The sequence below is a fragment of the Podarcis erhardii genome (assembly GCF_964252035.2).
Source record: "Podarcis erhardii genome assembly, chromosome: 5".
NCBI classification, from domain to species: Eukaryota; Metazoa; Chordata; class Lepidosauria; order Squamata; family Lacertidae; genus Podarcis; species Podarcis erhardii.
The window spans coordinates 95,789,692-95,897,394 of NC_138509.1; the positions used below are offsets into that span (position 1 = coordinate 95,789,692).

A 107,703-nucleotide genomic window follows, 5' to 3' on the forward strand; every position below is an offset into this window, starting at 1 on the left:
TGATATATGTTATACTGTTTTTTATTTTTGCATTTAAGTTTGAAAAACCCAAATAAAATATTATAAAAAAAAGACACCACAGTTTCTATTGTGCCTCGTTGTCCTGAAAGGGAACACAGACTCTGATATGTGTGCCTGCAACCCTTAGAATCTTGTAGCGCTCACAGAGACTGGGGTGGCATATAACAGCTCATCCTTTATCAAATAATACACTCACAGCTCAGAACATGGATCTGACCAAATAGTTTATTCAGCTAACCCCTTGCCGCCTCTGAAACACACAGGAGAACTGCAAGAAATCGGTCCCGGATACTTGTGCACAAGCAATGAACGAGAAACAACGAATATTTGCTAGGCTGGTGGTAACTCATTTATCAACCAGTGGCATCACAGATTGGAGAATCTCAATTGAGCAAGCCAAGAAAGAATGTGAGGATGGCAGGAAGTGATTAAAGGAAGAGATTGCAGTAGTTGACCAGCCCCCCTAATTGTTTATGTGGCTGCAGTGGGGAACAGCGCAGAGTTTGTAGGGGCGAGGACGGACCGTCAGCCCTATTATAGGCTTCTTATGGACTCCTCTCACTCCTTTTGGCAGCTGGAACCTGAATGCTCTCAGCAGGCTGGTGAAAAAGATGAAGAGCTCAATCTTTGCCAGTTGCTCCCCTGGACACACCCGAGCACCTGCAGGAAAATGAAAAAAGAGGAAAGCAGGAACTGAATTATCTGCTATTCCACCTATACTCCAGGGGCACCAATTTGCTTTGACTCTGAGAAAAGAATCTGGGTGTCTGGGCCAAGGCCTCATTCAGTCTATGAAAGCATCCTGCAGCAACTCCTCTTTCTACGATTCCCGAGTCCCTCATGCCTCCCTTTCAACTTTGGGGTGTGCGGATGTCACTGAGAGAGTGGGCTTTATTTCAGGGGCTGCCAAGACCTGGCTCAGCATGAGATCAGGACTGGTTACTTATTTTATTTCAGTATTGTGTTTATTTAAATCTCCCTTTTAAGTATTGTTATGGGTTTGCGGGAGGCCAGATCTCCCCTAATTCCTGAGTCTAGTAAAAGTTGCTTTTGTTGCTTCCTCAAACTAAAGACCTCTAAGCAGCTTGCAAAAGACAATCTAAAGTGTTTATTAAAAATACCAGTAAAAGCAAACATGGAAAACAAGGTTCATAATGAAGGTAATATAAAGAATCAAACCAGTAATTTAAAAAGAATTATACGTACTAAAATTACATGTTTAAACTGTATGCTAAAAGCTCTATCATTAGCTAGTAAGTACTAATAGTAGTATTTAATAATTTTACGAATAATAATAGTTATTACTAATAATAATACTTATTATAACTATTTTTATTGTGTTGTATCCAATGCTAGTCCTTAGTTTGCTTCTGTTCTGCCATGATGCACCAAAGAAAATGGTGGGAGAGAACTGTATGTTGGAACAGCACCCAAATTTTGCAGCTCTATTTTCCGTGCTAACAGAGCTGAGAACAGGTTGCTTTCTGGAAACAAATTGAAACGAGCGCTAAACTTCCACTAGATTCCGCTACATCTCCAGAAGTGGCATTTATGTTGTGTGGAAGATCGCACAGAATGTGAAAATCATTGGTAAGAAAACATCAAGAAAATGGAATAACGTGTTGTCTGAATTTAACAGTTGGGGCTTCTTGCACATACCTGCACCAAATGGCAGAAATGCTTCTCTGTCCACAAACTGCCCGTCCTCATCCAAAAAATGATTTGGGTTGAACTTTTTAGGTGTTGCCCATTCCTTAGGATCAAGAAGAACAGAGCGGAGATCCGGAGCAATCACAGCCCCCTGCAGGGAAGGAAGACTTGTCTCAGGAGGCATCTAAACAGAACATTGCACTTTTGCCCTTCAGTTCCCCCATTTTCCATCCCCATCGCTCAGTGAGGTCCAACTCCGAGGGCCTTCTGGCAGTTCCCTCACTGCAAGAAGTGAGGTTACAGGGAACCAGGCAGAGGGCATTTTTGGTGGTGACACCCGCCCTATGGAACACCCTCCCATCAGATGTCAAGGAAATAAACAGCTATCTGACTTTTAGAAGACATCTGAAGGCAACCCTGTTTAGGGAAGTTTTAAATGTTAGATGTTTTATTCTGTATAGATGTTTTAGTTTTTACATACAAGCTTCATTCTTCTGGAACTGAAGAAATGCATTTTCTTTCTTTAATAAATGATGAATTTTCAGATTTACACTTTCATGAATTTAAAAGTCTTGAGTGCTGATGGAAGGAGGCAAATTGTGAAGAAGCTCCACAGAAGTGATCATATGCATTTCTGGGGCACTCCCACCAATGTTCCTGCACAGATGCTATCTCCCCTGTCATCTCATCCCTCTTCCTCCCAGGGAGCAGGAGAAACTCTGCTGCTGGGAGGCTAGGTGTGCAGCTGCACCTCTCCTCACCAACCGCTCCTGCTGCGGATTACAACTCCCAACAGCCCCTGCTAACATAGATCAATGATGGGGGTCACGGATAATGTGAGTTGTGGTCCACATCTGGAGGACACAGCGCAAGATGTCCCTGCATGAACTCCCCTCCTTTTTTTGGAAATGGAAGGAGCTATAGTTACTTTCTTCAGAATTTGCACTGCAAGGGAATCTGCCTTCCCCCTGGGCTATAGAAATGCAGCTGTTACAATCGTCTGTACCTTTGGAATGTGAAAACCGTGCAAGTTCACGTCCTTCACGCTTTGCCTTGGAACCCCAAATAATAAGATATATCTTGAACGCTGGATCTCGTGAATCACAGCATTGGTGTAGGGCAGCTTCTTCCGATCTTGATAGCGGATTGAGTGAGACGAACCAAAAACATCTTCCATCTCCTGGTAGACTTTCTCTGAGGAAAATGGTGGAGAATTAAGCTTTGTTTCGGATGAAACATCTCAAGTTAAACAAGTTGATCAATCATTAAGGGGTATTTGTTCCACAGGAAAGGATTCCACCTAGACCTGCTGGGGCGGAAAACCTGAATAATCATTTTCAGAAGAGTAGCCTCTTGCAGCAAGATCTGCCGGGATCTTCCAGAGATCTGGAGCATGGTGCCGTCTGTATGCTTGTGGCACACAGCTCTGTCTCTCCATTCCATCTGAATCAAGAGAGGCTCACCTTGAATATCTGGATGTGTCGCCATGAGGAGCAGTGCCCATTGCAGAGTGGTAGCAGTTGTCTCTGTTCCAGCAATAAAGAGGTCAAAAATACACTGAGCCAGGTTGTCCTCATTGTAGGTAGAGTAGGGGTCATCCTTGTTCTGTTGTAAGCAATAGCGGAGGTTAGATTCAGTTCACAGTGACTCACAGGCCCCAGTCATCTAAACTAAGACCAGTGGATCTTACACCAGTATAAGACCTGGAAAATGGGCCTTCCATATAATATACAAGTATTAATAAAAATTGCCTCTTTAAAAGAGGGGGTGCCTTTCCTGAGATTATGCCTGCTGCGACACAGATGTGCTAAATCAGAAAAGTATACTTTTTGCTTCAAAACTATTGTTTTTTGCATTTACGTATGTAGATTTTATTGATTAATCAACATAAGTGCATACAGTTAATCGACTAAGACTTACCTCCATCAGTTTCCAGGTGACCTGCTCCTTGAGCATCCATCCTGATTTGTTTGTGAGGAGGTTAGATGCTGTTGCATCCAAGGAATTGTTAGCCCGCACTTCCAAATGCAATTCCCTGTCACTTTCTGTATCTTAGGGGGGGGGGAGTAGATCATTGTTCAAAACCTCCAACAATCCTCTATAATCGTGCACCCTAAATTTGCTTGTTTGCGATTGAATGCCATCCAAAAAAAAAAAAAAAATGACAGTCTGGAATGAAAACCCCATTCTTATTGTGAGAATCTAGTCCAACCCCCTGCAATGCAGGAATCTCAAAGAGATCATGCATGGCAGGTGGCATTCCAGCCTCTGAACATAGGTAAGCTATGGCACTCCCTCCCATGAGAGAGAGCAATTGCTACTAACCTAGATGGCTTTAAAAGAGCACTATGAACAGCTGCTAAGGGACGCGGGTGGTGCTGTGGGTTAAACCACAGAGCCTAGGACTTGCTGATCAGAAGGTCGGCGGTTCGAATCCCCGCGACAGGGTCAGCTCCCGTTGCTCGGTCCCTGCTCCTGCCATCTAGCAGTTCAAAAGCACGTCAAAGTGCAAGTAAATAAATAGGTACCAATCCAGTGGGAAGGTAAATGGCGTTTCCGTGCGCTGCTCTGGTTTGCCAGAAGCAGCTTAGTCATGCTGGCCACATGACCTGGAAGCTGTATGTCGGCTCCCTCGGCCAATAAATGAGATGAGCGCTGCAACTCCAGAGTCGGTCATGACTGGACCTAACGGTCAGGGGTCCCTTTACCTTTTTATGAATAGCTGCTAGCCAGGATGTCTATGCTGTGCCTCCATGGTCGGAGGCAGCAACGCTTCTGAATCCTAGTTGCTGGAAATCGCAGGAGGAGAGAGTTTCTCTTGTGCTTGAATCCTGCTTGCTAGTTTCCCACAGGCATCCTCTTGGCCACTGTGAAAGCAGGATGTTGGGCTAGATGGGCCATTGGCCAGATCCAGCAGCTCTTATTATGTTCCTATACCAGGCTTCCTCAACCTCGGCCCTCCAGGTGTTTTTGGCCTACAACTCCCATGATCCCTAGCTAGCAGGAATTGTAGGTCAGGGATGATGATGATGATGATGATGATGATGATGATGATTTATACCCTGCCCTCCCCAGCCAGAGCCAAGCTCAGGGCGGATAACACCAGTAGAATTACAGTAAAATCATAATGCGGGGGAAAACAATTTAAAATACAGGTTAAAATGCAATTTAAAATGCAGCCTCATTTTAAAAGGATCCCATAGATCAAAACCATAAGGGGAGGGAAACATAAGGGTCAGACTGAGTCCAAACCAAAGGCCAGGCGGAACAGCTGTGTCTTGCAGGCCCTGATTAAAGATGTCAAGTCCCGCAGGGCCCTAGTCTAGACAGAGCATTCCACCAAGTCAGGGCTGTGGCTTTTGGATGGAGTCCGGCACGCTTCCCTGCGCCCCACTGGACTCCCGTGGAAAGATCTCCGTCAGCTTCCTGTAGCAGAGTCGTCGCAGCGGTAGAAAACTGTTGCAGTGTGTGTGTAATAAATCAGACTGCACGCAAGCGTTCTTGCTTATCTCTAACAGTCTTTAATTGTGTAGAAAAACATTATAAATCAGCCCGGCGAGAGAGCGCACATCTTGCTGCCTCGCCGCAAAAGCGAAAGAAAAAAAACACACAGAGAAACACTCCCCTCTGCGAACATGGCCACGCCTCAGAATGTGAGACGGCACTCAGAACTGTTTAACCCTGTAAGTTCTGATTCTCTTCACAAGGGCCAGTACTGAAAAGGACCTGGCCCTAGTTGAGACCAACCTAACCACCTTGCGACTTGGGACCTCCAAAATGTTCTCATTTGTGGACCTTAAGGTCCTCCACGGGGCACACCAGGAGAGGCAGTCCCATAGGTACGTGGGTCCTCGGCCACTTAGGGCTTTAAAGGTCAAAACCAGCTCCTTAAACCTGACCCTGTACTCCACTGGGAGTCAGTGCAGTTGGTAAAGCACCGGGTGAATGTGACCCTGCGGCAAGGACCCCGTAAGGAGCCTCTCTGTGGCATTCTGCTCCCATTAGAGTTTCAGGGTCAGCTTCAAGAGCAGCCCCGTGTAGAGCGAGTTACAATAATGAAGCCTGGAGGTGACCGTCACATGGATCACTGTGGCCAGATCAGGACGAGAAAGGTAAGGTAAGGTAAGGTAAGGATGATGGGAATTGTAGTCTCAAAACATCTGGAGGGCCGAGGTTGAGGAAGCCTGTCCTAGACTGTCAAGGATATGAAAAGATCTACTTTCCCCAACCATTTCACTGCACGGCGGCTGACTAATAAGGGCAGGGGGGATTCCCAGCAGTCCCGCAGATGTTATTGTTTGATCGTAACAGAGAATGCAACGATTCATTGAAGAAGAAGCATTGTTTGATCGTAACAGAGAATGCAACGATTCATTGAAGAAGAAGCAGTTCCTTACCCTCTCCATCTGAGATAGATAGAAATCAATGAAGTCTATTGGCTCGTGCACATTTTGGTCTTCCTTGTGCTTTGCTATCTCGTTCTTCGCAAATGAAAAGACCATCTCCCTGGAGGACAATGCAGTTTTGTGAGGCCCCGGGAGAAATTTCATGACAGACGGGAGAATTTCATAGAGCTACAAGGAAAGAAAAGGCACACAACCCACAAGTCAACTCCAACCTCATGCTTTGGCTTGTTCTTGAGGGCTAGAAATTTCTCCCTGAGTGTCTGAAAGGTGAGATGGAGGAGTAATTCAGTATTGTTCACATTTATAAGTGAACTTTCTGGCCTGAACTTTCTGGAACAATACAGGAACAGGAACAGAGCCACACTTTGAAATCTGCACTCCTCTGATCTTTATAGTGCAGCTTTCCAGGCAAGCAATGTGTAAAAATGCATATGCTAGGGTAAAGGGCACATAAGAAGTGTATACAGTGGTGCCTCGCAAGACGAAATTAATTCATTCCGTGAGTCTCTTCGTCTTGCGGTTTTTTCGTCTTGCGAAGCACGGCTATTAGCGGCTTAGCAGCTTAGCAGCTTAGAAAAAGGGGGGGAAGGGAAAAACTCGCAAGAACTCGCAAGACGTTTTCGTCTTGCGAAGCAAGCCCATAGGCAAATTCGTCTTGCGAAGCACCTCAAAAACGGAAAACTCTTTCATCTAGCGAGTTTTTCGTCTTGCGAGGCATTCGTCTTGCAAGGCACCTCTGTATATTAGTGAAAACAGTGTAAAATTTGCTTTGCAAAGATGTATTGGAGCATAAAGAAGAACCTGCTGTATCTGGGATGGTTCATATGGTACAGCATGACACGCTTAATCTCAGGGTCAAGGGATTCAAGCCCCAAATTGGGCAAAAGATTCCTGCATTTCAGGGGGTTGGGCTAGATGATCCCCATGATCCCTTCCAGCTCTACAGTTCTATGATTCCATGATCAGGTCGCATCTAGTCCAGCATCCTGTTCTCACAGTGGCCAGCTAATTTGAGCACAAGAGCTCCTGTGGTTTCTAGCAACTGGTCTTCAGAAGTATTTGATGCCTCTGACCATGCCTGTGTGGTGAGGCTTCCTTATCAATATGTGCCACTTCCTTCCAAAATGTCCCTTCATGGAATCTATTTTATTTTGGCATTTGCAAGAGTGTACTGAACCTTTATTTGTTTTATTCTAACTGCAATAATGTGCTCCACACAGTTCTTGTCTTTGCTCCCATTTTGTTTTTCTTGTTTGCAGGTTGCTGCTTTTGAAAACCCAATAAACATATCTTTTTGAGAGAGAGAGAGAGAGAGAGAGAGAGAGAGTATACCACAGGTAGGCAAACTAAGGTCAGGGGACCGGATCCAGCCCAATTGCCTTCTAAATCCGGCACACGGACGATCCAGGAATCAGCGTGTTTTTACATGAGTAGAATGTGTGCTTTTATTTAAAATGCATCTCTGGGTTATTTGTGGGGCCTGCCTGGTGTTTTTACATGAGTAGAATGTGTGCTTTTATTTAAAATGCATCTCTGGGTTATTTGTGGGGCCTGCCTGGTGTTTTTACATGAGGAGAATGTGTCATTTTATTTAAAATGCATCTCTGGGTTATTTGTGGTGCATAGGAATTCATTCATTTTCCCCAAAAAATATAGTCCGGCCTGCCACAAGGTCTGACGGACAGTGGACTGGCCCCCTGCTGAAAAAGTTTGTTGACCCCTGGTGTATACTGACATATCCCTTGCAGCAGGGGTAACCCGTGTGGTGTTGCCCAGATGATTTAGACTACAGCTCCCATCATTCCTGATCATTAGCCATGCTGCCTGGGGCCGATGGGAGTGGTAGTCCACAGCATCTGGAGTTGACATTGCTGGCTATCCCAGTTTGAACTGATGTCTACTGTAGGCAACCACAGTTCACGGGCCTCCCATCTCATGCTCTCCTCCACTCGCCCACCACCAAGCCTAAGCTTCAACCTACTCACGCCATGAAAGAAGCTGCCTCCAAACTGTAAGCTAATCCGAATGGCTTCCATCAGCCTCAGGAATTCTTTATCTTCAACAGAAAATCGGTATCCAAAGGACACGGCACATATCACGTTGCAGACTGAATTGATGATGTGTAAGGATGGGTCAAATGGCTGCCCTGCAGATGAAATCTTAATGAGATCCAATGCTCATACACACACACACACACACATATATATACATATACACACACATACATACATACATACACACATACACAAACACACTTATTCTTTTGCTATGCAAAAGGAGAAATTGTGATTGGTTAACAGCTTTTCAAAATCAGTCTTTCTTGCTCCTTATCTCCATTGTTATTCCAATATATGTTCTTGTTTGTTTGTTTCCAAATTGGAATCAATTAGGCATCCATTTTACAGAAGAATGGGACAGAAGAATGAGGCGATAACTGGGCTTAGTGAGCTGGTAGTGTCTGTGGCACAGAGAAGTCCAGAATCAGAGGCAGAAGCTGAAGCAGGAGGGTGGGAAGAAAGAGGCCAAGAGACAGAGATGGGTCAGGCTGGTGAAGAGTCACTAGTGTCTGCCCCTCCCCCCTGCTCTCCCAGAACCAGAAGAGGCATGAAAAGGGCAGAGGAGAGATTGGCTGCATGTAGGCATAGTCTCCGATTGCTTGGGGGAAAACCCTGGAGAGGAGGGGACTTAGGCAGCAGTGGGAACGCAGGGACCTTCAGTCTCAGGAACTGCTCCATGCAGACAAGATCTGCCGGGGATGGATAGCTGTGCTCATTAAACCTGACACTCCGTCAAGTCCATGCAGATCATGTTTTTGCTAATAAAGAGCTAACTCCAAATTGCACTGTCTGATTTACTGCCAGTTCACTCCACACACACACACACACACACACACACACACTCCAGTGCATTTCTTGCTTTCTCAACAATTTGCTCTTCAGGATCAGGGAACTCTCCTTAATGGTGAGTGATGGAGCACGGCCAGGTTGCAGCAGCAGCGAGAATCTGCAGAATCTGGACTTCCGGGTTGGCGCCATCGCCGAATGGCGGACTCCCTCCGAGCTCTGGAGGGAGCCTGCTCGGCAGGGGTTGGGTCCCGACGCGCCGGCGACGCGGGGACCCTCAAAAACCATGGGCGCTGAAACCCATGGACTTGGTGACTCGGCGGGCACCGTTTGCGCCCCCCCGACCTGCGAAGGAGCCTTTTTAAAGGCTGCGGAGCGGGTGATGGGGGGGGGTGTGGTGCTATGAGTCCTCTGCTTCCCCTGCCGAGCGAAGCCGCATGCCATTCGACGGAGAGCGCTGACTTCTGTTGAAAATTTGGACTTAAAAGAACAACCCGTGAGTAATTGGGAAATCGGATTTAAAAGGGAAAAAAAATTAACATTTGGAACGAGCGGGGGAGGTGCAAAAAGGAAGTCCGTCTCCCCCCTGTTGTAGAGGATTTAAAGCAAGGATTTGACAACTAAGATCGAGAGCTATTTTATATTGATAAAGTTATTAATTTCACGATGGAAAATTATAAGACTGTGCTGGAGGAGAAAAGTGGAACGTGTGAGTTAAAACGTAACCCCCCCGGGAACCGGGATAGATAGATAGATAATACTTTATTCGGCTATAAGCCCACAAGGTAAAACAAATCAATAGATAAAAATAGCATTTTACAATCTCCTGGTGAGGAGAAATAGAAGCTTTGACAGCTGTCAAAGGAGCTGTCAAAGTTGAAGAATAAAAAGAGAACTTTGTTACGAGGACTTTGCCGGTTATATTTGTTACAATTTGGATATAAATTGTTGAAAACAAGGGATAACAAGTTACTTTGACTGTTGGCTGTGATCTGGAAGGAAACTGAGTTACCATAATCCCTCTAGAGGGGCTTTGGGACACTACAAGTATTGCTGTATGCATGGAATTGAATAGGACTTTTTATCTCCTGGGAAAACTGCAGAAATGGAACATTATTTTGTCTACAGAGGTCTAAACACTAAAGGAGACAATAGATCTATCTATTGAAGAATGGAGGGGACTTGACGTAAGGTTTTGTTCCTGAACAAACAAAGCCTCTGTAGAGGAACTAGAAGCTTCTGGAATTAGAACATTTTTGCAGTGGAGCAGGAAAAGAAACCAGAGGAAAGTGAGGAAAGAGAACAACAAGAATTGGACAAAGCTGGAAGTGGGAACATTTGGGACATCCAGATTTAAAAGGTCTAAAGAAATAAAATTGGAATTTTACTCTTAAATACAGAGATCTGGATGGAAAAAATGGACCTTCTTGAGACAGAGTCCTTCCAAGATTGGATGTTCGAAATTAAAGACGACCAAAAAGATGGCAAAGACTATTAAAAAGACGGCAAAGTGGAGTTGTGAGGGATTTGGACCTAGACGTGGGATCTCCAGGATGACAGCAGACATTGATGGACATTGGGGAACGTAACCGGGAAAGGGGGGAGGGAAATTTGGAATCCAAAAGGTGTAAAATTATATTTTGTTCTTTATTTCTTTATTTTATTCTGTTCTGCATATTAAAGAAGGGAACTCGTGGGAAGGAACAGGGGTCGATTTTAGGGGATAAAAAAAAAATATTTTTAACATTGGGTCAATGATAACAAGCTTAAAATTTGGGGTAAGAACTTGTTGAATTCATCTGAAGGAATTGGAATACAAGAGGGGGTGGGGTGGGGAAGTCCTGGAAAGATGTTAATGAAAATAAGGTTTAAAAGTAAATGTTCTATTTTTTCTTTTTCTTTTTTCTATTATACTTGGAAATTTTCAATAAATATTATTTTTTTAAAAAGAGAGAGAATCTCCAGAATCTGGGGATGAGAGCACCAATCTCAAGTACAAGCGCCTTTCTGCTCATACAAGTCACTCCTGGATCCAGCCGAAAGTTCATTGTATGCATCACTCTAATTAGTTGCTGTCAACTGCAAATTATTGCCAGAGCCTGAGAATATATTGTATAGTGACCCAAGCCCAACCCTGTTCATTAATTTCAACTTCCTTTCATTATAAACTAAACTAACACTCAATTAAACATTTTGAATTTACTGTGCTAATTGCAGCCTTCCCTGGCCATTGTCATTATAAACCATGAAGAAAGTTCCTTAGTTTAAAAAACAGTTTAACACACTTTGCCTATTTAATAAAATCAGGGTGAGACAATTGCACAATTCACAGACAATGTAATGGTCTCAAACAACAGCAAGTCCTGTCACCTCTGCAATCCATCATCTCCCATGATTATTATTTTTTTACACCAGCAGGATGCAAACTGACTGTGCACTGCGGCTGCTAAATATTTGTATTCCCAAGCAATCCCTACCCAGTTTACAGGATGCCAGTGGGCTCTTCTCTCTCAGCTTCCAAAACTGAACCACTCTTCTGCTGTGAGTCCCAGGAAGTTGCCCCAACCCGCAGATTGTCTCAGGCAGAGGTGGATAACAAACCAACCTGAGTTAGCCTCATTTTCTTCTATCACATACCCTTTGCACGTGCAAAAATCTCCACAAGCTCAATGGCCTCCTCTTCTATTTGGTGCTCCATGCCTTTCTTCCCCAGCCCCAGCTTCCGCATAGTAACCACGCTGAACCGTCTCTGCTGCTTCCAGGTGTGACCGTTTGAAAGTACAATACCTAAAACCATCACAGACCAGTGAGAAATTATTGCTTACAAAATTCATATAAAAGCTATTACATCAGCACCCTAGAAAACACCAGTGCAGTCCATGCCTAGGCATTAAAGAACCTAAGAACAGGAAGACTGGTGCAGAATCAATTTTTTCGTTGTTTAGTGTTATATCTCTGATGTGGGACACCAGTGAATGTTTCAGAAAATGCATATGAGAAACAAGACTTTCATCATCACTCCCTCTATTACCAAACTCAAGCGCTGAGTGCCAACAGGATTGGAGCCAAAATGAGGCCAACAGCAGGGAGGTATCAGCATGCCCAGTGGGGTCCTAAGGTTTGCAGAATACCTGGGGCCATCAAGATTCAGAGAAAATTAGTGCATGCGAAAACTACTGTTAAAAGAATTCTTTACATTAGTTTTACTGGTTACAATGCTAGTACTTCTAGCTTCTTCTTTTTTTACACTGCAGTACCAGTTCCATTATAGAACTGCGGCTCTTTAATCAATATGTACAGACTGGGAGTGAGTCACTGCCCCAAAACTTTGCAGGTACAAACAACACTGAAAGAAGAGCTTCTTTGTGGCCACTCCAAAAGCATCAAGAGCGCAAACCATCATGAATGCACAGGCCCATGCTGCTCCCTTTCCCATCAGTGCATGTCCTGTTACTTCCTGCTGAAATCCTGTAACTTTCCATTCCGCAAATGTTCCGGGTGGAGGGTTGTCCAGCTTTGATTGGATAATGCAGCAACACTGGGAAAGCAGAACAACTAATAAAGCGGTGTGGATTGTCCAGTATAAATCCACCACTATTCTTGCATCAGTGACATGTTGCAGAAGAAGACGCCCATGGGGAAAAAGTACATCCCATATGGAAGGGTCCTTTGTTTCCTTACCCCTATTTTTTGCTGCACTTTTAAGGAGTGGAGTTTCTGGGCGGTCAGCAAAATCATCCGAATGGTTGATCAGGCCTTCCTTGACTGCTTTGTAGCCGGACAGTATGACTGCAGGTATAGGCCCAATCCATACCATGCAAATGTTCCCATATTGCTTTGCCAACTGCCATTCAGATAAAAAAAGGAGAGAGAAGAGATTAGTTATATTCAGGTTATTTTGGAAGCTTCAAGTACTGGCTCATAGGGGCCCTGTACATTTTGATTTGAACCATCCCTCAGGAAATGTTGGAGCCGTAAGGTGTGTGAGAGAGATGAGACTTCCGGGTTAGCGCCTCTGGCAATGGCGGAATTCCTCTGATCGGGAGGAATTTGCTTCGTGGAAATTCAGGTCTGGCCGCCATGGCGATGGCGGAGACCCACTAGAAATTACAGGCGGGTGAAGCCTGTGAACGTGGGATTCGGCTGGCACCTTTTGCGCCTCCCCTACTCATGGGGAAACCCAGTTTCAGGGATCCGGAGCGACATGGGATGAGCAGCGCGGTGCTTCCTATTGACTGCTTCTTTCACGGAGCGAAGCCGCACAGCTGTTGCCCGAGAGCGCTGACTTTTTCCTGTGGACAATTTGATCTTAAAGCAACTACCCATGAGTAAAGTGGAGAACTGGATTTTTAAACGTCTTAATTTGGTGCCGAAACGGGGAGGTCTAAAACAAGAAGTCCACATTCCCCTTTTGTAAATAGATTGAAGTAATGAGGATACAAGCTGAAGCCTCGGAAAGCACATTGTAAAGGACTAAATTTCCATCAGTAAAAAATACTAAACCCCCCTTGGTGGCAAGAGAAGGGGGGGGGAGTTTTGGACTGAGTATACCTGCAGGTATATTACAGAGTTAATATACCCCCACTCCGATCCTGGAAAAGGGCTGCCAACAGGACTGACGTGTTCTGGGAGGCTCACTGACCATGATTAGAACGTTCACTGACAGTTAGCTAAATAAGAGGAATACATTGTTTCGGGACTTCCGGGTTAGCGCCAGCGATTAATGGCAGATTCCCTCTGAGTCTCAGAGGGACCAGCTCCGCGGGATCGGGTCCTACCGCTACGGCAAAGCGGGGACCCTTTAAAAATCACAGGCAGGTGAAGCCTGTGAACGTGGGGACTTGGCGGGCACCATTTGCGCCCCCCAAGTTGTGAAGGAGCCTTTTTTAAAGGCTCCGGAGTGGGACGGGGGAGCGACGCGGTGCTGAGAGTCGACTGCTTCTTCCGCGGAGTGAAGCCGCACAGCCGTTATCGGAGAGCGCTGACTTCTTCTTGTGAACATTCGGACTTTTAAACAACAACCCGTGAGTAGTATGGAAATTGGAATTTTAAAGGATTTTTTTTTAATTCGGCACGATCGGGAAAGGTCTAAACAGGAAGTCCGCCTTCCCTCTCTGTAAACAACTTAAAGCAAAGGACCTGTTAACTAAGGTCAAGGAGAGTTTTTCTTCTTTTTTTCTTGTAAAAGACTTTAATTCCATGGTTTGGCACTATAAGAAATCTTATTCGGAAGCAGGGGAGCCTGCAGGAAAAGAACTAAATCTGGGAGCTGAAGTGCCACCCCCACCCCCCCGGACGCGGGAGTGGTCCGCGAGAGCCTGGGGATGAAGTATAGAATATTTTGACAGCTGTCAAGCTAGCTGTCAAGACGTAAAAAGAGGACCTTGTTTCTGTGGCTTCTGCTGGTTACATTTGTCACAATTTGTTCTTGGAAAAAAGGAAGGGCTGTTACAATCTAACTGGACTTTGGATTTGTGCTGAAAGGAACACAAAGGAACTAAAATTCCCCTAGAGGGAGTTTGGGGACATTACAAAGAATGGCTGGAGGAGGAAAAATCCAGACTGAACTGACTGAACTGAACAGAGCATTTGTTCTCTTGGGAAAGTTGCAAATTCAGATTGATGTTTTGGCTACAAGTGTTACAACTTTGGATTCAACAGTGAATACCATCATTGAATTTGATAAGGATCCGGCACAGGAAGTTTACTTAACTGGACAAACAGAGAAATTTGAGAGCTTTGAGAATTTGGAGAAGGAGACTTATGTTGTCCCTGAAGAAAAGGAAGGGGGAGCCGTAACCCTGCAGATGTCAAAGGAGAGCTGCAATTTGAGGCCTGACATGATGATCAAATAAAAATTTGATGTTGAAAGTCTGGCCTGAATTGGAAAGTGAAAGATGGAGAGATCTCCTTATGTGGAGATCTGAATACCTTAGAATTACAAATTTGATCCAGGTGGAAGTTGGAGCTTTGGGGACATTTGGATTTGAAAGGAGTATGAAACAAGATTTGGAACACCCCATAGGCCTTACTTTTAAGTATGGAGGTCTGGCTGGAAGAAATGTGGATCCTGTTGGGCTGGAGTTTCTCCAAGATTTGGTTTTTAATATTAAGGACTATCAAAAAGACCGGCAGAGAAGACGTGAGAGGGATTTAAGAGCCTCTGATGTAAGATCTCCAGGCTGATTGCTTTTTGAGACTGATGGACATATGTTGGGGACTGAAACCGGGAAGGGGGTATGGGTGGAATAGAAATTGGGAACTCAAAGGGTACATAACTATAACTTGTTTTTTTGTGTGTGTGTTTGTTTGTTTGTTTTTTGCACGAAAGTGGGGAAATTCGTGGAAGGGAATTTTGGGCAACCTTAGAGAAATGTTTTAAGAATAAGTATTGATATATAAGTTTGGGTGAGAGTTAAGATTGGATAAAGTAAAAGTGGTTTTTAAAAATGAACTAAATTATCTAAATGAAAATAAGGTTGGAAGGACTTGTAGGAAAAACGATTTGATATAGAAGACTAAGCAAAAATGAACTGAGGAAATGGACGAAAGAGAGAACGTAAAATAATAACATACTAAAATAAATTATTAAGTTAAAAAATAAGGTTGAAAGGACTTGCTGAATTTAAAATTTGTACTTGAATACAGAAATGGGAGGTGTGAGGAGGTCAAGAAAATAAGGAAAGGGAAATTGGTATGTAACGGACTTAAATTGTTTTTCTTTTTCTTTTTTAATGATTGTATTTTTTTCTTTGTATTTTTTTGCTTTTTTATTTTTCTTTTCTTGCTTTTTGTGTTGTATTGTGTATTTTTTCTTTTTTTCTCTGTAACTTTTAAAAAAAATTGAATAAATATTATTTTAAAAAGAGAGAGAGGAATACATTGTTTCCACTGTCTCCGTCTGCGTTTAAAAAGGAGTAAAAGTAACAGAAAATTGAAACTAACTTTATTGTTTGAATTGAGTTTACAAGGATTTACAAATAGAAACTGTTTCCCTCTAGAGGAATTGTTTCCCTCTAGAGGAAGCCTTTGAAACTGTCACAAGAGTTGAGCTGGGGGGATTTCCAGCTGCAAGATAAGAACCTGTGAGATTCTGGGGACCTTGAATCAGTTAAGAATGTCGACAGAAGAGGCCTTAGCGGTTGTATTATGTAAGATAAGTGACTCACTGGAACAGCTTCACAAAAAGGGGGATGTGGTAACCACCAAAATCGACAATTTGGGACAAAAAGTGAACACTAATATAGAAACTATTCATAAACTGACACAGGGATCTACTTTGACATGGCAAACTGCAGAGAAGGCTAGGGAGGAAGTAATTGCCATTGAACTTAAAGTAACACAATTGGAGAGAGAGAGAGTCCCAGCCTTACAGATGCAATTTGATGACCATAAGTTGATGCCTGTTATGATTGAATTTAAAGAAAGTCAGAATTTGAGGATCAGAGCCCTACCTGAACTGGCGAAGGAAAGTTTGATAGATTTCCTCACACAGGAATTTGATGATTTTTGGGACCAGGACTTGGGTCAAGAAGAGATTAAAACTGTGAGGGCCTTCGGACTTGGAAGAGGAGGTAAAAAAGAGAAGAACAAAATAAGAGACTGTTGGAACTACCAGAAGAACTTAGAAGAACAACAGTCAAGAATGGAAATTCTGAAAGCCGTCCCGAAATACCTTTTAGATCTTAGATTTAACTATGGAGATTTGGTTGCCCTGTCGAGAAGGAATAAAATCACTTTTAGGTGGCAGTTTCCCCAAGATCTACTCTTTAGCCTCAAAGGAAGGAAAATGAAAATAAGATGAGTGGAAGACAAAGTTCATGTATAAATATGAAGAAGACCCGCAGAAGGGACTTGGAAAAGAGTTAAGAGCATCGGACAGAAGATCACCAGGTTGATGGACTATTTGGAATTGGCGGATATGACTGGCAGAATCCGGGACCAGGGAGAAGGGTCAGTGGAAGAAGATTGGAAAAAGTTTAAAGACTATTTATAAAAATATTGTAAAATTAATGAGTGTTAGAAAAATGTTGGAAAGGAGTTATATGGCTTTAGTAGAAATGTTACAAGGATTTAAGTACAAATAGATTTTTAGAGTATTAAAGGGAAAATAAGGTTAAAATATGTTAAGACAATTATATATTAAAGGGAAAAATAAGGTTAGAATATGTTAAGATAAATTACAGGACAGAAAACAGAGGAAGATGGAAAGGAATTGCTGAAACAGTTAATTAAAGTGGAACACAAAAAGGGAGGTGTGAGGAGGTCCTTGAAACAAGTGAATGAAAGTTAAAATACTGAATTTATTAGATGTGTTTTAAATTGTGTTTGTTTGGTTTTGTTAATTTAATGTTTTGGTGTTGGGGTTGTGTGGTGTTTTTGTTTTTGTATCATATTATATTGTTTTGTTTAATTCTTTTTCTCTTCTCTATAGTTCTTAAAATGTTAATAAATATTTTTTTTTAAAAAAAAAAGGTGTGTGAGAGAGATGAATGCTGCAGCCCAGGGAAGTCTTAGAACTTATAATGTAAGGCCACCCAGCTGGATGTTACCGGGAATGGATAGAACATGATCTACTATGCCGGCTGCAGGTTGTGTTTCTTTTGAATCTTTTGTGGTTTCAGTTTTGCAGTGTAAGCCGTTTGGGCTGGGCAAGTGTCACCCGCAATTCAGGGCTCTAGCCAGTCAGCCAGGACCACTATCAGGGTGCTTCATAACATTCCACCTCCTAACTGGTTGTCCACCTCCTCCCACCAGCAGGCTGTGTCCCAAAAAAACTTCGCAGCCCTCAATGTGACATTTTGGGGTGTGTCCTCCACACAGCCTAATGCATTTTCTAAGGGGTTTTTTGTGCACTTCTGCAAACCCTAGGGTTTTCTTGAGCCGCAGAACCACTGTCCGGTTCATGGGTGGTGTCATTTTTGGATATATAAGAAGCCATACTTGGGGGGGGGGCGGTGTGCTGCAGGGTTAGCTGAAGCTTTTGAAGCATTGATGATGATGATGATAATAATAATAATAATAATAATAATAATAATAATAATAATAATAAAAAATTTATTATTTCTACCCCGCCCATCTGGCTGAGTTTCCCCAGCCACTCTGGGTGGCTTCCAACCGAATATGAAACACAAAAGAGCATCAGACATTAAAAACTTCCCTAAACAGGGCCGCCTTCAGTTGTCTTTTAAAAAGTAAAATAGTTGTTTATTGCCTTGACATCTGCTGGGAGTGCGTTCCACAGGGTGGGTGCCACTACCGAGAAGGCCCTCTGTTTGGTTCCATGTAACCTCACTTCTCACAGTGAGGGAACTGCCAGAAGGCCCTCAGCACTGGACCTCAATGTCTGGGCTGGATGATGGGGGTGGAGACGCTCCTTCAGGGATACAGGGCTGTTTAGGGCTTTAAAGGTCAGCACCAACACTTTGAATTGTGCTCGGAACCGCACTGGGAGCCAATGAAGATCTTTCAGGACCGGTGTTATATGGTGTCGGCGGGTCACCAGTCCAGCTGCAGTCTCACGTAAAGCACATTGTGGCTGTCACTCCTTGAGGACAGAACACTATAGATCTCTGCCTTGAGACAGTAGCTTTCTAAGAAGGTGACATATCAAATTAAGATGATAAAATGTATTTCTGCAGTTTGCACATGGCCTTAAATAACTTTTTTATACCTGCTCAGACAGGCTTCCCTTCAACCACAAGAATCTCACCTACTCCCAGAGTCAGGTCTCTCTCTCAAAGGCAAGAGGTTAGTATTTATTCCACTGAGGTCTCTTTATTTGTTTCCACATCCATCGATGGGTAGAATATCACAAACTTTTGTATGAGATAATGAATATGGCCATTCACCCAGTTATTTCACAATCGGTTAATTTTTATAAAAAAAATCGGTAATGGCGGATTCCTTCTGACTAGGAGGGAGCCGCCTCAAGGAAATTGGGCCTGTACCGCTACGGCGAAGTGGAGACCCTTTAAAAATCACAGGCGGGAGAAGCCTGTGACCGTGGGATTCGGCGGGCACCTTTTGCACCCCCCCCAATTCGCAGGGGATCCCGATTACGGGATCCGGAGTGAAGCGGGGTGAGCGGTGCGGTGCTGTGAATCGACTGCTTTTTCCTCAGAGCGAAGCCACACAGCCGTTACCGGAGAGCGCTGACTTCTTCTTGGGATATTTCGACTTAAAAGTAACTACCCGTGAGTAGGAAAAAATTGGAAGTATAAAAGGACGAAAAGATTCAATTTGGCACCGAAGCGGGGAGGTCTAAACAGGAAGTCCGCCTTCCGCTTTTGTAAATAGATCAAAGCAAAGAGACTTTAAGCTAAAGCTTTGGAAATCCGACTGGAAAGGACTAGATTCTCAACATAAAAAGTATTGACCCCCCCCCCCCAGGAAGCAGGGGAAGGAGGGGAAAGTTTTTTGGACTATATATATCTGCAAGAGGAGGGAAAGAAGTTAAATCCACTGCTCAAACTTGGGAACGGTGCTGCCAATAGACAAAGACTGTTGTACTTTGAACTGCATATTAACTGGGGATAGATGACCTCTGACAGCTAGCTCAGTAATAGAGATACATTGTTGCGAGTTGTCCTCTTCTGTTTCTAAAGAGGATGGAAAGCAACTGGAAAGTAACAAAAATTGGAACTGTTTACTTCTTTTTCTTATTTGAGTTTAAAAGGTGTCATTTTGGACTATTGCAACTGTTTCCCCCTAGAGGAAGTTTTTGAAATTGATACTAGGGGAATTTTCCACTTGCAAAGTGAAACTGTGAGAGTTCAGAACTTAACTGGTTAAGTGTTCTGAGGTGTGCGTCACTTTCTGACGTCAGCTTTAGAAGCTAAGGAGGAGCTTGTTCCTGTACTTTCTGTTCTCTCTGTGTGTTTGAGAGAGAGAGACATATTTGCTATGGCTGCAAGCAGCGATGGACAGTTTTTCTGAGAAATGTTCCAATAAAGAGCTGTAAATTAGACGAACCTGTCTGTGTATGCTTGCATGGAGAAAAGGAGAAAAAGACTGCTTTACACCGCTGTATGCTACTCTGCTAAGCCGTGGCTAAAGAGACAGCAGAATTTGTTGCGCAGCTAAGAAGGAAGTGTGCTGGACGCTGTAAACGACTGATTGGGATCGTAAAGCTATCAGAGGCCACGGCTCAACGATCGAACTCCAAAGATCGTTATCTCACAGAAACTGTGTAGCTGGGATTGACCTTGGCTCTATTGTTTAGTGTTATGGCAGATGGGAAAGAAAAAGTAGATTTATCATTCCCAGACAAAACAACAAGGTCTGGGAAGAATTGGCAGTGAAGGCCATCAGCTGTTGGTCTTCCTACCCCATCTGCGACCGTACCAACACAACCTACACCTAGTGGAATGTCATCAGAGGATGCATTAGCGACTGCACTGGCCAAGATTAATGAATCTTTGGTGCAAGTTAATAAGACGGTTGAAGAGACAAAGACCACAGTTGACGAGACAAAACTGAAGGTTGATGCAGCAACTATTAAAATTGACTTAAATACAGAAAGCTTGAACAGTTTGGGACAAAAGATGAATACTAACACAGAATCTATTCAGAAATTGTTGCAGGAATCTACTTCGATTCAACAGACTGCAAATGAAGCTAAGGAAAAAGCTGCTGCTGTGGAATTTAAAATAACACAACTGGAAACAGAGAAAGTCCCAGATCTACAGAGGCAAATTGAGGACCATAAACTGACGCTCTCTATGATTGAACTTAAGGAAAAACAGACGAATTTAAGGATTAGAGCTGTACCTGAATTGGAGAAGGGCAGTTTGATAGAATTCCTGACACAGGAATTTGCAGAGTTTTGGAAACCGAATGTGAAACAAGAAGAATTTAAAATCGTGAGGGCCTTCAGACTTGGAAGAGGAGGAAACAAGAATAAAATAAGGGATTGTCTGATTACTCTCCGTTCTAAAGAAGAGAGAGATAAAATTTTGGGCTTGCACTTTCAGAATTCTTTGATAATTCTGCAGTCAAGAGTGGAAATCTTTAAAGATATACCGAAACATCTTTTGGATCTTAGATCCAACTTTGGAGACTTGGTTGCCCTGTTGAGAAGGAACAAAATCATCTTCAGGTAGGAATTCCCCCAAGGCTTATTCTTTAGCTTTAAAGGAAAAAAGATAAAAATAAGATCAGTTGAGGAAAAAGATAAGTTTTTGGAAAAACACGAAGAAGATCTGCAGAAAGAACTTGGAAAAGAGCCAGGAGTTTTGGACAGAAGTTCACCAAAAAGAGGGAAATCAACACCACTGACAGAAATAGACAAAGTACTGGGTGCTGGTGAAGGAAAAGCAGAGTAACTACATCATGACACTGCAAGTATTAAGCTGGAATGTTAATGGATTGAACTCCCCGGAAAAAAGGCGGAGAGTCTTTCATTTACTGAAAAAAGAACATTTGGACTTGATTTGTCTACAAGAAACACATGTGATAAGGCTACACAGGAAGATATTGAGCAATAAAAGATTGGGTCATGAATTTATTTCATCGGATAAAGTTAAAAAAAGAGGAGTAGGGAGACTTCCGGTGAGCCGCGATCCCAGCGCAAGCAGGGTTTTCACCGTACGGTGAGAACCTGAGCTATTCTGAAGGATAGGGGCAACTCCAGGGCGCGGAGACCCCCCAAAACTCCTGTGAAGGATATTCAAGGAGTCTAGCCCCGGCTTGACCGAAGAAAAGACCGAACCGGCCGCCAGGTAACCTCGTAAGAGGCGAAGAGCGCGGCGGAGAGGTCTAGAGGGTCGAGGGGAGCCATTTCTCACCTTCAGATAGCGAAGCCCTGTGCTTGCAGGAAGAGCGGCTCGCTTTCAAAAAAAAGGACTCCGACGCTTGCAACTTAGTAGCAAAGAGTAGAAAATAATGCCTCGGAGCAGCAGAGAGAAGTCAACGGAGTTCAGCGGATAGTCGGAATCAAATAGGACGCGGTGAGAAACCAGTGCAGGAGAAAGTGAGTAGTCTGCCCGGGCGGTAACGCGGTTCCCTTTCAAGAATATCCCTCCCGGAGAAACATAGAATAAAGTGAGCCTTGAGAGGTGGAGGGGCTCGGACAGGGTCCAGGGCTGAGTGACAACTGGAACCTCTTTGGTGAACAGGAGGTGTAAAGAAGGGACGCTTTGCTGTTTTTCTTTTTAAAATCTGGAGGGGAGACTCCCGCCGTCATTTACAATTTGAGCACGGAGTGTGGAGTAAGGAAGGGACGAGTCAGAATTTCGACGAGTTAGAAAACCCGGAAGAGAACCCCCCCCCCGCCGCCATTTAGAGACTGAATAAGGAGTGCAGAGGCAGCGAGAAAAGGTTTTGTGATCTCCACTAATTTCACACTGAGAACTGTATATGAGAGACCGTCTCCTCCTTCATATACGTGGAGACGGGGGACTAAAAACGTTGAATTTGTGAAGAACTTTGAGAACATTCCAAAGACCCAGTGGGAGTGTGAGAGAGTTGATTGGATGAACGCCGAGGACAAAATGGAGTGGGTGTGAAACAGACTGATATCCGCTCCTGCCCCTCCCTCCTCCCCTCTTAGCCTGTTTTTGTGTGCAATCCCTCTTTCCTGTTTAATCCTCCTACTCTACCAAATTCTTTGAACTCCGTCCTACAACTGGAAATTGCTAAAGGGTTGGGAGAAACGATTGTTTAGAACATTATTGTTTTGAGCACTTAGGGAAGTAAACAGAGGTAGGAAATGTAAATACTGATAAGGAATAAGTGAATTTAAAGACTGTAAACATTGACAAGGAATAAGTGAATATAAGTGAATATAAAGAAGGGGTAAAAGGAACTATTGGGGAGAAGGAGTGAAAAAACAACAACAACAAAAAAAAACAAAACGTGATGTCGTATACAGGCAAGAAGGGAACGAATGGGGGGACCCCCGGAGATAGGAGAGGCTCCAAACAGGAGATTGATTTTAAGTCAGATATTCTGAAGATGTTTGCGGAGATAAAACAAAGCCAAGTGAATGTAGAACACAAGCTTGAATTGGTGGATAATAGGATTGGGAAAATAGACAAAAAAATGGAGGAAACAGTGAACGAACTAAAGGGCCAAATAAAAGAAATATTTAGAAGGACACAGCTCACAGAGGAAGGACTTAAAAAGACAAAGATAGAACTAAGGGATATGAAAAGAGACAAAGAAAAGATCAAATCAGAAGTGTTGGAGTTAAATAAGGCACAGGAAGAAATGAAAGATATTATAGCGATGAATGAACTAAGACAGAGGCAGGTGAATCTGAGGTTCAGAGCGATAGCAGAGATACAAAATGAAAATATTAGAGAAAGATTGACGAGAGAGCTGGCGGACTGGATGGGCCTAACAGTAGAGGAAATGGACAACAGTATACTGAACTCATTTAGAATGCGGACTAATGCAATAAAAGCAAAGAAACTTATAGGTGACTGTTTGGTTACCTTCAAAGATAAACAAATGAGAGACAGGATACTTCAGAGGAATAGAGAAAAGAGACTGAACATAGATGGTAATTATATAATTATTTTTAAAGACATCCCAATCAGATTACTCAAAAGGAGAGATTCTTACAAATCTTTGACGCAGACACTAAAGAAAAATAAGATTGAGTTCAGGTGGGAATTTCCAGAAGGGATTTCCTTTGCTTACAGGGGTAAAAGACATAAACTGACAAACCAAGAGGAAACCGGGAAATTCCTTAGAAAATATAAAGAGCTTAAAGTGGAGGTATATGGAGCAGGAAGAGCAGAGGGATCCCCACCAGGAGAATCAAGAGCGGTAGAGGGGGAGGAGGAGGGCGGGAGTGGGTCAGGAGAAGAGGAGGAAGAGGAAACAGAAGATACAGAGAACATACAATAGACGGAAAGACCACAAAATAACTAAAAGAAAAACCAAGCACTATGGGGTTAAAAATTTGGAGCTGGAACATTAATGGAATGAACAACAAAAATAAGAGAAATAAAATCGAACAATGCTTAAAAAAGAAAAATCTAGACATTATCTGTCTGCAGGAGACGCACGTCGCTAGAAAACACAGAAAGATATTAATTAATAAACGGTTGGGAAATGAATTTGAAGCCTTGGATAAGGTGAAGAAAAGAGGGGTAGTATTGTATATTAGAAATAAAATAGAAGCCAAGACAGTGTTCAAGGATGAGGAGGGGAGGATGATAGGGGTTAACATCAACTGGCAAGGGGAAAAGCTGATGATTGTGGGGATTTATGCCCCGAACGGCAGCAAAACTGAGTTTTTTAAAAGACTAGAAGAAATACTAATGGAATATGCAGATCAAAAAATAATCCTGATGGGAGATATGAACGCTGTTGTTTCGTTGGGGATAGATAGGCTTAGAGAAGGAGCAAATAAAGAAGGAAAGCTACCAAAATCCTTCTTCTCCATGGCAGAGAACTGCAACTTGGTGGATATATGGCGGCTTAGGCACCCTCTTGAAAAACAATTTACATTTTACTCCGAACCTAACCAATCACTTTCAAGAATAGACCAGATCTGGATCTCAAATGAACTATGCCCAAGAGTCAAACTAATAGAAATAAGACCAAAAATAATATCAGACCACAACCCAATAGAATTAGAATTAGAAAATTTAGAGGCAAGAACCTTTAGATGGAGATTAAAAGACTACCTCCTGGAAGATCAGAAGGTAGTGGAAATGGCAAAAGAAAAACTGTCAGATTATTTCAAAGATAATTGTGGTAAGGGAACAAAGGATAATGTAGTTTGGGATGCAGGAAAGGCGGTAATGAGAGGGTTCTTTATCCAACAGAATGCAATCAAGAATAAGAACAGAGAGAAAAGCAAAGAGGAGATCCTAAGACAGATAATGGAAAACGAACAGAAACTATCCCAGAAGCCTAACTGTTTAAAAACAAAGGAAAAAATAAAAATTTTACAAACCCAGTTCGCTATAATAATAAATAGAGAGATAGAGTGGAATATTAAAAGACTTAAGCAAAAGTATTTTGAATTCGCGAACAAACCAGGCAAATGGCTTGCCTGGCAAACAAAAAGAAGGAAAGAGCAAGGTACAATTAACAAAATAACAAGAGAGGGAGAAGAGAGAACTGACCCCAAAGGAATTAGGAGCGAATTCCTTAACTACTACAGAAATTTGTATAAAGACCAAGAGAGAGTTGGTCCAAGAAAGATAGAGAGATTTATAAAGGATAAAGGGGGACAAAAAATCCCAAAAGAGGGAAAACAAAAACTGAACACTCCAATTGAATATGAGGAAATAGAGGAGGCAATTAGAGATTTAAAGAGGGGCAAAGCACCAGGCCCTGATGGATTCACTGCTGGATACTATAAGGAAATGAAAACTATTTTGGCGGGACCTCTGAAAAAAACCATGAACAACATTTTAAAGGAAGGAGAAGTCCCAGAAACTTGGAAAGAGGCGTACATCACGTTCATTCCAAAACAGAATGCGGACTTAACCCAAGTTAAAAATTATAGACCAATCTCATTATTAAACACGGACTATAAGATCTTTGCAGGGATTCTGGCAAGAAGGCTAAAAAAGGTGCTAGTAGATATTATACATAAGGACCAGGCAGGATTCCTGCCAGGCCGGTTGATGAGGGATAATACAAGAATTATTGTCGACATGCTAGAATTCTTGTCTGTCAGGATTGATAAACAAGTTATAATGATGTTCATTGATGCCGAAAAGGCGTTTGATAATGTGATTTGGAAGTTTATGTTAAAAAATCTAGAACATATGGATGTAGGCTACGACTTCTTCAATGGGGTAAGGGCAATATATACAGAACAGAGGGCCAAACTGATCGTGAATAATATGTTAACAGAAGAGATAAAGATACAGAAAGGAACGAGACAGGGATGTCCGCTCTCCCCGCTGTTATTTATAACAGTGTTAGAAGTTCTCCTTAATTCAATAAGGCAAAACGAGAACATAAAGGGAGTGATCTTAGGTCAGAATACTTACAAAACAAAAGCATTCGCAGATGATCTAGTAGTATTGACAGAAGACCCAGTAACTTCAATGAGAGAGATATTGAAAGAAATAGAAGCATTCGGAGAGGTTGCAGGGTTTAAACTAAATAAAACGAAAACAAAGATGATAGGTAAAAATATAGATTCAAGAACAATAGAATTAATTCAACAGCAATCACAGATAGAGATCGCCAAAAAAGTTAAATACCTCGGTATCTGGCTAACACCCAAAAATATAGACTTATACAAAAATAATTACGAGCCGATATGGAGGGAAATAAAGAGAGATTTAGAAAAATGGGGACGGTTGAATCTGTCATTGTGGGGAAGAATTAATATAATTAAGATGAATGTACTCCCAAGACTAATGTTTTTATTTCAGACCATCCCTATAATAAAGGGGAATAAGATCTTTAAGGAGTGGCAGAGGACAGTCTCGAGATATATATGGCAGGGCAAAAGACCCAGAATACAACTTAAACTGTTGACAGATGTAAAGGAAAGGGGGGGCTTTGCCCTGCCGGATCTGAGATTATATTACGAGGCATCATGCTTAAGTTGGCTAAAAGACTGGGTTAAGTTGGAGAATACGGAGCTACTCGACCTTGAGGGCTTCGACAACTTTTTCGGTTGGCACGCCTACTTATGGAAGGATAAGATGAAAGCACACAAGGGGTTTGGTAATCATATCTTCAGAGGGCCGCTGGTTGAAGTGTGGGAAAGATATAAAAACGTGTTAGAGCCGAGAACACCACACTGGCTATCACCTCTTGAAATAACAAGTATAAAAACTACTAACATGAGGAAAAACTGGGCGACATACAATCAGCTAGTAACGAAGGTAGATGGGAAATGGAGAACCAAATCTTATGAACAAATAAAAGAACATGTTTATGATTGGCTTCACCATCAACAAGTGAATCAGATGTTCAATAAAGATATTAGAGAAAGAGGTTATGCGGATAAAGACTCTAACTTTCAGACGGAGATAATAAATAGCAAAACGAAAACTATATCAAAGATGTATAAGATGTTGTTAAATTGGAATTTAGGAGATGAGGAGGTCAAATCTGTGATGATCCGCTGGGCAAAGGATATAGGGCATAATATACAATTTGAGGATTGGGAAAGATTTTGGAAGGACGGGTTGAATTTCACGGCGTGCATTGCAATAAGGGAGAATGTTATGAAAATGTTCTACAGATGGCACTTGACACCCATGAAACTTGCAAAAATGTATAAGGTAAACAACAAATGCTGGAGGTGTAAAGATGTTGAGGGCTCCTTTTACCACATGTGGTGGGAGTGTGGAAGGATTAAGCAGTTCTGGGAGAAAGTCTATATGGAATTAAAAAAGATACTAAAATACACGTTTTTAAAGAAACCCGAAATCTTTCTATTAGGAATATTACAACAAGAGATTAAGAAAGAAGATAACAAATTGGTATACTATGCGGTAACGGCGGCAAGGGTGTTAATAGCCCAGAGGTGGAAACAGCAAGAAATTCCAACAGTGGAAGAGTGGAGATCCAAATTATCGGAATATGCAGAGCTTGATAAATTAACGGGGAAAATTAGATATAGGAAAGACCAAGTGTTTATCAAAGATTGGGGAAAGTATGTAGATTATCTGGAATGTATTAGTGAAGGTCAAATAACGCTAAAGGGTTTCAAAGATGCACTGTGAAAGAATATGGGTTATTGTTTAAAGTAAATAGAAAACAAAATTAGAAACAATGACAATATAAATGATGGAACGTGTAACCTCCTTTTTATTGCTTCGAATGATTTGCGGCCAAGCTGAAGGAAGTCCTGAAAGAAATAGCTATGTTATAGAAGTATTGTAAGAACAGTGGTTTTGTGTACTTTGTTTTTTTGTGTGTTGGCGTTGGGTGTAGGTTTTCTTTGTTTATGTTTTGTTTGTGCTTTTCATTCTTTTTGTGTGTCAATAAAATAAAAAAAAAAAAAAAAAAAAAGAGGAGTAGTACTTTATGCAAAGGAGAGCCTATCACCGAAATTTTTATTTAAAGATGACCAAGGAAGATTTGTTGCAATTGAAATCCAATCACAAGGAGAGAAATTTTTGATAGTAGGCATTTATGCACCAAATGAGGGGAAATCGGAATTTTTTAAGAAGCTGCATGAGACTCTGTTGGACTATTTGGACTACAACATGATTTTGATGGGAGATATGAATGGAGTGGTGTCCACAAATATGGATAAAGCACAGAGACAGGTAGTCACAAAGGATGGTAGACTGCCAAAAACGTTCTTTGATATGACTGACAATGTGGATTTAGTTGACATTTGGAGAACTAAGAACCCCTTGGGAAGAGAGGGAACCTTCTTCTCTGATGCTAAAATGACTTGGACAAGAATTGACCAAATTTGGGTAACTAGGGGGCTGGCCCCGAAGATTAGAAAAGTGGAAATTTGCCCTAAAACTTGCTCCAACCACAATGCGGTGAAGATGGAAATGAAATTAACACCAATTGGTTCCTTCAGATGGAGGATGAATGACACTTTGTTCAGGAATGAAGAAGTGACTAAAAAGGCTCAAAAAACCTTGAGAGACTATTTTGAGATTAATATGAATACCACTGTTGAAAAAAGAGTAATTTGGGACGCAAGCAAAGCAGTTATGAGAGGGCTTTTGATACAACAGAATGCAATTAAGAAGAGAACTCAAAATGAAAAAAAGGATAAAATTTTGGAGAAAATAAAGGAAGGAGAGATGAGACTGAGAGCAAAACCAAAATCACAGGAGATCCTGAAAGAGATAAAGTTATATCAAGTACAATATATGAAACTGATGAATCAGGAAATAGAATGGAAGATAAAACAGATGAGACAAAAGACATTTGAATTGGCAAATAAATGTGGGAAATTGCAGGCTTGGCAAATGAAAAAAAGACAAAAACTTAATACTATTACTAATTTGGAAGTGGAGGGAAAGAACATACAGAATCCAGCGGAGATTAAGAAGTGCTTTCAGAGGTATTTTAAACAATTATATACACAGGAGATTCAGAAAGAAATGGACATTGATCGATTCTTGAAAATAAATGGATTACAAAAAATCTCTCAAGAAAATAAGCTAATGTTGAATTATAAAATAACAGACCAGGAGGTAGAAGGAGCCATTCAGAATATGCAATTGGGCAAATCCCCAGGGCCGGATGGTCTGCCTTCAAGATATTATAGATCTTTGAAAGAATGGTTGGTACAGCCTTTAAAGGAAGTTTGCAATGAAATATTGGAAGGGAAAAAGGCACCAGAGTCGTGGAAGGAAACTTATATTACACTTATACCGAAAAGAGAGTCTGAAAAGACACAGCTTAAGAACTACCGTCCCATATCTTTGCTCAATGTGGATTACAAAATTTTTGCTGCTATTATGGCTAAAAGACTAAAAAAGGTACTAGTAGAAGAAATCCATAAAGCTCAAGCGGGCTTTCTCCCGGGGAGACACTTGTCTGACCATACGAGGAATATAATTAACATTTTAGAAAAATTACAAGTGAATATTAATACCAAAGCAGTTTTGATATTTGTGGACGTGGAGAAAGCCTTTGACAATATTTCTTGGAGCTTCATGAAGAAAAAATTACAGGGAATGGGGGTAGGCCAAGGTTTTGAAAACGGTATAGGTGCAATTTATTCAGAACAAAAAGCTAAATTAATTGTGAACAATGTGGTTACAGAAGAGTTTAAGATTGAGAAAGGAACACGACAAGGTTGCCCAATCTCTCCATTGCTTTTTATATCGGTTCTGGAGGTTTTACTTAATATGATTAGAAAGGACCAATTGGTTAAAGGTATAAAAGTCGGAGCTAAACAGTACAAATTGAAAGCATTTGCTGATGATTTGGTATTGACATTACAGGAGCCAGAATCTAGTACTAAAAGAGTATTGGATCTGATTCAAGAATTTGGTCAGGTTGCAAGATTTAAGCTGAATAAGTCGAAAACTAAGGTTTTAGAGAAAAATTTAACAGTAATTGAGAGAGAGAAGTTTCAGAAGGAGACAGGATTAACATTGGTTAAGTAAGTGAAATACCTAGGGGTTAACATGACTGCCAAGAATGTGAATTTATTTAAAGATAACTATGAAAAATGTTGGACGGAAGTGGAAAAGGATCTAGAAATATGGTCAAATTTGAAGTTATCATTGCTAGGACGAATTGCTGCGATAAAGATGAATGTATTGCCAAGGATGTTGTTTTTGTTTCAAACACTGCAAATTTTGGACAAAATGGATTGTTTCAAGAAGTGGCAGAGAGATATCTCTAGATTTGTCTGGCAGGGCAAGAAGCCTCGAATAAAATTTAAGATACTAACTGATACTAAAGAAAGAGGTGGATTTGCCCTGCCAGACCTAAAGCTTTATTATGAATCAGCCGCATTTTGTTGGCTGAGAGAATGGCTGCTTCTTGAAAACATGGACATTTTGGATTTAGAAGGTTTTAACAATGTTTTTGGGTGGCATGCATATTTGTGGTATGACAAGGTTAAAGCACATAAAGTGTTTAAAAACCATATTGTCAGGAAAGCATTGTTTAATGTTTGGTTAAGATATAAGGATTTGCTTGAAAACAAAACTCCAAGGTGGTTGTCACCAATGGAAGCAAAGGCTCAGAAAAAGCTCAATATGGAGGCCAACTGGCCGAAATATTGGGAAATTTTGGAACAAGAAGGAGACAGATTAAAACTGCAGAGTTTTGAAAAACTAAAAAACAAAGTACGAGACTGGCTTCATTATTATCAAATAATGGAGGCTTATAATTTGGATAAGAAAATTGGCTTTCAGATGGAAAAATCAAAATTGGAAACAGAACTGTTAGATCCTAAAACTAAGAATTTGTCAAGAATGTATAACTTGCTGTTGAAATGGAATACTCAGGATGAAATGGTGAAATCTGCTATCATTAAATGGGCACAAGATGTTGGACACAACATTATGATGGCTGACTGGGAACGGTTATGGACCACAGGTATGAAGTTTACGGCATGTAATACCTTAAGAGAGAATACAATGAAAATGATTTACAGGTGGTACATGGCACCAGTCAAGCTTGCAAAAATTTATTACTTGCCCGAAAATAAATGTTGGCAATGCAGAGAGTCTGAAGGTACATTCTTTCACCTTTGGTGGACATGCCCAAGGATTAAGACTTTCTGGGAGATGATCTATAATGAAATGAAAAAGGTATTTAAATATACCTTTCTGAAGAAACCAGAGGCCTTTCTCCTGAGCATGGTTGGCAAATTGGTGTTAAAGGAGGATAGAACTTTCTTTATGTATGCCACAACAGCAGCAGCAAGAATACTCATCGCAAAGTATTGGAAGACACAAGATCTACCCACCCAGGAAGAATGGCAAATGAAGGTGATGGACTATATGGAACTGGCGGAAATGACTGGCAGAATCCGAGACCAAGGAGAAGAGTTGGTGGAAGAAGATTGGAAGAAATTTAAAGTTTATCTTCAGAAACACTGTAAAATTAAGGAATGTTAGAAAGATGTTGGAATAAAGCTATGTGGTTTTAGCAGAAATGATATAAAGGATTAAGTAAAAATGAATTGGTGAAAGAAGAGAATGTAAAATTATAGTATATTAAGATAAAGTATCAGGATAAAAACAAAGCTGGGAAGGATTTGCTGTTATATTTAATTGAACTAGTATACAAAAAGGGAGGTGTGAGGAGATCAAGAAAACAAGTAAAGGGAAAAAAGTTATGTAAAGGTTTGATGTGTTCTTTTTTTTTAATTGCTTGTATCTTTTTTCTTTTTTCTTTTTTGTTTTTTCTTTGTGAAGATGTTTCTTATACTCTGTTATATTTTTTCTATTGTTCTTATTGTTTTCTTTCTTTTTTTGTAACCTTTAAAAGCTTAATAAAAATTTATTTTAAAAAATTTATAAAAAAGAAAAATAATTTTCATTGGCAATGTGACCAAGCAGAAGAGAATTCTTGACTAATTGGCTGGAATTACTGGAAAAAACCCTGAAAACCTAATTGGATTGAGAACTGTGTAACTAAATTTCTGATAGCATACACACTAACCTTTAATATGATCAGTAGTTTTGTTGGAGAGAATACCAAAAAATTATTGTTTCAAGGATTTCTTCTGCACATAAATTCTTAAAAGGCCTATAGATCAAGCATTCCCAGATATGGTCCATGGCCACCAAGAGTCCACTAGCTGCATTAATATGCTCCACAGCATGTCTGTGGATTTGAATATTCATTTCGATTTCTTATTGTATTTGTATTCCTTCTTTTATTTCTTACACTGTGCATTTTATTGCATTACATTTTTACTCTTATGGAATTAAAATTGTAATACATTAAAATTCAATATGTAAGAAATAAAAGAAGCAACAACAAGAAAAACAATTTAAACAATGCAGCACCTAACGCAGCACATTGCAATTGCCACAGCAGGCAGAAAAATCTGCCAAGACGCTCAAGCCCTAGATTTCACAGGTGAATCATTAGCCACAGTTCTCAAATAAAGGAAATAATTTGCAATGCCTTTTCGCTCTTCCTGTTTTTCAGCTGAAGAAGTATTTTGAAAGAAGTACCTTCATGAAAGTATCCAGGGAGAGCATGACCCCCAACCGCCACATGCCTCCGACGATGGGAAGTCGAAGGGGTCCAGGAGGGTAGCGCTTGCGGGACCAAGGCAGTTTCATCAAGTACAGAATCTTACGCGGAACCAGAGTAATCAGAGATTCCGATGCTCGCCCCATGGTCCGGTCTTCCTTTATTCCAGGCAGAGCCGGGTGAGAGGAATCCCCTTTTTCTGAGGGCATTTTGCGTTCATCAGAGACATCGCCACCTCTCTCATTTTCCTGGCCGGCACCTATTTATGTTCTCCACTTTTTAAAGACAAAGTGGACTCATCTGACTCTCTAACTAACTAGCATTTATTATAATTATCTATTTATAGCACACCCTCATGACTGTAACTGTTATCAAGATGGCTAATTGTTTTATCCCCATTATATTATAGTCTGGGTTTCCATTGCAGTGAATCAAATGTTTCTGTCCTGTGACAGCCTTTGGGTCTTGGTTTTGTTTTCTAGTCATTCTTGCTAGCCTCCTTTCCTCTACTGTTCTGTTAGGGATTCTGTTACAGCAATAGTTATTTTTATAGTATTTGTTCATTTTATACGAATTTTGTTTTTGCGCCTCTTCTTGTAAACAGAAAACTGAGATATCAGGGTTGTATTTAACTAACTCTTAAGTGGGGTGAGCTGCTTGTCCCATATTAAACCTAGGTTTTGCATTTTTTGTTATTATTATTGTTGTTGTTTCTGCAACATTTATTAGATTAACTTCAATATAAAGAACCAAAACAATTCCTGGGGTTTTTCTCCTCCTGTCTAGTTCCCTGTCTCCAATAGTTCTATAGCTCAGGCAAGTTTATCCCAGCATAAACATGCTGTCACAAAGATGAGCAAATTATCCATTTCATTTTCTCGTTTTTCCATTCTTCAGTTCAGTCCCCCAGATTTCTGCCTCTGTTCTTTCTTGAAAAAAATTAAATCCTCATGAAAATTCACCAGCACTTTCCTGCAAATTTCTCCCAATATACCACACCTTTGTAATTTTTGCCTAATATGCATATTTTTTGCATGCAATTTTGCACACGCTGTTAGTTAGTTAGTTACTTTGACTAACATATGCATGCTTATGCATGCTTCACCCTAGCATATGCATCTTTTGTAAACATCCTCATCCCTTATCACAACATATATATCATTTGACATGTATCCAGTTTTGCCATTTGATTAACCAAGGAAAGGGACCCTATGAATTTCCTGTTTTGGAAGTGCCTCGGGTCACATGCAGCATTTGCTAATTTTGGAATTGCTGGTATATATCCAAACACTGAGTTACGACTCAAGTATTTGCCTGAGTTTTCTTCCAACTCTGAGCCACCTACAGTTTTGCTGCAAGAAGTATTATCTTTATAGCTAAACTGTCCTACCTGTTTCCATCCACTGTTGAGCAATACGAAACAGGGGTTCAGCAGCATGTCATGATCCTTTAAGTGCTGTGTTGTTATTTCATTTTGCAGACTACCTTCCTATTTTTGCATGCTTCCTATTTCCTTCCTATTTCCAAAACTTTTTAATGTTTTCATTTCAATGTTTTTATTTTATTTTAATGTTTTCATTTTGCAGGCTACCTTCCTATTTCCAAAACTTTTTAATGGGGCCATAAGAGCCCTGCTGGCAGAACCATACCTAGGGGTTGGCCAGGTGGGCATTTGGGCGCTCACTCCAACTTGCTTGTCTCATGCACAACTAAACATGGTAGGTACTGAGGAAGTTGAGGCCACCCTCCCCTTCATAGCTGGCTGATTGATGCTCCAGGATAGCCAATAGTGGAGCAGCAGCCTTTTCAAAGGGCAGAGAGAGAGAAAGCAGGGTCCCACCACTGAGTTTGAGTAATGAAACAGCAGCCAGAATTTTGCTGGCACAAAAATGGAAACAGGAAGAGATGCACACGAAAGAAGAATGGAGGATGAAACTCTTAGAATACGCAGAAATGGACAGATTGACGAGGAGAATTAGGAACCAACGTGACCAGAGATTCTCCAAGGACTGGAAGAAATTTACAGAGTATATCAAAAATTTCTGTGATGAGCAAATAACGTTTGTTGGCTTTCAAGAAGCTCTGTGAAATTACTGTTAGAAATATTGTTTTAAAAATATGATGTGATTAAGAGTATTTGAGTGCAATATAATATTGGGAAATGTGAGACTAGGATAAAAAATAAACGGAAAATTATCAGACAAGCTGAGGGAAGTTCTGGAAAAAAGGGTTTAAGTTAAAAATGGATGTATAATTTTGTAAAAATGTTTTTTTTATGGAAAATATAATAAAAAATATTTATTAAAAAAGAGAGAGTTTGAGTAATGAGTGTGTTTTGTGTTGTGTTGTGTTGTGTTGTGTTGTGTTGTGTTGTGTTGTGTTGTGTTGTGTTGTGTTGTGTTGTTTTGTTTGTAAGATGAAACACGTGGCCAGGGATTTGGGAAAGAGGGCTTTCTTTGTTTTGGTCCACTGCCTTTTATTTTTTTTACTTACTTAATTAATTAATTAAGTTATATACCACGCTATACCTGGAGGTCTAAGAGCGGTTCATAGAACAAAATCAAAGTATAAAACCACAAAACCAATAACCCTGCCCCCCCAAAATAAAACCACATTTTAAAGGACATAAGATGTCAATCAAATCAACCAAAGGCCTGGTTAAATAGGAATGTTTTTGCTTGGCGCCTAAAGATGTATAATGAAGGCACCAGGCAAACTTCTGTTATTAGCATTTTGTCCCAGAAGCAGCAGCTCTGGTGCCTGTGAATACGAGGTGTCCTCTATTAATCCTGTCAATTAATAGTTTTTGGAAAGATGCTTCCCCCCTCCCTGGACCCTTGTCACACACAGAACTAAATGCATATTTTATGATGGAACATGCCACCTACAATTGTTAGAATTGGTTGTGTTTTTTAAAAAAACAAAATTAGTATTTTTTCCCCCAGCACTTCTTATATCCCTCTATTGCAGACCAGCCTTGTTACCCCTTATATCACAAATGCAGGGGGAGGAAGCAGAGACTGGCAGAATCGCTAGTGACTTTCTTCTAGGCAAATGCTGAAGCTACAAATGGTGACCTGCTCAGGGAAGCCATTCTAGTCTGTTTAAAGAGGCAGGACTAGGAGAAGACTAGGGGGTCTCCAAACAAACTTGGATTCTTTGGGGGACTCCGTGACTGTTAAAGTGGTATAAGAGTGCTTCAAATGATGCTTTAATTAAGATTCCTGCGTTGCAGGGGGTTGGACTAGATGACCCCCGGGGTCCCTTCCAACTCTACAATTCTGTGATTCTATGAATGCTACAGATTTGAGGCTTTTTTAAAAAAAGCCTCAAATCTGTGACAAGAAAAGATGTAACCCTAGTTGCTGGATGAACTTCTCTGACTATGGTGTGTGTGTGTGTGTGTGTGTGTGTGAGAGAGAGAGAGAGAGAGAGAGAGAGAGAGAGAGAATTAGCATTAGCAGCTATATGGAAAGGGATGTTGGAGGCAAAGCTCTGTTAGGGAGAGAAACAGTAGTTGTTGCTATCTCTAGCCCTTTTCTTTCTTTGGCCGGGATTCTACATTTACCATTCTTCTGATAGGCAGAAATTCAGCAGGTGGGGAGGATGTGAGTCACTGCAATTAATGTGCATTGCTAGCTTAGTTCCATAAATTTCATTGGGTTTACTCTATGAGCAGGGACGCGTGTGGCGCTGTGGGTTAAACCACAGAGCCTAGGACTTGCCGATCAGAAGGTCGGCGGTTCGAATCCCCATCACGGGGTGAGCTCCCGTTGCTCTGTCCCTGCTCCTGCCAACCTAGCAGTTCGAAAGCACATCAAAGTGCAAGTAGATAAATAGGTACCGCTCTGGCGGAAAGGTAAACGGCATTTCCGTGCGCTGCTCTGGTTCTCCAGAAGCGGATTAGTCATGCTGGCCACATGACCCGGCCACATGACCCTCTTGCTCTCCAGGCTTCAGCGAAAGCCTGCATTCGCTCCATAGGACACACATACATTTCCTCTTCATTTTTGGAGGGGAAAAGGTGCATCCTATAGAGCGAAAAATATGGTATATTATGAGGCATCTTGTTTGTGCTGGATAAAAGAAAGGATAATTTTAAAAAACACGGACTTGCTGGATCTAGAAGGCTATAATAATAGATACGCATGGCACTCCTATCTGTGGCAAAACAAGGTGAAAATATATAAGGTTTTACCAATCATATTTTCAGAGGCGCCCTATATGACGTATGGGACAAGAACAAAAACCTGTTAGAAAGAACCACACCCTGGTGGCTATCTCCGACAGATATGTTAATAACAAAAAAATTAAATATGGAGGGAAAGAGAATAACTTATGAAGATATATTAGTGAAAACAGAGTATGGGTGGAGAATTAAACCATATGAGGAAATAAAAGATGGGCTTACAGGATAGTTACAATATCATCAGGTTAATGGTTTATTAAAAGAAGGTAAAACACTAAGGACACTAAGGATGAGATGGTCAAAGAAGTTATGATAAAGTGGGCAGTTGATTTTGGCTACAACTTTGATTATGACAAATGGGTCAAATTATGGAATAAAGGGGTGAAATTTACAGCATGCTCCACCTTAAGAGAAAATTTAGGGGAAATGATGTACAGGTGGTATATTACCCCGGTCAAATTGGTCAAAATGTATAAATTGAACAATAGAGCCTGTTGGAAATGCAAATTAAAAGATGGGGATCTCTACCACATGTGGTGGGAGTGCGAAAAGATGAAAAAGTTTTGGGACTTAATATATAATGAATTGAAAAAACTTTTAAAGTATACATTTCCAAAAAAACCTGAAATCTTTTTACTAGGGATAATAGGGAAGGAAGTAAAAAAAGATGATAAATTACTTCAATATGCTACTGCAGCAGCTAGAATACTTGTGGCCCAAAAATGGAAATTACAGGAGACCCCAACATTAATAGAATGGCAAACCAAATTTTTTGAATATACAGAATTAGCTAAAATGACATACAGAATTCGAGACCAAAAAGGGACAAAGTTCAAAGAAGAATGGGGTAAATTTGTGGTATATATAAGATCTAACTGTAGAAGCTTAAAAACTACAGCAGGGTTAACATAAATCCTGTGATGTGTATAGAATGTGAATAAGAAACTACAAGAGAAGACATATATTAAGAAAACCAAAACAGGGAAGGAAGGAAGTCGGGGTGTGAATATACGCAGTGTAAATAAGGTGACACAAAATGTTGATTGTAAAGATTGTTTTATATGTTGTTTGTGGAAAACTTAATAAAAATCATTTTTAAAAAAGGAAATTCAGGCTTATGTGGAGGTGTACAGTATTTCAAAATGTACCAACACTTTCTAACAAAGCAAGGTCAAATCCAAAGCTCATATGTAGAAAAATACACTTTTAAATCAATATGCAAAGATGTGTCATGCAACATCCACATTTTTCCATTTAAGAATAAATTGCTTGGCAGTGTATAGGTTCCCATTACATCTAGGTAGTCTCTGTAAACAATTGTTGCAAGCCTAGTCATTTGCAAATTAAGCCAGCAGTCCTTTCTGAAGCTAGCAATTAGCATACGACTAGGTCCCTGGGTAGTGACCGAGCAGATTCTGAGGCCCCTTGAGTCAGTTTTAGGTTCCTCGTGGAAGACGTCATGTTCTTAGAGTCATCGTTAACATCATAAAACAACTTGGGTGTTCTGCTGAATAACAATTAGGTACAATTAGCATTGAATCCAGAGACACTGGCATAACATATAGGAATGACATACTTCCTTTTCAAACATTGTAATCAATGTGCAAGATCTTCTGCAGGAGGTGCTCCACTTTTCCAGGCCCATTGGGCAAGGACTGAGTAAGAAAATCATTTGAGCTGTACAGCAAACACTGATGAGCAGGCGAAAGGACAGTGCCTTGATTGCATGCTGACATTTTAACACAGTATTGCTAAATATCGGGGAGATTCCAGCTCTCTCTCCAATTATTCATCCAAACATAAGAAGAGAATGTTTTAGCTAAAGAGACTTAAGGCACAATTTCATAGTCCTTTGTGCAACAAGAGGTAGCTCCTTAGATAAAGGCTCCCTCCCTGTTTAGACAGTTTGCTCTGAGTAACTTCTAGGTTAGATTAACACAAAGCAAATTGAAAAGTGTATTTCATAAGCTTAACCAACTTTGGCATAACTTGTGTTCTAAACAAAATTAAGCAAAATCTGCCCTTTTTCCCTTATGGGGTATCCAAGAGACCATATAGAGTCCTTACGTAGGTTCCCAATGGTAGGAGAAAATAACAGAGGCCAACCAGAGAATATTGAGAAGCAAAGCAGCTAGTAAGCCTGATCTTTATTGAGCTGTTGCAACAGGGTGCTCCCCTCACACGCAGGAAAGGAGGAGGAACCCAGAACCAAGGTGTGCCCCTCCTTATATAGACATTTTAAATTGCCCGCCCTGGAGTCCAAGACCAGCCCCAGAAGCATCATACATACATCACAGAGGGGGTGTAGCTCAAGACCACCCCCCAGACACATCATACCTACATCACAAAAAGGGCAGCAGAAATCTGAGTGCATTGTTTATCTCCTGTCTGGCTGCTTGCCTATTAATGCTCACTTGATTGGATACCCTGGGGAGCCTGGCCAGTCTTTTGGAACAAAACCTATCATAGTCTTTGCTAGCTATGCTCTCCCCATCCCCTGTATGTTTTTCACCTACAGTGGTGCAAGACGAACGCCTCGCAAGATGGAAAACCCGCTAGACGAAAGGGTTTTCCGTTTTGGCGGCGCTTTGCTAAACGAATTTCTCTATGGGGTTGCTTCGCAAAATGAAAATGTCTTGCGAGTTCCCGCGGGGTTTTTTCGCTCCCCCCCCTTTCCTAAGCCGCTAAGCCGCTTATCAGCTGTTCCGCTGATAAGCCGCTTAACAGCTGATCGCTAAAAGCCGCTAGACCGCTAATAGCGCTACTCCGCTAAGCTGTCAATGGGCTTGCTTCGCAAGACGAAAAAACCGCTAGACGAAGAGAATCATGGAATGGATTCTTTTCGTCTTGCGAGGCACCACTGTACTCCCACTTTAGATTTTTGAGTCCAAAAAGACTTCACCCCAAATGGTTGATGCAAATGTTGCACTGAACAACTAAGGCTGCTGGGGAAAGTCTTTTTGGTCTCAGAAATCTCACCAAACTTCCTGTCCAATACAAATTGCAACAAAGCCAGCACCTCCTCTCCTTCACACACCTTCTGGCTATAAACCAACACCAGCACCCCAATGGGTTGGGCCAGCTGCCCTACTGAGAAATGAGTGGGTAAGGAAACTGCCCTGTAGTGTTGGCCTGTAAATTTTAAAAAGCCACCTCCACCCGTATCTACACTATTCTACCTATCCACACACTCTTCCCTAACCTACGTCCAAATTGTGTACTGTGTACTGTGTCACAAACGGCCCCCAGGACATGGCAGTAGAGGTGGCAGACAGAAATGTTTATTGTGTGTCTCACACAAGAACAGAAGAGCAACAGAAATGTAACCCAGATACAACTAAGTCCAGTGCCACCTTGTGGCTAAACTATGTAATTATAACAAAATAAAAAAATTCCTTCCAGTAGCACCTTAAAGACCAACTAAGTTAGTTCTAGGTATGAGCTTTCGTGTGCATGCACACTTCTTCAGATACGAATTGTCAGATATGTAATTATAGACCTTTTCGCAACTGCACCAGAAGACAAAACTGCCCATTAGGCTAATTCATAAATTAAAATAAGCCGCCGTCTCTCCGTCTCTCAAATCTAGGTCCATTATTCCAACTGGCCACTTACTCCTCCCCGGCCCAGGGCTGACTGTAGCTCTTGCACACTCCAAACCTCCACCTCACAGCCAGGCCAAGATTTGTTTTGCAGGACAAAAAGTCTCAGGTCTTGTGGTCAGCTCAGGTTTTGTGCACTGCCTAGAGGTTTTATTGACAGATAAGCAGTATACAAATAAAATAGGGCTAGGAAAAGGCCTCCATAGCTCTGTTTCTCAGCAGCCTGCAAACACAGAGGCTGCAAACGCCCCCTAGAGGAATGAAATTAAACATTGTTTTTGATGTATTAAGCACACCTTTCTGAGACAGCCTGCACCATTGATATTTCACATTATGTATTCATGAGTTTTTTTAATCTATAAAATAATTTATGCACTGCCATTTATATAAGTGATATCAGAGTAAAGCAGAAAAAAGCAGACCATTAAAAACAGTACAAACCGCTAAAATGACTAGCCAGTCAAGCAAGCCTCATACAGCTGCAGTGGCATAGTGTGGGTTGCCAGTGCCTGGGGGCATGTGGAGGCAGGGGGTGGCCAACAATCACCCAGTCTCAAATTTACCATTCATATAGATATTAAAAAACATGGGGGTCTGAACACTCAATCCCCAACACCACTTTCTGGACAGGGCCCAGGAGAAAGGAGCGGAACCACTGTATAACAGTGCCCCCAGCTCCCAGCCCCCCTGGATGGTCCAGAAGGATGTTATGGTCGATGGTGTCAAAGGCCACTGAGAGATCCAGCAGAACTAGGAAACAGCTCTCACCTTTGTCCCTAGCCCGCTGGAGATCATCAACCAGCGCGACCAAGGCAGTTTCAGTCCCATGGTGAGGCCTGAATCCCGATTGGAAGGGATCCAAATGGTCCGCTTCCTCCAGGCGTGCTTGGAGTTGTTCAGCAACCACCCGCTCAATCACCTTGCCCAAGAATGGTAGATTTGAGACTGGGCGATAGTTGGCCAAATTGGCTGGGTCTAAAGATGTTTTTTTTAAGAAGCGGTTTAATGACCACCTCTTTCAGCGGGTCTGGGAAGGCTCCCTCACAGAGGGAAGCATTCACCACCCCACGGATCCCATTGCCCAGCCCTTCCCAGCTTGCTTTTATCAGCCAGGATGAACAAGGATCAAGAAGACAGGTGGTTGGTTTCATTCATCCAAGCAGGCTGTCCACATCCTTGGAGGTAACAGATTGAAACTGATCCCATATAACATGACTAGACAGGACTCTAGCACTCTCCCGCCCTGGCCCTGCTCCCACGGTGGAGTCTACCTCCTTCCAAATCTGAGCGACTTTATCTGCAAAAAAAACTTTGCAGAAGCATTGCAGGTGATCTTGGGGTCCTTACCGGGCCCCGATGACGAAGGTGGTTCCGATAGATTACGAACCACCTGAAAGAGTCTCCTGCTGCTGTTTTCTGTAGCTGCAATTGAAGCGGCGAATCACCTTGTGCCACCCTGGGAGCCAGCCAGCCCAAATCCACCACCAAAGCAATTTAGAGGCAGGGTTAAGGGGTTTAAAAGCTGTATTTTAACATTGTAAACATATGTTCTCTGATGTGATTCCTCGTGATCTTGTGGAAGTTAGCTTTCTTTTTTAAAAAAATAATATTTTATTAAGTTTTAACAATAAAGAAGTTATAAAACAACAAATAGAAAAAAAACACAAGAAAAATACAAAAACACAAAAATACAGAGATACAAAAGTACAAAAATACAAACATTTAACATAGAAAAAAAGAAAAACAAAAAATAAAAATCCCTCTTTTTTAATTTCTCATCTTTAGTTAATTTATTTTCCTGACTTCCTCACGCCTCCCTTTTTTGTATTCCATTTAAAAATTGGTTCAGCAAATTCATATCCTGCTAGTTTATCCTTAATTATTTTTCCTCACATATTATAGCTTCAAGTTTTCATCTATTATCAATCCAATCTTACATTTTACCTTATTACTAGAACCCCTTCATTTCATTTCAATGTCATCAACATTCAAAAATTTTACAATATTTCTGTAAGTAGATTTTAAATTTCTTCCAATCTTCTTCCACCAACTCTTCTCCCTGGTCTCGGATTCTGCTAGTCATTTCCGCCATTTCCATGTAGTCCATTACTTGCATCTGCCATTCTTCCAGGGTGGGTAGGTCTTGTGTCTTCCAATGCTTTGCGATGAGTATTCTTGCTGCTGCTGTAGCATACATAAAGAAAGTTCTATCCTTCTTTGGCACCAATTGGCCGACTATGCCCAGGAAAAAGGCCTCTGGTTTCTTCAGGAAAGTATACTTAAATACCTTTTTCATTTCATTATAGATCATCTCCCAGAAAGCCTTGAACCTTGGGCACGTCCACCAAAGGTGAAAGAATGTACCTTCAGTTTCTTTACATTTCCAGCATTTATTGTCGGGCAAATGATAGATTTTTGCAAGCTTGACTGGGGTCATGTACCACCTGTACATCATTTTCATAATATTCTCTCTCTTGTGGAAGTTAGCTTTCAAGTATAACATACTTAAAATTGTAGCCTCATTTTCATTTTCCAGTTTAGGATTCAGTTATGATTTGTACACAGAAAGTACAGTTCCTTCAAGAAATCACAAGGGACTTCTGGAATTAGCAGGTCTACGAAATACGAATGCATTTGTGTGTCTCTGGGGCATCCACTGAGGGCTCATTTTAGTTCATTTAGAAATGGGGGTCTATGTATTTTTACAAAAATTCTTTGTAAGCCTTTTGCTCTTCAGGCATCCTGAGTTAGCTTTAGTACAGCCTCCTTAGTTCAATGGGCACCAAGGGCTCCAGGTTGGGAAAGGATACTCTAAAATGTTTCCACAGTGCACTCAGCTCACATGCAGAACCCACAAGTTGTATTCCATGAACACTTACCCAGAGCAGACCCAGCAGAATTAATATTATTAATTAATTAATTAATTAATTAATGACTGGACAGATGACCATGCAAAGAACATCAGCTGTGCAACACAGTTTAAACACCTGCTGAAAAGGCTTATGCAGACAATTACGAACACATCTTTTCACAATTGTTGCCTGATTTCTAGTTTTAACATTTTAAAAACTTTTTTATTATATGATTTTATATATAATCTTTGTAAACTGCTCTGGTTTTTCATTTTGTTTTTAACTGACGAATGGTATATAAATATTTTTTAGAAATAAATAAAACAAATTGGTTTTGATGACAGCTTATTCAGACGATAAACAGTTTTAAAAGATGTACCTTCATGAAAGTATATTTTGAAAGCATGACCCCCCCCCAACTGCCATATGCCTCCAATGACTGGAAGTCAGAAAGGCCCAGCAGGGTAAAATTCATGTGAAAAGAGCCATTTCTGAAACTGCAGAATCAGAGTAATTCAAGATCCCATTTCCCACAACATTCCTCCGGCCTTCTCTTTCTCTCTCTTAGAATTTTTCTTGAATGTTCTCTCCCTAATGCTGTTTTGCTTTCTTCAAAGAAGCTGCCACCTGCCACCTGCTGGTTTTCCTGCCACTTATGAAGGCCATATCTTTAGAGATGCCTTCTGACACTTTATTCAAGTAGCCCAGAAATGTGGTCCTCCAGGCATGGATGGTTGATCCTGATATGTGTCACTCAAATAATTGAGATAAATTTGAAATCAAAGTTCACCATAGGCAAACTCTGAGCTTACCTCCCCGGGGCGCAAGCCTGGGCATTGTGTATGGAGGTCCTGGGCTGCCCAGATGACAGCCTCGCTGGTGTGGTCCAAAGGAAAGCAGAGCCATACATTTGGCACCAGCTTGGCTGCAGGAGTTGCCAGAGATAGGAGTATAAGGTGCCAGCCAACCATCTTAGGGACTCCACTCTGGATTTGTGTAGGTTTTATGCCTTAGCCTTAGAGGAAGGCACCCTTGGCAAATCCACACCGTGATCAGCTCCTGCCCAGAAACCAATGTCCCCACTGTGGAAGGATCCAGAATTGGCCTCCACAGTCACTTACGGACTCATTGTTAAAACCGTGTTTATGGAAGACAATCTTTTTTATATATATATAGAATATTTATTAAAGTTTTCAGAAACAATACAATGAAAAACCAAAAAGAAAAAACAACAAAAACACAAAAATACAAAAATAAAAACAACAACAAAAACACATAGGGTTTCCGTTACTTATTTTCTTTTAACTTATTTTCCAAACCTCCTCATACCCCCCTTTCTTGTATTCCAATTGAAATTGTTAATTCAGCAAATCCTCACCGTTAGTTTTTACTTATTTCTAACCCTTATTTTTCATATCTCTTAAACATTACAGCTGGAAACCACTTAATTTCTGTCCAACATCATTCTAACATTCATTAATTTTACAATATTTCTGCAAATAGTTTTTAAACTTCTTCCAGTCTTCTTCCGCCGACTCTTTTCCCTGGTCTCGGATTCTGCCGGTCATTTCTGCCAGTCCCATATAGTCCATCATCTTCATCTGCCATTCTTCCAGAGTGGGTAAATCTTGTGTCTTCCAATATTTTGCAATGAGTATTCTTGCTGCTGTTGTGGCATACATAAAAAAAGTTCTATCCTTCTTTGACACCAATTGGCCAACCATGCCTAGGAGAAAGGCCTCTGGTTTCTTCAAGAAGGTATATTTAGATACCTTTTTCATTTCATTATAAATCATTTCCCAGAAAGCCTTAATCCTTGGGCACGTCCACCAAAGGTGAAATAATGTACCTTCAGTCTCTTTACATTTCCAACATTTATTATCGGGCAAGTGATAAATTTTTGCAAGCTTGACTGGGGTCATGTACCACCTATAAATCATTTTCATAATATTCTCTCTTAAGGCATTGCATGCCGTAAATTTCATACCGGTGGTCCATAACTATTCCCAGTCAGCAAACATAATATTATGTCCAACATCCTGTGCCCATTTAATCATAACATACTTCACCGTTTCATCCTGAGTGTTCCATTTAAGCAGCAAGTATACATCCTTGACAAAATCTTAGTTTTGGGTTCTAACAATTCTGTTTCTAGTTTTGATTTTTCCACCCGGAATCCAATTTTCTTGTCCAATTTGTATACCTCCATTATCTGATAATAATGAAGCCAATCTCGCACTTTGTTTTTTAGTTTCTCAAAGCTCTGCAATTTCAGTTTATCTCCCTCTTGTTCCAAAATTTCCCAATATTTCGGCCATTTGGCCTCCATATTGAGTCTCTTAAAGGCTTTCGCTTCCATTGGTGACAACCACCTCGGGGTTTTATTTTCCAATAAGTCTTTATATCTTATCCAAACATTAAACAAAGCTTTCCTGACAATATGGTTTTTAAATGCTTTATGTACTTTAACCTTGTCGTACCACAAATATGCATGCCACCCAAAAGCATTATTAAATCCTTCTAAGTCCAAAATGTCTGTGTTCTCAAGAAGCAGCCAGTCTTTCAGCCAACAGAATGCTGCTGATTCATAATAGAGTTTAAAGTCTGGCAGGGCAAATCCACCCCTTTCCTTTGCGTCAGTTAATATCTTAAATTTTATTCTGGGCTTCTTGCCCTGCCAGACAAATTTTGAGATATCTTTCTGCCACTTCTTGAAACAAACCATCTTGTCCACAATTTGCAATGTTTGAAACAAAAACAACATTCTAGGCAATACATTCATCTTTAAAACTGCAATTCGACCCAACAAGGAAAGCTTCAAATTTGACCAAGTTTCTAAATCTTTTTTCACTTCCATCCAACATTTTTCGTAGTTGTCCTTAAATAAGTTCCCATTTTTTGCTGTCATATTAATCCCCAGGTATTTCACTTTCTTAACCACCGTCAAACCTGTCTCATTCTGAAACCTCTCTTTTTCAATTGATGTCAATTTTTTCTCTAAAACCTTAGTTTTTAATTTGTTCAGTTTAAATCCTGCCACCTGACCAAATTCTTGAATTAGTTCTAAAACCCTTTTAGTACTAGATTCTGGCTCCTGTAACGTCAATACTAAGTCATCTGCAAATGCTCTCAATTTGTACTGTTTAGCTCCGACCTGTATACCTTCAACCAACTGGTCCCTTCTAATCATGTTCAGCAAAACCTCCAGGACCAATATGGAAGACAATCTTACTGAGCGACGAGTGATCGCCAAAGAAGAAAGAAGAAGATTTCTTAGCCTTTTCTTCTGAAGATGTCCTGCAAGGCAGTGGAGGTTTAGCGTCAGAGTTCTTTCTCCTAGGTGGGCTACCTTCCCTGGTTGACAAGCCCCATCTGCCTCTCACTTCCCTCTACAGCATCTGCAGAAACTGCCTTCAAGACCATTGGACCCACTCTTGGTCTCATTCGCTCAATCCGCCAGAGTTTGCCTTCGCATGCTGGGGAAGTCCCTAACTCACTGAGAACTTGAGACTCATTGGCTCCCTCACCTGGTTGTGCCATCCAGTCAAAGCCGTTTCCAGAGGTGTGGCTGCTGACAGCTTCTAGGAGCTTCTAGGAGCTACAGGTGATAGCTGATTGCAGGGTGGGGACCAAAACTACCCCCGAAGTAGCATGTGTATTCTCCACCAAAGGTACTACCCCTCCCCTCACACCTCATACACCTTAAGGGTACAGATGCAATTATTTGGGACTATAGGGCTGTGCTACAGAGAGTGAAATGGAGTGAAGGAAGACTATCAGGGCCTGACCAAGTTGTGTTTAGGTGACCCCACATTTGAACTCTTCCCTGGTCTCCTTGCTGGCCCTAGTAGGACCAACTTGGCCAGTTAGCCCTGGTATCATTTGATATTTACTAACTGGAGTGTTTTTTTCTCCCCAAAATGACCCTTGAATTTTTGAATTTTATTGACATTGATGCTGCATTTATGTTGTGTTTTATGCTGTTTTTAAGTCGCATTTTAATCAATGTTTTATATTTGCTGTTAGCCGCCCTGAGCCCGGTTTTTAAACTGGGAAGGGCAGGGTATAAATAAAAAAATATTATTATTATTATTAATAATAATAATCTAAATTCACCAGCCAGGGACCGCTCTTTAGCACTGAGTCAGAGGAAATGTCAATTTAGGTTCTCTGCAGATTGCTGTTCACTCTGGTTGAGCTTTAAGGAGTGGGTTTTGATAGGGAAAGCTACAGAGCACTGGCTGTGCCTGGAAGGAACAGAGGAAAGGTAAGGATGGATAAGCCCTGACTCTGAAATCTGGCAAGACTGAGGCTCTGTGAGCAGGTGGTCCAGATAATTCTTCCATTGCCTTCTTTGCATGGGGATGTACTACCTTTGAAATAGCAGGTTCATAGTCTAGAGGTGCTCCTTGATCCATCTTCCTTACTAAATGCACAAGTTACATCTATTATTATTATTATTATTATTATTATTATTATTATTATTATTACAGATAGGTAGCCGTGTTGGTCTGCCATAGTCAAAACAAAACAAATTCCTTCCAGTAGCACCTTAAAGACCAACTAAGTCAGTTCTTGGTATGAGCTTTCGTGTGTATCTGAAGAAGTGTGCATGCACACGAAAACTCATACCAAGAACTTACTTAGTTGGTCTTTAAGGTGCTACTGGAAGGAATTTGTTTTGTTATTATTATTATTATTATTATTATTATTATACCCTGTCCATCTGACTGGGTTGCCCCATCCACTCTGGGCAGCTTCCAACATATATAAAAGCACAATAAAACATTAAAGATTAAAAAACTTCCCTATGCAGGACTGCCTTCAGATGTCTTCTAAAGGTTACACAGTGGTACGCTTCAGGTTACAGACTCCGCTAACCCAGAAATATTACCTCAGGTTAAGAACTTTGCTTCAGGATGAGAACAGAAATTGTGCAGCGGCGCCGCGGTGGCAGCAGGAGGACCCATTAGCTAAAGTGGTGCTTCAGGTTAAGAACAGACCTCCAGAACGAATTAAGTTCTTAACCTGAGGTACCACTGTATAGTTACTCATCTCCTTGACATCTGAAGGCAGGGCATTCCACAGGGCAGGCGCCACTACCGAGAAGACCCTCTGCCTGTTTCCCTGTAACTTCACTTCCAACAGTGAGGGAACCACCAGAAGGCCCTTGGAGCTGGACCTTGGTGTCCAGGCTGAACAATGTGCGTGGATATGCTCCTTCAGTGGCTAGGAGTGCTTTTTACCAGCTGGACCAGGACAGCCTGACCACTGTAATGGGGTGGGGGGAGCTGGCTGAAGAAGGGATGGGTGGTTTTGTTTTGTTGTTCTGTGTCCGTTTAAGACACACCCAATCAGGCTGCAATCCTACACACTTATCAGGAACAAAATTAAAAATTCCTTCTAGTAGCACCTTAGAGACCAACTAAGTTTGTTATTGGTATGAGCTTTCATGTGCCTGCATGTAGCACCCTGCTTGTGGTTAACGCTTAGCTGGAATGAAATATTCAACGCAGCAATAGAGAAATTAAAATAATAATTTATTTGTCAGACAAATAAATGATAGGCACAGTGGTATATGGTTTCCAAAGCTCTGCCTGCCCTCCAGCCCTGATGGCCAGCACTTATATTTCCTCAACCCAGCCCCCTTGCTCCTCCTTTGGCTGCCTCTGTCCAATCAGCCTGGTTGAAATTCCTATTGGCTGTTTGCTAGAACCAATCATAAAAGATACACCCATTTCCTATTACCTTTTATGGGAGACAAAGAACTATATTTCCTTCTATCCATAAATGGCAGACAAGTAGCCATATATCTTACATTTGCCTCGACAAGGCACCTTAATTACCAGATCACCTGTTGCCCCTGTTGCCCCTGCATTCCAAAACAAATGGCTAAAACAAATGGCTCGTGGTATTAAGTTCTATCTAAACAGAGATCTTACTATTTACCAACTCTTAATTAGTGTTTTTGCAGCTTGATTGTATTCTGTAATATGTAGGGTCAGTGTAACCTTTGCTCCCAGCCTGTATTTCCCTTTTTCAACTTTGAGCAACTTCTCTCCTGCTTCTGCTATAAATCAGGGGGGCCCTTGTCCAGGAGTACTTAGTACTTAGCCAGCTGGTTTTCTGCCTGGCATGAAACATTTGCAAATCTTTAAGCTCATTTTAAAATACAGGCCTTGATCAGATGCCTCATGCACACTCCTGGTGTATCTGAAGAAGTGTGCATGCACACAAAAGCTCATACCACTAATAAACTTAGTTGGTCTCTCAGGTGCTATTGGAAGGAATTTTTTAAATTTGTTTCGACTACGGCAGACCAACACAGCTACCTACCTGTATCTAGACATATCAGGAAGTAAACCTACTTATTGGGGCCTGTCCAACTCTACAATACTATGATTATAAGTAGACTTGTGTAAGAACAATCAGTTACTGTGGGATAAAATCACTCCTGCCCACATAACCTTATGCAATGGTGGCACACGTATGAGGGTGGTGAGGATGGCAATTACAAATTAGAAGCACATCCTTAATGCGGCTGGTCTCCAAGTGAGTTTACATGGGATTAAACCTTCACCCTGTTAGGAATTGTGTTTAGCACTGGGGCTCAGTTAAGTAACCGAGTTTCAACCCTAGATGGCAGAAGCAACCTAGCCTGTAAAATTCCCTTTAAAACAGTTTGCAGGTGGTGAAAGAGCATATAGTAACTAACAGCACCATCCTAACCATAATCCAAAATGGACAGATTTGCCCATTTCTACTCATGTTGATAGTGGGGCATGAGGTGTGGGGTGTGTGTGTGTGTGTGTGTGTGTGTGTGTGTGTAAGATGCAGCACTCCCCCTCTTTGCTGGCCTTGACGTGGACTCCACTGAGGCAGAAGCCCAGCTTCCATCTATGTAGGTTGTAAGCAATCACTGACAGCCCTCCATCATACTTGTCATTATGTGATTGAAAAACAAAATGCAATGTAATGTTTCACCCTGAAGAAACAAAAGGAGACACAAATTCTGTTCAAACTTGTCAGCAGGCAGAAGTTGATAGCAACCCATCCTCTCATAGATCCAGCAATTAAACTGGAGATAATTTATTCCACCTGAACAAATCCCTGTGAGACAATTTTACAGTCGTACCTTGGTTCTTGAACGCCTTGGTACTCGTATATTTCGACTCCTGAACGCCGCAAACCCGGAAGTACGTGTTCTGGTTCGCTAACGTTTTTCAGAAGCCGAACGTCCGATGTGGCTTCTGCTTGACTGCAGGAATCTCCTGTAGCCAATCGGAAGCCACGCCTTGGTTTCGGGAATCGAACGGACTACTGGAACAGATTAAGTTCAAGAACCAAGGTACCACTGTAATTAAGTTCTTCAGTAAATGGCGGGGACAGCAGAGGTTGATGCATGTAAGTCCAAGTGCTATAGCATACAACTAGATAAGAGTTCTGTGCTGAGGAAAGCTCTGAATTGTAGCATTCAAGTTGTCGCTGTTATTTATTACAATCTTTTACCTGCCCTTCACCCTGAGTTCCAAAGTTGGGTTACAACAATTAAAACTCAATATTAATGTTAAAATGCAATATTACACAATGATGATGATGATGATGATGATGATGATGATGATGATTTATACCCCATCCATCTGGCTGGGTTTCCCCAGAAAAACAACTTTACATTATAAAAATAAGGTGGGTTCTAAAAATATACGCATCTCACGTATCAAAAACTAGGGTAAAGAGGTGGGAGGGAGTTAGGGACCGCTACAAATAATGCCTTTCCTGGGCTGCCACCACCCCAAGCTTCTGAGGGCAGTGGAACAACCCATTTTTGTGGTTAGCAAACCCAGTTTTGTACTTTGTATACACCAGGTGGCAGCTTGCCTTCTTCAATATTCATCAAGTAAATTATTTGCTCCTTCTTGCTACTCCTGCTATTTTCAAAAGGACTATTTCCAGAAGGAAATAGAAAATTGTGAAGAAGATTTTATGTGTAGGCTACTACAGGACACCTGTGGTGACCTCATTACGGCCAGCTTGATCAGTTATTTAGTTTCTTATCTGATCCATAGGAGCAGGTCAGGTCATGCGTAACATCAACAGCTTTTCCATCAACAGGAAATGAACGGGTTTAAAACCACAGTGGCTATGCGTTCATTTCCTGTTTATAGTGTGCCTGCAACCCTTAGAAACTTGTAGTGCTCACAGAGACTGGGGTGGCATATAACAGCTCATCCTTTATCAAATAATACACTCACAGCTCAGAACATAGATCTGACCAAATAGTTTATTCAGCTAATCCCTTGCCGTCTCTGAAACACACAGGAGAACTGCAAGAAATCGGTCCCGGATACTTGTGCACAAGCAATGAATGAGGAACAATGAATATTTGCTAGGCTGGTGGTAACTTATAATAATAATAATAATAATAATAATAATAATAATAATAATAATAATAATTTATTATTAATACCCCACCAATCTGGCTGAGTTTCCCCAGCCACTCTGGGCGGCTCCCAATCAAGTATTAAAAACAATACAGTATTAAATATTAAAAACTTCCCTGAACAGGGCTGCCTTCAGATGTCTTTTAAAGATAGGATAGCTACTTATTTCCTTCACATCTGAAGGGAGGGTGTTCCACAGGGTGGGCGCCACTACCAAGAAGGCCCTCTGTCTGGTTCCCTGTAACCTTACTTCTCGCAATGAGGGAACCGCCAGAAGGCCCTCAGCGCTGGATCTCCGTGTCCGGGCTGAACGATGGGGGTGGAGACGCTCCTTCAGGTATACAGGACCAAGACCGTTTAGGGCTTTAAAGGTCAGCACCAACACTTTGAATTGTGCTCGGAAATGTACTGGGAGCCAATGCAGATCTCTCAGAACCGATGTTATGTGGTCCCGGCGGCCACTCCCAGTCATCAGTCTAGCTGCCACATTCTGGATTAATTGCAGTTTCCAGGTCACCTTCAAAGGTAGCCCCACGTAGAGCGCATTGCAGTAATCCAAGCGGGAGATAACTAGAGCATGCACCACTCTGGCGAGACAGTCCGCGGGCAGGTAGGGCTGTTAGACAGCTGCCCTGGACACAGAATTAACCTGCACCTCCATGGACAGCTGTGAGTCCAAAATGACTCCCAGACTGCGCACCTGGTCCTTCAAGGGCACAGTTACCCCATTCAGGACCAGGGAGTCCCCCACACCCGCCCGCCCCCTGTCCCCCAAAAACAGTACTTCTGTTTTGTCAGGATTCAACCTCAATCTGTTAGCTGCCATCCATCCTCCAACCGCCTCCGGGCACTTACCCAGGACCTTCACCACCTTCACTGGTTCTGATTTAAAGGAGAGGTAGAGCTGGGTGTCATCTGCATGCTGATGAACACCCATTGATCCCATGTAACAGGACTAGACAGAACTCTAGCACTCTCCCGCCCCGGCCCTACTCCCACGGTGGAGTCTACCTCCTTCTGAATCTGAGCGACTTTAACTGCAAAAAACTTTGCAAAAGCATTGCAGGAGATCTTGGGGTCCCTACCAGGCCCTGGTGGTACAGGTGGTTCCGATAGATTATGAACCACCTGAAAAAGTCTCCTGCTGCTGTTTTCTGCAGATGCAATGGAGGCGGCAAAGAAGGCCCTCTTCGCCGTCGCCATTGCCACTTGGTAGGCTCGACATTGAGCTCTAGCCCGTGTCCGGTCTGATTCAGAGTGAGTTTTCCGCCACCAGCGCTCTAGCCGTCTCAATGATTGTTTCATCACCCTCAGCTCCGGGGAAAACCACACGGCTGTCCGGGCTCCGTGCAATCAGAGAGGGCACTTCGGAGCCAGTCAGTCAATAGCCTTGGTTAACTCCGCATTCCAGCGGACCACCAGGGAATCAGCTGAGAGGCCATCAACTTGGGATAAAACATCCCCTACCACTCTCTGGAAACCAATTGGATCCATTAAGTAGTGGGGGCGGACCATCCGAATCGGTCCCACCTCCCTGCAGAGGGGAAGGGTCGTGGAGAAGTCCAGTTGCACCAGGAAGTGATCTGACCATGGCACTTCTTTTGTTTCACTTTTAGTTAGTGTCAGATCACCAACATCCGTAGAGGTAAACACCAAGTCTAAGGCATGTTCGCAGCTATGAGTTGGGCCAAACTTATTCAGGGACAGCCCCATGGAGGCCATGCTTTCAACGAAGTCCCGAGCGGCCCCTTGTAAGGTCGTGTCAGCATGGATGTTAAAATCCCCCAGGACAACCAAGCTAGGTGTCTCCAGGAGCATATCCGCCACGACCTGAAGCAGCTCGGGCAAGGAATCCTTGGTGCAGCGGGGAGGTCGGTACACCAATAGGAATCCTGTACTGCCCCTATTGCCCAACTTCCAGAACATGCACTCAGAAAACTGGGTCTTCCTAATAGGACGCCTGCTGCAGACTAATGACTTCATAAAAATCACTGCAACCCCCCCTCCCCACCCACATGACCTGGGTTGCTGTGCGTAAGAGAAACCTGGTGGGCAAGCAGCGGCAAGGACAGGCCCATCTGCTTCATCCAACCAGGTCTCTGTCACACATGCCAGGTCAAATCCTCCATCCACAATCAAGTCATGGATGGCAGTGGTCTTATGAATCATTGACCTGGCATTGCACAGCAGCACCTTCAGGTCATGTAGGTATCCCTTGCTGATTCTAGTATCCATCCGGTCAGGACCAGACCCGGAGGCAGGAATAGTCCTCAGACAATGACTAAACCTGCCCCCTCTGTAATGACATGGTCTAGTCTTAGCGTAACTCCTCCTCCTACCCATGATCACTGAGATCGTTTTTCCCAGTGCATCCCCCCCTGTGGAACATGCCCCAGCCATTCTATTGGCTAAGGCCCACTCCCAGGCAGCCCTGACCCTTCCCCTTAAAAGGCAAAATACAAACTATATAATAACTTAACAGAATAATAAAAATAGAAGCAAAGCAAGAAACAATAGTGCTAAAATTAAACTACTCCCCACCCTGACTAAATACTTATCCAACCCCAAGCAGAAATAAAATTATAAAATTATAAAAAATTATAAAAAACAACAACCACCATTTAAGGTGCAGCAAATTAAAAGCACTTAAAACGTTTAAAACCATTTTGTCACTTGCTGCAGGGAGCTGCTCAGGCCTCTAAACTGTGGCGGTGAGTGCAGGCTCTGCCCCCCAGGCCCAATGGAGTTGTCAGGAAAGGGAGCCGTCCACCCAGCACTCACCAGAGCAGCAGCAGCACAGTGGCATCACAGATTGGAGAATCTCAATTGAGGAAGCCAAGAAAGAATGTGAGGATGGCGGGAAGGGATTAAAGGAGGAGATTGCAGTAGTTGACCAGCCCCCCTAATTGTTTATGTGGCTGCAGCGGGGAACAGCGCAGATTTTGTAGGGGCGAGGACGGACCGTCAGCCCTATTATAGGCTTCTTATGGACTCCTCTCACTCCTTTTGGCAGCTGGAACCTGAATGCTCTCAACAGGCTGGTGAAAAAGATGAAAAGCTCAATCTTTGCCATTTGCTCCCCTGGACACACCCGAGCACCTGCAGGAAAATGAAGAAAGAGGCAAGCAGGAATTGAATTATCTGCTATTCCACCGATACGCCAGAGTATTTACCCAGGGCACCAATTTGCTTCGACTCTGAGAAAAGAATCTGGGTGTCTGGGCCTCATTCAGTCTATGAAAGCATCCTGCAGCAACTCCTCTTTCTACGATTCCCGAGTCCCCCATGCCTCCCTTTCAACTTTGGGGTGTGGGGATGTCACTGAGAAAGTGGGCTTTATTCCAGGGGCTGCCAAGACCTGGCTCAGCATGAGATCAGGACTGGTTACTTATTTTATTTCAGTAATGTGTTTATTTAAATCTCCCTTTTAAGTATTGTTATGGGTTTGCGGGAGGCCAGATCTCCCCTAATTCCTGAGTCTAGTAAAAGTTGCTTTAGTTGCTTCCTCAAACTAAAGACCTCTAAGCAGCTTACAAAAGACAATCTAAAGTGTTCATTAAAAATACCAGTAAAAGCAAACACAGAAAACAAGGTTCATAATGAAGGTAATATAAAGAATCAAACCAGTAATTTAAAAAGAATTATATGTACTAAAATTACATGTTTAAACTGTATGCTAAAATCTCTATCATTAGCTAGTAAGTACTAATAGTAGTATTTAATAATTACCATTGTTTTTACGAATGACACTAGTTATTACTAATAATAATACTTATTATAACTATTTTTATTGTGTTGTATCCAATGCTAGTCCTTAGTGCGCATGTGCGCTTCTGTTCTGCCATGTTGCACCAAAGAAAATGGTGGGAGAGAACTGTATGTTGGAACAGCACCCCAAATTTTGCAGCTCTATTTTCCGTGCTAACAGAGCTGAGAACAGGTTGCTTTCTGGAAACAAATTGAAACGAGCGCTAAACTTCCACTAGATTCCGCTACATCTCCAGAAGTGGCATTTATGTTGTGTGGAAGATCACACAGAATGTGAAAATCATCTGGTAAGAAAACATCAAGAAAATGGAATAAAGTGTTTGTCTGAATGCAACAGTTGGGGCTTCTTGCACATACCTGCACCAAATGGCAGAAATGCTTCTCTGTCCACAAACTGCCCGTCCTCATCCAAAAAATGATTTGGGTTGAACTTTTTAGGTGTTGCCCATTCCTTAGGATCAAGAAGAACAGAGCGGAGATCTGGAGCAATCACAGCCCCCTGCAGGGAAGGAAGACTTGTCTCAGGAGGCATCTAAACAGAACATTGCACTTTTGCCCTTCAGTTCCCCCATTTTCCATCCCCATCGCTCAGTGAAGTCCAACTCCGAGGGCCTTCTGGCAGTTCCCTCACTGCAAGAAGTGAGGTTACAGGGAACCAGGCAGGGGGCCTTCTCAATGGTGACACCCACCCTGTGGAACGCCCTCCCATCAGATGTCAAGGAAATAAACAGCTATCTGACTTTTAGAAGACATCTGAAGGCAACCCTGTTTTTTTTAATGTTAGATGTTTTGTTGGGAGCCACCCAGAGTGGCTGGGAAAACCCAGCCAGATGGGCAGGGTATAATTATTAGTATTATTAGTATTATTATTAGTAGTAGTAGTAGTAGTAGTATTTCCACTAATCTTTACATACAAGCTCCATTCTCCTGTAACTGGAGAATTGCATAAATGATGAATTTTCAGAATTGCACTTCCATGAATTTAAAAGTCTTGAGTGCTGATGCAAGCATGCAAATTGTGAAGAAGCTCCGCAGAAGCGATCCTGTGGATTTCTGGGGCAGTTAGGTCCCATCTACACAATATCAGTATCATACCAGCAGTCATGGCTCCCCACAAAGGATCCTGGGAGCTGTAGTTTGTTAAGGGTGCTGAAAGTTATTAGGAAATTCCTAGTCCCCTCAGAGCTGCGATACATAGAGAGGTTTAGTAATCAAACCTTCATCCCAAGGAACTCTGAGAATTGTAGCTCCGTGATGGGAATAGGGGCTTCCTAACTCTCAGCACCCGGAATTCTCTCAGTCTCCCTAATTCGTTAAGGGCAGTTTAAACTTAAGTGCTGCTTTAAATGTACAGTTCAGATAGGGCCTTTATCTTGGCCAGGGTAGACCTAACTGGGTGAGTGCAATTAGCATGCATTTAAAATAAACTGAATTGTAGAAACAACATGGGCAGCACTGAAGGTTGGGAAAGAGAACTTAACCCTTACTCTCACAGCCCCACCAAAGTCCCCCCACACACACACACCCGAAGGTGCTATTTGTTGCCAATTCAATACAGTGGTACCTTGGTTTAAGAACTTAATTTGTTCTGGAGGTTTGTTCTTAACCTGAAACTGTTCTTAACCTGAGGCACCACTTTAGGGCCACTTCTGGGCTATAGAAATGCAGCTGTTACAATCGTCTGTACCTTTGAAATGTGAAAACCGTGCAAGTTCACATCCTTCACGCTTTGCCTTGGAAGCCCAATTAAAAAGATATATCTTGAACGCTGGATCTCATGAATCACAGCATTGGTGTAGGGGAGCTTCTTCCGATCTTGATAGCGGATTGAGTGAGATGAACCGAAAACATCTTCCATCTCCTGGTAGACTTTCTCTGAGGAAAATGGTGGAGAATTAAGCTTTGTTTCGGATGAAACATCTCAAGTTAAACAAGTTGATCAATCATTAAGGGGTATTTGTTCCACAGGAAAGTATTCCACCTAGACCTGCTGGGGTGGAAAACCTGAATAATGATTTTCAGAAGGGTAGCCTCTTGCAGCAAGATCTGCCGGGATCTTCCAGAGATCTGGAGCATGATGCCGTCAGTATGCTGGTGACACACAGCTCTGTCTCTCCATTCCATCTGAATCAAGAGAGGCTTTGAAGGTGTATGCCCAGAAGTAGTAATGGGCTGGATGGGGGCCAACCTGAGAGAAATTCAGGTCCAAGATCAAGAGGTCAAAATGGCCTCTTGCTGCCATTGCACAGTTCCCTTTCACCTTGAATATCTGGATGTGTCGCCATGAGGAGCAGCGCCCATTGCAGAGTGGTAGCAGTTGTCTCTGTTCCAGCAATAAAGAGGTCAAAAATACACTGAGCCAGGTTGTCCTCATTGTAGGTAGAGTAGGGGTCATCCTTGTTCTGTTGTAAGCAATAGCGGAGGTTAGATTCAGTTCACAGTGACTCACAGTCCCCAGTCAGCTAAACTAAGACCAGTGGATCTTATGCCAGTATAAGCCCTGGAAAATGGGCCTTCCATATAATATACAAGTATTAATAAAAATTGCAGACAGTGAAGTGACTCCTTAAATGAGGGGGTGCCTTTCCTGAGATTATGCCTGCTGCGACACAGATGTGCTAAATCAGAAAAGTATACTTTTTGCTTCAAAACTATTGTTTTTTGCATTTATGTATGTAAATTTTATTGATTAAACAACATACCGGTAAGTGCATACAGTTAATTGACTAAGACTTACCTCCATCAGGAGCTGAGGAAGTTCCAGCTGTCTAGTAAGCAGAGGTCAAACAGTGACTGCCACAAGGAAGACCAAGGATGAGTAGAGGAATTACCACCTGAGTAATCTGATTCCTGCCACTATCGGAACACCATGCTATTTCTCTTCTTGATACTAGACCTGAATGTGAGGGTGTTTCCAGGTGACCTGCTCCTTGAGCATTCATCCTGATTTGTTTGTGAGGAGGTTAGATGCTGTTGCATTGAAGCAATTGTTACCCCGCACTTCCAAATGCAATTCCCTGTCACTTTCCGTATCTTTGGGGGGGGGAGTAGATCATTGTTCAAAACCTCCAACAATCATCCATAATCATGCACCCTAAATTTGCTTGTATGCAATTGAATCCCATCCCCCAAAAAAACCAGTGACAGTCTGGAAGGAAAAACCCATTCTTATTGTGAGAATCTAGTCCAACCCTGTGCAATGCAGGAATCTCAACGATATCATGCATGGCAGGTGGCCTTCCAGCCTCTGCACATAGGTAAGCTATGGAACTCCCTCCCATGAGAGAGAGCAATTGCCATCAACCTAGATGGCTTTAGTAGCGTTTTACCTTTTCGCAATCCTACTGGGAAATGATATATAATGAATTGAAGAAAATGTTGAAAATAACCTTTTTTAAAAAAACAAAAAAACCAGAAGCCTTTTTGTTAGGTATTTTAGGTCAAGACATACCAAAGAAAATGAGGACTTTATTTATGTGTGCCACTACAGCAGCAAGAATGTTGATTGCACAAAATTGGAAGACTGGAAAAATACCAACTAAAGAACAATGGCAAGAGAAGTTGATGAACTATGCAGAACTGGCAAAAATGACAGATAGAATAAGAGAAAAAGACAACGGAGACTTTGAAAAAGATTGGGAACCACTCATATTATATTTGCTGAAACAAAGAAGGTCAATAGACTTGATGGCAGGATTTAAATAAACATTCACATTATTAGCATTAGAAAATGTTTTGAAAATAGTGAAAGATGATGGTGTATTTACTGTTATTTTCATGTCTTTAGGCTTGAAGTTATGTTATTAATAACTTTTTCTGTTAAGAGAGGGGAGGGAGGGAGGAATATATTGTAAATGTTAAGAATTTGAGGTGTATATAATGAATAAAAAAGAAAAATAAATAAAAAAACAACAACAAAAACAACCTAGATGGCTTTTAAAGAGCGCTATGAACAGCTACTAGCCAGGATGTCTATGCTGTTCCTTCTTGGTCGGAGGCAGCAATGCTTCCGAATCGCAGTTGCTCAAAACCGCAGGAGGGGAGAGTTTCTCTTGTGCTTGAATCCTGCTTGCTAGTTTCCAGAGGCATCCTATTGGCCACTGTGAAAGCAGGATGTTGGACTAGATGGGCCATTGGCTAGATCCAGCAGCTCTTATTATGTTCCTATACCAGACTTCCTCAACCTCGGCCCTCCAGATGTTTTTTGCCTGCAACTCCCATGATAATAAAATAATAATAATAAATTTTTATTTATATCCCGCCCTCCCCAGCCGAAGCCAGGCTCAGAGCGGCTAACAACAGTAAAAGTAACACAGTTTACATAAAATGACTAATAAGGGCAGGGGGGATTCCCAGCGGTCCCGCAGATGTTATTGTTCGATCGTAACAGAGAATGCAACTATTCATTGAAGAAGAAACATTCACCCACAAAGCAGTTACTTACCCTCTCCATATGAGATAGATAGAAATCAATGAAGTCCATGGGCTCATGCACAGTCTGATCTTCCTTGTGCTTCGCTATCTCGTTCTTCGCAAATGAAACGACCATCTCAATGGAGGACAATGCGGTTTTGTGAGGCCCTGGGAGAAATTTCATGACAAACGGGAGAATTTCGTAGAGCTACAAGGAAAGAAAAGGCACATCCTATCAGCAACACAACCCACAAGTCAACTCCAACCTCATGCTTATATCTGAAGGAGCGTCTCCACCCCCATCGTTCTACCCGGACACTGAGGTCCAGCACCGAGGGCCTTCTGGCAGTTCCCTCACTGCGAGGAGCCAAGTTACAGGGAACCAGGCAGAGGGCCTTCTCGGTAGTGGTGCCTTCCCTGTGGAACGCCCTCCCACCAGATGTCAAAGAGAACAACAACTACCAGACTTTTAGAAGACATCTGAAGGCAGCCCTGTTTAGGGAAGCTTTTAATGTTTGATGTACTACAGTATTTTAATATTTTTTTGAAAGCCACCCAGAGTGGCTGGGGAAGCTCAGCCAGATGGGCGGGGTATAAATAATAAATTATTATTATTATTATTATTATTATTATTATTATTATTATTATGCTTTGGCTTGTTCTTGAGGGCTAGAAATTTCACCCTGAGTGTCTGAAAGGTGAGATGGAGGAGAAATTCAGTATCGTTCACATTTATAAGGTTACAGGGGTAACCCATGTGGTGTTGCCCAGATGATTTGGACTACAGCTCCCATTATTCCTGATCATTGGCCATGCTGCCTGGGGCCGATGGGAGTGGTAGTCCACAGCATCTGGAGTTGACATTGCTGGCTATCCCAGTTTGAACTGATGTCTACTGTAGGCAACCACAGTTCACGGGCCTCCCATCTCATGCTCGCCCACCACCAAGCCTAAGCTTCAACCTACTCACGCCATGAAAGAAGCTGCCTCCAAACTGTAAGCTAATCCGAATGGCTTCCACCAGCCTCAGGAATTCTTTATCTTCAACAGAAAATCGGTATCCAAAGGACATGGCGCATATCACGTTGCTGACTGAATTGATGATGTGTAAGGATGGGTCAAATGGCTGCCCTGCAGATGAAATCCTAATGAGATCCAATGCTCATACACACACACACACACACACACACACACTTATTATTCTTTTGCTATGCAAAAGGAGAAATTGTGATTAGTTAACAGCTTTTCAAAATCAGTCTTTCTTGCTCCTTTCTTGTGGCAAATCCACACTGTGATCAGCTCCTGCCCGGAAACCAATATTCCCCCTATGGAAGGACGTGTGGATCCAGAATTGGCCTCCACAGTCACTTACGGACTCATTGTTAAGACCGTGTTCATGGAAGACAATCTTACTCAGCGATGAGCGATCGCCAAAGAAGAAAGAAACCATTAAGAAAGTTCCTTAGTTTAAAAAACAGTTTAACACACTTTGCCTACTTAATATAATCAGGGTGAGACAATTGCACAATTTACAAACAATGTAATGGTCTCAAACAACAGCAAGTCCTGTCACCTTTGCAATCCATCATCTTCCATCAAGGATTTTTTTTTTTTTTACACCAACAGGATACAAACTAGGCACTGACTCTGTGCACTGCGGCTGCTAAATATTTGTATTCCCAAGCAATCCCTACCCAGTTTACAGGATGCCAGTGGGCTCTTCTCTCTCAGCTTCCAAAACTGAACTGAAACTTCTGCTGTGAGTCCCAGGAAGTTGCCCCAACCCGCAGATTGTCTCAGGCAGAGGTGGATAACAAACCAACCTGAGTTAGCCTCATTTTCTTCTATCACATACCCTTTGCACGTGCAAAAATCTCCACAAGCTCAATGGCCGCCTCTTCTATTTGGTGCTCCATGCCTTTCTTCCCCAGGCCCAGCTTCCGCATAGTAACCACGCTGAACCGTCTCTGCTGCTTCCAGGTGTGACCGTTTGAAAGTACGATACCTAAAAGCATCACAGACTTTGAGAAATTATTGCTTACAAAATTCATATAAAAGCTATTACATCAGCAGCCTAGAAAACACCAGTGCAGTCCATACCTAGGCATTAAAGAACCTAAGAACAGGAAGACTGGTGCAGAATCAATTTTTTCCTTGTGGAGTGTTATATCTCTGATGTGGGAGACCAGTGAATGTTTCAGAAAATGCATATGCATACTTTGTCATGTATTATCTCATTATACACGACAAAGCCATTTTTCACCACCTCACCCCTTGCTTTTTCCTGTAAGACCTATTGCAGTCGTTAAGAGTCGTCAACAGGCTCATCACAGCTATCCGCCAATCACCCATTCCCACCACCCTTCTGAGTAATACCCCTCCCCACCTTCTCACTATATAGAGGGGTCTGGTGACTTCTGTTTCAGTGTATCTGAAGAAGTGTGCATGCACACGAAAGCTCATACCTAGAACTAACTTAGTTGGTCTTTAAGGTGCTACTGGAAGGAATTTTTTTATTTTGTTTTGCACATGAGAAACAAGACTTTCATCATCACTCCCTCTATTACCAAACTCAAGCGCTGAGTGCCAACAGGATTGGAGCCAAAATGAGGCCAACAGCAGGGAGGTATCAACATGCCCAGTGGGGTCCTAAGGTTTGCAGAATACCTGGGGCCATCAAGAATCAGAGAAAATTAGCGCATGCGAAAGCTACTGTTAAAAGAATTCTTTACATTAGTTTTACTGGTTAGTACTTCTAGTTTCTTCTTTTTTTACACTGCAGTACCAGTTCCATTATGGAACTGCGGCTCTTTAATCAATATGCACAGACTGGGAGTGAGTCACTGCCCCAAAACTTTGCAGGTACAAACAACACTGAAAGAAGAGAAGAAGAAGAGTTTGGATTTGGTATCCTGCTTTATCACTACCCCAAGGAGTCTCAGTGCGGCTAACATTCTCCTTTCCCTTCTCCCCCACAACAAACACTCTGTGAAGTGAGTGGGGCTGAGAGACTTCAGAGAAGTGTGACTAGCCCAAGGTCACCCAGCAGCTGCAGGTGGAGGAGCGGGGAAGCAAACCCGGTTCACCAGATTACGAGTCTATCGCTCTTAACCACTACACCAGCGCAAATCATCATGAATGCACAGGCTCATGCTGCTCCCTTTCCCATCAGTGCATGTCCTGTTTCTTCCTGCTGAAATCTTGTAACTTTCCATTCCGCAAATGTTCCGGGTGGAGGGTTGTCCAGCTTTGACTGGATAATGCAGTAACACTGGGAAAGCAGAACAACTAATAAAGCCATGTGGATTGTCCAGTATAAATCCACCACTATTCTTGCATCAATGACATGTTGCAGAAGACGACGCCCATGAGGAAAAGGTACGTCCCATATGGAAGGGTCCTTTGTTTCCTTCACTGGAGAAAAGGCTAAGAGAAAAACTCCTACTCAGACCAAGAACTTACCCCTATTTTTCGCTGCACTTTTCACGAACGGAGTTTCTGGGCGGTCAGCAAAATCATCCGAATGGTTGATCAGGCCTTCCTTGACTGCTTTGTAGCCGGACAGAATGACTGCAGGTATAGGCCCAATCCATACAGTGCAAATGTTCCCATATTGCTTTGCCAACTGCCATTCAGATAAAAAAAGGAGAGAGAAGAGATTAGTTATATTCAGGATATTTTAGAAGCTTCAAGTACTGGCTCGTAGGGGCATTTTGATTTGAATCATCCCTCAGGAAATGTTGGAGCCGTAAGGTGTGTGAGAGAGATGAATGCTGCAGCCCAGGGAAGTCTTAGAACTTATAATGTAAGGCCACCCAGCTGGATGTTACCGGGAATGGATAGAACATGGTCTACTATGCCAGCTGCAGGTTGTGTTTCTTTTGAATCTTTTGTGGTTTCAGTTTTGCAGTGTAAGCCATCTGGGCTGGGCAAGTGTCACTCACAATTCTGGGCTCTAGCCAGTCAGCCAGGACCACTATCAGGGTGCTTCATAACATTCCACCTCCTAACTGGTTGTCCACCTCCTCCCACCAGCAGGCTGTGTCCCAAAAAAACTTCGCAGCCCTCAATGTGACATTTTGGGGTGTGTCCTCCACATAGCCTAATGCATTTTCTAAAGGGTTTTTTGTGCACTTCTGCAAACCCTAGTGTTGTGACGTGGGGTTTGTGATTTCAGCTCTCTTGACATAATATGCTGGAGACAGTTCTCTAGTAACACTTCTTTATTAAAAGCAACAAGACTAAGACCTGAGGAGGGGAGAGCTACATTTATAGGGACAGGGAACAAACTAGAAGGGATACATTTTGGAGGGAACAATATCAGGCAATCACAGTCCTGCCTTTTGGAGGCAACCAATAAGACAGAGGATCCAAATACAGCAGCTTAAATGAACCAATAGTAGCTGTACTCTCTGGAACCAAAAGGCAGTTACTTTACCCTAATTCAATTACAGACAATAATAATACAGATATAAAATCCTTTGACTCAATACACAACACCTAGGATTTTCTTGAGCCGCAGAACCACTGTCCGGTTCATGGGTGGTGCCATTTTGAAATATATAAGAAGCCATACTTGCGGGGGGCGGTGTGCTGCAGGGTTAGCTGAAGCTTTTGAAGCAATAATTATTATTATTATTTATTTATTTATAGCCCGCCCATCTGGCTGAGTTTCCCCAGTCACTCTGGGCGGCTTCCAACCGAATATTAAAAACTATACAGCATCAGACATTAAAAACTTCCCTAAACAGGACCGCCTTCAGTTGTCTTTTAAAAAGTAAAATAGTTGTTTATTGCCTTGACATCTGCTGGGAGTGCGTTCCACAGGGTGGGTGCCACTACCGAGAAGGCCCTCTGCTTGGTTCCATGTAACCTCACTTCTCACAGTGAGGGAACTGCCAGAAGGCCCTCAGCACTGGACCTCAATGTCTGGGCTGAATGATGGGGGTGGAGACGCTCCTTCAGGGATACAGGGCTGTTTAGGGCTTTAAAGGTCAGCACCAACACTTTGAATTGTGCTCGGAACCGCACTGGGAGCCAATGAAGATCTTTCAGGACCAGTGTTATATGGTGTCGGCGGCCACTGCCAGTCACCAGTCCAGCTGCAGTCTCACATAAAGCACATTGTGGCTGTCACTCCTTGAGGACAGAACACTATAGATCTCTGCCTTGAGACAGTAGCTTTCTAAGAAGGTGACATATCAAATTAAGATGATAAAAGGTATTTCTGCAGTTAGCACATGGCCTTAAATAACTTTTTTGTACCTGCTCAGACAGGCTTCCCTTCAACCACAAGAATCTCACCTACTCCCAGAGTCAGGTCTCTCTCTCAAAGGCAAGAGGTTAGTATTTGTTCCACTGAGGTCTCTTTATTTGTTTCCACATCCATCGATGGGTAGAATATCACAAACTTTTATATGAGATAATGAATATGGCCATTCACCCAGTTATTTCACAATCGGTTAATTTTTATAAAAAAAGAAAAATAATTTTCGTTGGCAATGTGACCAAGCAGAAGAGAATTCTTGACTAATTGGCTGGAATTACTGGGAAAAAACCCTGAAAAACTAATTGGATTGAGAACTGCGCAACTAAATTTCTGATAGAATACACAGTAACCTTTAATATGATCAGTAGTTTTGTTGGAGAGAATACCAAAAATTTATTGTTTCAAGGATTTCCTCTGCACATAAATTCTTAAAAGGCCCATAGATCAAGTGTTCCCAGATATAATCCATGGCCACCACAAGCTGCATTAATATGCTCCACAGCATGTCTGTAGATTTGAATATTCATTTTGATTTCTTATTGTATTTGTATTCCTTCTTTTATTTCTTACACTGTGCATTTTATTGCATTACATTTTTACTCTTATGGAATTAAAATTGTAATACATTAAAATTCAATATGTAAGAAATAAAAGAAGCAACAACAAGAAAAACAATTTAAACAATGCAGCACCTAACACAGCACATTGCAATTGCCACAGCAGGCAGAAAAATCTGCCAAGACGCTCAAGCCCTAGATTTCACAGGTGAATCATTAGCCACAGTTCTCAAATAAAGGAAATAATTTGCAATGCCTTTTCGCTCTTCCTGTTTTTCAGCTGAAGAAGTATTTTGAAAGAAGTACCTTCATGAAAGTATCCAGGGAGAGCATGACCCCAAACCGCCACAAGCCTCCGATGATGGGAAGTCGAAGGGGTCCAGGAGGGTAGCGCTTCCGGGACCAGGGCAGTTTCATCAAGCGCAGAATCTTACGCGGAACCAGAGTAATCAGAGATTCCGATGCTCGCCCCATGGTCCGGTCTTCCTTTATTCCAGGCAGAGCTGGGTGAGAGGAATCCCCTTTTTCTGAGGGCATTTTGCGTTCATCAGAGACATCGCCACCTCTCTCATTTTCCTGGCCGGCACCTATTTATGTTCTCCACTTTTTAAAGACAAACTGGACTCATCTGACTCTCTAACTAACTAGCATTTATTATAATTATCTATTTATAGCACACCCTCATGACTGTATCTGTTATCAAGATGGCTAATTGTTTTATCCCCATTATATTATAGTCTGGGTTTCCATTGCAGTGAATCAAATGTTTCTGTCCTGTGACAGCCTTTGGGTCTTGGTTTTGTTTTCTAGTCATTCTTGCTAGCCTCCTTTCCTCTACTGTTCTGTTAGGGATTCTGTTACAGCAATAGTTATTTTTATAGTATTTGTTCATTTTATACGAATTTTGTTTTCGCTTCTCTTCTTGTAAACAGAAAACTGGGATATCAGGGTTGTATTTAACTAACTCTTAAGTGGGGTGAGCTGCTTGCCCCATATTAAACTAGGTCTTGCATTTTTTGTTATTATTATTATTGTTTCTGTGACAATTATTATTATTGTTTCTCCTGTCCACTTCCCTGTCTCCAATAGCTCTATGGCTAAGGCAAGTTTATCCCAGCATAAACATGCTGTCCCAAAGATGAGCAAATTATCCATTTCATTTTCTCATTTTTCCATTCTTCAGTTCAGTCCCCCAAATTTCTGCCTCTGTTCTTTCTTGATAAAATTAAATCCTCATAATAAAATAATAATAATAATAATAATAATTTATTATTTATACCCCATCCATTCACCAGCACTTTCCTGCAATTTTCTCCCAATATACCACACCTTTGTCATTTTTGCCTAATATGCATATTTTTTGCATGCAGTTTTGCCCACGCTGTATGTTACTTTGACTAATACATGCATGTTTCACCCTAGCATATGCATCTTTCTGAAACATCCTCATCCCTTATCGCAACATATAGATTGTTTAACATGTATCCAGTTTTGCCATTTGATTAACCAAGGAAAGGGGCCCTATGAATTTCCTGTTTTGGATCACATGCAGCTTTTGCTGATTTTGGAATTGCTGGTATATATCCAAACACTTTACTCAGCCACTGAGCTACGACTCAAGTATTTGCCTGAGTTTTCTTCCAACTCTGAGCCACCTACAGTTTAGCTGCAAGTAACAGACTAACGATATTATCTTTATAGCTAAACTGTCCTGTTTCCATCCGCTGTTGAGCAATACGAAACAGGGGTTCAGCAGCATGTCATGATCCTTTAAGTGCTGGGTTTGTTATTTCATTTTGCAGGCTACCTTCCTATTTCCAAAACTTTTTAATGTTTTCATTTCAATGTTTTTATTTTATTTTAATGTTTTCATTTTGCAGGCTACCTTCCTATTTCCAAAACTTTTTAATGGGGCCATAAGAGCCCTGCTGGCAGAACCATACCTAGGGGTTGGCCAGGTGGGCATTTGGGCGCTCACTCCAACTTGCTTGTCTCATGAACAAATAAACATGGTAGGTACTTAGGAAGTTGAGGCCACCCTCCCCTTCATAGCTGGCTGATTGATGCTCCAGGATAGCCAATAGTGGAGCAGCAGCCTAATGAGTGTGTTTTGTTTTGTTTTGTTTTGTTTTGTTTTGTTTTGTTTTGTTTTGTTTTGTTTTGTTTTGTTTTGTTTTGTTTTGTTTTGTTTTGTTTTGTTTTGTTTTGTTTTGTTTGTAAAATGAAACACGTGGCCAGGCATTTGGGGAAGGGGGCTTTCTTTGTTTTGGTCCACTGCCTTCTATTTTTTTTACTTACTTACTTAATTAATTAATTAATATACAGTGGTACCTCGTGTTACATACGCTTCAGGTTACAGACTCCGCTAACCCAGAAATAGTGCTTCCGGTTAAGAACGATGCTTCAGGATGAGAACAGCAATCGTGCTCCGGCAGCGCAGTGGCAGCAGGAGGCCCCATTAGCTAAAGTGGTGCTTCAGGTTAAGAACAGTTTCAGCTTAAGAACAGACCTCTGGAACGAATTAAGTACTTAACCCGAGGTACCACTGTACCACCCTATACCCAGAGGTCTAAGAGCGGTTCATAGAACAAGATCAAAGTATAAAACCACAAAACCAATAACCCTGCCCCCCCAAAATAAAACCACATTTTAAAAGGACATAGGATGTCAATCAAATCAACCAAATGCCTGGTTAAAAAGGAATGTATTTGTTTGGCGCCTAAAGGTGTATAATGAATAATAATAATAATAATAATTTTTATTTATATCCCGCCCTCCCCAGCAGAAGCCGGGCTCAGGGCAGCTAACAACAATAAAACAGTACAAAAGTACAGCACAAACAACACTCTAAAAGCATTCATTATAAAATTAATTCAAATCAAGCCACTGCCAACCATTGGGCCAGAGCTCCGCGAAGATTGCCGAGGGAGGGAGTCAGGCTGTGCCCTGGCCAAAGGCCTGGCGGAACAGCTCTGTCTTGCAGGCCCTGAGGAAAGATGTCAAGTCCCACACCAGGGGAACTTCTGTTATTAGCATTTTGTCCCAGAAGCAGCAGCTCTGGTGCCTGTGAATACGAGGTGTCCTCTATTAATCCTGTCAATTAATAGTTTTTGGAAAGATGCTTCCCCCCCCCCCCTTGTCACACACATAACTAAATGCATATTTTATGATGGAACATGCCACCTACAATTGTTAGAATTGGTTGTGTTTTTTAAAAAAACAAAATTAGTATTTTTTCCCCCAGCACTTCTTATATCCCTCTATTGCAGACCATCCTTGTTACCCCTTATATCACAAATGCAGGGGGAGGAAGCAGAGACTGGCAGAATCGCTAGGACTTCGTGAGTTTCTTCTAGGCAAAGGCTGAAGCTACAAATGGTGACCTGCTCAGGGAAGCCATTCTAGTCTGTTTAAAGAGGCAGGACTAGGAGAAGACTAGGGGGTCTCCAAACAAACTTGGATTCTTTGAGGGACTCCGTGACTGTTAAAGTGGTATAAGAGTGCTTCAAATGATGCTTTAATTAAGATTCCTGCGTTGCAGGGGGTTGGACTAGATGACCCCCGGGGTACCCTCCAACTCTACAATTCTGTGATTCTATGAATGCTATAGATAACAAATGGCTTTTTTAAAAAAGCCTCAAATCTGTGACAAGAAAAGATGTAACCCTAGTTGCTGGATGAACTTCTCTGACTATGGTGTGTGTGTGTGTGTGTGTGTGTGTGTGTGTGTGAGAGAGAGAGAGAGAGAGAGAGAGAGAGAGAGAGAGAGAATTAGCATTAGCAGCTATATGGAAAGGGATGTTGGAGGCAAAGCTCTGTTAGGGAGAGAAACAGTAGTTGTTGCTATCTCTAGCCCTTTTCTTTCTTTGGCCGGGATTCTACATTTACCATTCTTCTGATAGGCAGAAATTCAGCAGATGGGGAGGATGTGAGTCACTGCAATTAATGTGCGTTGCTAGCTTAGTTCCATAAATTTCATTGGGTCTACTCAATCAGTATGACCAGCATTGGAATTGCTTTGGATTGCTTTGAAGTCATTTCATTCTGCACCAGTGAAAGTAATTTTTAGCCCTCCCCCCCCCCCCCATTTCACCACCACGCCTGGACTTCTCCCATATTTTGCCCGACCAAAGGTGGCAACCCTACTTGCATCAGATTTCTGGACAGGTTTTTTTTAGCCTACTAAGAGGCTTCAATTGTTGAATGGAAATGCGGGCTTATGTGGAGGTGTATTTCAAAATGCACCAACACTCTCTAACAAAGCAAGGTCAAATCCAAAGCTCATATGTAGAAAAATACACTTTTAAATCTATATGCAAAGATGTGTCATGCAACATCCACATTTTTCCATTTAAGAATAAATTCCTTGGCAGTGTATAGGTTCCCATTACATCTAGGTAGTCTCTGTAAACAATTGTTGCAAGCCTAGTCATTTGCAAATTAAGCCAGCAGTCCTTTCTGAAGCTAGCAATTAGCATACGACTAGGTCCCTGGGTAGTGACCGAGCAGATTCTGAGGCCCCTTGAGTCAGTTTTAGATTCCTCCTGGAAGACGTCATGTTCTTAGAGTCATCGTTAACATCATAAAACAACTTGGGTGTTCTGCTGAATAACAATTAGGTACAATTAGCATTGAATCCAGAGACACTGGCATAACATATAGGAATGACATACTTCCTTTTCAAACATTGTAATCAATGTGCAAGATCTTCTGCAGGAGGTGCTCCACTTTTCCAGGCCCATTGGGCAAGGACTGGGTAAGAAAATCATTTGTGAGGGGAGAGACTCCATCAGGCAAGGCCTCCTTCCACCTGCCTTGCCCCACCCTCCAGTCTCTGCTTCTTATTTTGTATTGTATTATGTTGTGCACTGTGGTTTACTGTTGTTTTATTGATTGGAGTTTAGAAATTACTTATTGTAATTGTTGAGTGGATTTCTGTTTAATTTTGAAATGCTGATATTTAATATTATTCTATATTATTTTAATGAATGTTGAATGTTATTTTATTTGCATATTGTATATTGTATTATGCATATTGTCTTATTTATATGATGTTAGCCACTCTGAGCCTGGCTTTGGCTGGGGAGAGCGGGATACAAATAAAATTTATTATTATTATTATTATTATTATTATTATTATTATTATTTTATTATTTGAGCTGTACGTCTTGCTGATGCATTCTGTACCAGCTGGAGTTTCTGCCCTAAGGCCAAGGGCAGCCCCACAGAAAGCACATTGCAGTAATCTAGTCTCAAGTTTACAAAAAGGACTACAAAGTGGCCACGTTATCCCAATCCAATTAGTGAAGGTTCAAACATATTGTTTCACAATGCCTTCCTTTCCAAGCCACCCCCAAACGCTGTGGCCCCCACCTCCTCCCCCTCAGGGCTGGAAGGGGGGTCACTTTAGGTGTGTCTTGGGCGCTTGAGGGCTCCGGCTGCCTCTGCATGAGGCTCGGGTGTCTTCGTGAGAGTGCACTGAGGGTCAGGGAGACAAAGACCCCTGCCCCTGAAGAAACAGAAAGGAGGCCCCATTTAGGATGTAATAATAATAATATTAATAATTTTATTATTTCTATCCTGCCCATCTGGCTGGGTTGCAATGGGACAGGTGTGCCTCTTCCGAGTTTGTGGTCCAGGGGGATGGGTCCTTGAGCTCTAGGCTCCTGCTTTAAGTCACTGGGTGCTTGTGATGCCATTGAATGCAATGAGTTGTGGCCATTGCCTGGGGATTTCTTCTGCAGGAGGGGGGGGAGGGACTTTCCCTGTGCTCTTTTCATTTGCTTTCCTTCTGACCTGCCCCTTTCCAACCTGCTTGCACGTGGAAAGCATCCCGGGCCCCAAATGAGCTACTACGCCGAGAATTGCTAGGCCAAAGGCTGACCTCCGACCAATGTGCTTTCACTGCTGGAGAGCGCCAGCTGCTGGACATCAAGTGCTCCACAGGAGAGCTGCAAGTGGAATGCATCTGCAGGCTGTTCTGTTGAATTGCATTCAAAGACAGCCACGAATGGACAGGAACCATGCAAGGCGAAAGCTGCGTGGGGAAAGCCTCCAGGGCCTCGGGGGAGGCGCTTTCCCTGCGCTCTTGCTTAAAGGCTGGCTTCGGAGGCTGGTACAGCGTCTATGGCCATACTACCCTGAACACGCCCGATCTCGTCTGATCTCGGAAGCTAAGCAGGGTCAGGCCTGGTTAGTACTTGGATGGGAGACCGCCTGGGAATACCGGGTGCCGTAGGCTTTTGCCTCCTTTTGCCGGTCAGCGGCCCCGCTTTCAACTCTGCCCCTCCACTTGCCGCCCATTTCATGCCAGGCACTGCTGCCTGCTCTTTCGATCTTTCCTTTCATTTGCTTTTTAAAGGTTAGAAAAGAAAGGAGGATTCCACATTGCATAGTTCACGTTGCATAGTTCCTGTCCATTTGTGGCTGTCTCTGAATACAATTTAACTGAACAGCCTGCAGACACTTTCCACTTGCAGCTCTCCTGTGCTGCACTTCATGTCCAGCAGTTGCTGCCTCTTGATAGATTTCAGCTGAGCTGTGACTTTAAATGCTTGCAAGCCGCCCTGAGCGGAGCAGGGGGAGGGGGCAGGGCCTTGCAAAGGAAAAGCAGGTTCGAAAGGCATGAGTCAGAAGGAAAGGAAATTAAAATAAAGAGTGGAAGAGCAGGCAGCAGCGCCTGGCGTGAAATGGGCGGCAAGTGGAGGGGCAGAGTTGAAAGCGGCAAAAGGAGGCAAAAGCCTACGGCACCCGGTATTCCCAGGCGGTCTCCCATCCAAGTACTAACCAGGCCTGACCCTGCTTAGCTTCCGAGATCAGACGAGATCGGGCGTGTTCAGGGTAGTATGGCCGTAGACGCTGTACCAGCCTCCGAAGCCAGCCTTTAAGCAAGAGCGCAGGGAGAGTCCTTCCCCTTTCTGAAGAACAAATCTTCAGGCAATGGCCACAATTCATTGCATTCAACGGCAGTTAGCCCTTCGCTCTTTCATCACAAGCACATACTTGCACCTGCCTGCCTCTGGCGACATTCTCCCCAATGCAACCAACCTGCACCAGACTCACTGGCTCACCAGTGGCCACACCCCACACCACTCAACCTATCTCACATGCTTCTCCCACCACGCCAAAGGTGATCAAGGCGGCGCAGGGCCACCACTCCAACATCAGCCCCGCTCTAATTTATAATGTAAAAATCTGAGGACAAATTGGAATGGATGGGTGAATGCAAAGGCAGGGAGCATGTACCAGTGAAGCTACGGAATTCATATTCAGTCCTTTAAAATACTCAGAAGTCATTGGAAAAGATGCTCAAATATACCTTTCCCAAAAGCCAGAAGCATTTTTGCTGGGCTTGATGGGAGAGGAAACAGCAAAGGCAGATCAAAGACTATTTATGTACGCCACAACTGCGGCGAGAACTTTATTAGCCCAAAACTAGGAGTTACAGGAATTACCGACGATGGAGGAGTAGCAGACGAAGATGATGGACTATGCAGAGCTGGCAAAACTGACCTGAAGAGTTCGAAACCACAACGAACTAAAATTCCAAAGAGACTGGCTGGAGTAAATTCATTGACTATATAAATAATAACTATAGAAGTTTGAAGACACTAGCAGGGCTGAAATAAATCCTACGGCGTGGACTTTATAAAATAAGATTAAACTGTGAGATATAGATTTGAAAAGGGAAAGCTTGTTGGCGGGATGGAGGGAAGTCATAAGCTCAGTAGAGCGGTAGGGAATGAGATTGGTAGGCTTATATTGGAAATTATTGTTTATTGTTTAAAGTGAACGTTTAATAAAAATTATATTTAAAAAAATACTCAGAAGTCATGACTGAAAAATGCTTTTGTAAAAATACACTTTATTTTACAGGGCCACGTGCTAAATTTTACACGTGTGCAATTTTTCACATTTGATGAGAAGCATGTGCATTTTGTCCCTGGGTATCATGAACCAGTCCTGCCAACCTAGCAGTTCGAAAGCATGTCAAAGTGCAAGTAGATAAATAGGTATCACTCTGGCAGGAAGGTAAACGGCGTTTCCGTGCGCTGCTCTGGTTCGCCAGAAGCTGCTTAGTCATGCTGGCCACATGACCCAGAAGCTGTACACCGGCTCCCTTGGCCAACCGCAACCCCAGAGTTGGTCATGACGGACCTAATGGCCAGGGGTCCCTTTACCTTTTATCATGAACCAGAGCACATAAAATGTAATGCGACCATCTGCACTCAGGTGCAAATTGATTTCATTTTTCTCAGTGCTTTTACTACTCAACAGGCTAATCTAAATGTGGGTGTTAGAACGATGGCATCTGTTCAGATCACTCCTGTTCTCAGATCCTTTCATCCAGTTCTGGCATTTATTTCTACCTGAATTCTCTCCCCAAACAAAGCATGTATTACAGAATCACAGAATTGTAGAGTTGGAAGGGACCGTGAGGGTCATCTAGTCCAACTCCCTGCAATGAAGGAATCCTTTTGCCCAACATGGGGCTCGAACCCACGGCCTTGAGGTTAAGAAGCTCTTGCTCTACAAACTGAGGAGAGCAACCAGGCTATAGAGAAGTAAAGGATAAAGCTTTGAAGTAGGAGCTGGAAAATCCCCAGGGAGCAATAAGCCGCTCTAAACTCTCCAGCCTTGGTCTTCTGTGGGCTGTAGCCAATGAGGAACAGCACAGAGCTTAAATGGGTGGGGATGCACCACAGCAGCTATTACAGGTTCAGTGTTCACTTCCTTCTTTCCCTCTGGCAGCCGGAAGGTAAATGCTCTCATGAGGCTGGTAAACAAAACAAAGAGTTCCACCTGTGCTATGTGCTTCCCCAAGCATGCACGGCTTCCTGCAGAAGTAATAAACAGGAGATAATAAGTATCAAGTACCTGCATCACTCATTCTCTCAAGCGCCACATAATACTCCATAATTAAGAGTGCGTGGTATACATTTGCACATGGCGCGCAACCAAAGCATCTGAAGAACCTATGCAGAAGGGAAGGGACATGTCCACACAATGAGATGGAAGTCAGGACCACAATACCTCAAGGACCGCCTTCCCCATATGAACCAACCCAGGACCTGCGACCATCATCTGAGACTCTTCTTCATGTGCCTCTTCTGAAAGAGGTCCAGAGGATGGCAATACAAGAACAAGCCGATTCTGTGGTGGCTCCCCGCTTGTGGAATGCTCTCCCCAGGGAGCCTTGCCTGATGCCTTCCTTACATATCTTTAGATGCCGCACAAAATATCTCTCTATAACCAGGCCTTTGGCTGATTAAACATTCTATGGCCTTTAAACCGGGGTGGGTGGGTGGGTGGTTATTGTTTTGTTTGCAATTATGTTGTGCATTTTTGTGTTCTTATAATGTAAACCTCTCTGTGATCCTCAGATGAAGGGTGGTAAATAATGAAAAGAAGAAGAAGTGTGCATATGGTTGACACTCAAGCTGCAATCCTGCACCTCTTTTTTGTGGGCAAGCCTAATTGATGTGGAAAGGGATAGCCTAATTTCTGTTGCCTACACTCTGGTATCCTCTAGGTTAGATTACTGAAACGCATTATACCTGGTGCTGCCTTTGGAGATATTTTGGAAACTGCAGCTGATACAGAATTCAGAGGCCAGGTAGCTCACCGCAGCAAGACAATTTGAAGATATAGTACTAATCCTGGCCTGACTGCACTGGCTACCAATTTGCTTCTGGACCTAGAAAGCTGTACCACTAATACATTGGTACCTCGGGTTACAGATGCTTCAGGTTACAGGTGGTTCAGGTTACAGACTCCGCAAACCCAGAAATAGTACCTCGGGTTAAGAACTTTGCTTCAGGATGAGAAATCGTGCGGCGGCAGCAGCAGGAGGCCCCATTAGCTAAAGTGGTGCTTCAGGTTAAGAACAGTTTCAGGTTAAGAACTGACCTCCAGAATGAATTAAGTTCTTAACCCGAGGTACCACGGTACCTCAAAAACTTCCTCTCCCCATATGAACTGACCTGAACCCTGAGATAGTCATCTGAAGCTCTATTCCATGTTTCCCCCTCCGTGGGAGGTCCAGAAGAGGCAACACAAGAATGGGCCTTTTCGGTGGTGACTCCCCACTTGTGGGATTTGCTCCTCAGGGAGGCTCACCTGGCACCACCATTACGTATCTTCAAATGCCAGGCAAAAAGATGTATTTTCTGCTAGGTCTCTGGCTTTTATTTCCCACCACGCTGGAGAAGCCTGTACTTAGAAGAGTGTTGCCAAGACTCCTCTATCGAAATTGCTTGGCACGTCGTGTTGCCTGAACAAAATTAAAAGACTTGCATTTGATTGCCTCTTGGTTCCTTACTGGTCCTCTGCTAGCGGGTCCGAAAATTTAAAAGGTTACTTTCAAAAGCCTGTTATGGCTTTTCTGCATTTTCTCAGCTCCTCCTTCAAGATTTTGTCCTCATAACAAACACTGCTATTCAATATCGCAGGTCAAGTTTGCAGTTGTGCTTTTTAAAAGTCTGTGCATTTACCTGTCCCAAATGGGAGGAATTCATCTCTCACTATGAATTTCCCATCCTTATCTAGGAAGTGGTTAGGGTTGAACTGGCGAGGTGTCTCCCAAAGCTTGGGATCAAGATTAATAGAGCACAGATCAGGAATCACCAGAGTATTCTGCAAAGAAGAGGAAAGAGGGCTTAGCTATACTTCTTAATATCTTGGTCAGACAGGTATAGGTGGAGAACTCCTACATCAGGCTTCCTCAGTCTTGGCCCTCCAGATGTTTTGGCCTACAACTCCCATGATCCCTAGCTAGCAGAACCAGTGGTCAGGGATGATGGGAATTGTAGTCTCAAAACATCTGGAGGGCTGAGGTTGAGGAAGACTGTCCTACACCCAGGCCAGCAAATAGCCTATTAGGGCAAATGCTAGGACCTCTGCAGCAGTGTCATAGCATGGGTTGCCAGTGCCCGGGACCACGCAAAGGCAGTGGGTGGGAGGGCACATTCAACTGCCTAACGGCATCCGTATCACCCAGGAGATCACAGCCACAGAGATAAGAAAAGAAGAGGCGCTCTGTTGTCTGGAGAGGTCACTTCCTGGTTCACATGGAGAAGCCATTTTCAATAGAGTCCAGCAATGAAAGTGCATGGTTGCATTGAAGCAGCACTGAGTGTTGACATTTTGCACCCCTAACAATTTTGAGCCCAGGACAACAGTCCCTGTGGACTGCTCCCACACTATGACACTGTTCCGGAAGACCCACCATAACCAACGACACGAGGCTTCTAGGTCCCCTTTATTTTGGCCAGGCACAGAAAGGAGCGCTGAGCTCAAGCAACTGGATTTGCCATTGCAGGGTTGTTTTAACTTCCTCACAGTGCAGTCAGTGTTGTGGGAAATGACAGCCACCTGCCTCACAGCTGGATTCACCAGTATGGCTTCCATTAAAATTTTAAATTTAATTAAAATGATTTTCCCTCCACAGTGAAATGTACATGTTCTAACACACACATATATATAGAAGTTCTGCGATAATGTGGTTAGAGGGATTGAAAGAATTAAATAATAATATAATAAAATATTAAATAAGAACATTATTATTAATTGCCCTCCCATCAGATGTCAAGGAGATAAACAAGCATTTGACATTTAGAAGGCATCTGAAGGCAGCCCTGTATCGGAAAAATTTTAATGTGCTATGTTTTATGGTGTTCTTAATTTTTTGTTGGGAGCTGCCCGGAGAGGCTGGGGCTACTCAATCAGATGGGCAGGATATAAATAATAAAATTATTATTATTAATTACCAGGTATTCACTTCCAATGGATGCCTCTATTTGGCTGTGTTAAAGATCAGGATAGATAAATGGTCACAAATTTATTGACAGCTACCTGTATAACAATTTGTCGCAACAAGGACCCTGAGGGTGCATGATCAAAACCTTTGAAATAGCAAATACGATAAAACTGACAGGTTTCTTCAGAGTAAGAGAAGGAAGCCAACTTCATAATTGTTCCACAGAACAAAGAAATATATTCTTAATGTTGCAATAAAAGCCAAATCAATATTTATACTCCTAGGAATGCTGTAAGTCAAGCAAATTATTATTATTATTATTATTATTATTATTATTATTATTATTATTACTCCCCAGCCACTCTGGGCGGCTCTCAACAGAGGACTAAAAACATAATAAAACTTCAAACATTAAAAACTTCCCTAAACAGGGCTGTCTTCAGATGTCTTCTAAAAGTCAGATAGTTGTTTATTTCCTTGACACCTGATGGGAGGGTGTTCCACAGGGTGGGTGCCACTACCAAGAAGGCCCTCTGCCTGGTTCCCTCACAGGGAGGGAACCGCCAGAAATCTCTCGGAGGTGGACTTCAGTGTCTGGGCTGAACGATGGGGGTGGAGACGCTCCTTCAGGTATACTGAGCCGAGGCCATTTAGGGCTTTAAAGCTCAGCACCAACACTTTGAATTGTGCTCCGAAACATTCTGGAAGCCAAGGTAGGTCTTTAAGGATATATATATATTCAACATTTTCCGTCTGCTCACAAAAGGGCTCTTGCACTAGTGAATGGGTGAGTTTCAATGCCACTCAACAGAGGAATCCAACGCAACAATTGCACTAGCTAAAACTTGTTGCCAAACAATCGTTCAACCTGGGAAAGAGGAGGGTGGTGGTAGAAGTCGCTCTGTACCTTTTCAATGAAGTTGCCAAGCACATTCATATCGTCTACACAAACTCTGGGTGCCCCAAATAGTATGACGTTGCTGAAGCGCTGCGTCTCCTTAATCACAGCACTGGTATAGGGCAATCGCTTCCGATCCTCATAGCAGACCAATTTGGAGGGACTGAGAGCACTTCCTAGCTCCTTCTGGACTTGCTCTGAGGGCGGGGGGAAAGGTGTTTCAATTCATAGGTGGGCAGAGGGAAGGTTGTATTTGGGAAGCACTCTTGTCTCAAGGGTCACCAGAGTGCCAGCCACTAAACAGCTGTGAAAGAGAACCCCTTGGCCCCTCCATGGCCCCTTGGCCCTTTATTGCACATTGACGATGATTTGTTCTCACATTGCTATTGGGGCGGTCACACATGATCATGCTTTCTATTATGTCTGTGCCTGCAAATGTTTTGGGGTGGCCATGCTGCTTCATTTCCAATCAGTTCATATCCTCTAACTTCTTCCTGAAATACCATCACTTTCTATGTGAAAGACATGATTTTCTGTCCTGCTTTTCCCCTTATTGGGGAAGCATCAGAGAACAAACTGAAGCAGAATCAATCAACCATGCTCTCAAATAATATATAGGGCTTCCCTCAATTACAACCCCAGAATTTTGTTTTAACATCTGGGCCTGCTTAATGTCATTTGGCAACCCAGCACAATATTGTCCACACCAACAGGGAACAACTCTCCAGGGTTTCAGGGATAGCTCAGCTGGTACAGCATAAGACTCTTAATCTCAGGGTTGTGGGTTCAAGCCCCACACTGGGCACAAGATTCCTGCATTCCAGGGAGTTGGACTAGACCCTTGCGGTCCCTTCCAACTCTGCAATTCTGATTCTAGACATTCCCAGCCCTAGATAGAAGTGACAAGGACTGAACCTGGGACCTTCCTCATGCAAAGCAGAGGCTCTGGCACTGAGCTACAGCCTTCGCCCCTCCCAAGCTGTTCTGTACATAAAGATAGAATAAGCATCCTTCACTTGCGCCATACAACCCGCTCTCACCTTGAATATCAGGATGGGCCACCATAAAAAGCAGAGCCCAGGAGAGAGTGGCAACGAGAGTGTCTGTGCCTCCAGCAAACAGGTCAAAGATAACCTGTACCAGGTTGTCTTCATCAAACGTAGTTGTGGAGTCAATTTTCTCCTGCGGATTAGAAGCATGACATTTCAACCCAAGGTACTCAAAGCTTGGCTGTCTCAGTTGCAACCACTGTGTTGCCTTTGCCCTGTGTGCAGTTCTTGAGACTAATTTTTACCTCCTTTGTTGGCTCCATGGAAGCTTTGCCTCACTTCCTAGCTTGCAAGAACACTTGGGGTTTTGTGATTTGGTGGCAGCAGCCAAGATGGTGAGGCTGCACCATGAAGCCCCCCTCCTGCCACTTAGGTGCACCAGCGGGAACACTAGATTCACTCTGTCGCTTTGGCCTGTGTACCCACAACCTCACCTGTGTCCTGCCCCATCCAGGTAAATGGCAGCAATTTCGGTGTCAGATCCGCAGCCCTGCCCCACTGTGCCAGCCATTCCTGTGATTTGGGAGCCGGTTAAGGCAAGGATGAGAAACAAGGCCTAGGGCCACCTTACCTTGTAGACAACTTAGTGGGGACCACATGCCAGTGGTGGGTGGGGCTGGAATGAAAATGAGTGTGGCCTGGAAAATGAATGGGTATGTTGATAATGGGACTGTGCGGCTGCAGACAGCAAACAAAAGAATTGCATGACTGTATGTGCCACCTGCGTCAAAAATACCTCTGCACACAGAAAAGCAGCATGTCAAGGGAGAAGCCAGACTAAGAACTTTCTCCCTGACAGGCTAGCTTTCTGCAGGTAGAGGATGTTGTTGTTATTGTTGTTGTTGTTGTTGTAAAGGAACATAGTAAGCCATAATTGTAAACAAAACAAGTAACAGCCAGTGGAGAGAGTTCATATCCAGAACATCCAATCTTCAGAAAAAATGCACAGTTTAAACAATCCATTTATCACTAATACTGAACCGTCAGGGAGTAGTACATCACTCCCAGTTCAGATCCTTAATGCCTTAATTGACTTCTATCCAAAACGGTACCATATTATTCAATATACTAAACAATGTGGACTGGAATGGATGCTGGTGCTGACACACAGGACCAATCCTTGCTTTTATGTAAACTGCTTAGAGATTTGTATTGTGTTAATTTGGTTTGGCTTATTTAAATGCTGCTTTACCACACCGCAAGTGGTATTTATCCGTGGCAGAGGCTTATTCGCCCAGCTGGAAAAGCTTGTCGGAACAAAAATGCCTACAATTATTTCCAGTAGGTGCGGATAATGGCTGCCTGTCAGATCTTGATAGGAATGCAGTTCCACAGAACTAGGGCAACCATGCTAAAAGCTCTGAGTTGCTATGGAGAGGGCCTTGGATCTCTTCGCAACCTTTAGCAAATACTCTCCCATAGACTGCAGTGACCTACTGGCTATATACAAGATAAGGCAGCCTCTCAAGTAACCTAGTCCTGAACTGTATAGGGCTCTAATAGTTCAGTACTACATGTTGTTGTTGTTTAGTCGTTTAGTCGTGTCTGACTCTTCGTGACCCCATGGACAAGAGAACGCCAGGCACCTCTGTCCTCCACTGCCTCCCGCAGTTTGGTCAAACTCATGCTGGTAACCTCGAAAACACTATCCAACCATCTCGTCCTCTGTCGTCCCCTTCTCCTTGTGCCCTCCATCTTTCCCAACACCAGGGTATTTTCCAGGGAGTCTTCTCTTCTCATGAGGTGGCCAAAGTATTGGAGCCTCAGCTTTACGATCTGTCCTTCCAGTGAGCACTCAGGGCTGATTTCCTTCAGAATGGAGAGGTTTGATCTTCTTGCAGTCTATGGGACGCTCAAGAGTCTCCTCCAGCACCAGAATTCAAAAGCATCAATTATTCGGCGATCAGCCTTCTTTATGGTCCAGCTCTCACTTCCATACATCACTACTGGGAAAACCATAGCTACTACATCAGTACTACATACCTGCCAACTTTTCTCCAATGAAAATAGGAACACTCTATTCATCATCATACCCTGCCCATCTGACTGGAATGCGCCAGCCAATCTGGGCGGCTTCCAACATATATAAATAAAATATTAAACACTAAAAATGTTCCCTATACAGGGCTGCCTTCAGATGTCTTCTAAAGGTTGTATAATTACTTATCTCCTTAGCCGGGGGCGTTGCATAACTGCATACCTTCCAACATTTCTCTGATGAAACTAGGGACATCCTAAGGAAAAGCGGGACATTCCTGGATCAGATCAAAAACCGAGATGGCTTCTGTAGATCCAGGACTGTCCCTGGAAAATAGGGATACTTGGAGGGTCTGGTAGGAGCACCTTGAACAAGATATTTTCACCGTAACAGGAAATAAATAGGCTATGCTCCGTTAGGGAAAGAAAGTCTTGTGTGAGACACAATTTCTTGTTGCAAAGCCACAGCTTCCCAGCCATTTGTGGGCAGCTTTTGGCTCAGTGGTTCATGAGCTGTGCCAAATTCAGGCACTCCAGCAGATACTTACCTTGTCTATCTGAGCCAAATAGAGGTGAGTGTAGTCCTTTTGCTCCTGGGAAACCCCAGCTTTCTGGCAATTTTCTACCTCCTTCCTGATAAAAGAACGCATGAATTCACAGGAGGAGAAAACCTTTTTGTGAGGCCCAGGAATGTGCCACATCAGTGACGGGAAAGCATTGTATAGCTGCAGGAAATGCAAAAGAAAATGTGTGAGTGTTGGTTTGGCAATGTAATCCCTGATCCCCCTGTTTGGGCTCTTGTAAGGAAGAGACCTGGATTCAGGGAAGTCAAGGGACAGGCTTGGGAGCAGACAGAAAGCTTGGGAGTGGCTGTTCAGGAGCAAGGCAAAAAGTTCAGAACTGGAAGATATTGCATATATCAGTATTTCCAGGGCTTTTTTTTCCAGCCACAACTCACCAGAACTCAGTTCTAGCACCTCTCAGGTTGGTCCCATTGCCATTCTAAGAGAACAAGGGAGGCATTCATGGTGAGTTCTGGCACCTCTTTTTCTAGAAAAATAGTACTGAATATTGTGCAGTTTGAAGGGACTCGATGCATAAAAACCGACTCTTTTGGGAATGAAGCATTGTTCAGACTCATTAGATTGTTCAAAACTTTACTTGAAGAACTTTCTTCAAAAGCTGAACAAAAACCGATACATCCAAATAAAAAAGTAAAAATACCTCTGACCGTTAGGTCCAGTCGCAGATGACTCTGGGATTGCGTGCTCATCTCGCTCTATAGGCCAAGGGAGCTGGTGTTTGTCCACAGACAGCTTCCGGCTGTGGCCAGCATGACTAAGCTGTTTCTGGCAAACCAGAGTAGCACACGGAAACGCCATTTACCTTCCCGATGGAGCAGTACCTATTTATCTACTTGTACTTGATGTGCTTTCAAACTGCTAGGTGGGCAGGAGCTGGGACCAAACAACAGGAGTTCACCCCGTCGTGGGGATTTGAACCGCCGACCTTCCCATTGGCAAGCCCTAGGCTCTGTGGTTTAGACCACAGCACCACCCGCGTCCCTACAGTGCCAGTAAATGATACATCCAAATAATTCCATACAATATCTTGTGCAAGTCCAGCACAGGCTCAGCATCTTAGAAATGAAATGAACTTATAACCAGAGCTGACAAACATAGCTCTCTCTAACACACAGGCTCCATTAGCCTGCATTCCAGTTCCTTAGGCTATGCAGCTCCTGAAGAGGCATCTTACTTTTACAGAGCCTGAGAACAAAGATTCGGCCACCACCCTTCCAAGAAGGCGAATTTGCAATTCAGTACCTCTCATGTGATCTAAAGTTAAAACACCATGTCAGAGCTACCAGAAAACAATAACAATAGTTAATTAGCAACCTATCTAGGCATCTCAGAGAGCTCTTCTTGCTTAGGAGACTCCAAAGGGATTTTCCATTTCAGTGTCAATTAAACAACTGTACTTAACAGAAGGAAGCAATGGAGGCTATACAAGGAAGACATCGGGAACACCTCTGTGGAGAGGGAATCTCACAGCTCAGGGGCTGCCACAGAGAATTCCCACCACCCCAAATGACTGATATGACTAGAGCTAGTAAAGAGGTCACTTGGGAGAACAGAAGGGCATCAGAAGAGTCAGGTCAATGGCCCATCTAGTCCAGCAACCTTCTTCTCAGTGTGTTCAACGGGATGCCTACAGGAAGCCCCAAAACTGGGACTGAGTAGCCACCTTATTTTTGTGGTTGTAACCTGTTTTAAATTGTTTTTAATGTTTTGTTTTAATATTGTGACCTGCCCTGGAACCTTAGGATAAAGGGTGGGTAATCATCATCATCATACAGCAGCTCTTAGGGAAGAGCTATAGCTTAATGGCAGAATGCACCATTTGCATGCAGAATGTGGCAACTCCCTTCTCCATCACTTCCAGTGAAAAAGGACCTCAGTGAGGAGGGATGAGGAAAACCTGGCTTGGCTCTGACTCAACATTGGACATGTTTGTGTGCAGATACAGCGTTGTCCTCCTCGGAGCTGGGAGAGCGAGAAGGAACAGGGGATAATTCATTACTCACTATCTCTCCAGCGGTGCCCCTAAATTTTGTAACAGTGCTGATGTGTTCAGTCAGCTCATGTAAGGCCTTCTCGTCCACGGCAACAGGATGTCCAAATGCCAGAGAACAAATCACTTTGGAGACTGAATGCATGATGGGCAGCGAAGGGTCCAGAGGCCGTCCTGCAGACAAACAGCCAAGACAATCTCATCAGCATTCATTCCACTGGCCCAGGGCTTTGGAGCAGGGGTCGGCAAGGCTTACCGGGCATGGGCCGGATCACTCCCGCGGAGATCCTGCGTGGGCCGGGCCGGTGCAACACAATGCCAGAAATCGTGTCTGCGCATGCTCAGATGCCGGAAATCGCGCCTGCACAGAAGTGATTTTCGGCATCTGGGCATGCGCAGAAGTGATCTCCAGAGCTGCGGAAGAGAGTCCCCACGGCCCGCGGCACTAGTTTAGTGCAGCACGCAGGGATTCGCCAAGCGGGCGGTTTGGTTTGGGGGTGGCTCGTGGACTAGTTAAATGGCCTCTGTGGGCGACTTCCGGCCCATGGGCCTTAGGTTGCCAGCCCCTGCTTTAGAGACATTGGGAGAAAACCACAGATCTACCCCACTCTGAATGTTTCAGAGTATTGTGACCTCAGAACCAGACATTTCAGGTGCCTCCACTCCAGTCTGTCACTATTTTGCAAAAAATGATTCAAGGGTTTACTGGAGATTCAGGTTTATGCGGTAAGTGAATTAAAATACTCTGTTAACCTATTTCAATAAACCCCACTCTTTATATTAAAAAAAGAAGCAAACAACTTTTTTACACTTAGTAGGGGGGGTGGACAAATCATTAACAAGAAGTGTATAAACAACCCACAGGCAAATCAGGAGGAATGATCATTGTCACATAACTGCCCTGCAAAAATATCAGAATGAACACTCATTAACAACTGGCCATATTTTTATGATTGTAAGTTGTTTTTAATTGTTTATAATAGGTTGTTTTTTTTTAATGTTGCAACCCACCTTGGGACCTTAGGATGAGAACGGCAGGCCATAAATAAATACCTAAGGGGAAGGAGAAGAAGGGGGAAGGGGGAAGAGGAAGAGGAGGAGGAGGAAGAAGAAGAAGAAGAACTGTATAGTTTGAAGGGAATGCAGGAATATTTTGCCCAACATGAGGCTCAGACCCACCACCCTGAGATTAAGAATCTCATGCTCTACCATCTCTTTTTAAAAGAATATTAATCTTTATTGGTTTAAAATCAACACATACACACAAAGAACATTTAGGAAAAAAGCAAAGAAGAAAACAAAAATAAAACAGACAAAGAAATAGCAAAATTATACAAAATTTGCTTTTTAAAGGTTAGAAAAGAAAGGAGGATTCCACATTGCATAGTTCACATTGCATAGTTCCTGTCCATTCGTGGCTGTCTCTGAATACAACTGAACTGGCCGTCCTGCGGACGCTTTCCACTTGCAGCTCTCCTGTGCTGCACTTCATGTCCAGCAGTTGCTGCCTCTTGATAGATTTCAGCTGAGCTGTGACTTTAAATGCTTGCAAGCCGCCCTGAGCGGAGCAGGGGGAGGGGGCAGGGCCTTGCAAAGGAAAAGCAGGTTCGAAAGGCGCGAGTCAGAAGGAAAGGAAATTAAAATAAAGAGCGGAAGAGCAGGCAGCAGCGCCTGGCGTGAAATGGGCGGCAAGTGGAGGGGCAGAGTTGAAAGCGGCAAAAGGAGGCAAAAGCCTACGGCACCCGGTATTCCCAGGCAGTCTCCCATCCAAGTACTAACCAGGCCTGACCCTGCTTAGCTTCCGAGATCAGACGAGATCGGGCGTGTTCAGGGTAGTATGGCCGTAGACGCTGTACCAGCCTCCGAAGCCAGCCTTTAAGCAAGAGCGCAGGGAGAGTCCTTCCCCTTTCTGAAGAACAAATCTTCAGGCTATGGCCACAATTCATTGCATTCAACGGCAGTTAGCCCTTCTCTCTCTTTCGTCACAAGCACACACTTGCATTGAAAAAGTATACAATACATCTTTTACAAACAAACAAGCAAAGATTTGTAACACTGCTTCACCAATACTCAAAAATATTTCAACTTCCGACCTCCTTGATATGGGTCCTTGTTTCCTCAATTCCTTGCCTCTGATATTCCAACAAATTTGATCTGTACTAAATCTTGTTTGTATTCTTTTTACCTTATTTCCATTTGAGAGTTATTCGAAGCATTCTAAAGCTTTTATATGGGGACATGGTTCTTTTAGATATTGTCTATACATCTCCCCTTCATGGATCCCCTTGCCGTGGCGAAGGGGCTTGAATAACTCAGAGAAGCTATGAGGTATGCCGTGCAGGGCCACCCAAGATGGACAGGTCATAGTGGAGAGTTTTGACCAAACATGATCCACCTGGAGGAGGAACCGGCAAGCCACTCCAGTATCCCTGCCAAGAAAACTCCATGGACAAAGACAACAGGCATATAAAAGTTATGACGCTGGAAGATGAGCCCCTCAGGTCGGAAGGCGTCCAACATGCTACTGGGGAAGAGTGGAGGACAAGTACAGATAGATTTAGAGCTGATGAAGCGGCTGGGCCAAAGCCGAAAGGACGCTCAGCTGCGGATATGCCTGGAAGCGAAAGGAAAGTCCAGTGCTGTAAAGAAAAATATTGCATAGGAACCTGGAATGTAAGAACCATGAGCCTTGGTAAGCTGGATGTGGTCAAAAATGAGATGGGAAGAATAAATATTGACATCCTGGGCATCAGTGAACTAAAATGGACGGGAATGGGCGAATTCAGTTCGGATGACCATCATATCTACTATTGTGGGCAAGAATCCCGTAAAAGAAATGGAGTGGCCCTCATAGTCAACAAAAGAGTGGCAAAAGCTGTATTGGGATGCAATCTCAAAAATGATAGAATGATCTTGATACGAATCCAAGGCAGACCTTTTAACATCACAGTAATCCAAGTTTATGCACCAACCACTGGTGCTGAAGAAACTGAAATTGACCAATTCTATGAAGACTTACAACACTTTATAGAATTGACACCAAAGAAGGATGTTCTTCTCATTATAGGGGATTGGAATGCTAAAGTAGGGAGTCAAGAGATAAAAGGAACAACTGGCAAGTTTGGCCTTGGAGTTCAAAACGAAGCAGGGCAAAGGCTAATAGAGTTCTGCCAAGAGAACAAGCTGGTCATCACAAACACTCTTTTCCAACAACACAAGAGACGACTCTACACATGGACATCACCATATAGGCAGCATCGAAATCAGATTGATTATATTCTCTGCAACCAAAGATGGAGAAGCTCTATACAGTCAGCAAAAACAAGACCTGGAGCTGACTGTGGCTCAGATCATCAGCTTCTTATAGCAAAATTCAAACTTAAACTGAAGAAAGTAGGGAAAACCACTGGGCCGGTAAGATACAATCTAAGTGAAATCCCTTATGAATACACAGTGGAAGTGAGGAACAGGTTTAAGGATTTAGATTTGGTGGACAGAGTGCCTGAAGAACTATGGATGGAGGCTCGCAACATTATACAGGAGGCAGCAACTAAAACCATCCCAATGAAAAGGAAATGCAAGAAAGCAAAGTGGCTGTCCAACGAGGCCTTACAAATAACAACGGAGAGAAGGCAAGCAAAATGTGAGGGAGATAGTGAAAGATACAGGAAATTGAATGCAGATTTCCAAAAAATAGCAAGGAGAGACAAGAAGGCCTTCTTAAACGAGCAATGCAAAGAAATAGAGGAAAACAACAGAATGGGAAGAACCAGAGATCTGTTCAAGAAAATTGGAGATATGAAAGGAACATTTCGTACAAAGATTACCATAATAAAGGACAAAAGTGGTAAGGACCTAACAGAAGCAGAAGACATCAAGAAGAGGTGGCAAGAATACACAGAGAAATTATACCAGAAAGATATGGATGGCTCGTACACCCCAGGTAGTGTGGTTGCTGACCTTGAGCCAGACATCCTGGAGAGTGAAGTCAAATGGGCCTTAGAAAGCACTGCAAATAACAAGGCCAGTGGAAGTGATGGTATTCCAGCTGGACTATTTAAAATTTTAAAAGATGATGCTGTTAAGGTGCTACACTCAATATGCCAGCAAGTTTGGAAAACTCAGCAGTGGCCAGAGGATTGGAGAAGATCAGTCTACATCCCAATTCCAAAGAAGGGCAGTGCCAAAGAATGCTCCAACTACCGCACAATTGCACTCATTTCACACGCTAGCAAGGTTATGCTTAAAATTCTACAAGGAAGGCTCAAGCAGTATGTGGACCGAGAACTCCCAGAAGTGCAAGCTGGATTTAGAAGAGGCAGAGGAACCAGGGACCAAACTGCAAACATGCGCTGGATTATGGAGAAAGCTAGAGAGTTCCAGAAAGACATCTACTTCTGCTTCATTGATTATGCAAAAGCCTTTGACTGTGTCGACCACAGCAAACTATGGCAAGTTCTTAAAGAAATGGGAGTGCCTGGGCACCTCATCTGTCTCCTGAGAAATCTCTATGTGGGACAAGAAGCTACAGTTAGAACTGGATATGGAACAACTGATTGGTTCAAAATTGGGAAAGGAGTACGACAAGGCTGTATATTGTCTCCCTGTTTATTTAACTTATATGCAGAATTCATCATGCGAAAGGCTGGGCTGGATGAATCCCAAGCCGGAATTAAGATTGCCGGAAGAAATATCAACAACCTCAGATATGCAGATGACACAACCTTGATGGCAGAAAGTGAGGAGGAATTAAAGAACCTTTTAATGAGGGTGAAAGAGGAGAGCGCAAAATATGGTCTGAAGCTCAACATCAAAAAAACGAAGATCGTGGCCACTGGTCCCATCACCTCCTGGCAAATAGAAGGGGAAGAAATGGAGGCAGTGAGAGATTTTACTTTCTTGGGCTCCATGATCACTGCAGATGGTGACTGCAGTCACGAAATTAAAAGACACCTGCTCCTTGGGAGAAAGGCGATGGCAAACCTAGACAGCATCTTAAAAAGCAGAGACATCACCTTGCCAACAAAGGTCCGTATAGTTAAAGCCATGGTTTTCCCAGTAGTGATGTATGGAAGTGAGAGCTGGACCATCAAGAAGGCTGATCGCCGAAGAATTGATGCTTTTGAATTATGGTGCTGGAGGAGACTCTTGAGAGTCCCATAGACTGTAAGAAGATCAAATGCATCCATTCTTAAGGAAATTAGCCCTGTGTGCTCACTGGAAAGACAGATCGTGAAGCTGAGGCTCCAATACTTTGGCCACCTCATGAGAAGAGAAGACTCTCTGGAAAAGACCCTGATGTTGGGAAAGATGGAGGGCACAAGGAGAAGGGGACGACAGAGTATGAGATGGTTGGACAGTGTTCTCGAAGCTACAAACATGAGTCTGACCAAACTGCGGGAGGCAATGGAAGACAGAAGTGCCTGGCGTGCTCTGGTCCATGGGGTCACGAAGAGTCGGACAAGACTAAACGACTAAACAACAACATACATCTCCCACTCCTCTTTAAACTTAGGGTCGATCAATCTCTATTTTTTCCCATCATATATGCTAATTCCATGTATTCTAACAGTTTTACTTGCCACTCATCTTTTGATGGAATTTGATCTCCCTTCCACCCCTTGGCAACCAGCATCCTTGCTGCCGTTGTAGCATATAAAAAGATTATACTTTTCTTTCTTGGGATATCTGGTGCCATTATACCTGCCAGGAAGGCTTCTGGTCTTTTGTTAAACATTATCTTGAACAATTTTTAAAATTCATTATATATGAGGTCCCACATGTGGTATAATGTTGCCTCTAATTCTCTGCACCTGCACCTCCAGCATAAATTCAAGTTGGTTCTATATGTTTTTGATAGTTTACTGTGGTTGATGTACCAACTGATCTATCTCAATAGGGCTAATCACCATGTGAGCTTTGGGCAACCAAATCAGGATACAGTCATACCCCGGGTTACTGATCAGGTTGAGTTTCTTCGGGTTATGGACCGCCGAAACCCAGAAGTACTGGAACGGGTTACTTCCGAGTTTCGGCAGTCGCGCATGCGCAGAAGCGCTAAATCATGCTTTGCACATGTGCAGACGTGCCAAACCGTAACCTGTGCGTGCACAGGCACACCGCTGCAGGTTGCGAATGTGCATCCCACATGGATCATGTTCGCAACCCGAACATCCACTGTACTCAGTAACAGGAGATCCAGAGCAGCACACGGAAACACCGTTTACCTTCCCACCGGAGCGGTACCTATTTATCTACTTGCACTTCGATGCGCTTTTGAACTGCTAGCTTGGTAGGAGCAGGGACCAAGAAACAGGAGCTCACCCTGTCATGGGGATTCGAACCGCCAACCTTCTGATTGGCAAGCCCTAAACCACAGAGCCATCCGCATCCCATTGAAGGGCTACCTCATCCCAATTAAAGATAAAGAGTCAAAAGAATGGAGAGCTGGGGTCCTGAAATTACTCATCAGATACATCTGAACAGCAGACTAAATAGGCATCCTGGCCACCTGGTCATAGTCTTCTCCCAATGTGTTGAGATGAGTGGTGTTTCAATTATAGACATTATTTATTGATTTGCATTTGCATATCCATTATTATATGCAGGTTTATGCAAATTGGTTTTCTTCTTTCCCTTTCTTTTTTTGGTAATGCATACCATTGTGTTCCGTTTGCATGACGCCCAACTCTCTTCTAATTCCTGGGTTCATGGATCCAGCAAGGCATAAATTTTAACCCTTGTGGATTCCATGGTTGTACTAGTCAGGCAAGTTTCTTTGACCCTTAATCTCAAGGTCATGTGTTCATGCCCCATGTTGGGCAAAAGATTCCTGCATTGCAGGGGGTTGGACTAGATGACACTTGTGGCCTCTTCCAATGCTACAGTTTTATGATTCTATGGTGGCCACAGTTGCCACCTAAGTACCATCGTTCATATAGCAAAAGAACTTGCTCTGGACTTCCAGTTGGCCGTGCAATTAATGGCGGATGAGAGTTCTTTCATCTGAAAGAGCCCTTGTGCTTTGAAGATAGGGGTGACCGCAAGAGCGTTGCGGAGCCCTGAAAAAACCTTGGATCGAGCGTTCTGAGGACCTGGTGTTCCGGCGGGTACCCCTTGCAACTCCCCTGCTCCCCAGTAAGCTCTAATAAGAGCCCTGAGAGTGAGCGGGGTTGGAGACGCGGGTACTGTGGAATCTACTCGCTTTCTTCATTGCGCGAAGCTCCGAAGTCCAGCAATCGTGAGCAACCAATTTCTCTGACCAAATTATAAAAGATTGGACAATCGTGAGTAAAAATAAAGCTTTAAATTTGGATAATTAATTGGACTGGAAGGGATTTAAATTCCGGAAGTCGATCCCTTTCCACTGAAGTAAAAGTGAAAGCAGTTGTTGCTGTTTAAAACTTCTAAGGAAACTTTCTAAACCCCTCTTTCTGCGGGAGGAAGGGGGCAGAATCTGACTGAATTGAGAGACCCTGCATAAAATAGACAGATTGTGTGAGCTGAGAGAGAAGCAGGCAGAAGCCAGATTGAGAGAGCCATGCTTGATTACTGCTGGAATCCAAGGCTGTGACTCTCGAGAAAGCAAGATCTTTTGGGGTGTTAATGCTCTGAGCCCCTCCATCTTTGGCTCAGGTTGCCTATAGGTGTAAATAAACCATATATCCTCAAGACGCTACAGTCTCCGGATTCCCTCATTCCAAGGAAACCGAACCCTGGGTAAGCGTCTGGAACCCCTGGAATCTCTCACCAATAGGAGATTTGGGGTGGCCTGCAACAGTACCCCAGATGAGCATCTGGCTGCCCTATAGAGGCCTGTGGTCTGATGAAGCAGGACTCATCATATATTTATATATCTCAGGATTAAAATTGTAAAGCAGAGTTCCAAGCACGGGTCTTCTGCTATGGGCCGGGAAGACAGTTACCTGCTTGGAAGCATCTATTTCACTTTAAGGACAGATCTGAGGATGTGTTCAAGCTTCATTGATGGGTTGGAATGAAGTGCCAGGAATCACCACTTCTGCTGAGCAAAATTCCTGCAGCTGTTGCATTATAATAGGTAGGCTAGCTAGCCAGCAGCTGCAGATCAACAAGTACAAACGCCTAATTTTTCAGCCATCGCTTACGTACCTTTTTCCCGTGCAAAGGCCTCCACGAGTTGAGCAGCTTCCTCTTCTATTTGATGCTCCAGAGACATCTTTATTTGCCCCATCTTCTGCAGGGTAGATCGTGCAAAATGCCTCTGCTGCTTCCAGGTTTTGCCATTGGAGAACATAATACCTGCAATGTTTTTTTAAAAAAAACAACAACCCAGTGTCGGGTGGTTCTTGGTTAGGTGGAACACAGCTAGAGGCAAATGAATCAATACAGTTGTACCTTGGAAGTCGAACAGAATCTGTTCCAGAAATTTGTTTGACTTCCGAAACATTTGACTTTCAAAGCACGGCTTCTGATTGACTGCTGTGGTGTCGGCAGTGGGGAGAGCGATCCCCTGTGCACTGCGGCAGTGGTGGTGTGATTCCCCGCGCACTGCGTCAGCGGCGGGGTGGGCGATCTGCTGTGCACTGTGTCAGCAGCACCAGCCACTGTGCACGGGAGGGGGGGAAAGCCCCCTGCGGTGTGCCTTTTTGTCACCCCCCTCAGGGATGGCACCTAGAGAGCACTGCCCCCACCTCCCCCCCTTCCTACGCCCCTGCCTCCAACAGACACAGCAGCCCAGGTGCCCTGCAAGCCCAGCGCCACTCGCAGGAGCAGCACAGAGGCTGGCGCACAGCCAATGCATCCCCCTCAGCTACCCTCAGCTGAAGGGCACCTGAGAAGGATGCAATCGCTTCGGCGGAGCGTGCTCCACCACTGGTAAGAGTTTCTAAAGTATTTGATGGCTTGCTAAAGCCACACAGCCTAGGCTTGGAGCAACCACCCCAGACATCCTTCCTGGTAGGGTTCACATGGTGGAAAAAGAAAACAAAGAGATTGGTAACCCTTCCTCCTACCTAGCTCAGCCTGGCAGGACAGCTTACTCTATGGTCTTAACCCCTTAAAGCATTAATTAGAGCTAAGCATGTTGGTTATATGAAGCTGGATATATCCCACACTTTCCATGCTGGCTGAGGAAAAGAAAGGAAAAGACCCCTCCCCACATTCCAAATAAAAATGGCTGACTGCGACAACTTACCCTTTTCATTGCCCAGAATTTTAAAAACAGGGAACATTGGTTGTCCAGACAATGCTTCTGGGTTGTCCGTGAGACTATCATCAACAGCCTCAAACCCAGACAATACAATCACAGGAGTATGTCCTATCCATAACGTTAAAATGTTTCCATAACTGTTTGCAAGCTGTAAGGGGAGTCAAAGCAAACAAAACAAATGTTATGCTCAGGGCCAAGCTAGTTGATATGCAGATTGTATAACAGCATACAATGTATTTATTATTATTATTATTTATTAAATTTATTACTACTACTATATTGCAGTTGGATCAGGACCACAGTGTATGGGGAGGGAGGTCTTTGGTTCTGGGGAAAATACCCACTTCCCCTCCACTCCCATGGAAAAGCTGCAATGGCTCCTGGGATTGGTGGAGTGGAGACTCTTGTGGAATTGTTAGGCGAAATTTTGATGCCTGAAGCATGTGTTTGTGACCGGAATGTTTGTTCTGCTGATGCTCTGTGGGGCCAAGGAGAAGAATTTGATGTGATTCCGTTATCAGGACAAGAACACCTAGTGTTTCTGTTGACAAAAGTCTGTCCCATTAGCTAAAGGTAAAGGGACCCCTGACTATTAGGTCCAGTCCTGACCGACTCTGGGGTTGCGGCGCTCATCTTGCTTTATTGGCCGAGGGAGCTGGCGTACAACTTCCAGGTCATGTGGCCAGCATGACTAAGCCGCTTCTGGCGAACCAGAGCAGTGCATGGAAACGCCGTTTACCTTCCCACCAGAGCGGTACCTATTTATCTACTTGCACTTGACATGCTTTCGAACTGCTAGGTTAGCAGGAGCAGGGACCAAGCAACGGGAGCTCACCCCGTCGCAGGGATTCGAACCGCCAACCTTCTGATCGTCAAGTCCTAGGCTCTGTGGTTTAACCCACAGCGCCACCCGCCTCCCTGTCCCAACAAAATAGAAAGTGTGGAGAAAGACCATAGGGACTGGTGGATGCTGACACTTCCTTTCAGCATCTCTACCATTAAATATTCACTGCCTTTTGAATTTTACTGCCCTTCTGATTCTGCCACCCTACTTCGCCCCATAAGTAAACCAGCTCACACTCAAGTAGGCCTTCGCTCCCTCCTGCTTTGGCAGTTAGGCTGCTGCAGCTGCTAAAAACAGGGGAAGTCTGTAGCCCAGTGGCAGAACATCTCCCTTGCATGTAGAAGGACCCAAGCTCACTCTCCACTGACATCTCCAGGACGGGCTGGGAGAGGCCCACTGTCTGAAACCCTGGAGAATCCCTGCCGGTCATTGTAGACAATATTGAGCTAGCTGGACCAATGGTCTGGCTTGGTACAGGGCCGCTTCCTGTGTCTCTGTGCTTAACAGTAGATTTGCACTGGGGATTCTTCCTGAAAAGACCTTCCAGTCTGGAATGCCTGCAGGAGCCCAAATTCTCAGCATTTTAGGAAAACTCCTGCACCCGAAGAAAAAAAAATGTCAGCTCGGGGCTTAACCTTGCTTAAGCAGCAAGGCAATGCAATCCACACTTCACCCCTCCCTGTTTAAACCCTTCCGCAGGGATGGAAAGAGGCAGTTTGTTGTGAAGAGGCAAGCTGGGAGAGGGTTTAGGACCACCACCACCATCCTGCTACAATTCTGCTTCTGCATTCCAAATCAGTGTTGTAATATACAGCTACTGACTCACACAAAAGGGTTAACCTGCACCCTGAGCTCAGATTACCATGGGTGGGACTTAGCAAGCTGTCAACAGCCTTTGCTTCCTCTCTCCCCCATTTTCTCTCTGTTCTTCCTTAAACAAGCAGCAGCCAAGCAATGATTCCCAGCTACAAGAAGAAAAAAATGTGAAAATCTATTTAAGACGAGATTCTCATAGCCTGCAGACTGCATCTTGTCAGGAGGACTGTTCCACACAGTGTAGGAGTTGGGTCTCTATTTCTGTGGCATCTTGGGGGACATTGCAGATTACATGGCCGATATCCCACACCTTCTAGTGCATTTTCCCCTCGCTTGCCCATCACAACATGGGTTTTGTTGCACACGATCTAGTCAATCAGGTTGCAATTGTGCAAGGTGAATTTGCAGGTATGTCGCTGAACCCCATCCAAAAAGAGCAAGAATCTGGAAGTACCCGTAGGTTCCTCACCCCCACCTCCACTTTTTGTATAATTGTTTAGATAATTTATACCCCACCCTTTGTCAGAAGATCTCAGAGTAGGGTATAACAACAACAAAACACCACAATCAAACTGAGGGATGGCTCAGTCGGGATGAGCTGTTAGGATCCAGTAGATCTCCCACTGAGCTAGGAGGTTTCTGGCTCTGCAGGGCCATGCCAGCTTAAATCCCTCATCCTGGTTGAGCTGCAGATATGTCAGCCTACGTCCTTCATCCAGGTTTAGCTGGGGCTCAGTTGGCTGAGCAGATCTTAAGCCGGTGTCAATCCTGGAAAGGGGGCATTCTGGGGGAGTGCCAAAAGTGGAAACAGAACAGGTGGGGCAGGGAAACTTAGGCTGGATCCAACATATTATTATTATTATTATTATTATTATTATTATTATTATTAGGTTGGCCCTGTAAACATACACATCAAGTGTCAGAATCCAGGGGAAGGAGTTGCATTCTCTGAAAGCTGCATAATGAAGGTGCCAGGTACACCTCTTTGGAAGGGTGGAGTTCACAGCTTTGGGGCTGCCATTGAGAATACCCTCTCCCCAGCCACCAACCACCAAGCCTCTGAGGGCCTCCTCTGCCAATCTCAGCAGCTGAGAGGGTCTGTAGGGAAGGTGGTAGCAAAGAGAAGTCCAGAATCAGAGGCAGAAGCTGAAGCAGGAGGGTGAGAGGAGAGAAGCCCAGAGGCAGAGATGAGTCAGGCTGGTGAAGAGCCACAAATGTCTCCCCTTCCTGCTGCTCCCCTCCCCCGCTGGTCTCCCAGAACCAGAAGAGGCGTGAAAAGAGTGGAGAATAGGTTGGCGGCACACAGGCAGAAACAGTCTCTGATTGCTTGGGGAAAGCCCTGGAGAGGAAGGGACTTAGGCAGCTATGGGGAGGCAGGGACATTCAGTCTTGGCAACTGACATTTAAGGAACAGATAGGTAGCCGTGTTGGTCTGCCATAGTCAAAACAAAACAAATTCCTTCCAGTAGCACCTTAAAGACCAACTAAGTCAGTTCTTGGTATGAGCTTTCGTGTGCATGCACACTTCTTCAGATACACTGAAACAGAAGTTTCCAGACCCTTCTATATAGTGAGAAGGTGGGGAGGGGTATTACTCAGAAGGGTGGTGGGAATGGGTGATTGGCAGATAGCTGTGATGAGCCTGTTGACGACTCTTAACGACTGCAATAGGTCTTACAGGAAAAAGCAAGGGGTGAAAAGGTGAAAAATGGCTTTGTCATGTATAATGAGATAAGAATCCAAGGTCTTTGTTGTACTGTTTTAACTTGGGAGCTGTATGTGATGACTAGAGGTGTTCTGTTATTTTCTTTTTTGGGTCTGTCTTGCAGCAAGTTCTCTCTGGGTATCAGAGAACTAAAATACCCAACAGATGAAGTTAGACAACAGATCAACAGAGCCAGACTGATACCCAGAGAGAACTTGCTGCAAGACAGACCCAAAAAAGAAAATAACAGAACACCTCTAGTCATCACATACAGCTCCCAAGTTAAAACAGTACAACGCATTATCAGAGATCTACAACCTCTCCTGGACAATGACAGTTCTCTTTCTCAAGCTCTGGGAGGAAGACCTTTCATTGCCTACAGACAGCCACCCAGTCTTAAACAACTCCTAACCCACAATAATACTACAACCAGACCTAACACGGACACTGGCACCAGAGCCTGCAATAAACCCAGATGCCAACTTTGCTGCCACATACACCCGGACAACACCATTACTGGCCCCAACAACATCACACATACCATCTCGGGACTATTTAATTGCTCATCGTCTAACATTGTGTATGCCATAAAATGCCAACAGTGTCCTTCAGCTCTCTATATTGGACAAACAGGCCAGACCTTACGCCAAAGAATAAACGGACATAAATCGGACATCAGGAATCACAAGACAGAGAAACCAGTAGGAGAACACTTCAATCTCCCAGGACATTCTATACAAGATCTCAAAGTAGCTGTTTTACTACAAAGGAATTTCAGAAATAGACTGGAAAGAGAAGCTGCTGAATTACAACTTATCACCAAACTTAAAACCATGGAGAAACCTGGTCTGAACAAAGACCTTGGATTCTTATCTCATTATACATGACAAAGCCATTTTTCACCTTTTCACCCCTTGCTTTTTCCTGTAAGACCTATTGCAGTCGTTAAGAGTCGTCAACAGGCTCATCACAGCTATCTGCCAATCACCCATTCCCACCACCCTTCTGAGTAATACCCCTCCCCACCTTCTCACTATATAGAAGGGTCTGGAAACTTCTGTTTCAGTGTATCTGAAGAAGTGTGCATGCACACGAAAGCTCATACCAAGAACTGACTTAGTTGGTCTTTAAGGTGCTACTGGAAGGAATTTGTTTTGTTTTGACATTTAAGGAGTAAGACCGCCAGGAAGGAGCTGCTGTGGTTGTTAGGCCTGACACTCAACCAACTCTGTGGAGATCGTGTTTTTGCTAATGAAGAGTTAACTCCAGCTTTGAACTGTGTGATTATGGACCAGCATGCTCCTGTGACAACCCTATAGGATTTACACCCACATTGTAAGTCCAATTAAACACAAACCAATTTCAGTGTTGGATTAAGGGCATCACCATATAGGCAGTCCACTGGGGCAAGTGGGGCACTGGTCTGCCAACCTCAGTTTGCCCTCAAGTGCCACCACCTGCCCATCTTGTGTTGAACCTGTCCACTGCTTGTTGGCTCCTTACTTCGTGGTTGTACTCACTACAGTTGCCTTTGTGGGCAACGCAACAGGACCAGAGCAAACTGGCTCGACTTATTTTTATTTATTTATTATTACCTTTATATTCCACCTTTCTTCTCAAGGTGGTTTACCTGGTTCTCCCTTTCTCTGTTTTATTAGTTCCCAATGGGCACCAGCAACCACTGCATAGGGGGCATTTTCCTGCCCTGTTCACCCGCATACCTAGTGGGGGCAAGAAAAGGCCCAGCTAGATGATGTCACATGTTGACGCTGCATTACATGTTACTGGAAAGAGTTGAGACAAGGACAGGAAGGAGCAGTAACACAGTGTTTGCTGCAGTGCCCTGATTCCACCCTCAGACACACTCCCACAGCTCCCTGAAGCTCCGTGAAGGAGCCATCATCTCACTGAGGACCACCACAAAGCAAGTGGCATATTAATCAACACATGATAAAACTCGCTGTGCTGTCCTGGTCTTTCAGGGTGAGTTTCCCACCCACCTCCCCAGCTATGCTGTTGTTGTTTCAGCTGCTATTATCATTTAGAAAAATACCTTCATCAAAGTATCCTGACGAACCTTCCAACCAACTCTCCACAGGCTTCCGATGAGAGGGAATGGAAGAGGTCCTGGGGGGAGGCGTCGGTGTTTCCAAAGGAGCTTTACAAACTGCACAGTCAGACAACAGATGAGCACAGCAACCAGAACTTCACTTGGCCCCATGTTTACCTGACTGTTCTCTCTGAGTTAGATGAATGACTTTGTTCTGGGCTGACTTCCTGGTTCCTCTCAAAAGACTCCCAGCCCATCCTTTTTTATACCATTCCATCACATCATACGGAGAGATGCTGCCCAGAGATACGCTATAATTAAGCAGGGAAGAATTATGCGGTCATTTCAGGCACATTTATAGCCTAGGAATGTGGCTGTCCTCTTTTGGCACGTGAGGTGTGAATATTCAAGATGCTCAGATAAAGCAAGAAAGGTCTTAATTGTCATCAGACCCTCCACACCCACACAGTTTAAAAGGCCACTGAACATTTAATTGGCCAAAAATCTGGGACAAGAGGAAAGTTTTCACCTGATGCCTAAAGATATGTAATGAAGGTGCCGGGAGAGGCTCCTTGGGGAGAACATTCTGCAAATGGACCCACCACAGAAAAGGCCCGCTCCCATGTTGCCACCCTCTGGACCATACCCTCCAGCATGTTGAGGCTGAAAACCATACCTTCTTGTGTTCCCACACAAGTAATGTGACCTGTATGAGGTAACAGAGCCCCAAAACAAACTTTTTTTTTACTCTGGCTCTTGGGCATTTTGACCCAAAACCTGTGTTTTTTGGGGGTGCAGCTCCTAAAAATGGGATGCCTCGATTTAATCAGGACAGTTGAAGGGTATGCTGGACCTCTTGTGGGGTAGGCACATGAAGAAGGGCCTCACATTGTGATTGCAGGGTCTGGGTTTGTTCACATGGGTAGAGGCAGTCCTTGAGGCATTGTGCTCCTGAGCCCTACCCTAAACTGGATTGGAGGCAGTGGGAGAGAACCAAAGCCATGGCTTTGGATATTCTCACAGAGATCAGGTTGTTCTATCTCTGTTTCAAGACAAAACACCTTCCCCTCCCACTTCTTTCTCTGCTACACTTTGATGACATCACCTCCAGCCAGCAGAGCGGGGCAACTACATAGTGCTTCACAGATGGCTTTTGCCTTCCAGAATAGCCCATCCATGGAGAAACATCTCCTTAGCAAAAGAAGGGTGGCTGACCTTTGCCAGACCTTGAAGAAGGAGAAGGAGAAGGAGAAGGAGAAGGAGAAGGAGAAGGAGAAGGAGAAGGAGAAGGAGAAGGAGAAGGAGAAGGAGAAGGAGAAGGAGGAGGAGGAGGAGGAGGAGGTGGAGAAGAAGAAGAAGAAGAAGAAGAAGAAGAAGAAGAAGAAGAAGAAGAAGAAGAAGAAGAAGAAGAAGAAGTTGTTTATTATTTATACCCCGCCCACTTGGCTGGGTTTCCCCAGCCACTCCTGGCGGCTCCCAACTGAATATTAAAAACAGGAAAAAAATTCAAACATTAAAAACTTCCCTAAACAGGGCTGCCTTCAGATGTCTTCTAAAAGTCAGATAGTTGTTTATTTCCTTGACATCTAATGGGAGCGCGTTCTACAGGGCAGGCGCCACCACCGAGAAGGCCCTCTGCCTGGTTTCCTGTAACCTCACTTCTCGCAGGGAGGGAAGGCCCTCGAAGCTGGACCTCAGTGTCTGGGCAGAACGATGGGGGTGGATATGCTCCTTCAGGTATACTGGGCCATGGCCATTTAGGGCTTTATAGGTCAGCACCAACACTTTGAACAGTCCCTGTCCATTCTGCTTGTTCCATCATGCTTTTGCTGACCAAAACTCAGTCTTACCGTCAAGAATTACATGGCTGTAGGGGATCCCTGCACAGCATAGCTCATAGCTTCTCTGAGTTATTCAAGCCCCTTCGCCACGGCAAGGCAGTGATGAGTTTGACCAAACTGCGGGAGACAGTGGAAGACAGGAGTGCCTGGCGTGCTCTGGTCCATGGGGTCACAAAGAGTCGGATATGACTAAACAACTAAACAACAACAACAGGGGATCCCTCAGAAGACATCCAGGTTCCCCCCCCCAAAAAAGTACATTCTTTAGATTTAATATATTTAATAGTGTGCAACGGTCTTCTCTCTCCTAGGTATAGGCGAGGAAGTTGACCTTTTTGTGACTTACTGATGCAAGCTGAGCACACATTGGACTAATCTGCATAACTTGGTCATCCACCAGTTTTTGCATTTCCTTAATGTTCTGCAGCTCAGAAAATGCATCCAAGTACATTGAGATATGCACATTTTGAGTGAAAATGTTGAAATATTCCAGAAGCCACGTTAGGCTAGCCAAAATGTCACAAAATAGTGTGTAAGCTTATGTGTTCTCCAGAACTCCTCATCAGGCCAGATGGTATGAATTTTTATGTGGATGAAAAATAATAATAAGTGAAGATCAATGGAAAATATTTATTGGTGAACACATGAAAGGAAAATGGCATGGATCAGAAACATATTTAGCCTTTCAACTTGATGTTCACTTACCTGGGAGTAAGTCCAAATTAACTCAAGTGGACGTGCTTCTTTTCTGAGTAGACCATGGTTAAGATTGCACCGGCATTTAGCCATCCCAACCCTAAACCTTTGCACTCTTTGGCCACATAGTTGGAATGCAGGTGTCGATTTGGTTCTTAAACAACCCTTGAGAAGATTAGTACCTGCAGGCTTTTATTCATTATCATAAAAGGACCATGAGGGTCATCTAGTCCAACACTCTGCAATGTAGGAATCTTTTGCCCAGCGTGGGGCTCACCACAATAAAAATAACAACCCTGGAGCCTTACCTTTTCCTTTCTCTCAAGGAAAGCTGAAAGTTCAGGAAAGGGCTCAGCCCCAGAATCTCTCTGGGAAGTAATTGGCTCTGTTTATGCAGCTGTGTTTGATGGCAGACAGTGGAGTTCTGATTGATAGCATTTGATGACTTATTTGATGGTTTTATTAGCTATATTTCCAGGCCACCTTTTCACAAAAATGTTCACCAGGGGATTAAAAAAACAACCACAAACCTAAAATTAAGCAATAACGTAAACCCACACAAAAGCAACAGTAAAACATACACACACACCTTTAATTATTAAATGCATAGCAACAATGGAATTTGCTTCACATCCTGTGATTTATTTATTTTAAATTTTTAAGTATGGTTTCCCATACTTGTTTGCTCCCTAAAATGCTAAGTATCGTATAGAAGTTATTCTAACACAGCATTAGGGCTAGCCAGTGAACATATTGCGGTGGGAAAGACTTGCAAACTCCTTCCCTCACCAACCCTGGGATGAAGGCATAGTGTACAAGGAAGGGGTGTCTGGGAATGGCATCTCCTTGGAGGAAATGAAGCAAGATCACATCTCTTTCTGCACAGTTCCAGAAAAAAATGGGATTTCCTTCCTCCTCCATCTTCATTATTCAGTTAAATTAGTTCCTTCAACACCTCCAATTACCATTGAAGAGGGTCATATAGGGCTGGGGCGGGAGAAAACACAACTCTCTTGATTAATCCACCTGTTATGCAGGCTGAGACCCTACCTGCCCGCGGACTGTCTCGCCAGTGTGGTGCATGCTCTAGTTATCTCCCGCTTGGACTACTGCAGTGCGCTCTACGTGGGGCTACCTTTGAAGGTGACCCGGAAACTACAACTAATCCAGAATGCGGCAGCTAGACTGGTGACTGGGGGCGGCCGCCGAGACCACATAACACCGGTGTTGAAAGACCTACATTGGCTCCCAGTACGTTTCCGAGCACAATTCAAAGTGTTGGTGTTGACCTTTAAAGCCCTAAACGGCCTCAGCCCAGTATACCTAAAGGAGCGTCTCCACCCCCATCGTTCTGCCCGGACCATGAGGTCCAGCGCTGAGGGCCTTCTAGCGGTTCCCTCATTGCAAGAAGCAAAGCTACAGGGAACCAGGCAGAGGGCCTTCTTGGTAGTGGCGCCCGCCCTGTGGAACGCCCTCCCATCAGATGTCAAAGCGATAAACAATTACCTGACATTCAGAAGACATCTTAAGGCAGCCCTGTTCAGAGAAGTTTTTAATGTGTGACATTTTAGTGTATTTTTGGTCTCTGTGGAAGCTGCCCAGAGTGGCTGGGGAAACCCAGCCAGATGGGCGGGGTACAAATAATAAATTATTATTATTATTATTATTATTATTATTATTATTATTATTATTAATCTCCCATCCTAGGAGGTTGCCCACAGTGAGGTAAGCAGCAGCTGAGTTTTTCTGCAGCCCTTTGGGGTCCTTACAGCCCCTTGCTGGGAAAATCCTGCTACTATTAGTGCTTAACAAAGAAGCAGGGCTGCTTAGGAACAGCAAGAGGGTCGGGTAGGAGCAATCTAAGTCCCTGAGTTCTCTCTGCCTCCCAGCCAAGTGAGGGTCAAGACCTCTGGGCTGGTCCAACCCATTATTACGTAGTTTATTTAATACAGTCTGTCCTGAATTTCCTGCCAATCAATGCTATTCCAACCCTACTGTTATGAGAAATGGAGAAAAACTTCTTCCAACCATTTTCTCCACACAATGCAGATGTCTGTCACAGGGGCAAGAAACTGGTGTCCCTATAAATGTTACCAGCCTGTTGCTCCCATCATTCCTGGTAGAGACTTTAATCTGCTCAGGACTGCAGGCAAGATATACATGATTAAGAATGCAAAAGCACACACTCTGAGATAAGGATTCTGAGAACCAGAGATCAGTGGCGTAGTGTGGGGGGTGCAGGGGGGCCGGGCGCAACATCTGGGGGTTAGGGTTAGGAGTAGGGTTAGGGGGCGCAAATCCACGGGTTAGGGGGCGCAAATTACTTGCCTTGCCCCGGGTGCTGACAACCCACGCTACGCCACTGCCAGAGATTGACCTTGGACTATTCAAAATGTTGACAGGAGAAGTTATTTTGACTGCATTATGTAAGACAAACTATTTGCTGGAAGAAATTCATAAAAAGATGGATGACATGACTTTTAAAATTGATAATTTGGAACAGAAAGTGACTAATATGAGACAAAAAGTGAGCACCAACACAGAAATAATTCAGGACCTGGCACAGGAACCTACCTTGGCAGAACAAATGGTGGAGGAAAAGGAGAAAGCCGTTGTTTTTGAACCTAAAATAACACAAGCGGGATCCTTAGTTCTACAGAAGCAAATTGAGGACTATAAATTGAGGCCTTTTATGATTGAATCTAGAAAAAGCCAGATTTTGAGGATTGGATCCCGGCTTGGACTGAAGAAGGAAAGTTGGAAAGATCTCTCTATCCAGGGATTAATTGACTTTTGGGACATGGACTTGGATTTGAAGGAGATTGAAGTTTTGGGGGCCTCTGGATTTGGAGGAATCTTGAAATACATCCTGAAACACTGTATAGACTCTAGCTTCAACTATGGAAATTTGGCTGAACTGTCCAGAAGGAATAAAAGTAATGTTCGGATGGAGTTCTCTCGAGATTTGCTTTCTAGCATTAAAGAATATGAAGAAGATCTGCAGAAGGGACCTGGAAAAGAGTTAAGAGCCTTGGACATAAGATCTCCAGGTTGATGGACTATATGTAATTGATGGAAAGGACTGGCAGAATCCGAAACCAGGGAGAGGAGTTAATGGAAGAAGATTGGAAAATTTAAAGTTTATATATAGAAATATCGCAAAATTAATGAGTGATAGAAAAATGGTGGATTGATATTTTATGGATTTAGCAGAAATGTTATAAGGAGTTAAGCATATATAAGTATTTTAGTTTTAATGTTAAAATAAGGTTTAAAAAAAATTGGTGAAAGGAGAGAAAATAAAGTTACATTATATTGAGATAAATTACAGAACAAAAATTGGAAAAGATGGAAAGGATTTGCTGAAATAGTTAATCGAATTAGAATACAAAAAAGGGAGGTGTGAGGAGGTCAAGGAAACAAGCAAATGAAAGATAAATTGGGAAGATTAGTCGTGTTTTTTGTTTTTGTTTTGTGGTTTTTTTCGTTTTTTTCTTTTTCTCTTATTGTGATGTTTTGCTTTTGTTTAATATGGTATTATTACTCTTACTTTTGCTTTTTGTAACCCTTAAAATTTTAATAAATATTATTTATAAAACAAAAAACAAAAACAAAAGCACACACTCCGTATTCTTCTCTCCAGCGACTATGGAGGGATACAGGTTCCCGATCCTTGCTCTATCATGTACCCTTTTTGCAGAGCAGCCCTTTGCCTGCTCACTCAGAAGTAAGCTTTATTACTTGCCTTAGTCCCTAGTAAAGGTAAAAAGGTAAAGGACCGCTGAACGGTTAAGTCCAGTCGAATTTGACTATGGGGTCCGACACGCGTCTCTGCTTTCAGGCCGAGGGAGCCAGCGTTTGTCCTCAGACAGCTTTCTGGGTCATGTGGCCAGCATCACTAAACTGCTTCTGGTGCACAGAACATCATAACAAGTGCCAGAGCGCACAAAAATGCTGCTTATCTTCCTGCCACAGCAGTACCTATTTATCTACTTGCACCGGTATGCTTTTGAAATGCTAGGTCAGCAGGAGCTGGGACAGAGGAACGGAAGCTTGCTCTGTCGCGTGGATTCAAACTGTCGTACTTAAAATCAGCAAGCCCAAGAGGCTCGGTGGTTTAGACCACAGCGCCACCTGCGTCCCAGGATTGCAGCCTTAGTTGCCTTTTTTCATGAGGAAAAAGCCCCAAACTCTTTAGCCTTCCTTTGTAGGGAAGGTGTTCCAATCCTGTGGTTGTTTTGGTTGCTCATTTCTGCTCTCCTTCCATGTGTCCTTTCTGAGGTGAGGTGACCAGAACACAGTCTTCCAAAAGCTGTATCATTGATTTTTACAAAAGCATTGTGTCAATCCACATCCCAAAAATGTCAGCTTAAAATTACTATTATCCCTGCTGTTAACATTTTCATTGAGCAAAACATTTTCACTGAGCGATCTACTATAATCCAAAGATCTGTTTCTGGGATAGTTGCAGTAAGTTCAAACGCAGTCATTGCAATAGAGATATATGATATATATTTTGTCACAGTATGCATTAGCTTACATTTATATTGGCTTGGATCCAGTCTAAGTTAGTCACACTTCCGCTGTAACAGTTACCACCCCATAAAACGACCTAACTTTTTATCTCATGACTGCTTTGTTTACTCATGAGACATTTTCTTGACAGACTTGTTTTGAAGCGCAAATTGGATCACCCTATCAGCCTGTTTGTACACACTCTCACTGAACCTCCAAAAAGTTGATGAGACAAGTCTTCCCTTTGCATAATACATGGTAATATTTCTTCATTAAATCTTATTTCTCAATATATTTAATAACTCTAACTTGCCAATTTCCAGGAAGACAGCCCCAAAGAGAAAGTGACAGGACACATTTATTGTCACCTGCACCTCCTAACTAAAAATGTCCCAGTGTGTTATTAAAAGCTCATCTTTTAAAAGCTGATTCTTCTCCCAAATGGACTTTGGGGGGGGATTGTCCATTTAGGCTAACTACCACCCAGTCCAAAATGAGTACTCACCAGCAACAATGGACCATGATGGGTGGGCATTGGTGTTTGTGGCTTGGGGTAAGAACCTGCGCAGTTGGACTGTTAATGAGAAAATGTTGCTCACTGTCGTTCAGAGTGAGTCTTATTGGCACAGCGCTGCTCCAAGCATGAGATGGGAATTTGATGTGATCAGATTCAATTGAGATTTACTTGAATATTTGTATTCCACTTTTGCAGTGACAATGTTGGAACTCAAAGCAGATCACAAGAACAGCATTAACAAACATTACAATCTCTATAATTATGTCCAAAACACTCCCCTGATGGGGTAATGGTTGGTTAACTTTGACTTTCTCTGTGAGGAGAAACAGAAAGAAAAATAAAGATTTTTCACACAAGGAGTTCCCTCATTCCTTTAATCATTATTGTCAACCATAAATTAGGCTTTTTGCTCTGTGACAAGTTATCTCTTTTTTCTTAGAGATAAAAAGTGGCTACTACAAGTTTTCCAGTTGTAGATTTTCACCAGCCGACAGATAAATCTCTCTAATTTGCCATTTTTCTTGTCCCAAAAATATTTAAGAGAGTATGCAGATCTTTCTAACCACGAAGGAAATTTGCATGGTATTTGGGTGTGATATCAGCTCCTCAGCCTGCCAGCTTCCTCTAGTTCCTGTACAAGCCCCCAGGCACAAACAGAAGAAAACAGCCTTGATCAAAGCATTTGAGGTTTCTCCCTGATCACCCTTATCTCCGGAGAGATTGAATAGTCAGGCCATCTGCCAAACTGCTTTTGAATTATGGTGCTGGAGGAGACTCTTGAGAGTCCCATGGACTGCAAGAAGATCAAACCTATCCATTCTGAAGGAAATCAGCCCTGAGTGCTCACTGGAAGGACAGATCCTGAAGCTGAGGCTCCAGTACTTTGCCCACCTCATGAGAAGAGAAGACTCCCTGGAAAAGACCCTGATGTTGGGAAAGATGGAGGGCACAAGGAGAAGGGGACGACGGAGGACGAGATGGTTGGATAGTGTTTGCGAAGCTACCAGCATGAGTTTGACTAAACTGTGGGAGGCAGTGGAAGACAGGAGTGCCTGGCGTGCTCTGGTCCAGGGGGTCACGAAGAGGCGGACACGACTAAGCGACTAAACAACAACAACTGCCAAACTTTGATCAATCAACACATAATTATCTTTTATCAGTAGAGACCTGATCAATAGATAGTCAATTTGCCATTTCCATTCCCAGAAGTCACATTGATTAACGATAATCCAAGCCTTCAAGGCTGAAGCTCACAAAACAAATTAATGTCTCCACTTAAAGGCCCTATGGAGAACATGCTACCCATCCCTCACCCTGTTAAATGTAGATTGCAACATTTCCTGACTTCTTGTCATTGGATAATACAGAAGAGGGAGGACTTTAATGTTGTGAAATGTACTTCATTTTTTATGAGAAACCCAAAGGCCGCTCATCAGAGCTTGGTGCAAAATTGTGTGAGTGTAGACAAGTCAAGTAATTATGTGCCCCATAAGCCACACACTCTATTATTATTATTATTATTATTATTATTATTATTATTATTATTATTATTATTACTACTACTACTACTACTACTACTACTTTTAAAAAAGGTCACCCAAAAATAATATTGTAGAAATAGAAAAAGTTCAGAAAAGGTCAATCAAAATGATCAAAGGGATGGATCAACTCTCCTACAAGGA

At 43.0% G+C, this 107,703-nt stretch overlaps 2 protein-coding genes across 8 annotated transcripts; both read right to left on the minus strand.

The window, feature by feature from the left end:
- Positions 1-230: 230 nt before the first annotated feature.
- Positions 231-66,208, minus strand: LOC309342195 (cytochrome P450 2J2-like). 3 transcript variants are annotated; one of them, XM_081862560.1, is made up of 9 exons: positions 65,898-66,208; positions 63,228-63,390; positions 11,558-11,707; positions 8,063-8,223; positions 6,069-6,245; positions 3,135-3,276; positions 2,678-2,865; positions 1,681-1,822; positions 231-681 (listed from the first exon to the last, which is right to left on the minus strand). In XM_081862560.1, the coding sequence occupies exons 1-9, from the start codon at positions 66,126-66,128 to the stop codon at positions 485-487; spliced, it is 1,551 nt and encodes a 516-aa protein (XP_081718686.1). In that variant the 5' UTR covers positions 66,129-66,208; the 3' UTR covers positions 231-484. The 3 variants fall into 3 exon arrangements, with proteins under 3 accessions (XP_081718686.1, XP_081718687.1, XP_081718685.1); XM_081862561.1 differs by lacking the exons at positions 63,228-63,390; positions 65,898-66,208 and adding exons at positions 12,602-12,764; positions 32,479-32,815; XM_081862559.1 differs by lacking the exons at positions 231-681; positions 1,681-1,822; positions 2,678-2,865; ... (2 more) ...; positions 8,063-8,223; positions 11,558-11,707 and adding exons at positions 53,947-54,683; positions 55,710-55,851; positions 57,040-57,227; ... (2 more) ...; positions 60,736-60,896; positions 61,621-61,770 and having other exon boundaries at positions 65,898-66,202.
- Positions 66,209-73,435: 7,227 nt separating this feature from the next.
- Positions 73,436-99,675, minus strand: LOC309342202 (cytochrome P450 2J5-like). Of its 5 annotated transcripts, none has more exons than XM_081862576.1 (10): positions 98,456-99,675; positions 94,744-94,846; positions 93,023-93,185; positions 91,978-92,127; positions 83,861-84,021; positions 81,822-81,998; positions 79,288-79,429; positions 78,257-78,444; positions 76,085-76,226; positions 73,436-74,428 (listed from the first exon to the last, which is right to left on the minus strand). In XM_081862576.1, exons 2-10 carry the CDS (start codon positions 94,744-94,746, stop codon positions 74,214-74,216), a joined length of 1,341 nt encoding a protein of 446 aa, XP_081718702.1. In that variant the 5' UTR covers positions 94,747-94,846; positions 98,456-99,675; the 3' UTR covers positions 73,436-74,213. The 5 variants fall into 5 exon arrangements, with proteins under 5 accessions (XP_081718702.1, XP_081718705.1, XP_081718701.1 ...); XM_081862579.1 differs by having other exon boundaries at positions 94,708-94,846; XM_081862575.1 differs by lacking the exon at positions 94,744-94,846.
- Positions 99,676-107,703: the final 8,028 nt, after the last annotated feature.

What these genes read in the sequence shown, in the direction of transcription:
- LOC309342195 (XM_081862560.1), bottom strand. Translation starts at nt 66,128, where the DNA reads ATGCCCTCAGAAAAAGGGGATTCCTCTCACCCAGCTCTGCCTGGAATA. An exon ending in CCCTGGATACTTTCATGAAG is followed by an intron (nt 63,391 to 65,897) that starts GTACTTCTTTCA and finishes TCTGAATGGCAG; the next exon opens with TTGGCAAAGCAATATGGGAA. An exon ending in GAGGCAGCTTCTTTCATGGC is followed by an intron (nt 6,246 to 8,062) that starts GTGAGTAGGTTG and finishes CTTTCCTTGTAG; the next exon opens with CTCTATGAAATTCTCCCGTC.
- LOC309342202 (XM_081862575.1), bottom strand. Translation starts at nt 98,623, where the DNA reads ATGGGGCCAAGTGAAGTTCTGGTTGCTGTGCTCATCTGTTGTCTGACT. An exon ending in GGGGCACCGCTGGAGAGATA is followed by an intron (nt 81,999 to 83,860) that starts GTGAGTAATGAA and finishes CATTTCCTGCAG; the next exon opens with CTATACAATGCTTTCCCGTC. An exon ending in ATTCCTCCCATTTGGGACAG is followed by an intron (nt 74,429 to 76,084) that starts GTAAATGCACAG and finishes TTACTTCTGCAG; the next exon opens with GAAGCCGTGCATGCTTGGGG.